The sequence below is a fragment of the Aulostomus chinensis genome, chromosome 12, assembly GCF_037954235.1.
Source record: "Aulostomus chinensis isolate RoL2024-O1b breed Wild chromosome 12, RoL_Achi_v1.0, whole genome shotgun sequence".
NCBI classification, from domain to species: Eukaryota; Metazoa; Chordata; class Actinopteri; order Syngnathiformes; family Aulostomidae; genus Aulostomus; species Aulostomus chinensis.
Genome location: NC_141331.1, coordinates 20357563 through 20501741, shown reverse-complemented (window position 1 = coordinate 20501741; position 144179 = coordinate 20357563). Strand labels below are relative to the sequence as shown.

The 144179-nt window shown below is 40.3% G+C and overlaps 1 protein-coding gene across 1 annotated transcript; it reads left to right on the top strand.

The window, feature by feature from the left end:
• The first annotated feature begins 26679 nt into the window (after window positions 1-26679).
• LOC147252456 (contactin-associated protein-like 5) lies at window positions 26680-119932 on the top strand. Its single transcript, XM_086220771.1, has 24 exons — window positions 26680-26919; window positions 43355-43465; window positions 44480-44673; window positions 57158-57305; window positions 64452-64655; window positions 66844-67028; window positions 74282-74425; window positions 78774-79041; window positions 80678-80821; window positions 81540-81699; window positions 85050-85156; window positions 86964-87083; window positions 91811-92011; window positions 97680-97836; window positions 98332-98459; window positions 101352-101522; window positions 103245-103463; window positions 106270-106509; window positions 109495-109728; window positions 111610-111743; window positions 112129-112216; window positions 112419-112619; window positions 112798-112872; window positions 116890-119932. Exons 1-24 carry the CDS (start codon window positions 26847-26849, stop codon window positions 117084-117086), a joined length of 3903 nt encoding a protein of 1300 aa, XP_086076897.1. The 5' UTR covers window positions 26680-26846; the 3' UTR covers window positions 117087-119932.
• The last annotated feature ends 24247 nt before the right edge of the window (window positions 119933-144179 follow it).

Below are 144179 nucleotides of genomic sequence, written 5' to 3'. Positions count from 1 at the left end.
GAAAAATAATCCAAGTTACCATCTACAGTTTTACTTCTGATCATCCACAATTATTCTGCTCATCTCATCATCTGTCACTGGTGTGTGTGCATGAGACAAGCTTGCTACTGTAGATGGAAGCAAGTCATGTCATCTATGAGTTGCCAGCTTTATTTGCAAATGGTAACTGTGCACATTAGTTTATACAAACCACCCTCTAACCCCTGCGCATGAATTCAGGTCTGATTTGCTTTCAAAATTCCTTCAGTTTTGAATCAAATTGATGATTTTGATGTGATTTGAGTTCAGTTGGCAGTCCATTCCTTACTGTACAGTAAGGTCATAATTTTAATGCCTTCCCTTTGACAACCAGGTTTCCTGCACTGTTCTTCACCGTGTAGGCAGGACAGAAAGGACTCCCTGTGGATCAGACATGCTCTTAGGTCTCTGGCATCAACGGTTTGGGCCGGATGATGAGGATTTTATAAAGGGGGCCTGATGGCTCTTGGAGTGGGTGGTTTGAGTTTTTGCTCATGATCATGATACTTTGCCAATGATTATATCTCAACTAAGTGTTCATATGTGCTTTTTCAAATGCAAGGTCAAGATGCAGACTCCCAGAGTATTCTTGGGAATCCTTACATTCAACTGCTCCTCAATGGCTTTTAGATTCCATCAACCAGGTATTGATAAAAGACTGGCTTTTACTAATTGACTGAAGATGAAGTTGGTGTCAAGGCTAAGAGAAGAGTGTCTCACTAAACACTGATGTGAGGTTGGAGGACGTTCTGCTAATGGCCCAGGTAAATATACAACAAGGTCGTTCCTTTAATCCTCAGCATGATCTTACACTTTGATTTAGCCTTAGAAGAGCATACAAGCACTCAATTTTCCTGAGACACAAAGGCTGACGGAACTTGCTTGACACATATATGATCATTACTAACACTAAAACTACATTTTGTCCTTTCTCCTTCATCCTGTAATTGCCTCCTCATTGGTACATGTTCATCAGTGATGGAGGCAAATCTATGACAAGGTCCTGCTTCTCCTCACAGCTGCATGATCTGCACTGCATCCCTTTAACACTATTAATCCTCTGCCTACCAACCCCTTATCCGACTCCACAAGAAGATGATCTTGTCTGCGCATAAACTAATGAGCTCCTGCACCCTTTAATGCATTTGGGTCAGGATCATCCCTGACAATTACAAATTGGTGACTCATGAAAAGCTAAACAATTAACATGGCGTAGTACGGGGGGAATCTATGTAAATTTATATCATAAAAGAGCAGCTTTACCCCCCCCCCACACACACACACACAAACTAGTGCCAGACATGAATTTCAATGGAAATACATAAGTTAGTAGATCAGAATAACAGATAGAGAGCACAAACAAAACCTAAAGCACCTTAAGTATCATACCAACAGTTAGTAAGCATGATAAATGAAGATTAGAAGTAAGAAGAACTAACAATGTTCAAAAATCACCATCACCATGTGAAAATTATTTGGGGGAAAATGGAAAGTATAATTACAGCATGTAGACAATTGAATTCTTCTGCCTATATTCATACAAAGCTAGGATTTTTTTTAGGAGGTGATTCACAGAATGTTGACACTTTATTAATACATACTTCTATCCTGTCAAACTCTATTGTTGTATTTCAGGCGGGTTGTGGTCTGTCCATCCCAGCGTATTTATCATTTGATGTGATTTTGATGATTGCAGTGTGCTCATGGGGAACAGTTGCACATAGAATCTCAAAGCTCCAGGCTCCAAATCCATGCAGTTTGGGAAGGATTTAGAATTGTTTTCTCATCACTCCCACAATATCTTCATGTAAACACATGCAGGCAGTGATAACATTGGATGCCAAACTCTTAACTATAGTGTGCTGCTGCAATAAATATTTCAAATGTGAGCTGTCTGATTAAAATACAGCAATACCTGCAAGCTCGTTCATGAAGCTGCAAGGCAGTACACATGTGACATGTCTCACTCCCCGCATCTTCTACCAATCACACCCTCACAATTTTGTGGTTTAAAACGGCAGAAATGTCTTATCTGTCCCTCTGCCTGTCAGTGCATCTGCAGCTCCGCATCACCAGCCATTATTCATTCCCTCCCCACCAACACCACCACCAGCAACGCAGCATCCACCTGCAGGCTTCCACGGGGGATTGAAGATTTTTGTTATACACTCCATAGCCTGGACACCAAACCCTATGTCTTCTGTTGAAATAAATATTTCAGGAATGAGTGGACTGACTGAATTAATATTAAATTAGGGCCCATTTGTAGAAAGATGAAGATGTAGTAAATACATTTCAGTTTGAATGGTCTTTAGGTGGAAAGAGCCAGTAAGGCACAGGCATCATGGTTTTGTCTTTTTCTTAGACAGGGGAAATCATGAAAAATGAAAGCAGAAAAAAAACCTGGAAAGTGGAAAAATGAAAATTGAGTTAAAATATCATCTAGTTTGTGGCATTTTAACATAATTTTTTTAATATAATCATTATAACATCCATCCGTCCATTTTCTACTGCTTATCCTGTTAAGGGGGGGCTGGAGCCTAACGCAGCAGCCGTCGGGCATGAAGCGGGGTTCACCCTGGATGGGTCGCCAGTCCATTGCAGCACAACACATAGACAGACAACCATTCACACTCACAGCCACACCTACGGTCAATTTAGAGTATCAATCAGCCTCGTCCGCATTTGTATGTCTTTGGACTGTGAGAGGAAGCTGGAGTACCAGGAGAGAACCCACGCAGGCACGGGGAGAACATGCAGACTCACACAATACGATCCTGTGCCCGAGCTGGGGCTCAAACCCGGAAACTTCTTGCCGTGAGGCGACAGTAAACCACTGCACCACTGTGCTGCCCTCATTATAACGTAAATTAAATAATATTATAGCTGATATAACATTTCATATTGCAGCCAAATTGAAATCTTGTTGTCTTACTTTGCAGGAAATTACTAAATAATGAAAAATCATTTCATTTAGGTATTTACCTCAGATGAGGTCAGACAAAATAACATCATCTCTGTTTAACTTCAGTTTTGCTTCATTCAAAACAGAGGCAGCGTCATGCTTTCAACCTTCAACCTGTTTTTGCTGTCAATTGGTTTTCCCGTCCTCTCTCAGTGTTTTATTAGGGGCGAGGTCCTCGATGTCGAGTCAGCAAGTGTTTCTCATCAGTTCCAAATCATCTCTGCTACTTAAGCCTGGTCTTGCCACTACCATCCTGCCAGATTGTCAAATCAGTTCACTTAGTTAACACCCAGCTCTGCCAGACTCTTTTACCATTCTGCTGGCTCACCTTTGTCTGATTGTTATTTAGTCTTTTACTTCAGTCTGACTCAGCTCATGGTGCTTCACCTCTTAATTTAGAAATAATCCTCTATCAACCTACTGTCACTTTGTGCATTAAGATTTCAGCTAGCTCTGTTTTTCTTTTCAACAATCCCAATGTGTTCCCCTTAATGAACCCAACCTGCATCTTAAAGCCATGGACATTTAAGAGCACCTAAGAGTGAGAAAAGCCGGTGACTTGTTCCCTGCCTGTTTCAAATGCCAGCTGTCATTCCTCTGTTTGCCATAGCCTGTTGACAAGTTGCCTAAATAAACATACCCGCTTTACTTTCACCTTGACTTGCCTTTGCCTTTGGATGACTTAATTGTATTGATATATTAAAAAATAAGAGGAGTTACAAGAACTCTGCCTAACAGTGACAATATAAACAAAATGAAATTTAACATCAAGAAAAAAACAGCTCACTTCAAGAAACAGCCACTTCCGTCACTTGTAACGTAAGGCATAAGGCGAAAGAAATCGTTCAACACAGAAGTTTGATGGACCTTGCTGAAAACAAAGTTCTACTTTGGAGCTTATTTGTCTCAGTAGAATGCAATGTGTGGTACCAATTGGCTGTCAGCTCAAGGCAGTAAAAACCATACAGCCAATGTTATGCTGTAACAAATACAAGAGCAGTCTCTCAGAGAAAAACCAAGGGGTCCAATGTTGCATGCTGTCCAGAGACAAACAGGTTTTGGAATATCCAGAAATCAAACTGTGGTAGAAACTGCTGGTCAGTGATGGGAGTTGAAGATTTGCTACAGCAGAGCTTACTCAAACGAGGAGTATCCATTCAGCTTTTATACATATTTTCTCTCTTTCAAAAAAGACAACCTCAAGCGAGTATAAAAAAAATTATACAAATTTGGTAGAGTTTTGCAAAAAAATATATATAATTGGTGTCCGCTATCACCTACAATCTGAGAGTACAACAAAACAGTGGATATATTTATTTAAACTTCACAACCCACAAAATAACTTAACGGTCACACTTTTGACCCTTTTGGTCCATAACATTTTGAATATCTGACAGCAGCATGATTCATTGATTTTTATCCCCCATTCAAGTTATCCAAGTGTTAATCTGGAGATTTGAAGTCTTAGCCAGCAGGTCTCTGGGGTGCCAAACATTTTTGCTTTTGTGAGCAACTTTCCATAGGAATTAATTAAATCCCACCTCTGACACTGAATCCAGTTATCTGTACATCACTGGTTTTAACCATGTGTTTTTCTGTGCCTTAACCTAACCAGACCTGAACCCAAATTTTGTATTGCGAGGGCACATAATGACGGTGTCTTTTGATTGCTGCCAGTGACAGAAGGAGCACCATATCAGAGCTTTATGGAGTGCATGGACAATCACTATTCTGCATTTTTGTGCTTGCTGGGTAAGGCCTACCTTGTGAATAGAGCCCTGGATTCATTGTTCATTGTTCTTTTTTAATTCCACTGTTCAATATAGCGATTACACACTCTCATTCAGTCACAGACACATACTTAGTTGCTAAATCTGCAGCTCTCACTTGTTCAGCTTTGTGATTTTCAGCCAAGGTCCTTCTATCCCCTCTGTATAACACAAAATGGCGGGAGCCCAAGTATGACAAACAGTATACCTCTCTGTGTTTGACAGGGTCACACAGTGGGTGAGGAACATCTCTTCCAACTAGGGGAACACATCTGGCCCGCTCGGTATTATGACAAATCTCCCTTAGAATGAGAGTATACTTGCAATATATTACGACACTGGATAGAAGCCTCATGGTCTAAAACCATTCTAGCAACCATGTACACCCACATTTTCCATCATCTGCTTTAGAAAATGACATTTCTTCCTGAATATGTAAGGGAGAGATTTATTTTGAATCATTTTTTAAAAAAGGAAATAGAAAAAAACTTAAAGATATAAAAATGCTGCACAACCCTTAACAGAAGAGAGTGGCAAGTCTGCAGCATTATCAGTGACGTACTTTTACTTTTAGTGTTAAGATGGGTGCTTTATACTCGAGTGGAAGAAGATGCCACTCTCCTTATTCTTACCTTGCCAACATGCACATCTGCAATGTATGGAAGGGTCGGTATTGCTTTGTGAAGGAGGTCACAAAGCCATAAGAACAGGAAACATTCATCTAATGCTACTTTGTGCTTCTCAATAAAAAACAAGACAACACTGTTTGTACAGTTCGCAACAGACAGTGTATTTGGGGTGACAGGTAGGTTCAATAAGAGTTTAATGAGGTTCAGGTATGATGGGATGAATGAGGGTCGGCGGGAGGGATGAAAGGGGGTTAAGTGAGAGGGGATGAACACGAGGTCAATTGGGGGCTGTTGATGATCCTGGAGGCTTCAAGAGACCCAGGAGTGAGACTCAGGGTAGGGACACATCTTGATGTGATTATTGTACTTGAGAGAGGAGGATGAATAGAATATTGAGGTGGGGGAGGGTGGGGGATAGTGGGATGGTATAAGTGAGATAAATAGTAGAAAATGGGTTAGACCCAATTATATAAGCTGGCAGGGGTGACTGACTGAGAGGCTTAACCCAACTTCTTAAAGGTATACTGTGGCTTGTCAGGTCACTCCCACTTTTTCTTTAGTTTTCTTTATTAAGAGAAATTTCTGTATCTCTGCATTAAGTAGATTGATTAGTTTAAAAAAAAGAAAACCTCTTGTTTGTTACTCATTTCCAAATCTCACTCAATGAACCTTAGAAACAACTCAGCCAGTTTTGCAAAATCTTAGAGAACCGCCCTTTCTGAATAAGCCCAGATGTAGCAAATAGTATATTTCCACCACCAATGTCTTAATGGATATTCCTATAACTTGTCTCCATCTTCAGACAGCAGCAACATGTCCAATACTGGCTGGTACTTAAGAACAATTACAATTTCAATTAAATGTCATTTGACAAGAAGTCTCTCGATTTTCGAGGCTTAGTGAGTTAGAGACCCGGCTCCGCACCATGGAAGCTAGCGCTAGTCCCTTAGCTTCAGGAGCTTCTCAGTCCACCTTAGCGGTTGCGGAGCCACCTAGCCTAGCCACCGCTAGCAGCTCCCCTGCAGCTCCTGAGCAGCCGGGAACTAGCCAGTCCCGCTGGGTGACATCACGAGGGAAACCTTGACACAGTAAGCCCGTGTTAGCACACCAACCCCTTCATGTTTCCAACTGCTTTTCCCCACTCAGCGACACACCCGCTGAGAGTAAAACTCAACATGTAGGCTCTGTTGCTCACAGCCCCGTTGTGAAGTTGACATTAGTCATTGGCAGCGCTGTTCTCCGCTACATGAAGGTAGAGACTCCAGCGAGCATAAAGTGCATCCAAGGGGCCAGAGCGGGCGACACTGACGCTAATCTAAAGCTGCTGGCAAAACCTAAGGTTAAATATAGTAAGATTGTAATACATGTCGGCGCGAATGACACCCGGCTTCGGCAGTCGGAATTAACTAAAGCTAACATGGCTTCGGTGTGCAACTACGCTAAAACAATGTCGAACTCCGTAGTTTTCTCTGGCCCGCTGCCCAATTTAGCGAGTGACGACATGTTTAGCCGCATGCGTTCATTCAATTGCTGGATGTCTATGTGGTGCTTAGATAACAACGTGGCTTATAAAGACAATTGGAGCTCCTTCTGGGGAAAGCCTGGTCTGATTCGGAGAAATGGCGTCCATCCTACTTTGGATGGTGCATCTCTCTTATCTAGGAACATAGGCCAATTTATTAGCCATACTAATCCCTGACAAGCACCCAGAGTTCAGACCAACAGGCAGAGCTGCAGTTTAACACGCCCCTCTGCTGGTTCCTTCATGTTGTCACCCACTCAGCCTATAGAAAGTGTGTCTGCCCCGAGGCTATATAAGCCTACACCCAAATCTGGAGGAGTAATTTATAGCAACTTAGTTAAAATTAAAACAACTGCTCCAGCAAATCAACCCAATACAACTATTAAATGTGGTTTGCTTAATATTCGATCTCTCGCATCCAAGTCTCTCCTAGTGAACGATTTAATTACAAATTATCAGATTGGTGTATTAGCACTTACTGAAACCTGGGTGCAGCAAGATGAATAATTATGTTCGTTTAAATGGATCTTCCCCTCCTGGTTACATTAACTACCATGTACCTCGTACCACTGGCAGAGGAGGAGGAGTAGCTGCAATTTATCAGTCAAATTTGGTGATTAACCCTCGACCTAACAGTTCATATAATTCATTTGAGAGCCTTACTGTCAGCTTTTCTCACCCAGACTGGAAAGCAGAGAAATCACTCTTACTTGCTGGGGTGTATCATCCTCCTGCACCTTATTCTGAGTTCTTAGAAGAATTCCCTGACTCTCTGTCTAACTTGGCATTGAATTCAGACAAAGTCATTATAGTGGGTGACTTTAACATCCACGTGGACGTCGCTGATGATTGTCTGCCCACTGCGTTTAAGTCGCTTCTTGATTCTGTTGGCTTCTGTCAGAGGGTAAACAAACCCACTCACACTTTTAATCACATCCTTGATTTTGTACTCACTTATGGAATAGAAGCTGACCTCATCACAGTTCTTCCTCAGAACCCCGTCTTGTCTGATCACTCCTTAATTACATTTGAATTTACCTTAACAAATTATATCCTACCTGGGAAAAAATCCCGCTTCAGTAGATGTCTATCTGACACTGCTGTTTCTAGATTTAAGGAGCTTATTCCAGCAGAGCCTGGTGGCACATCTTGTAATAATATAATGGGCAGTAATGCTGATTTCACCCCCCTGCAGGTAGACTATCTTGTGGACAGCACTGCAGCAGCACTCCTTGGGACACTTGATGCCATAGCTCCCCTGAAAAAGAAGGTTATCAACCAAAAAAGAATAGTTCCCTGGTACAGCCGAGCTGCGTGCCTTAAAACAGAAGACCAGACAACTGGAAAGGAAGACACATTCCAGCCAGCATGAGGAAGTCCGCTAAGCCTGGAAGGATAGTTTATTAATATATAAAAAAGAACTCTGTAATGCTAGAAGCGCTTACTACTCATCCCTAATAGAAAAGAATAAGAACAACCCCAGGTTCCTCTTCAACACCGTGGGCAGGCTCACCAAGAACCATAGTGCTGTTGAGCCATGCATCCCCCCAACTCTCAGCAGTAACGACTTCCTATCTTTCTTTACTGAAAAGATTGTGAATATTGGAACAAAGATTGCCAGTAATGGAGGACAGACTACAGTCCCCATAGAAGCACCTCCCAGACTTGGTGCATACTTGGACAGCTTCTCCCCCATCGACCTGTCAGAATTAACTTCTGCAGTCACTTCCTCCAAGTCAGCCACTACATGAACATCTGCACAGCAATGAGCTCTTTGAAGCCTTCCAGTCTGGATTCAGGGAACACCATAGCACTGAAAACAGCACTGATCTTCTCATAGCTTCAGACAGAGGTCTTGTCTCTGTACTTGTCTTTTTGGACCTCAGTGCTGCATTTGACACCATCGACCACAACATCCTACTTCAGAGACTAGACTATGAAATTGGGATTAAAGGACCTGCCCTTAAATGGTTTAAGTCATACTTATCAGATAGGTTTCAGTTTGTTAATGTTAATAATGACTATTCAGAGTACAGCAGAGTTACATATGGTGTACCACAGGGTTCAGTTTTAGGACCAATTCTCTTCACTCTTTACATGCTCCCATTAGGTGACATAATACGGAAGCACTCGATCAACTTCCACTGTTATGCGGACGACACACAACTTTACTTGTCGATGGAGCCAGACGACACAAGCCAGTTTACTAATCTACAAGACTGCCTAAAAGACATTAAATCCTGGATGTCTTCTAACTTCTTAATGCTAAATTCAGATAAAACTGAGGTCATCGTGTTTGGACCTAAACACCTCAGGGACACACTCTCTAATTAGATCGCTACTCTACATGGCATCACCTTGACCCCGAGTACAACTGCAAGGAACGTTGGAGTCATTTTTGACCAGGACCTTTCCTTCAGCTCCCACACAAAGCATGTGACGAGGACCGCCTTCTTCCATCTGTGAAGTTTCGCTAAGATTAGGAATATCCTTTCCCAGAGTGATGCTGAGAAACTGGTGCATGCATTTATCACTTCTAGGCTGGACTACTGCAACTCCCTCCTGTCAGGATGTCCTTAATACTCTCTAAAGAGTCTCCAGCTGGTCCAGAACGCTGCAGCGAGGGTTTTGACGGGAGTTAAGAAGAGAGAACACATCTCTCCCACTTTAGCGTCTCTCCACTGGCTTCCTGTCGGATCTAGAATCGACTTGAAAATCCTTCTGCTGACTTATAAGGCTCTCAATGATAAAGCTCCATCCTATTTGAAAGAACTCATTAGTCCCTACTGTCCCACCAGAGCACTCCGCTCCCAGAATGCAGGTCTTTTAGTGATTCCCACTATCTCTAAAAACAGAGTGGGAGGTAGAGCCTTTAGTTACCGGGCTCCTCTACTGTGGAACCAGCTCTCTCCATGGGTCAGAGAGGCAGACAGTCTAACTACATTTAAGTCCAGGCTTAAGACTTTCCTTTATGAAAGAGCCTTCAGTTAGGACTGGTTCAGGTAGCTCTGAACCATTGATAGCTATGTTGCTGTAGACTTAGACTGCTGGGGGACACATCAGGTTACATGGAGCCCTCCCCTCCTCTCCCCCCCTTCTCTCCTCTCCTCTCCCCTCCTCCTCTCTCCTCCTCGCACATTTTGGAACTGTCATTAACATTATTTGTTGCACTTTGTAGTTTGGCATTGGCGTCTCGCAGTCTCTCTGTGTTTCCACAGATCCACTGGAGCTCCATCTCTCTCTTCCAACCGCCACCTGCATCACCCCCCCACCCCCCTTTCTTATCCCATCCAGTCATCCAGTCCCCCATCAAGCTGGCTTGCTCTCCCTGCCTCCCCTTCCAGAAGCTTCCTTCTTCAACTGTTATTAACATTTCCATGTTTCCCATATTTTGTATTGTAAACTGTTTTCTTGTCTGTAACAACATCTACTACATGTCTGTCCCTCCTGGGTGAGGGATCCCTCTGCTGTTGCTCACCCCGAGTTTTCTACGGAGTTTTTCCTCAGTCGATGTGAGGGTCTAAGGGCAGAGGATGTTGTTAGGATGCCATGTGAAGCCCTTTGAGACAAACTGTTTGTGAAAACGGGCTCTACAAATAAAATTACCTTGCCTTGCCTTGCCTTTTCTCTGATAAACAATCGTAGGTCTTGTACTGTTTATGGACACACATACACATAACCTTGCCTATGCCTATGGTCCTACTAATGGAGATCAAAAACTAGCAGTACAGGTATTGTTGCCTGGGCCACCGCCCATTTGCTCTCATTGGCTGAGCTGCCCTTCTGGAGGAACCAAAAATAATGAATTAATAACTTGCTTTAGCAGTTTTTGGTGAATTAATAGAAGTAGCACATAATTGCTGAAATGAGGCCAAAATAAATCACTGATTTAAATAATGCAATATTTTATTAGGCGCTTGTAATCATAATCTGAACCAGGAGCCCCCCCCCCCCCCGCCAAAAAAATCTAGTGATCAGGAGGACACGCTATGTTGATTGTTGCTATTGTGAGGGCACTGTAGATGTGTATTTTCACATAGTGAAATTAATTATGAATGGCATGCTATAACCAGGGGATGATGCTCTGTGAATAAATGTGTCACCATAAGCTTCTTAAAAGTGTGAAGCAGCAGCTTGTCACGTTTGCATCAGTTGCACAAGATTGCCTTATATTCTGCTATTATGTGAATAAGAAAAAATAGCAGGCAACACGTAAGACTGATGAATATACTAGATATTACTATGTGTGAGAAACAAAGCTTTCTATCTTGGGGCATGTTATGTACAAATTTACGAGGTAGAAACTTACTTTATTCAGTTTGTGAAGGGCTATTAAGCCATGGTTACATATTTTTTTTACAACTAAATGACAGATGGGAATCTAAAGCTCAAGACACAAAATCATATTGATTATTGCTGCATAAAATAAATACAAGACACTATATACTGTATGTTGAGGAATAATGTTTTTTTTTTTACTTCATAAATCCATAAAACATGAAAAAATGAGTTGAAAATGTATGTGTGGTTAGTTAAATGGCCTCTGAATTCTCACATGCATGCAGACAGTTCAGGATTGATGCCTAATATAAAGGTTGGAGGTGACCTTTTTTCAGGTTAGAGGAACAATCCCTCAAAATGTCTGTGCACATCCCTAATGGAAACTCATCAAAAGCACATTTATTTTTGTGACATAACAACAGTTCATTGAAAATTTCATTCACAATTATATTATTAAAACAAAATATTATAATCACAATTATTGATAAGACCACATTTGCAGGTATAATTATCAAACATGTTAAGATCATACTTTCATTTAGAGCACATCTACGAGATAACCATACATAAGGATGCATTTTAAAGTAAACAGATGTTTTGGGCATTTTCATTTTAAGGACAAAAATTCAGAAATATTTGTGCAAGATTTACAGTCTCAGAGGAATAAACCTTTTTAGATGGACTTCTATTTAAATGAGTGAGCAGGTGTTAATATTAAGAGGGTATTTTTTTTATAAGAAAACACAAATGACATTTAGGAGAAAGTCATTGTTGATACAAAGTTTTGTTCAGTCATTTTCCACTATTTTACTGCATGAATATGCTTTGGATTTTCCCTTTTGAGATTATAATTTCCTTTTGATTTGTAAGGGTGGTTCCTAATTAACTTTGTTCAAAATTTTCAGGAGAGGAACAATGTGTGTGTGAAACCATGCACATTCAAATTTGTGTGCTTGTGTTCTTAAAAAAAGGTTAAAATTATAATCATTACCATATAGGACTCATGGTTCTACAAAATAACCATATATAATGATGCCTTTTAAAGTTGACAGCAAGAGGTTGCTGGCAGGATTGACAGCCTCTGAGGATTGAACTAATTTTTAACTCATTTTCAAATGAGGCTTCAAGAGTGAGGAGGTGTTATTACGATCAGTAATTTCAGACTTTCCTTACAGTTAAAAAATTATTTGACATCTGATGCACTGAAACGGACAATCAAGTGCTGAAGCCTAACCCTATTATTCTACGCACTATTCTCCAATGTCGTGTATAAAACTTGGGCTACTTACACACAGCAAGCCAAACTGAACAGAGTCTGATTTTTTCGCCTCCAAGTGACCCACATCTGATTCAGTGACACTGTGAATGGCCAAAGTCACATAGAATCTAAATCAGACACAACCTCAGTCTTAACAGCCCCAAGACCACAGTCTTAACAGCCCTAAAACTCCTTTTAGAATTCAATCCAACTTTTGAATCACTTTAAAAAAAAACTCTTTTGCAGAGATGGGAGTCAAAAACATTAAAAAAAAAAAGTCAGATTGCAACGGGATTTGTCAGTTTAGGGATCGTGAGGTTATCGATTGACTGAAGTAGCAGCTGTTGCTCTACAAAGTGCCCTTTTCAAAAATAGATATATAGTATGTACAAAATAGATGGTATATATACAAAAATGTACAGTAGGGAATATTAAAGTGCAGTGTGGATACAAAAAGTATAGTATGGGCAGTCTAGTGCAATATTTCAGGTGTGCATGAGGTAGTGTCTTTGTTTGTGTGTTTTTTTGTTGTTGTTGTTGTTTTTTCCTGCAACTCTATTTCTGCTCCAAACGGATTACCACCTTAACACAGTGGGGCAGTGTGTGTGTTTCCATGACTCCATGAGCTATGTTGGCGGGAGTTTTGTACTCCCAGTAGGGTAACCCATGCCGAACAGGTCGAAGGGTAGAGGCCAAGACAGAGTGATCCAACTGGTCCTCCAGTTTGGGGGTTAGGCTGAGGGCTGATGACCTGCTCCCGTAAAAATGTAGTATTGCAGAAACCAGAAGCAGAGCAAGTTCATCCTACCTTTGAGATGCTAGGGCCAGCCCTTCTCGCAAGAGGAGAGACACCATGACAACCAAGGGCCAAAGCTGAGAGGATGCCCTTGGGCTGATTAGGCCACTAATGCATCCACAAGAAGAAATGAAAATTGCAATTTGGAATGTATGAACAGGGCAGCATGGTGGTGCAGTGGTTAGCACTGTCACCTCACAGCAAGAAGGTTCCAGGTTTGAGCCCCGGCTCGGGCATGGGATCTTTCTGTGTGGAGTTTGCATGTTCTTCCTGTGCCTGCGTGGGTTCTCTCTGGAACTCCAGCTTCCTCCTGCAGTGCAAAGATATGCAAGTGGGGACTAGGCTAATTGAATAACCTAAATCAAGGGTGTCAAACTGATCCAGTAAAGGGCTGCAGGTTGCAGGTTTTCATTCCAACCGAGCAAAAGCAACACCTGATCCAACCAATGAGCTGTGTGGACACAGCTTGATTGATTTAAGTAGAATCAGGTGTTGCTTTTCCTTGGTTGGAATGAAAACCTGCAGCCACACGGACCTTTACTGGATCAGTTTGACACCTGTGCCCTAAATTGACCGTAGGTATGGCTGTAAGTGTGACTGGTTGTCTGTATATATGTGTTGGCCCTGTGATGGACTGGCGACCTGTCCAGGGTCTACCCCACCTCTTGCCCGAATGCTGCTGGGATAGGCTTCAGCCCTCCCGTGACCCTTAATGAGATAAGTGGTCGAAAATGGATGGATGGAATGTACGAACACTGTACAGAGCAAAACATTGCTATGTTAGCAAGAGATATGATAATTAGAGGTATCAACATCATGGGAATCAGCGAAACACAATGGGCAGGACAAGGAAAAGTGGACCTTGCAGAAGGAGAAACCATCATTTACTCAGGAATAGATGATGACAACCATGGAGAAGGAGTCAGCATACTGATGTCAAAAAGAGCAGCAAGATCGTTGATAGATTGGACACCAGTCAGCAAAGGGATCATTCAAGCTAGATACCCACTCCCAACACATCAAGCTGACAGTTGTGCACATCTATGCTCCCACAGAAGATGCAGAAGATCAGTAAAAAAATTAGTTCTACTGCAAGACTCACTAGACAGCAGGAACACACATGATATGCTGATCATCACTGGAGATATGAATGCTAAAGTGGGAGGCAAAAATGAAGGCTACGGAAAACATAAAGAGAATAGAGAACAGCTTTGTGAATTGTCTGAAATGAACAAATTGGTCATAACAGGAACACTATTCACACATAAGAATATACACAAGGCCACGTAGGTATCTCCAGACTGGAAGACCAGCAACCAGATAGACCATGTGCTAATTAACAAACAATTCAGGAATTCAGTGAAAGAAACAGGAGTTTACAAATCTGCAGACATAGGAAGTGACCACTACAGCAGTCCAGCTAAGACAGAAGATGGAACAGAAGAGAAATAAAAGCACCAGAATCAAGTATAACATAATAAATCTGAAATATTAAGTTACCTTGAAAACCTTCAACATCAGCCAGTCAGAAACAGGTTCCAGGTACTAGATGAGGAAGAGGTTGAGCGTGAGTCAGGTAACAGAGAAAGCCTATGTAGAAGTTGCAGAAGAAATCCTGAAGTCCACTGTCATCTCCACAGTCTTGAGTCTGCCTCATGTGATTTGGACTGCACCAGTGGACCAGCTGCAACACCCCTTGTCTGTAAGCATATTCATTAGCATCTCGGAGTAGACCGAAGAAGTTTTTTTTTCCCGCAAACTTCAGGAGTTTTACAGACAGATCCCTTGAGGTGCAGGTGTTAGTGTAAAGGGAGAAGAGCAAAAAGGAGAGGACCCACCCCTGGGGGGCGCTGGTGCTGATGGTCCAGGTGCTTGATGTGATGCTGCTCAGCCTCAACTACTGCCCCCTGTCAGTCAGAAAACTGATGATCCACAGACAGGTGGAGACAGGCACTTTGAACTGGGAGAGCTTGTGGTGGAGGATTTCAGGGTTGATGGTGTTGAAGGCTGAGTTGAAGTCCACAGATCCTTGCATACGCCCCAGGGGTGTTGAGGTGCTGCAGGATGTAGTGCAGTCCCATGTTGACTGCATCATTCACCGACCTGTTTGCCCTTTAGCCAAGCTGCAAGGGATCCAGCAAGGGGCCTGTAATATCCTTCAGGTGGCTCAACACCAGTCTCTCAAAGGATTTCATGACTACAGACGTCAAGGCAACAGGTCTGTAGTCTTCAATCCTGTGATGGAGGGCTTTTGGGAACCAGGATGATGATGGAGCGATTGAAGCAAAAGGGATCTTCACACAGCTCTAGGGATGAGTTAAAGATCTGGGTGAGGATGGGTGCCAGCTGGCGAGTGCAGACTCTCAGGCAGGAGGATGACACAGAATCAGGTCCTGGAGTCTCCATGACCTTCTGTTTCTGGAACAGTCGACGCACATCCCCTTCACAGATCGTTAGTGCAGGCAGGAGGTTTGAGGTGGGTGTGGGGGGATCCAGGATGTCCTTTTGTAAGGGTGAGAGGTGTAAACGGGTGCTGTTCAAATCTGCAGTATAGCTGGTGAGGTTGTCAGCAAGTCTGGGGTTTTCCACGGTGAGGGGGGATGGACTCCTGTAGTTTGTTAATTGCTACAAGCTTTTCCTCATTGACCTAGAGTTGTTGGTTGAGAGGCTGGTTTTTATCCTCTCACTGTAGCTCCTCTTATACCCTTTTCACACTGAAAAATGCATGTCAAGTGAGCTGAGCCGAGCCGCTAAACACCTAGGTTGCTTGGCGAGTCGATCACAGCGTTAGTAAGTTTGTTTGGGTATGGACCATGATCAGTTCAACTTGGAGTCACATGTTTAAAGATAATGTGAAGCTACATAAAAAAAAAAGATCTAGAAAGAACTGTAAGGTTGTAACGCTTGCAGTGTGAACATATTCTAAATACATTTACTTAGAGACAATACTGAGGTACTTGCACCTAACTGAAGACTTGATGATACTGTCAAATTCTACTCCACTCCATATTATAGGGAAGTGTTGTATTTTCTTTCCCACTGCATTTGACAACATTAATTACTGGTTGATACTGGCTGAGCACAAAGATTTGACTTGATGGATCTATAAAAAGCTTCTGTACAGGAGCCAAGAGAGACCATACTTAAAATTATTTTTTTATCTCATGATAATAGGGTATTATCTCATGATCATGACATAACAAGATCGCTTTTCTCATGATAACAGGATATGATCTTGTAATAATGACACATAAGGAGATTGGTTTTCTTGTGATATTGAGGCTAGTTGCCTGATGATACTGCATATTAGTTTAACAAAGAGAGTAAACATCCATACACTTTGTACAGCCCCCAGTATTTAATCAACTAAATGAAGATACAGCATTAAGCTGAGTCAGTTAAGCAGGTAGTCACATTGGCCAGTGGCTAATGGCAAGTTTTTCAGCTATGTTAAGTCCATCATCATTTTAAATTAAAACACTGATAGTTACTGATGTCACAAATACATAACAGAAAAAATAATATAAAACTTCTGTTAAATAAAGGGAGAACCTAAAGGGAGATATAAAGAGTACTGTCATCTAGCTATTAGGGAAATATAATGATCGGTTAAAATATTTTTCACCGTATGCATGAATGTACTAGAAGTGCAAAATATAAGGTGCTTGAGGAGACAATGATTTATATTAGGGCATGAGGAAGAAGTTAAAAGGGTTTCATATCAGATTCTTCACTGTAGTCATCAACAGACCTAGTGGGGGAGGAAATCCAAAACATATCACAAAGAGGGAGCATTATCTCTTGAACATCTCCCCTGAAAGGCTTATCATCTCATTCCAAAACAACATACATCGATGAACTATCAATACTATATAATGTAGTAATAATTAGAACACAAAAATATAAAAAACTGAAAAAAAACTACACCCTCCAAAGCTAACTTGCATGGGCGCAATTCGGAGAGGTGGGGTACACCCATCCCATCTAACCCTAACCCTCTCACCCAATGTCACCTGGGATAGGCTCCAGCCCCCCCACGACCCTTGACGGATAAGTGGTATAGAATCGGATGGATGGATGGATAGAACACTATATTCATGCTAGCGTGTTCATACATACCTTTGCTATTTATTGTATTTATACATTCTATATATAGTAGCCATTAGTCCGTGGTCATTATTTTGTAACTATTGCATTTGTCCTTTTACAACTATTTGTTAAATGAAGCTAACTTAACTGTTGTTGTCTTTACCCTGTAAACTGATACTTTTAACTGAAGTTTCAACCAAATATTAATCATGCCAGCAAGAGAGAATCTTTGGTTAATAGTGCCAGTATAAAAATAAAAAACTGCACTGAACAAAACATTTTCTGTACTGTGGGCTGATATTGTGTCCAGGGAGAGGGTCAAGGCCCAGTCTTGTCCCCTTAGCCATGGGCTTTTACTCCTGTTGGTGGTCCTTGATCCTGATCTTACTGTCAAAAGATCAAGTCACAATACTAGACTGAGACAGAGAGTCACAGAGGGACAGACAGAGAAACACTGAGAGTATTCTTGAGACAGACAATGAACCCCGAATTTCTCCTGATGGCCCTGTGATGGACTGGCAGCACATCCAGGGTGTATCCCGCCTCTCACCCAATGTCAGTTTGGAAAGGCTCCACCGCGACCCTTAACAGATAAGTGGTTTAGAAAATGGATGGATGGATGGGAGGGTCAGCGCACGCAGACGACATAAATCAGTTTTAATGAAACAATTTGAAAATTCAGCACAATGGGCATTTCTTATATTCATATTCATATTCACTTATTATTTTGTTTGACTGAGGGCAATCATCTTGTGTTAAATGATCAAAGAAATACCTTGCTGAAGCAAACTAATCAGTCAGTTTTATATCCTCTGCTCAGAAATCTGTTCATTAAGTCTGTGGCCTGTGCTGGGCGGGATGAATAATCACGAAAAATTCTATGAATACTTTGAAATTTACTGACAGTGGGACTTTTTTTGTGCTGCTTGATGAAAACTGCCCCATGTCAATATTTGTTAAGATCCGTGGGCTTGTGGAGAAGATCAGTTTGAATGCTATTGCCACTTTTATATGATCCAGTATTTCAATGTTTTTGTTTTTTTTTTGGCATATGACAAAAAGCAGTAAGTAGTCAGGGGTCTCACTTCCCACTAAAACACCACACCAAACGGTGATTTTTTTCTGTATCAGCCTCTCATATGGTTTAATTCATGATTCAGTGTGCTGTCCAGAGGCTAATTGCAATGACTTCAGTTGATTTTTGCTTTGTTGTTGAGAAAAACTGTGAAAAACATGCCACAAAGGAGGAGGCTTTTAAGAATGGTGGAACTGGCATTGACAGAAAATACCCAGAGTATGGTTGGTGACTCTGACGTTAGGCATTGAGGAATGAATAATATCACTGTAACATACCTGTAGGTATGCTGACAGGGAGCAAAGACAGAAGCAAACCAATGTTAATGTTAAACAACATTAGATGCATTTAAGGCAGTGCAGAATGTAATAACTACATTTTTGGTGTCTAGTGTTTTTTGGATATAAAATTATCCTCATGAAATAAGTGCAAACATGTACATATCCATTGCATTGTTGCTGAATGTGTCACCAAAAGATCCCTAAAGTATTGTAGATCTGGTGTTTTAGGAAACTAGCAGTATGTAGTTCAAACTACTATCAATCAAACCAACATGCTGATTAGACAAGGATGCCACAGACATGCATACTGTACTGATAATACATATTAAATTTCACTCAAGTCGAATTTTAGGACTTGTAGTTTCGTATTTTTGTATTTCTGGTGTACATTTTTACACAATTGGTCAGGTTAAAATACACTCTAAACAATTAGGAATCATTTGTTAAAACTATTAGAATTTGGCAATTATTTGAGAGGATTACAAGAGACAAAATGTCCCTTTAAACTGTAGTCAGTAAAGACAACCACACTCATGTTTCCCATCTGGACAATTGTCTTGCTGGTGATGAAAGGTATCACAAAATTCCAACGAAGGCATGAAGGGATTTAATTGGCTTCTCAGTGGGCAGAGAATCAATTAGCTATGCAAACAAGTTCTTATAATCCATGCAATTAAAATGAAGTGGCTAACAATATCAGTTTGCCATTTGTTGGAGAATGATTTCTCGTCTCTTGCCGTGAACAGTGAAATGTTCCTTTCAGGCTTTCATGACTGTCTGTGCAGCACAACCTAGAAATGGAGAACATTTGGAATATTTATTTCAATGACTAATAGCTGCATACATTTTAAACCCCAAAACTACATTTGCATCATGTCAGCACCAAAATCCTCCATAAAGATAGAGAATAACTTCGGGCCCACTCAAGATGACTCTCACTGCCCTTGTGATGCTGGAATTGTCCACTGTGAAATTGGGCAGCAGAGGTTATGTGGGGGTGCAAAATATAGGCTTCCCTTTTTGGGAGGCTTACATACCACCTTGATCTGTGACACCTCTCTGATTGTAACTTTGTCTGGCACAGAACTACTGAGTGAGTCGTTCTCTGATGCAGCCACTGTAGAGAATTCAATTTGGCAAACACAGAAACTTCTGAGAGTTTCCTTCTTACAGATGATGGATGAAACAGAGTTTTCAGATACAAAGAACATTTAAGCTTGAGCACCTCTGTTGATAGTGTCATTGAGGGGACAGATTGGTAAGTAATTGTCTGATGCAAAGCTTTGAGAACCCCTCACTGCCATAGCTACTAAACTTAATACACTCTTATTGCTAAGGAAAATCAAAGATTTCCAATTATGTATCCTTAGTAAGAAATAATTTCTATCATTTATGCTTTTAGAATTTCTGGCCATGGGATCGTCCAAATTCTGTGTTCCAATCACTTTGTTTTGTCCTTGAGACGTGTTTTTGTATGCCCTATACAAAAGAAATTTCATGGACATGTGAGGCGATATACAACATAAGCAAGGAAATAAAACCCCTTTGCTTGTACTTTCCTCCTTTTAAAGTCAATTCATGCCGTAGGTTGAACCACATTTGAACAGCGATTACCTGTATTAATTTACCACATTGTCTTTACAAGCAGGTAGGTAACTGCGTACAAAAGTGCCTTATGATGGGAGCTCATTCATATGATATGATTGGTGGTCAGGGACAACAGTTCTTAATTAAAACTGCAAGCAGCGTTGTTAGGGCCTGAGCCCCTGCTTGGCCTGCGGCCGCGTCCTTCACACCGGCCTGAATCCAACATTGTCTTGGTCAAATCCCTGGGCCTTGTAGTTTAGGAGTTAGAAGCCTGAGTCTGATCAGAGAGTGAGAGCAGAGCTGAGAGCTGGCCCTTTAAGAACCCCTCCCCCACTGCTCTCTGCTGTCTGTGTCAGAGTGGAGAGCAGAGGAGGATCAACAGAATTGTAGTGTGGAAAAGCTGAATAAGTCGGCATACGTTGGTCAAAAGTGACACATAATACCATATTTTTGTAGGGATTTTTGTCAGGAATGCAGTGGTGTGTTTTTACAAGCTGTGGGATGTATGGTATAGACGTGAGAAGCGTTTGTTTGACAGTATGTACCCTGAGAGGAGACGGTCTCCCCATAGACTTCCATTTTAAGGTGAAACGTGTCTCCCCCACTTTGAGGGCTTATAAAATCCAAACCGAGCAATTTATAGAAAATTCTTTTGCAACTTTTAATCAGCACAGTTGGGAGAGTAATGTGTGAAAGTTCGGAAGTGATGCCATTAACAGCCTAGGAGGAGATAGATTTTGTTCGGGGAGTAAAAAAAGTCCTTTTTTGGACAGTTTTGTCCAATTTGTGGACATTCTGTTGTAGATAGGGGAGAGGTCAGAGTGTATGAACTTTTCGTCTTGATGAGACGAGTCCAACGGTGTTAGTCCCATGTCTGCCGGACATTCCGACAGGACGTGGCGTGTTTTTTTTGTGTATCTAGGTGGCGCTATTGAGTGGAGCGCTTCCTATTTTTTTTAATTATCAAATTTTTCTCCGCACCCGAGGTGTGGACCAAATTTGGTGAGTTTTCGAGCATGTTTAGGGGGTCAAATTAACTTTTGAAGTGGCGAGTGTGTGGAGCAAACATAATAGGGTAAGATGTTATGTAATACCCTATTATGTTTGCTCGGCAGAGCAACACATTAGCAGCACTAAAAACACACACTAAACAGTGTCCCAGCCTCCCCCTAAACCCATGAGGTAACTCGGCCAGACGGCCTGGAGCCGGTTCTCACATACACACCCATTCAAAACCTGGTACTACACTGTTCTTGCTGTTAATGAGCGCGCGCAATATGCACATTATGCACATAACGTGCATAATCTACTTTCACCCCCTGAATATGCATGAAATTCGCTGAAATTCGGCACAATTGTCCGGTCTGGCTAAACATTCACTAATAAAAAAAAGAAAAACACCACAAAAGTCTATAGCGCCACCTAGGGAGCCACACAACAAAAAATATTTTTTTTATAATTTAGAGCGCTATAACTCCTCCCACAAAAGTCTCACAAACATGGGACCAACACCGTTGGACTCGTCTCATCAAGACGCAAAATTCATACACTCTGACCCCTCACATATCTACAACAGAATGTCCACAAATTGGACAAAACTGTCAAAATCAGGACTTTTTTTACTCCCCGAACAAAATCTATCTCTTCCTAGGCCATTAATGCTATCGCTTCCAAACTTTCACACATTACTCTCCCAACTGTGCTGATTAAAACATGCAAAAGAATTTTCTATGAATCTCTTGGTTTGGATTTTATAAGCCCTCAAAGTGGGGGAGACACGTTTCACACTTACAATGGAAGTCTATGGGGAGACCGTGTCCTCTCAGAGTACATACCGTCAAACTAATGCTTCTCACGTCTACACCATACATCCCACAGCTTTACAAAACACACCACTGCATTCCTGACAAAAATCCCTACAAAAATATGGTATTATGACTCACTTTTGACCAACGTATGCCGACTTATTCAGCTTTTCCACACTACAATTCTGGTGCTCCTCCTCTCGCTCCACTCTAGCACAGATCACAGACAGAGCAGTGGGGGAGGGGTTCTTAAAGGGCCAGCTCTCAGCTCTGCTCTCACTCTCTGATCAGACTCAGGCTTCTAACTCCTAAACTACAAGGCCTACACACTCGACCAATACACCGTTGGATTGGGGCTGGCGTCAACGACGCGCGGGGGCTCAGGCCCTAACAACGCTGCTTGCAGCTTTAATTAAGGATCCTTTTTTAATGTGTCCTAGTTGTAATAAATGATGTGTTTCTGAGATTTGGTGCTTCATGTGATACAAAAAGTTATAAAAAGTTACAGAAGGTAAAGTGGAGGAGTTTTCTTGTCTCTAATATTCGAGCAATAAGTTGCCGCGATTCACATGCCGAACTTTTTCCAAAGCAGTTGCAACAATGTAGCTTATAGGACCTTTCTCTGAGTCGGTTTCATAGATCTTTCTCAAAGTCAGAGTCACAAATCCTCTTGACTCTTTGAAAATGTATAAGGTATATACTTTTTATTGATGTGGAGGATGAAAAGAATGGTAATGGAGAAGAGAATGATATTCAGTTCGGAAAAAAGGTCATACATAATCTATTATCATCAACTTTGTAAATAGTGAGATCAAAAAGTTGATTTTTACATTAGAATATTCCATACTTATTCTTATGTTATCATCAGTAGAATTTAAGTAATTGTGAAAGGATTATAGTTCAGTTTCATCCCAGTAAAAATGAATCACTTAATCAGGAGTGAGACTTGTTACCATACTGGTGCTTATATTATTTAAATACTTGGTCTTGGAATGACACAATATTATTTTTAAGTTCCAAAAGGAAAACCTCCCTATGAGATAATTAGGGTTTGCTTGCACGTATGCCCTCTGACTACACAATAGTTGTTTATTACGATTATACATCGAGAAAAGCATCCTCGACTTCATGAGTTTATCTCAGACTTGTGTCTTGTCTTATACGTAAGAAGGCAGCTTGTGTCCAAATGGGTTTAAGAAATGGTCAACACATTGAGAAGCTGGTTCGGTCAGCGTTCCACTGGCTGACACAATAGGTCAGGATCGTCTTCTGGCTCCTTGTGTAGTTTTGGTAACATATGAAATTTAAAAATAACCCCCATTGCACTCACTTTCCACTGATCCAGTCTGTATCAAATTATTTGGAGTGATACAATAGTGGGGTGGGGGGGGGGGGCAGAGTATCCTTAGGGGCTGATTAAGGACTGTTGAGGAGGAGGGTGGGATTTGTACACGTGGACCTGGATTTAAAGGCAAGTGTACTTGCACTCTCGTCTGTGTCTACGTCAAATAATCTTTTTTTTTCCCCAAAGGCTAGAATCAAAACTGATCTTGATCTGGTTTATGTTTGGGGGTGAAATGACACACCTTTGGACTGAACTTGTAAGTAGGAGGTGGTCAGCTCCACTTTGGTTGATGTCAGGTCACCAAACCCCTCTTTCTGCACACTGGAGAATGGCCTCCTCTGGGTCTTTCAGCATGCACACATGCATTACCCATATTCAAATGAATGACTTCCTTATCTCTATTATGAAAATAATAATTAGAAAAACAAGCAGAAGTAATAAAATAACAATAATAATTGCAGCATCATTCCTATCTCTGTAAACAAATGTTCTTGCATATTATGCTAAAAAAAAGAGTAGAATGAAGTCTAGACTTACATCGCTCCCTTCCATCTTCCTTCCTTCTCCTGTTTCTTAATTTGAAATCTCCATCTTTACATAATTACAATTCACATATTCCAGCTACTCACATCACATGGTTCATTAAACCAGACGCCATTTCTCCACAGTTGAGTTTCCCTAACCTGACGCTGTTTTCTCTAAAGAGTAAATATGGTGGACATCTTCTTCTTCCTTTACATGTTTTGGCAAATGACAACAAAAACCTCACGGCAACATCATTTTTGTGGAAGAGTGATCATGCTTTTGCCCTCCTAAATAGAAGTCTCATCTTTCTTTAATTAAGTCTTTTATATCATCTCTGTCTGTCATGAGTCAAAACAAAAGTCGGTAGTTGAAAGTAATGTGTCAGAAAATTCAGTCGAGTAAAGCAAAGATCTGTGAAAAGTCGACTCACCCTGGATGGGTCGCCAGTCCATCGCAGAGCCAACACATAGAGACAGACAACATTCGATCTTACAGCCACGCCTACAGTCAATTTACTTCTGCCCAATTAACCTAGTCCCCTCTTGAATGTCTTTGGACTGTGGCAGGAAGCCGGAGTACCCTGAGAGAACCCAAGCAGGTCGCAAACTCCACACACAAAGACCTATGCCTGAGCCGGGGCTCGAACCCTGAACCGTCTTGCTGTGAAACAACAGTGCTAACCACTGCAACACTGTGCCGCCTATATGTGATTTTCTTATTTCTATGATATTCTGACAATTACTTTACCAACTCTGTGCACTGGCAATTCCTAAGCTACTGGGGCTTTGAAACCTTTGAAATAACAATACAACTAAATACACTTGGGGTAGCAGAGTGTTGTGGCGGTTGGGTTATACCTTTATTCTCACCATGTGCTGATAGCCTTTGTAATAGTTGTAAAGCATTTCCTTTGAGTGATCAAATTGCTTTTCATCTTGTTCTCTGGCTTTTTGTGTCTCTTCTTCTGCCAATAAAAACTGAGAGTGGGAAAAGGGAGGGGGGCATCGACTGCAATCAGAAACCGAGGTTGACATCGTCTAAAACAGACTGAGGCAATTGAGACTCGGGGACACAGAGCCTGGCAACCCAGAGAAAACAGACTGTGGCAGCTCTGCCAGCAAGTGGGAGGGACAGAGCTGCGGCCTGTTAAAAGGATAATAAAAATCAAGTTATAAAGCTCAATCACCAAGACCTTCTCTCTTGGTATTTCAGACAAAAAGACACGCTTCATATTTACTTGGGAAAGAAACAAACATTGCCATAGAAACAGTGTATTACCTGGAGGGGACTGAGCACATCAAGACTGTATTGAAAACCTTCAAAAAAGAGCCTCCTCTTTCATTTTTTTTTAGTGTGGTAAGCATCATTATTTCTATGTATTACACTGACAATCCATTTGTTCTTCATTTTTGTATATTGTTTTTAGTAGGGGCAAGGTTTTAAAATATAATACTCCATACAGTATATTGTTGGGCAGTAATTGAGCAAAGATTCTGAAGTGTAATTTTTGAGTGTATGATTTTGAGTTGATTACTTCATTTGTTACACTACTTTTTTTCCCCTCACATTTATCTTTTAAATCGCCGAATGAAAAATACTCCTTCTTTTCTTCTTTCAGCCTTTGGGATCACTTTCATGATTCTAGTCAGGGATGAACAGTTACCTGTGCAGTCTTCTCCTCAAATGGCAAGGACTAATGCAAATGATTTTTCCAACAATGATGTTTTCTCCTACAGAGAGGCACAGGACTGTCGAGGCACGCCTCCTCTCTTATTTAGTATTGAAAAGTAATTATTATTAGCAATTATCTGGGTTTCTGTAGGGGAACATGAAAGAAATATTTCATCCAACAAGTGTATTTTATCTTTTTTTAAACAAATTTGTGTCTTAAACTCACTGAGATGCTATCCCCTTCTGCATTTCTTCTTTATCATGCCGGCATGCAAAAAGAAAGAGCCATGTATATTTGACATGAAGCTAATGATGACTGCCAGTTAACAACAAGCGCAACGAATCTGCCCAGAAATGTCTGTTTACAGACTCTCGAGAGCACTGTCTGATCGATGCCCTCTTTATTCAGCCGTATGCTCAGTGACGCTTTGATTTGAGCAAAAAACTAACATTTCAGTGTCTGTGCTTGCTGAGTATGACCGGGAAGGGCAATCATTTGGGCCAACTTCCTCTCACTCATCTGAAAATGTCTTAATGAGCTCAATACATGTAATTGTGAGTACTTGAAGTACAAATTACTCTGTTGAGGAGAATTATCGCTTCAAAACAATTAATACATGTTTATTTTTATTTGTATTTGTATTTTTTTGTATTTAGGCTGCCAGCCTGTCAGCAGAAATGTGCCCATAAAGAACGTTTCTTTCTTGAGAAGACATATTATACGAATCTTTTATTACTATTCAGGAATGGAAATATATATATATATATATATATATATATATATATATATATATATATATATATATATATATATATATATAAGGCTATTATAATGGTTTAAGAGACATTCAGTATGTCACTGATGGGTGGAATAGTCAGCTAAAAGGTAGGTATATCTGTTGAAATAATACAAACATGAAATACTTAATTTCGGGGGAAGAAGTGGGGGAGGCGAGAAAAAGATAGATAAATAGAGAGAGAGCGAGAGAGAGAGAGAGAGAGAGAGAGAGAGGTGAAGCTAAGCAAATGTAGGCTGCCTCACTCACATTGAGGGAGTAGCCTGTCGACGTGTGGGAGCGGTTTGTTCCTCCAAATCTCATCACATTCTTTCTCTCTCTGCACCGAAGAGGAAGAGGAGGAGGACCGTCTCCTCTGTAGCCCCTGACACTGGTCACTCGGTCCCCGACACACGGATAAAAATACGAGCGAACAGGCTCGTTCGCCTGAAAGATGTTCCTGCTGCTGCATATGCTCACCTTCTCTACCCTGCGCGCCTTCAGCGGAGCGTCCGCCGCCTCTCACTGTGAGTACCTTCCACTTATGCAGCTCACTTGTAAGTTCCTCTTGTCTGTTATAAAGTTGACTGCCGGGCAGATGTGCAGAAACACACAAGCTGATTTATGACAGGCAGCAACCTGCGTCCTTGTGGCAGAGGGAGGGAGAATACGAGGTGCTGCTGTAATAATCAACTTTAAAGTGGGTTACCTTGTGTCATGCAGATGGAGTTATTAATGTCTGTGTCTTAACGTCTAGACCGCCCAGTTTGAGATGAAGGTCAAGAAAGCAGGTTGATCCCTTGTCATTCACAAGTCCAGTGCAGCCTGGACAGACTAGATTAGTTGGCCTGTGGTTATTAGACACACAAAGCTTCCATGTGCAGTTTGTAAGTCAGGTTTAGTGGATGTGTGTTAGAGAACAGAAACTGCTGACTGGCCATATCTGTATTGTAGGTGGATGGTTGACTGAGAATATCATTACTGTGATTTAACAAAATTGTGGTTTTCCTTACTTTATATTGAAGCTCAACACTGCAGGCATGTAGTATCTATCTATCTATCTATCTATCTATCTATCTATCTATCTATCTATCTATCTATATGTATATTTATCGTCAACCCATGCAACACTAATCTCTTTAGAGATAAGCAGATAAGCAGCGATAGCATTCAGGTTATGTATGCCATGATGGTATGATACTATTTAAATTATTGCTTAATAAATAGATGTTCAATCAGATATTTTGGCTGTTGCACAGCAAATGGGAAACACATTTTTCACGTTTTTTCCCCTTGATTTTAATGAAAGGAATTTGTTCCAGGAAAAGAAAAATACAATAAGATTGTCTTAGTGTGCGCTAGATTTTTAGATGATGATAAATTTAAGACAATGTTGCAGTCTAATTTTATACTCTTATATGATCACAATATCAGGGTCAAAAGTGCTGTTAAAATTAATGTTGTAAAAATATCATTTATCATAGTAATTTCTAGGACAAATTTTCATCGAACAGCATTATGAGAGGCCTATTAAATGTGTGTGAAAAGAATGTTCGGATACGTGTATAGACTCAGTCACCAAATGTGTTTTCTATCTTCAAGATGAGTTTCCCTCAGTGACATAAAATGGATGGATAGAATATTAGAAACGATGAAGACAATTCAAAGGCACCAAAACCCACAGTCCAAAATAAAGATGGATCAACTTCTCTGTGGTAAACTAAATTAGGATTTATTACTTGTCCCAAGGAGGTAATGCTTTCAGTTGTGGTCCTTTGTTTGTCCATTAAGAGGTAGCAGAGGTCAAGGAAGAGACTATTAAATATTGGGGGAGATCTTGTTCAAGAGGCAGATCTAGTCCTCTGTTTTTCAATGAAGGTATTGTCATTCATATTAAAAATAACTTTATTTTGAGTACTTCTGGAAAAATATACAGACGTGAAAATAAGAAATATGTGTCCTTGATATTAGAAGATCTACAGTTGGAAGAATTATGTTGTGTGGAAGTTGTGTACATTCATTTGGGCGATGGGTGAAGCCACAATGCTTGAACACTCATTTGGTCCTTTGATTACTGATCTGATTCCATTTCCATGATATGTAAACTGGATGTTTGTGAACAAATCTCCATTTTCACAAAAATCATAAAGTGTACATTGACATTTTTGTGGTTTCACTTGTGCTGACAATGGTCCCACTCCCCAGAAGATGAACCCACCGTTTATGACTCTATCTAGCTCTGTTGTCAGGGAAAAATGTACATCCCACAATCTATCTAATTTGAAATTATAATCTCATGGCCAGTTTCTTGCATGCTCCCGTGGGAGTAAATGTGTCACATGTGAAAAATAAGATTGTCTGTTGACAAGGCCTCAGACCTTTCCTGTCATGTTAAAAATCTAGCATTTCCCAAAATATGAATATGTGAATACACCAGGGGCATGGCTTCATGTTATGCGATATGACATCATATGATATGTATCTTTGATCTCAGAGGGGGAACATGACACCTGTCCTGCGTCAGGCTTTGAGCAGTTTATTTTAAAGTGAAGAATTTAGCTAAACTGACCACGGCATTACTTATTTATGACGATCGTGTGGTTCTCAAATGTGTGCGGTGATCAACTCTGACACACTGTACTGAGATGAATCACTGAGAGGCTCCTCTGAGACCAAAGAGCTGCTCTCATATTCATCAGATAGAAACAGCGGGAGGGGAGCAGTAATGTGTCATATTCTCTAAATGGTTGTTTTGTAGTTTCGTTTGCTTTACAAAGAGATAATGACAAGCATGTCACTGGGTGTCACAGAGGTAATTGATGCACGTATTGGCATGACACTGCATTGGCATGACCATTGCGGTGCAAGTGAATAAAGAGTTGGCCTGGCTGAAAAATATATCTCTATAAAATGTTGAATTTCAGTCAATATCATTCCCAATATTATTGATAAATGAAACATATTTTCAATGACTATCAAAAGAGCTCAGCTGTTCTTTTTTCAGGATCAGCACAAGTAATATTTTCCCAGCTCAACTAACTACTCGAGGGATGATCGATTCCTCGTAGAAGGAATTTATTTTTAGAACTTTGCAATATACCTGAAGCATATTGTCAATTATAACAATCACAGTTAGCATTTGAGGCAAGGAATTTGCTCAAAACTGACAAAATGTAACAAAAAAAGCATTTATAAAACCTGAAAATTGTTAAGCCTTTGCAGCGTCAAGTTAGTTAGTGAAGAGGTGACATTCTCCTGGACAATGGATTCAAAAACATGTCTGATTCAAAGCTTTTGTTTCGTTTTCGAAATTGATGGCAAATGCATTGATAGACGAAGAAAGACTGCTTGAATGTTGGTTACACTCTGCCTCAACGTAAGTCAAATTTAGCATTTTTTTTTTTAAATTCTGGTAAATGGTAACGGCAGTGCTTCATTTGTGTTGACATTTATGTCAGTTTTATAAAGACAACAGTCTGCTGACCTGACATTAAGCTGTTGGCTGTGAACAGTGCACTCACACAAGACTTGCTAGTTAGCTTCGATGTCGCAAAATTATCTCAAAATCAACGGCTAGCTTGGATGTCTCTGTAGTCAGCTGTGGATCGCAAACACCAGGACAAGCCTCAATTAGCTCATCCTCTATTGCTGAGTCTACAGGATGACAGTGATGTCAGCATCATGCTTGCTAGCGCTTTCTCAGTGTGAATTGCTCTACTGCTACTCTGCTGCATGCGTTTCAACAACGTGGAGTGACTCAGTCTCAGAGTCACTCAGTCATAGGGCTGTCACGATACGTCCAATCCACCATTTGATACAACTTCCGATTTTAAGGCCACGATTCAAACTTTTATCAGCACTGGTTTTCCACCACTGAAATGGGTTGCATGTCTAATGCAATTAACGCCCCAACTGCTTTCATTATCAATTGAGCCCTAGTTGAATTATCCGAAAATTTTTCTCTGAAAGAGAGAGAGACTGTGTCATCCAGATCGACATCTTTGTGATGCTTGCGAATATGCGCCCCCATGTTTGTTGTGTTGCCTGTGGGGTAAGAACTCGTGTTACACATGATTTACAGACTGCAGATTTGTCGACGGTTTGTCTTGTGCCATTATAAAGCACAGGGAAGCCAAAATACAGCCCCACTTTTGACTTGAAGAAGGTGGGAGGGTTTTCCTATTTGTCATTGATAATACTCATATTATCTTCTTCGGTGGAGAGACGTGTGTCTTTTTTTCTCCCCAGTCAGACGTGTGCATGCACAGGATGCACAGGATGCTGTGACTTCATGCCTCAGGCGTGACGCATGAACAACAACAAAGCCTCGTGGCGTTGATTTTAATACACTGTATCAAATGTCATTTTCAATACATTTTCAATATGTATCGAGTATTGTGACAGCCCTACTCAGTAAGTCCCTGACACAATCATAGGGACTGTTCCTTCTGGGCCAAATACGCAGATATATGTCACATGTAAATATTAATTACTCTCAAACTCAAACCAGTGTTTTTTTTGGCAGGCATTTTAGATTTAGTTTTAGTCTTAGTCTTTTGGACTAAATGCTTCTTAGTTTTAGTCATATTTTAGTCATTTCTATCCTTGATAGTTTTAGTCGACGAAAACTCAAAGGTTTTAGTCAAATATCAAAGATACCTCTAAATAAAAGATATGTGTGTATGTACTTAATAGGCCAATACAGGCATTAGAATGAAGCACACTGAAACTGATCTAACTTTCAAAGGTGAGTTTTTCCCCTCTTTTTCTTTCTCTACCTTTTACTTTTATTATTTTGTTGCAGATGCAGACAACACACTGGCACACAATATGAGTATTGTATCACAATAAAATAGGATTAAACAAAAAATAAAAGCACACTTGACTTCCATATGAATGACCATATGTCCTACATATTGGCTTTAGTTGCTGTTATTGGTTAAAGCATCCACGTGTGTTGCTTACAATAGGGAACAGCAACAGGTCTGAAGACTACCGTGTTTCCCAGTCCCACAAACATGGGTCAAAGCATTTCACCTGCCACCCGTCCACAAATGGACAGGGGTTTTATTCATAACATGCTAAATTAATAGAAGGGCTGGTTTAAACGAGCCAACGTTAGCGGGGCCCCTGGCAGCCCCATTCATTCTAGCTTTAGCATGTAGCACTAGGAAGCGGTCTCTGCACCAGGGGGGAGGTGTAACCACCACCACTACCACCACCACCACAAAACTTTAGGCTTAATACAAAAAATAAAATGCATCACAGGGCGAGCCTAACATAGACTAGACTTTGACTAGCTATGCTTTAATCATCCCTCTTTTTACGAGCACCCAACACCGCTGCTGCTGCCACGATGTGTGTCTCGTCCGCTGCAGACAGGACCAGACTCGTCTCTGTGTGTGAATGTGTGCGCGCGCGCGAGAGAGGCTTTTAGTGCGTGTGTACTGATGATGGGGGCGTGACCATTAGGACCAACAGCTACAGCTGGCTCCATTCTGATGTTTGAGCTCTTGATTGACAATGCACGCATGTTATACTTGGCAGGAAAAAAACACGTTTTGAAACTTTGATCGTCCACCCACTAACAATTTAGTCTCGTCTCAGGCTTCAAGTTAAATGCTTGTGGGGTTTGGACCAGTCAGTATCATTTGAGCAAATCTGAGCTACTATTTCTTCAAAGACATTAGCATAGATGCTAAGGTGGTGCTATTTATTCTCTAAAAGAGAATGGAACATAACTGATGACTTTTCTCCATTGAAAATATTTTTTTTGCTTTTCTACTGATAGATGGTGATAGGCAGATGATTCATCCTATCACCTCGCCTTTTTTGTCTCAAGTGGAGACTTCCAAGATCATAGGAGAGTTTTTGTACACAATAGGATTATTTTTAAACCTCAACCAAAAGGCTTTCCTTCAGGTCTGTAAAATTAAACTATTTTTATCTTCTTCCTCCTGACATGTATTGTGTACCAACAACATTACAGTCTTTGCAAGCCTAGGTGACTGACATTTACAAGCGGAACAGGATAGATATTATGTACAATGAGTTACTAATAGCCACCAGGGTTTACCTCTTTCGGTAAGACTAGATTGGGGTATTTAAGAACAAGTCTGTCTGTAAGAACATGACATGAATTAGGTCTAATGTTCTTTTTTTCTGCTGAAGGGTGTGTGTAAAAAGTCCAATGAAATTGAAATTGGTTTTGATTAGAACAGAAGATTACATAACAGAATGAAACACGATGAAGGCAAATGCCTATTAAAGATAATGGGGTAATACCTTGACAATGGGGTGTGCTGCCATTGTAAAAACAGAAGTAGCACTCATGAATGTCGGTCATCTTCAAAGTATTGTAAAAGAAGGATTTAATTAGAGATTGATACTGATGGGCTGAAATACGGCCTGTGCTGGAATATCCAAATTGCAGAGGTTGCAAAATGCCATTCTAAATGAAATATTGTCGTGCTTGGAGATGTCCTATTATGTATATCATATAGTAAAGACTGGTATGGATCCCAGACAAGATCCCACCATTATCGTTTCAATATGTATCTTTATAAATATCTGAATAATGACGGAAGACTAAAGGATCCCTCTGTTGTTGACAATAATTTTGATTTTGCGATATCAAAATAATATTATCAAAATAATTGCAATCAGATGTTTTTCTTTTTCCAAAATTGTTCATCCAGATCTCTGTATCTGTCCATCAATGGCTGTTTTGGCTTTGAAAAGAATTAAACTAAACTGAGGTTGGATTAGAAAAAGTAATTTCATCTTCATTTCAATTCTTGACAACAAACAAGGCTTGTCCCGAATGGATATTATGGTCCATACATTTGTTGGAATGGAAACTGCAAAATATGCTTTTAATATCCTCCTAATTCATAAAAAAAAGTTTTTCGATGAAGTTGTTGTCACAAAAGCCTCAACAAACAAAACAGCCTTTGGGTAAAAGAAGTCGGAGGTGTTTGGGTCTTTGTTTGTGCCTTACATGTTGAGCATCCATCTCCAATAAGGGGGGGGGGGGGGGGGGGCTGGAGCCTATCACAGCTGACATTGGGCGAGAGGTGGGGTACAATAAGACACCAAAAAGTGAAAGACGTACAGTACACTTAGAATTCCACTTGGATTGCACATGGTGAACCTCTACCAGGATACATGTAAATGTTCCAAAAAATGTTGTAATATCTTTGTTATTATAATGAAATTAATATGTAATAAGCCTTGATAAGCATTACGCTAAATATAGGTGGCTGGCTCTTTCTGCACTTTGGAGTAACAAAGAAGTGATTCAGGACAAAATAAACTATGATAAGTTAGAAGGCAAAAACACTAAGCATAAATACTACTTTAAGGTAATGTCTGCTAGATTCATTATTTTATTTCAAATTGAACTACAATCATTAGGGAAATGCTTATTGACAAAAAATTGTTCGAATCACCTCTTGCTGGAAATTGGAAACAATATACTGTAGGGTTCAGGGATGTTTCGTGCTGGTTTCAGACCAGGAAGGGCTGTCCACGAGTCTTGTGTTGTCTATGATGAAGACATGACATGCAGCCTTAGACATGCAGGATACTGTAGTACTCTTCCTCTTGAATTGAATTGAATTGTATCCTTTCTTGTCCCTATCAACATTGTCGTGACATTAACTGTGAAAATCAGTATAGCAGCTCCACATGAAAGCAAGAACACATAAAAAAAACTGTACAGTATAACACAATAGATAACGACAATATGTCAACACGCTATGTACAAGCAGTATAAAAACAATTATTAATAAATACAGCTGTATGTGCATTGTTATAAAAAGTAAGATTCGTGCAACACTTGGGTTCATAATGCAAATGGAGAGCGGGGGGGGGGGGGGTCATAGCACCGGTCAGTCAGGTCTTGGACCTTCTTCCTGTAGGCTGGCTCATTGTTGTTCTTACTCAGTCCTAAAATGGTGGTGTCGTCAGCAAACTTGATGATGATATTTGTGGGGTGAACGGGGGAGCAGTCATGGGTTGAAGAGGGAGAAGAGGAGGGGGCTGAGGACACACCTCTGTGGTGTTCCAGTGCTCAGGATGAGTGTGTAGGAAGTGTGATCTCCCATTGTGATTTGCTGGGGTTTACTCCTGAGGAAGTCCAATATCCATGCGCACAGTGAGCTGCCTAAGCCCAGGTTGCTCAGTTTCATGACCAGTTTTTGGGGGATGACTGTATTAAATGCTGAGCTAAAATCCACGAATAGCATCCTCACAAAGGCTTTGGGAGATATGGCCTTCAGCCCCCGTGTCAAGCTGTGTCGCAATGGGATGACAATGGATAAGAGAAGGAAAGTCCACATGGGCATGTTTTTCACCATAGATCTATAGACATATTGATAAGACCATAGTTCTCTTGACATTCATCAAAAAAGGAGGACTAGACACTTGATAATTTCCGGCAAGTACAGCTGTTATTTGCTTAACAACTAGTAAACAAAAACCACAAACTGACAAAAGTATTCCACCATGCAAACTCCCAATGAGACCACAAACACTTATTGAGATTATTGATCATGATGTAAAATCAAAAACCAACACCACTCGCTATGCTTTAATGAAACACATTACTCAGTGCAGTAGTTATACACAAGGCTTCGATGTAACAGTCAGTATAAACTGAAGATTGACAAGCACTGAAAGGAAGTGTGCTAATGTACAATTTTTTTAAAGCTATTTTATTACCCAGACGTGTTGAATAATGTTAACTATATTTCCATCAGTGTTTAATAACCTCAAATAAAGAATTGTGGTGTTTGTATTTATATGTTGTACATGGGAGGTGGTGGTCTCCTTCATGTAGCATCTGCAGAATAAACAAATCACACCATTTTATTTAGCTTGTTCTTGTCTGTTTATGTCTTTTGCCATACTTACTATTTGTACTAGTTGTAACCTTGTACCACTTAGAGAGGGTTTTACTTTTTTCAATTAGCACCTCCATATTTTGATGGTTTACACCAGGGACCAGCTGATTACAGAGGCTTGCCACGGCTAATATGGCATCCACAGTAATGGACATCCCTGCAGACTTTATAAGGACACATAGAGGAGGCAGTGGATGAACAAAGTGACAGAGGAAGCAAACATCCATCCATCCAACTATCCATCCTGGGGCAGCAGCCTCAGCACACAAACCCAGACTTCCCTCTCTCTTGCTAATTCGTCCAGCTCCTCACTGGGGATCCCAAGGTGTTCCCAGACCAGTTGAGAGATATAGTCTCTCCAACTAGCCTGGTTCTTCCCTGAGGCCTCGTACTGTTTGGATGTGCCCTGAACACCCCCCCAGGGAGGTGTCTGAGAGACATCCTGAACAGATGCCCGAGCCACCTCATCTGACTCCTCTGAATGTTGAGGAGCAGCGGCTCTACTCCGAGCTCCTCCTGGATGGCGGAGCTTCTCACCCTCCTTTCAGACGCTTGTCCCTGTGATCCTGTCCCTTTGGTCATAACCCAAAACTCATAACCATAGGTGAGGGTAAGAACATAGATCGACCAGTAAATTGAGAGCTTTGCCTTCAAGGACCAACACAACAACCGATGCAGAGTCTTCATCAATGTAGACGCTGCACCAATCCGCCTGTTGATTTCATGATCCATCTTTCCCTCATTTATGAACAAGACCCCCAGTTACTTGAACTCCTCCGCCTGGGGCAGGGTCTCATCCCAGACCCGAAGATGGCACTCCACCCTTTTCTGGGTGAGAACCATGGACTCTGACTTGGAGCCGCTGATTCTCATCCAGGCCACTTCACACTTGGCTGTGAACCGATCTAACTAGAGCTGAAGGTCACAGCCCGATGAAGCCGGCAGGACCACATCGTCCACAAAAAGCAGAGCCTCCTAACCGGATCCCATCAACAACCTGGCTGCACCTAGAGATTCTGTCCATAAAAGTTATGTACAGAATCAATGCGTACCAATCTCTGGCACTGGTCATACAGGGAGCAAACTGCCCATATCAGGCAGTCTGATACCCCATAATCCCAGAACCCCCCCGCAGGATTTCTTGTGGGACCGCCACCCAGTCTGCCAATCCAGAGGCATCGCGCCCAACGTCCATGCAATGCTGCAGATTCGTGTCAACTAAGACAGCCCCACAGCATCCAGGGCCTTGAGGAACTCTGGGCAGATCTCATCCACCCCAGGGGCCCTGCAACTGAGGTTTTTATGACCAGCTTGGCAACCTCAGCCTCAGAGATAGGAGAGCCCACCTTAGAGTTCCCAGGCACTGCTTCCTCACATCACAACATCTTGAGTCAAGGTCAGCAGCACACTGCTCACATAATACAAGGTGTTGACAGTGCACTGCTTCCCGCTCCTGAGACAGTGGATGGTTGTCCAGAATCTCTTCTAAGTGATCCAGAAGTTGTTCTCCATGGCTGAACTCCTCCCATGTCAGAGTTTTTGCCTCAGTAACTGCCAAAGCACACTGCTTGGCCTTCCGGTAACTGTCAGCTGCCTCCGGAGTCCCGTGGGCCAAAAGGGCCCAATAGGACTCCTTTGTCAGCTTGACGGTATTCCTCACTGTGTCTGCCAACAGGTTCTGGAATTACCGCTGCGACAGGCACCACCACCTTATAGCCACAGCTCTGATCGGCTGCCCTGACAATGGCTTACTTGGACTCAGTGTCCACCGCCTCCCAGGGAACCCTTTTTCTTTTACTGCTGTGGTTTGAATTGAATTGAATGTAAAAAGAATCTCAAGTTTCAATGTACAGTGGGGCAAAAAAGTATTTAGTCAGCCACCTTTTGTGCAAGTTCTCCCACTTAAAAAGATGAGAGAGGCCTTTAATTTTCATCATCTTCTACATGAGAAACATAATGGGGGGAAAAGAATCCAGGAAGTCACATTGTAGGATTTTTAATGAATTTATTCGCAAATTATGGTGGAAAATAAGTATTTGGTTAGTAACAAAAGTTCAGATCAATATTTTGTTATATACCCTTTGTTGGCAATGACAGAGGTCAAACATTTTCTGTAAGTCTTCACAAACTGTTGCTGTTTTTTTGGCCAATTCTTCCATGCAGATCTCCTCTAGAGCAGTGACATTTTGGGGCTGTCACTTGGCAATGCAGACTTTCAACTCCCCCACTGTAGCTATGCAATTCTCTTGATAACTTCAGAATAGTGAATCTTTATTTATTGCAGAGTAATGTATTAGCAAGTAAAGAGGCTTGCCCATCACTGGTGACATGAAATCGTCAGCCAGTGCAGTTGCACTGAGGGCTGGCACCTTTTCAGTGACTCCAGTATCCAAATATGAGGTCATAACAGCCAGGAAACCGCATAAAATAGCATTCGCCCATTAATAAAAAATGTGTTAAAAATACCCCCTAACAAAACCCACTGTTATGCTTTTTGAATTATCTTTGAATAATTTATGTTTTGCTGATGATGTGTGTATTTTTATCACTAAAATGTTGATAGCTCAGTCAAATATCCTGTAAGCTTCCTGTAAATGCTTATCGGACTCTTTAGATTGGAAGCAGAACTGTAGTGTTCGGAGAAATGAAGTGCGACAGTTATGTTTCTCAATTATATTGATCTGTGCTTCCTTGAATTCAGCCAGCGTTTGGGGCCTAATGGTCAACTGATACCCCGGCTCTTCTCAGGGTATGGCTGAGCAGAGGTCACTGAGCCCCGAAGCCTGTTAGCCCTGGCAAGGTATCATATTAGGTTTTATCAATACCACACAGAGGTCTGAGGCCACTCTGTTACCAGATACTATCGCTGTACCTTTGATATTATTGATGCTGTGGTCTGTGTTGACTGAACATCTTCACCCTCCAACAGACTGCAGGGGTTATCACTGCTGTAACGGTTGTAACTGTATAGTTTTAAGGTTTTCTGGCCCACAGCAGAGCATGTTTATGATATGAGCACAGTGTGTACAAGCAATCTTGTTGATCAATGGTTGCTGTGTTAGGGTTGTCAAAACTGGCTCTTGCAATATTTTTTTTCTAAAAACCACAAGGCCAAATATATATTCAGACACGTGTAAACATATTGGAGATGGTACGGGGTTAATATATGAGCCCTCCTCGTGATTATTTAAAAGTGTAATTACCACAATTCAATCATATGCATGAGATTGTGCACATTTGGAACATACTCTTTGGTGTGTTTGGCTTTCTTTTATAAATGCAACTTTGTTATTAGTCATAGTATCTACCTGAAATTCTGCAAGTTTTAGATACTCACTGACAACATAAGTGTATGATTTTTCATTTGCCAGGTGTAATGTTGGTATCGGAGGTGCCAGTGGACTTGATGTTGCCACTGGCTACTCACCAGAAAGGAGGCTCCAAGGAAGTGAAGTGATAGATAATAAAGGTGCATTCTACTGTATATTCCCTCAAAACTATGTTAACGAATAGTATACATATTTTGGTACGTGTAGCAATAATTTCAGATGCAACAGTAGAGTAATTGCAATTTTTTTATGTGTTTATATTGAGGTAACGTGAACTCTGAGAGCCCTTAAGTCATTTACAGAACCCTGAACTAAAATGCTCTTTATTAGCTTTTTGCAAAAGATTTTTTTGTCTGGACTGGAAACATGTTTGTTCCTTAATAGCTGAGTGACAGTGTGTCAATAGGGAGGTCTTTTAGTGTGGGAGTTTCTTATTGGCTGCTGCTCTTTGAAAATGATTTGGCTCTAAGTGACATAAAGCAGCAGCAAAGCAAAGTTTTGTGGGTGAACCATGCTGATTTGAGGAAATGTGTGTCGAGGCTGGTGGCTGCACCAAACAGAACTGAAGCCGTTCTGTAAGTTTGACCCAGTGATGTTGGTTTTTGTGTCAGACTAATCCAGGAACTGAAGACACAGCTTCGGGCTATGATAACATGAAACAGCCCTTTTTTCGTAATAGCAATCAGTCACAAAGACAAAAGTATCTGACTTATTAATTGATAAAAATTAAAAAAACATCAGTTGGAGCCTAAGGGGTGGCATTTAAACGATCAGGTTTTTCCTATTTCCTAGAAACACACAAACAATAAACATGTACATACAAACAGCAACTGCTTTTTCAGTCTTGAGGGAAGATATGTTCAAGGACACACACATACTTGCATCAAAGGATAAATTATTGTTCTTCTGATCCATCATTTTTATTGACATTATCTGAGAGGGAACATTCCATTATTCACTCTTTAAATGCTGCTTTAGACAATTACAGTTCCCCAGTAAAATATATAATTGTGCTACTAAATAGAGGGATGTGGCCACTTTATTCAAAAAATCTATGATTTTGCTGTTTATGTTGATTCAGTGTGACACATAATTTTTAAAGTACATTCATGAATTTCCCTGACTGTGCATGTGTAACATTAAACACACAGGTGATGAATATTGGGCAAGACTGAGCCTCCTCCACTCTACTACCCGATCCCTATTGCATGGTCTATTTTTAGGAACTCTCATTTTTTTAAATATCCAACTGTTTGTACATTTCCTGAGACTTGATATCTCTGAGGAAACTGTGGCTCCCTCATATTTGGTGAACCATGTTTATTTGATTTGGGCACACCAATCCCTCTGCAACAAGAGCTGTAAATATTCAGCCTATGTGTGTTACAAAAAAGCATGTTTGTGCACTGAGGTCGAAGCGGTCATGCTAATGAGCCGAGGAGAACATTGGATGAAGGGTCGCATGTGCAATTATGGCTGATAGTCAAAGATACCACTGTGAAACACTGAATATAGCTGACAATGAGGCGGATGAGTGGGTGGTTTCATAAAATGAGCTCATATTATCCAGACGTAGGGTGAAGCCAATCAGTGTTTCTACTTCACCGCTTCGTTCCTTGCATGTAAAGGAGTATTTGTATCAGCCCAACGAGGGGTATATATTCTATTTGACACATGGTGATTGACTGATGAGCACATAACATGCCGTAGAGTGTCTCCCTTCTCTTCTCATCAGCATCACTGAGCTTCTTTTAAGCTTGACTCCTCCATGAATAATGGTTAAAGAATACATCTTTTATCTTCCCAGTGACGGGACTGGTGCAAGGCTATCTACTAAAAATACGACACAATTACAGCTGTTGATATTCTATTCTATTTGTATCACGAAGAAATTCAATGAAACAAGGAACAATAAAGTTACGCTATAATCAAGTATTATCTGTGTGTGACTACACGTATTTCTTTGTGCCAGAGAGGTTGGTGTTCTTTTGGTAGGTTCTTTTGTGATAGTATATATAAGCAGTATTTATCAAGAATTACATCTTGAACTGAAATCTGGGGCAAAGTAAAGATTAGGAGTCAAATAGGGAGTCCACTGATTAAAACAGCCCAACAATGTCAAGAAATGGTTTTAATGATTGAATAAGGTATGTGTACAAACAAGATGTGAAGTATTGGAGGTGACATGGGTCAAATTGTAGGATTCTGAGGACTGAGGCCAGTGGTACCATTAATACAGCATAGCACTGCAAAGCACTATTTATGTAGAAATGTTATAGACTAATTTCCACTTGGAATACCTTTTCCTCATACAATGGCAGATGTCTTTGACAAAATTTGAGTATATTTTGATGACATTTGTTGATGCCATGCATTTGAATTTGAGTGCTATGTATTTTTATATTGTAGTATGGTAAAGGATTTTCAGGGTGATGGCTGAACACCAATCACCAAAACCAATATCTGAATATAACACACAAAAATCATTGGGTTTATTTGAAGAAAAAAAAATATTGTGTATCGTTATTTCTTTATTTTAACATTTTGATGGTACAGGATTAAAATTAAGAAATGAGTAAATGTCCTTGGCGGCATGGTGGTGCAGTGGTTTGCACTGTCGCTTAACAGTAAGAATGTTCTGGGTTCGAGCCCCAGCGTCTTTCTGTGTGGAGTCTGCATACATGCAGGAGGGGACGAGGCTGATTGATACTCTAAACTGACCGTAGGTGTGGCTGTGAGTGCAAATGGTTGTCTGTCTATATGTGTTGGCCCTGTGATGGACTGGCAGCCCTTTCAGGGTGTACCCTGCCTTTTGCCCGAAGGCAGCTGGGATAGGCCCCCCGTGACCTTTAACAGGATAAGCAGTAGAAAATAGATGGAAGTATTTGGGGAGCAGAGGTATGCTAGCTTGATCATCCACTACTATTCATTGTGATAAGCTAACTAGCAGTTATGGATGGAGGTATTTGGGGACTTAAAGCAGAGGTATGCCCATCCACTACTATTCATTGTGATAAGCTAACTCGTAGTTAGATGGACAACAACTGTGTTACCCCCCAAAAGTTGCTGAATTCCTTTAAAAAGAACCACAAGTCATTTATTCCCCCCACCCCACCCTTAATGAAAATGCTACCACTGAACCACCCTCCTGCTGGTCCTAATAATATCCTCACACATCTGTGACCGAAACAAAATTTCATACAGTTCTTGACATACATATGATTCTGGTGGGTGTTGTTAGAATATGTTGATGTCAAAGCATTCATATGCACGTCTGGGTTCATTTGGCTCGAAGATTTAAACCCCAGAGCTTTGCATAGAAATCATGGGTCTGCTTCAGAGGATTTTCAGTTATCCCTCAGGCCAAGGAGCAGCTTTGCAGACAAATCATCCTCCATCCATGAGTGTTCTTGACTGACAGACAGACATTTGGCAGAGCACCATGTCTGAAGATTTGAACTGTGAACAGCAACAAGATCTGAAATACAAACAAACTTTTTCAGCATTCAGAATTTTAGAATTGGAGAGCTAATAGTAAAATTAATTGCATTAAGTTATTTTAGGTGTGTTTGGTGTATGGATGCAGGAGTGAAAAGAGCTAGATTTATGTGTTTCAGATCAAAAGCCAGATCTGGATACTTCAGACAGATTAAGAGCTGTATGCTTGCATCATAACCGCAGTTGCGGTACGTTAAGATGGCGTGCCAGTGCTCTCATTTCCCCGATGAACATCTGTAACTGCACTGCAGCTCAGCCAACAATATGAGTCCTGAACAAGACTGCTTGATCCACTTTAGTCACACTTGAAATCAGGATTAGGAAAAATCTCTTGGCATGTGGTCTGAGAGCAATCAAACCAGGTCAGTGGAAATTCAGCAGGATGCTCAAAAGGAAAAATGAGCTCCGGCTGTCAGCTCTGCTGTGCTGTTGTGGACCAGATGGATGGCCTGTTGCCACTCCAAATGTGCTCGAAAAACCATCTGAACCTGAAGAAGACATTATAGCTATTTCGCATCCTAAAGCGCAAAGCCTCTAATGCTCGGTGGAACGAAATGAACAGTGATGGAGGAGAGGGATAATTGTAATCAGGCTGGTGACAGTTTTCATTACGCTCTCTGATACAGGACTTAATGCAGCTCTGCACTCGGTGAATCCAAACAGGCGAGAGGCTGTTGTTATCTGATTCGCTGCTCTTGTTGTGAACTGGAGAGTGGGTCAGAGGAAGATGAGATTGACAGGTTTAGATCACTGGACTCTGCTCTTGCCTGTTGCATGATGTGCTGTAATGTCACACTACTGCGCCGGATGATAATACACACACGAGGAGCTGTAGCACTTCCCGTCTTGTTTTTAAGGGTCACTGCATGGGTTAATAGACTATTTGAAGCATCTGAGAGCTGGAAAAGTGGGCAGCCTTGTTATTTTCCCAAATCCTTGCTTTACAACCTCACAGCTGACAGGTAAATGTGCACTTTGGACCACAACATTTAACCACTGATGGTTGCATTTTCTATTGTTTCTGCTAATTGGACAAGTGTGGCAAACATGGTACATATTCAGAAGCACACCTCATACAGTCTCATTAGCATGCAGAAACAAGGCCAAATGAAATGCTTTGAATACATCATTTTTTGATTTAGCAATTCCCTTTCAACGTATTTATGTTGTTTTAAAATGCATTTTTGCTTTGATACCTTCTGAATTGTATGCTTTGTTGTATCTGATAGATAATTGCAATGCTCCTCTGGTATCCACATTACCACGTCCATCCTTCCAGAGCTCCACGCAGTCTTCAGTTGGATATGCTGCTTACAATGCCAAACTCAACAGAAAAGATGGTGAGTTCTGTGTCATGTGTACTATTTCAACATGCTCATTTGCTTTTACCAAACTTTTGCTTAATCTTCAGATGACTTCAGATAAATAGTTTTGCATTGATTTTGAAGTGGCCTTGTCTCTCTCTCCTCTCTATTTATCTCTCTATTATAGCCAACTTTCCTCCTTCCACTGTAAAGCATTTACATTTACCTTGTGTTTGATGGACCTTATATCTTGTATAAACTGTTTTATAACCACACGCTCATATGCATTTCATTACAATGGTGATATACTGAAGATCCTTCATCCCATGCTGCTTTGGTAGCAGTATCTTGTCTGAAAGCTTGGAGTCTGTTGAATAAACAGAATTCAGTAACTGCAATTCCCATTAGCAAACACGCACAGCTGACATTAATTTTAAATTTCTCCAAATTTGCCCAGAACGCCCACTAGAAGTCAAGAAGGACCTTGAAAAACAATGATGTTTCATGATCAAGGTCACTGACAGGCACACACCACAGATATATACAACTGTGATGCTTTATTTCTCGCTGTGTTTTTTATTTCATGTTTTTATCTGCCACAGATGCAGTTTAAGTGGATATTGACAATTCTATCAAATTTTTCAGAAAGTTTCAGCTTTTATTTGCAAAAATACCATAGGTATTTCAAGGCAATTTTTGGTCCAAATGGGTTTATATTACCAGCCAGTAATATTTTCTCAGAAAGGCTCTCGATGAAGAAATATTGAGGCTTATGTAACAAAGGCCACTGTGGAAAAGGAAGTGGATGTCTACTCTGTATATACATTTTTAAATGAAACAGATATTACCCACTAAGTGCGGACCTCCCCTGTGACTGTTGCAGTGCAACTTCACCTTAATGTGCTCTTTATATAAGCACTCCTGCTGCACACACCAGGAAATTATACATTTTTGCAATCTGAGCCTGGTGGTGACTGAGCAAAAACCACAACCCCAGAATCAATGTTTAATGGATTCCGCTCTTGACTGTAGTCTCTGTATTTCCTTCAGGAGCAGGGGGCTGGTCCCCCATGATGACTGACAAAGAGCCCTGGCTCCAGGTGGACCTCAGGGAGCAGATGGAGGTGACGGCAGTGGCAACACAGGGATGCTATGATAGCTGGGACTGGGTCACCAGCTACCTGCTGCTCTACAGTGATACGGGTCGAGCCTGGAAACAGTACAGGCATGAAGATGGTTTAATGGTGAGTCAACCTGAGGACACTTGATTTGATCTGCACTGCCATAATCGTCACTTTAGATTAGAGCTATGAATCATTTAAAGATTGTTGAAGTTCATAAAAATAAATTCCTTTCAATAATAATTGTGAAAGTATAATATTTGTGCTTATTCTTATTTTGGGGGAGATGAAATGTGTGCTACTGGAGTAAAGAAATCTGTGAATGACTCAGCTGGTTGGGGGAATCAGTCTCAGGGAGCGCTCGTTCTTGGCATTTGTTGTGCTTTGTCATTTCGGGAGTTAAAGTGAAATGACTGGCCTGTGAGTCACAGCTCCACTGTGTCTGCAGGACTGAGTTAGAGATGTCAGACTATTTTACTGCAGTTGGTTAAAGTGCCGTCCAACCCACTGTTGTAAAGATGTGAGTAGTAGAGGTCTTCACTGGTCCAAAAATGTATGCCCCAACCAAAGAAGCGACCCACAAATGTTACACAGAGAACTGAACAGGATTATTTATCATTAGAAAATTGAGACCCAAATCCAGCCAGATCTGAGAAATCGTGGTCCGATCAGTCACAAGACAAAAACCAGAATGCTTGCTATCATCACCACTTCATTTTACAAGTTGTTTAAAAATGTGTAATGTCTAATTCTTCCTTGGGGCTGCCTGACTGTCCATCTATCCATCCAGTGAGGGTTGCTGAGGGGTTGGCTAGAGCCTATCCCAGCTGACATTGTGCGAGAGGCGGAGTCCACCCTGGACGGGGTGTTGATAATAGATGAAAAAATCCACAGTTGATGTCATGAATTCACTTGACAGATGCAAAGATAACCTCAGCTGTCTGTCATTTTGAACTGTATCAGTACATACTTTGGTCTCTGTTAACACATCAGGAGTCAGAGCACCATCACTAGCTGTGTCATCTCTACGAGAGGTCGCAAATCATCACACTTTTCCATGTGCTTCAGGGCTTCTCCGGTATTACACACAATGACAAACCAACTCGATTAATAACAAGTGGTACCAAACCTATGCTGGCCTCATACCTTTGGGTCTTAGTTGACTTGAGAAGACCTGTAGTGAGTACCCTCTGTAGGATCTGTGCTGCACAGGGCCATGGGAGGGGTGCTCTGCTGTGTGTTTAATCACAATATTTTGTATTGATGATAATTAAATATGGAAAACATGACTGTTATCACAGTAGCAATACAGCAAGTAATGTGGAGGTGTTCAGTTGAATTGGTAGGTATAGAAATAATTAGACAACAGAGTCAGAAGGTGGTTATTGACATTTTACTGCTGTTTAAAAATATGTTGTGGCCCCCATGGTTTCCTCCAGCATGCTGAGACAATGACAATGAACAATGTGTAGCTGAGGACATAACATTGGTGTATCAACTGTTATAAGGTTATTTTTGCAGGAATGTATTCGTCCACTTTGGTCAAGATCGGACCATCTATGTATGCGGGTAAAACATCATCTCAGTGCTGAGATAGCGTGTTTTATCCAGGTGCTTTGGTTTCCTCCACCATCAGAAACATGGAGGAATATCATACTTGGTATGTGCTCTCGACTTAGCCATTTGTAGAACAAACTGGAGCTGGTCCATCATAGATTAGTTAAATGCAGACAGAGGGCATCCTTTGTTATAATCTGTACAGGCACAGCTTTCCTTCATGCTCTTTGTCTGTGGGCCAACCTATAAAAGCTATTTCACGATCAGGCAATGCCTCTTTCTTCATTTTGTTTTTGTCAGTTCAGTATTTAATGCCAGCCAGTACAAGAATTGACGGCCAGCCAAGAAACTTGCCTGATGCTTGCAAATGTCATTAAGTCATTATTGTGTTTGCCCCAGTTATGGGCTGCTAACAAGATGTTAAATTGTTTTTCAGTGAGTTTTTCTACTTGTCATTCCAATTAGCAAGAATATGTAATTTCCCAATGGCACTGCTGCAACATTAACAGTCTGCCTTCCTTCATGAAATCTAAAATTAGCTGAAGTCAAACAACTGACATATTGCACCATATCATGTCCCAACTTTTCTCTTGTTATTTCTACACAATAGTCTGCAGTGCTGCTATGACAACACACAGGCATCTTTATTATGATTATTTTCTAATTGTTCGATCTCCAACTACTGGCTCATTTTGTTACATTTGTTTCTGTTGGAGTTTTTACTCTGATAATGGTTTTGTGAACTAACCCACAAACAGTTCACAGCAGGTTTCCATATGGAGGTTTTTGTGGGCAGTGTTATGCTAATAGTTTCACCTTTCAGATGCACACCTACTCATCAGCAAACAGCATTCATAGTGTGGAAACTAACAATTTATGTCCTTCAACCCATACAGCTACAGTTTGACACGTTTAACATTTTGTGTTAGGTTAAGGTACAAAAAGGCTTGAATGTGCACTGTTTTGACAGGAGTGGGAAGCCAACAAACGCTACTGACAAAACAAGAACACCAAGAACAACATAATGTGACACTTCTTAGGAAGACTGCTGGAAATTTTGCAGTCAAAACATGTCATAGTATGACAGAGTTTTGATAATCTGTTTAAAAGAACATTCAGGTGTAAAAAAAACAAAAAACAATGCAAAACTACAGGCAGCTCCTTAAAACTGGTCACATGTTCAAATGATGTCATTCAGTATTTGGTCAATAATTTGTTAAACCACCATCACTTTTAAAACACAAAATAAAACAAACATAAGACAACTTATCAAAAGTCATGTGACTTCCTACCCCCTTGTGGTCATAATTATTTTGACTCAGGATGAGTACATTTTCTTACATGACTATTTTAAGTAATATATTAATTTACAGAGCAGGAACACGTTAAATTTCAGTTCTAAATCATAAAGAAGTCAGAGGGCCCATTTTCATTTTCCGTGGTCCGTTGGTCACAACAGGGGTCAGAATAAAAAAAAAAAAACAAAAAACAGAACACCACAATACTTCAAATTTACAAAATAGTCATTATACTTCACTTTACAAGTCACATGCTGGTCACCCAGGTTCATGAAGGTAAATCTGTTAAGTACAAATCATGCAGTTTAATGTGCTATTCATGCAGTACATCGCTTTTCTATGTAATTAAGTATAAGTCTGTGTTTTAAGTACTATTCCATTTAATAAAGAGCCCTACCTGGTGTTGGACCACAAAACAGGGTGATTCCAACTATATGACCCTACACAAGGTACACACACATATTTTCTGACATTTTCCTGACAGTTTTTTTGTAAATGTGTCACGAATTGATGACTTGCTCTCAGGTGACTTCCACTAATGAATGTGAGATCAACCACCCCTGTGACAGCGAAGAGGGGTTTCTCATGAACCTTCAACTGGAAAGAACATATCTAGTGCAGTGTTGCAATATCTGGCATGGAGAGAAGAAGGAAATTTATAAAATACGGTCAGAGAACAAGGTGAACTGAACAGAATCCTTTTGTGTTACTACCTTTGTGTTACAGTGTTGTTAACAGTTGTTTTCTTTTTTTAATTGAAATGATGCGGTCCAACCCCACATTACCAACAGCACATGTGGATCCTGTCCACTCTCTTGCAATCAGTCCCCTATATACAGTAACTGATACAGGCCATACAGAAAGACATTGTGTATTTTCTTCCAAACCTTCATCACCAAATACTTGAAATACACTCTTATATTGACAACATAGCAAAACATTTTGACTCTGTCTTTTATCAACAATGACACATGGACGTGTCAGTCTGATGGTGCTGACATTTTCATTTACATAAATATTTAATTTGGAGTTGTTTGTACAAACTATTTTGAGAGATGAACGCTGTGTTTTGCATATGTTAAGGATGATGAGAGAAATTTACCAGAGTGTCTGAGAACAACTGTAAAAGTGTACAGAGATGTGAGAGTAAACACTGCATCTAGTGCTGTGTGATGCGATGAAAGGTTTGTTTGAATCTTTTTTAATGCACTATTGAATGTATTCATGCAAATTCAACAACAACAAAAACAAAAACAAGTTTTAAGAATAAGTTTCGAGTTGAGTCATGTGAACAGGCCTTTTTTTCAATGTGAAGCCTCCATCTACAAGCCATTTAATGATTTGATGTGATCTGTTTTCACGTTATTTCACTAAAACAGTAATCAGTGGCTACAAATAATGACGAATCGATAAAGAGATTAATTCTCTTAGAACTGTTCACTTAAAAACAGCTAGTAGACAATTACTGATTTTTTTGATGAGTATTTAATACCTTTACTCCCAAAACAGTTTTAAATGAATGCAAACCAGAAGGACAATTAAATATGAAAGCAATAAGTTGCATCCAGTTCAGTTAAGAAATATAATATAAAATTGGAATAAGACTTTTGTGATGTGTGTGGCAAAGTATGATTATTAAGCTGACAGCTTCTTCCATATTAATGCTAATACTATTAGGAGTGAAAAAGGAAGAAAAAAGCTACTGAACTGATGAGGTGCTGTGTGTCCCAAAATTACCTGCTATCACCTTTGGAACTGACTCAAGAGAGAGAGACAGGAAAGAAAGATGTTCTACTTATTTCAGATAGGAGCAACACACTCACCCAAGGCAGAGTGGCATAGTATTATCTGTTCATAAAGGCACTATGCTCTTAAAGGTGGTAACATTTTTTAAGAGTGTGTTTAGATAAATTTGTATTTAAATCATCTGTGGAATGACTGACAGCTAATTTGTCTGCAATTTTCTAATTCAACCGCCATCCAAACTGACTTGACTATAGCTGTCACCTAGACCTTTGGCTAATGCTAACTCACATCTGCCTGGCATTTCAACAGTGGAACTCAAAGTTAAAGGCTCAGTGCCAGAAACTGAATCGAGGGGGACTAATGAGAGAGCAGCAGCTGCTGATATGAAGGTTATCTGTCTTTCTGAGCTAATGCTAAGCCAAATGAGCTCAATAGGAAGATTTGCTCCATAATAAAGTAGACTTAAGGGTACAATCTTTCTGGTATCACCAACGATGTGCAATGTTGTGAGAGCGAAATGGATGATATTGGAGAATAAGGCTAGTTTTGTTGGTAATTTTACATTTTATATACCGTAAATTCCGGACGATAGAGCGCACCGTTATTTAAGCCGCAGATGCTTATTTTAGGGAAAAAATCAACTTTGTACACATATAAGCCGCACCGGTAAATAAGCCGCGGTGCACGGCGGAAACACCTCGGCCGCCCGTTCTCTGCGTGTTGTCCCAGTCTTCCAGAGCGTTTTCAAGTTCAGGCCATCTGCTATTATGACCTCTGAAAGCTTTTGTAGTCTTTTTGCATTGGGTCAGTTCGTCATGTTGCCGCCTCCAGCGTCTCACCATTGATTCGTTTATGCCAAACTTACGTGCTGCAGCTCTATTTCCATCTTTAACCGCCAGATTGATTGCCTTTAACTTGAAAGCTGCATCATAAGCATTCCTTCTTCTGCTCTCCATCTTGAGGGTGAGTACAAATGACTGAAAATATCGTGTGATGCTCTTTTTACAGTGCACCGCGGCGTGGACTGGACGCTCCAAGTACAGTACTTAGAGAAATTACCATAACATTTGGCCAGGAATTTCCCTAAGTACGGTACTTGGAGCTACCATCAGGAACAATAGGGAATTACTGCCCGCTGCCGCTGCCCGCCACACCCCAGGGTGAAGGTAAAATCCTCGTATAAGACGCACCGGAGTATAAGCCGCAGGGCATGAAGCGTCGAAAAAAAGTCGCGGCTTATAGTCCAGAATTTACGGTATTTATATCTTTTGGTTTGGATTAACATATACAGCATAAATAATCTTGTCATTGCATAGCATTAGACTCTTTAAGTGCACAAAGTTTAAAATTTAATCAGTCGGTGCTGACAAAATGAAATTCCTGTAGAACTCCTTAAAGAACTACTTCTCAGCATATAAATGATAGTGTGCCAGAGGATAATTTAGAAAGTCACCAAATGTAAGATTTATCCACCAGGGAACATTAATATTAAAAGCAAAAGCTGTTCATGGTGGAAAAATCACTCCAGTCCAGAAGTAACTAAAATCACTGGCAAACATTGATGACTAGTTGTGAAGCTATCGCTCTCTGTGACTAAAATTGATATGCTAATATCTTTTGATTATTTATTTCATAATATTGATTAAATTAAAATTCATCCATCCATTATCGTCTTCTGCTTATTCCTTACTAGTAAGTGTCGTGGGGGGGCTGGAGCCTATCCCAGCGTCTACGGGCGAGAGGCGGGGTTCACCCTGGACAGGTCGCCAGTCCATCGCAGGGCCAACACATAGAGACAGACAACCATTCACACTCACATTCATACCTACGGTCAATTTAGAGTATCCAATTAGCCTAGTCCCCAATTGCATGTCTTTGGATGGTGGGAGGAAGCCGGAGTACCCGGAGAGAACATGCAAACTCTACACAGAAAGATCCCGTTCCCGAGCCGGGACTCAAACCCGGAACCTTCTTGCTTTGAGGTCACAGTGCTAACCACTGCACCACCGTGCAGCCTATTAAAATTCATGTCAATAAAATTGATATAATTGGAACTATCTAATTTTAGATTATGCAGATGATACACAGCAAGTTGTATCTCGGCTCTGTTTTAAAATATGTAGGAAAGTATGTCGAGTATCATAACATGTATCATATTGTGTATTAATAGATCATGAAAAAATCCTTTTGTGACCCAATTATGGTGATACATACCATATCATTAGGTTCTGTCCTGTACCCAGACCCAGTCACATGTTGAACGCATACGTATAAACTCTTTCTCCTGTGCAACCCTTTTACAGTCTCTGTTTTTGGTCTTCTTAGTTTTTCCTTTAATGATTCATTTGACAGTGGGTTTTTTTTCTGTCTCATTTACAATGGCTATATCACCATCTGTTCCTGCAATCAGTCACCTGTGTGTGGGAGTGCTCTCAGCCATATCAAGCATGAGAAGAACACATGAAACAACAGGATGGCAAGCTGATAATCACCTAAAATTAGCACGAACCCGGGATGGAAGTCTGTGACAACTGCTAGTGTTTGAGGACTTGGTGAGATGATATTTATTAGCTGAATGCCCGCTGCAAATATTCATTTCAGGAAAGTAGAATTTGTTCCGCAGACTGGTCAGATTATACATATACTTGAAAAGCCTTATTTGAAATTCTCATTTTAATGCCCCATGAATTAATGCGTGGGAAAAAAAAACTCCCATTGTGCAGAAATTCAATTTTCACCCTTGTTAGTACATGCTGATAGATCTACAGGGACATAACAAGGATCATTTGCATGAATTCAATTGGATGTTTTATCTTAGTAGATTTCTCTTCTCAATTCATTGCTCCTAATCATGCAATAATGACATGTTTTGCATTTCAAATATTTCTTAAACAATTCTATAAGCAGGCATTCTTTTTTCAGCGTGACTCCAGGGCTTAGCATGTGTTCAAGAAATTACTTACAGCTCTCTGTGTTTTATCTCACCTACTCTATTAACCCCTTTGCATTATATTTAGCACAGTGATTCTGACATTTTTCAGTTTTTAGTTGAATATTTTCATTGGACAATTATTTTATATTCATGGAATTTCTTACACACAGGTTTTTTTTTTTTTCTTACACACTTTAGGTACACCATAGAGTTACAAAGAGGAACAACGAGTTACAAATAGGCAACAGGCTTTGTTTACTGTCTGTGAGACTACATTGAGGGTTGAGGAAACCACATGGTGTGTAACAACAAAATTGTGCATAAGAGCATATCATGAATGAGACTCAATAAATCGTAACAAATTTTTTGATTCCCGTTTTTTTTCATTTTGGAAATTTTTACTAATTGTTCATGTTTCTAGATCTGAGAAATCTTCTGGAGGAACCGTTTTGAGCAGTACAATTATCCCTGTCTGTCATTGGCTAACTGCAACCACTCAGCATGGGAGCTGATTAAAATTTTGGGCATGTGTGAAATTCATCTGGATGGCGGTGGGCGGATAGTTTGGAGCAGCTGATTGGGCATGATCAGTTCCTGTGATCGCTTGTGCGAGAACAAGAGGAACAATTGGGTAGAATGGCACTTTTGAATGTGAAGAGACACGATAGGACAGATGACAAGTAATGATTGGATGAAAAAGAGGCAGTGGGATGTCAGAGGTCAGAAAAGAAGTTGGACCAGAGGGAGACAATGTGAATGAACCTGGATCAGTCTCATCATTGGACTACAGTAAACTTCAATTATAGGATGGAAGTCAACGCAGCCAACACAAAAACAAGAACTGTTGCTGGAAAAAAGGGCAGGGACACTGAAATAAGTAAACAAGGAAGTATAGAATGGTTATGTGGCTGAGTAAGCATGACTTGGAAGTGGAAAGTGTATATGTAAAGCTCAATATGTGACTTATGATGAGGCTGATCAGTGACTTCATTGGAGCTCTGCATTGTGTGAGCTGTTGAGTTTCTCTGATCAGTAATTTTTCACTGGCTAAATGGCAGCTTCTCAGATGACGCATCAGATCTGGCGTTTTGATACAAACTGTCTGCCTTTATTCCCATCCTCATGGGCTGCACAGGGGAGACCATTACAGTTTGTTTCAAACTCACCCTTTTACAACTGTAGCTAAGTGTAATATCACTCAGCCCCGTTTTCCCCACACAGGGCTGGCACAGTGTGGTGCAGCAGATGCCTCCCTGCACGCACGATTATCCTTTGTGGTAGGGGGTTTTGAAAAGCATTGGCAACTGTACCTTTTTAACCCAGAATTGACAATTCTTAAGAAGGGGATGTGAAAGAACACTCTGATTTACAGAAACAGTGGAAAAACCTTGATGTCACTGTGCAGGATATTCCTATACCGTCGTAGTAAATAAAATTCTATTTTTCCATGAGTTAGGAATGAGTACGTTGGGTCATTTACAGCCAATTTTCAGAGCCAGGGGTTGTAAACAAGAAATTAGGACATATGCTGCCAGTTTTAGACCGGAAGCATTATCCACGTTCAGCAGCACCACACATAAACACAATATCTTTGGGTTGTGCATTTACAGAGGCTCACATTGTGCTTTGATTTATCATGCAGCACTAGAACTATTTTTTTGCCCTCAGCTGCGGGGCAGAGAGATTATGTTTTGGAGTTGTCTGCCTGTCTATCCCATTGTTGTTGTCTCTGGAAGGCCTAGAGGGAATTTCTTCAATTTGCCATGAGCATCCCCAAAGATTCAAGTGGACAAAGGTCAAGGTAACTGTGAGCGACAAACAGGGACATACAGTATTTCTATTCATTTATTCGTATTTTAACCTAATCTATAATCTTTCCCTAAATATAACCAAGAGGTTTTTGTGCATTAACCTAACCAGACCTTAACCACAGCCCTGATTTAGAAAGTTGCATGTTCCACATATCATAAAACGTTTGGTCATCATTTTACTCAAGGCTCTCGCTACAGAAGTTTAAACATGGAACACTGGTCGCTTGTATTCCTTGATATTCATGGGAAAACTTTTCTTTGGGTATCATATGAATGTTTCAGGAGAATACGCGAAACTGTAAATCATGTCTTACATTATCTGGTGTTGATCATAACTCACCCCTGTCTAGACTGAGGAGTAGTCAGAGGAGGTGTGTTGCTGCCAAACACAGAAAATTTAAAACATTCTCCTACCTATGCTATCTAAGAAATATTCCATATTCTTGTTGATTCTTATCTGGGGGAATTGTATCTGTATTGAATTTTGTGTGATGGCAAAGTGTCAGCTTTCACTGTCTGTTCCCTCAGGCTGGTTAACTGGCCACCGACCCTTTGGAACACACTGTATCTTAATTCATTGCCAGCAACAGGATTTGGTCCTGAATGAATCATTAAAAAAATAGTTTAAATGGAAAACTGACACGAAGGAGCTCACTGGAGTAGGAAAGGGCCTTAATGAACGAGGAGGGAGGCTACTCCGCTGTGACAGAAACACAAATAGAAATAATGAAGTCACTGTAGGGTTAGAACTGTTGATGTGCACGGGGGCCGACCTCAGTCCCCTGGTCCCCTGGAAAATCTGTAGCACCCTCAGGCCCCCCTCCCCCCTCATGGCCCACACAATCTCTCAGCTGCAACACATAGCTGATCAGTTTTTCCGAAGAGAAAACAACACAAGCATAATAGTTCAGGATGGCTCACTGGTGGTGTGTTTGTGGTACTCTTGAATACTAATGATTCATGCTGATGTGTTCCTGTTGTTAGCTGATGAATAGTTTTGGGCTGTGTTGCAATTATTCTATCAGAGTGCCTCATTAGGTTTTCCACATTTTCCATTGGGAAACAAGTGGAAAAACAGGGTCAATAATGATGACAAAAATAATAATCAGAGAAATACCGACATATTTCTTCTTTTTCAGATATAACATTTTTCTTTTCTATTGAAGGAGATTTCTTTATTAATTCACTTTCATATTGTTTGTTTTTGTTGGAAGAAATTACTGCTATTGAATGTGTAGCAAGCCCCATTCCTGTGTCTTAAACAAAAAACAAGGTCGTAGCTTCAGCCATACAAGCATATTTTTATTAGAGAGAGTTTTTATTTGATCCTCTTGAAAACACCAACAGCTGAAAGCTTCTCAAGAATTCAAGCATCATGAATATGTATGTTTGATTTTCAAGGTCGATGCTATGGCCTCACCCATGCCCTCTTGTGTCTGTATCCTGCTATGTTCTATCAGACCAAGAGATCCTGCAACTCCCAGTCCCCCAGTGCATATTGGTCCTCTTCCCTGTGTTCCTTGTTTGTTATTTTTTCTGTGTAACATTTTTATCTCTGAACCGTTGTTCACCTCTGAGGCAACACTTGTATCCTCCCCCTTAATGTTATGAACCCAAACCTGTAATAGAACAAACTAGCAATTATGGACCCAGCAAACTCAGCATCCCTGGAGAGAAATTTAATGAGGTTCTTTATGGTCTGGAATACTACCGTGGCAAAACCTGAAAGCAAGGCCATGGTTGCACAAAGAATTGATTTCAGAATACTTTAGTACCCTAGCAGAGCCAATGACTACTTATCCTTGTTCCGTATCTTCTTATTTTCTCAAGCCTTAGCCTCAGCGTATTTTCTTCAAGCTTAAGTATCAGAATGTTTGCCCCTAACTCCAGCTCTCAGTCTCTTTGTCCGGACCCCAGACCTCAAGCTGTCTCAACTAAGTCTAGGCCTCAGATTGTTTGTTTCAAACCTCAACCAGCTTGTTTGTCCCGTGTCCAAGACCTTGCCTGTTTATCCAAAATAAGACCCCAAGTAGTGTCACCAGTGGCTATCCTTTGGCCTGAATGTATCCAGTTCTCCATCCTCATCCCTATGTCCAATCTGCTCCTCTCAGGCTGGCAATCCTTCACCAGAATCTCCCCAGTCTATCAGCCCTGAGCTGGCAAGCCCTGGAACTATGTGGTTGAAGTGCGGTGGTAGGGTGGGTAGAGGATAGTGTGATCCATGTTGTTTTTTTAGGCCATCAACTTTCTGTTCAACCTAGAATCACAGCCATTGAGCCCCTGGCATGTCCTCACTGTCCAGTGCCACCAACTTGTTTAGGCAGGATGAACTGAGGGGCTGCATAAACAGCCATAGAAGATCAATAAGGGGTTTAAACTGTGAATAATGCAAAGCTACTCCAGTCGAGTCCCAGAATAAAAATATATGCAGTTGGAAATTAGCATAAACCTCCTCCTTTAAGATTCTCCCACAAGCCTGTATCTAGTAAATGGCTCAACATGGGAAAATATTGGCAAAAATCCCAATAACATCCTTAATAGTCAGACAGTTGCCTTGATTATCTACCAAGAAGCAGCAGCCTGATGTATTAAATGATGCCTCTGCTTTGCAAAATCCCACAGGCATTGGACAACTGTTTGCCACTAGTCAGCATAACTCTTAAATATTACTGTGCCTTTGCTGCTGTTTCTAATGGTGAACTATTCTGCAGCAGATCTCTACTGGTGCGTCTTTATTTTGTACTAGCTCTTAAAGCTCGAGTACGTCACATGCTGATTTGGTCATGAAAGGGCTCCTAATTATTTCAGAGATGATGTTTTTTTTTTTATTTCTGTAGAACTCCATCTCTCACATTCTCCCTGTTTCACAGTTTATATGCCCTAGATTTGTTTGGCGCAGACTGAATGTTGGGGATAGTTGAAAATAAAAAAAGACAAATTACACTTCACAAGAGTTTTTTTTCCTAAGCCCTACTGGAAAAAAATATTATTGCCCATTTTTTTGTCACTGACAAAGCAGTCATTTTTGCTGTGCCTCATGCAGACCTGTTGGATTATGTACACCTTTCTCTTTATATCATATGATGATTCTTATCTTTTAACATCCAACGCTTCGTCAGAAAACAGAGTTTTCTACTCCTGGTGGACATATTACCGTTCATCCCCAATTCAGTGCTCATTCCTCACTGGAAACCTGGTGACTTTCTTTTATATCCGCTTTCTGCGTCTCTCATAACCACCGTGTCTCTGTCTGGTCCCTGCAGCGATTTGTCGGGAATGTGAATTCGGAGGCTGTTGTCCAGAACAAGCTGTCCTACTCAGTGAGAACCCGTTTCCTTCGTTTTATCCCTCTCGACTGGAACCCCAGTGGCTGGATTGGCCTCAGAGTGGAAGTCTATGGCTGCTCCTACAGTGAGTAACACATTTCCTGCATTTAATACTCTGGTCTCAAGACCATTATAGTATTGATATTACTACTTTTAAATTACATTTGCACCTTTTGAATTCAGACAGCTTCTTGTTAAAATGTTAAATCAAACCAATCACTTAATTTATCTCATAAGAAGGAATTTGAATTTTTTGAATGTATATTATTAGTGGCAATGTGTACGATTGTACAAAAGGTTAAAACAGAAAACAAAAAAGAAACATTCAAACAAACCCTCCCACCCACACATTCATTTATACAGCCTTGTTGCTCCATTGCATACAAGCTTTTAATGGGGAACTGGAATTCATTTGACCTCTGTCTCCTGCTTCAAAGAACAAAAACAGACTGTTTTGGTCTATTAAATGCCGACATTTACTTGTAACCTGATGAATGATAATATAAAGATATAAAGATATAACTGAACATGTGGCAAAGAAATTTAACTCGTGAATAAATGATCTTGAATTTTGATATAACTTTGCTCAGAGTATTATTGAACAACATGACATGTAGAATGTGAACATGATGATAATCATGGCAGTGGTTGTAGAAGTGGAAGAGTCAGCATTATAATCACCTACATTAAGTTTCCATGTGGATGTTGAGTTGCTTGGTGTGGCCTATGTGGATGCTGGCCTGTCGACCTGTTGCTATGCACCACAGAGTCCCCACAGCAGACTTTGCCTCCCATTGACTCTGGAGGGGCTGGCTTGCCAAACAGATGAAGGACTGACAGGGTTTATCAGGAGGTGTAGCAGCTTCACATCAGGGCCAAGTCCCTGACCCTGGTCCTGGCCAAGGCATCACTGGCACAGTTTTTAGAAGTCACAGCTGGGCTGCTCCTCTGATATTGTTGCCACATGTTTGTTAGAATGTGTCTTGCTATAACTTCTCAGGTTTGGTTTGAGTGTTCCTGTTGGCAGAGTGAAAAAGAAAAATGGAAACAATGCACAAGAAACAATGTGAGGCTTCAGAAAAAGAGGTACAAAAACATAAAACCCAAATGTGAACTAGTTTGGTACTCTGAAGCTTGTTCAAAAAGGTTTAATTGCATTCATACTTAAGATAAGTAACAAAAAAAGTTTAAAGAAACACATCTGAAGACTAAAAGAAAGTTTCCTGAACTCAAGTTACAGGACGAGCCTGGCAGCCAAATTGTCAATCTGCTCTTTTTCTTTTTGGGGGGAGATATGAGGAAACATATTTAGTTCTGTCTTGGCTGATCATATCTCCTGACTACCAATTTAAATTGAGTTTTACAAAGTCCCATACTTTAAAACATCACTATTGGTCATGCAGGGTGGCACAGTGGTGCAGTGGTCATTACTTTCGCCTCACAGCAAGAAGGTTCCAGGTTTGAGCATGGGATCTTTCTGTGTGAGTCTCCATGTTCTCCCTGTACCTGTGTGGGTTCTCTCCTGGTACTTCCGACTTTTCCTCCCACAGTCCAAAGACATCAAGAGGGGAAGAGGCTGATTGATACTCTATATTGACCGTAGGTGTGGCTGTGAGTGTGAATGGTTGAATGTCTCTATGTGTTGGTTCTGTGATGGACTGGCGACCCGTCTAGGGTGAACCCTGCCTCTCACCCAAAGGCAGCTGGGATATGCTCCCGCTCCTCCATGACCCTTAACAGGATAAGCAGAAGAAAAGGAATGGATGGATGGATTGGTCATGCAGTTTTGATCCAAGATGGCACAGTGATCACACAAACTTTTAACCTGAACTTACTTTTGCACTTGGTTATACATCAAAACTATGTAAGTGAACACCTAATTTAAAAAAAAAAACACTCATTGCAGCTTGGCTTATTACAGTGCTGATCATAAACATGATGCTAATGGCATAATGACATAAATGGGCAAGTTATTGTCAAAAGTGCTGCTTTGTTAGCTTTTTAAATATTCCAATGATGCATCTACGATGACTCCCAATTCAAATATCTCATTGTCTCAGGGTAATTTTTTTTGCTACTTATCCACGCAGGCAATGTCAAATCATTGCTCCAAGTCAGTCATTACCAATCTTTTTTTCAATGTATCTCAGAGAAACTGAGCCCTACACCTGCGCGCACGCACACAGACACACACAAACACACACACACACACAGACACACACCAAAAGAATTTGATTTATGTCAAATTTAATTGGCAGAAATGAACATCTGTTGGAAAGAGGACCAGAAAGAATATTTTTAAATCATTTTATACACATACTTTTGTATGAAATAAATGATTCACTATGTGTGATGTTATGATGTATGGTGCTGAATAGAGGAGAAAAAGGCAGACCTGCTCATAAAATACAACACATACACACTGCTGTGTTGCTTAGTGTAGTATCACACTGCATTGCGTCACGCCACATTGGATCACACCAAATTGTCTTACGCCCCATTGGCACATGTCATTTCACACACCAAATGACACCAAACACAGACAGAAGTTGTCTTGGTACAGTTACCTGGGTGTAACTATCCTGAGAAAAAAGTCATGAAATAGCTGATTTTCTCAGAAGTACACCAACACTGAGGAATAAGAGGGTGGTGTGTCCTGACATAACACACACCAAGACATCACTGGTGTGGGTCATCATGCAGTTATTTTTGAGCTTGTGACATGATCTCATAATAAACACGATTATACTTCTTAAACTGGTTGCTTAGAGAGATACTTCACCCAAAAAGGGTTATATTTTGCCTTTGAAGTAATCACAAATAGGTTCTTGGACTCACTAAGATTATATCCCCTCTTTTATTAATTCTGTATGACTTTGGGAATGCAGTAAAATGCAGCCACATATATTTCGTTTGAAGCTAAGGGCTGACTGCTAACAACAGCTACAGCAACTAAACAACAGCAAAATTGCAGTCAGTGCTACCATGAACAAGGGCGAGTGAGTTTATTCAGTTGATTAAACAAGCTGTGTTTTTTTGCTTTTGCTGCTGTCAGCCAAAAGTCACTTTTAGTGTTAAGCTACCAATACACGTGGCTGGCTCTTTGTAGATTCTTGTGTCACAACTTGGTGTCTTAGAACAAGCACAAACTGTATTTGTGTATACTTGAAAAGCAAAATACATTTTTGGGTTTATCAAGAATTTCACTTTAACTTGTGCTAACAGAATTACGATTTCTAAATTACACTTTGCACTCATTGTTTGTAAATGACTTATAAGATTGTCATATTATGTTGTGGATGACATATGGAAATTAGAACCAAAAAAAGAGATGGACCCTCTTGCAACTAAAAGCTCTGCCATACAGACGAACAGTCATATTTATATGCTGAACATTCCTCCATAAAGTGCATGTAAAAGGGGCTTAATTGAGCAACTTCCCCTGTGCATCCAGAAGCAGCACTAGATGAGCCAGTGAATTAATGCACTGTGAGAGACAGAATATCCCACAGTGAGCTGCTTTATGATGCCCAACATCACACAGTACTAGATAACAAAACATTAATGCAGTCTCTCAGACGCCTCATTCTTCAGGTCGGAGATTCACGTTTGCATATAAAGTTAAAGTAATAAAAGAAATACAATATAGATAAGGAATGATCTGCAAGGCATGCACTGAAATGGAAAAACACAAGCAAGTAATGCAGCTCATCCTGCATTACAGTCAGGAATCTATGCAGGAGTGTCTCTCCAGAGGAGGATTACAGTGTATGGAGGTGACAGTGAAAATGCCCCCTCCTATTAACTCGTCTCAGCTATTTTCTTCAGGACTCCCTTGAATCAAGTGTATGTGAATGAGGGAAACAGGGAGAGTATAATGGAGATTTTCAAAAGGAGGAAGCTGGTTTCTGTGTTTTGAGTCGAAAAAAGACACTTGCAAATAGGTGTTCTCATCACTGAGCGCAAAGATTTCATACTGTAGAACAGTCAGGATACCAGCACTGCGGCACTAAACACATTCAAAAATAGTCATCAACAGAGCTACACAAGTGATAAAGTTGTGCAGTTTCCTGATTCTGCTACAACTTAAATGTTTGATTAGCAAAACTCCATAGAAACCAGAATGAAGATACAGCTACTTGCTGTGACTGTGTTGTGGCTTGTCACCTGAAACTATTGTGGTCGCTGTAGCTTTACTATTAGTTACTGAAAAAAATAATATTATCTATTATTATTATCATCTACAACATTGCAGTATAATAAACAAACTTTGCGGTAGTCTGCTTCCATGGTCATCAAGACAAATGCACACAAATTGATAATGATTGATTATAATTTTGAAATGTGTGTTTCTCAGCTTGAACATCTAAATTAGTATTCGCTTGAAAAAAATACAAAAACATTTGTGCAGTCCTCTTTTCAAAATAATATTCTTTCTAAATTAAATAAATAGCAATTACAAAAAATATTTTCAACAAAAGTAAAACAATGTCTGCAACATTTATGCACCATTGTTCTAAAAAAAATAATTGCGTAATTTTTTGTGGCTGAGGCTGACATCGCAATTCATTATACAGCACTTATTGTTATTATTCTTTTATGTCTTTACATCTTTGACATCTGTGGGGGAAAGGCATTTTGATCAAGAGAGACAATTGAATGAAAAAGATCATGTGTATTCAGAGACAGAAATATAAGCCAAACATAGGAGATGTCTTTGGTGCTTAAACTCCACAAGGACATCATCCCAGAGCAGCAGCGAGATAGATCCCCCCATGGAGTCCAGAGACTAGTGTAAGATGTCTATGGATGAGGCTGGCAGAAGATGAAGAGACCAGCGCTCCTGCAGAGACTGGGTGGAGTTGGGGAGGAAGAGGGACACGTATAACAGCAGCAAGCAAAGATGGAGCACAAAGAGAGAGACATGTTTACAAAGACAGCAGCAATGTGATCGGCCAGCAATAATCAGTTGGAGACACTCAATCACAATCTTAAGCTCTTGACAGCTAGGGACTGAGAATGTGTGAGAGGTGAGAATGTCAAATTAGGGGGTACTTATCGTCTTCCAGACAGATTTTTTGCTTAGCTCTAGTACGCTTTCAGGTCTACCATCTGCACATCCCATTCTTACAAAAATAAAATCTCAGCAACACTTTGTGGGAATTTCTGTAAATTTGGCACCAAATGCTCATGGATTGAAGAATGATTGAGGTGGCCTAATCAGAGTTGTTGAATCGTGTCTGTATTCACAAGCTAATAATTATGACAAAACTGATCACAAATGTGACATGGCTCAGAGGCAGAGTGGCCGTCCAGCAACCGAAAGGTCGCTGGTTGGATCCTCACTTCTTTGACCATGATTCAGTATCCTTGAGCAAGATACTAAGCCCCTAATTGCTCCCGATGGACCTGCGACAGACTGGTGACCCCCCCCCCCCCCCCGCGACCCTTAACAGATAAGCAGTATAGAAAATGGGAAATGGATGGATGGATGTGACATTTTACATCAGGGGGTTGAAGGTCAACTTTAATGTGACATCATAACGTTTGTCTAAATTCAGTGTCATCTTAATAGTGATGTTAAAAGTCATTTGCTGGAGGAATTATGAGTTTGGGTTGTCTGTCCACTTATACGTCCCATATCTAAGGAACGCCTTGAAAAACATTTTTCATAATTGGTTGAAATGTCCACTAGGTCTCAAGGGTGAACTTCAAACATTTAGGTCGAAGGTCACCATCACATCACATGACCTTTTTAGGAGTGTCTTTAGAAGATTTCTTCAAATACAGCATAAACCTCCACTGGTACACAAGGGATGACCAGAAAAAAATGTGTAGTATTGATAGATTTTTTTGGTTGTTTAAAAAAATCCTTGTAACCCCAATCACATACAGTTTGTACAAACACTGATGTAAAGTGTAGCTACACTGATTGGCAGAGGCGTAATAGTTTGTTGTATGAATGCTATAATCTACAATTTATGTTTTTGTTGCTGTTTTAAACATTAATCTTGCTGAGGCAATTTTCCATGCATTCATCCATTTTCTATACCGCTTAACCGGTAAGGGTCGGGGGGGGGGGGGGGCCTAACCCAGCTGACATTGGATGAGAGGTGGGGTTCAGCCCGTACGCATCACCAGTCCATCACAGGGCCATCGGGAGCAATTAGGGGTTCAGTATCTTTCTTAAGAATACTTTGACATGTCACCAGGGGAAGTGAGAATTGAACTAGCGACCCTCAGTTGCTAGACAGCCACTCTATCTCTGAGCCATGCTGCCCCAAGTTGAGGCAGTAAAATAAAAATATATATACAATATCATGATCAACCAAACTAAGACTCTGAAGCGGGAGCCAGAGAGACAGGTACAGGGACAATGACAGAAACTAACCACATAGGGAGTGGATTAATGGGGAGCCAAAGGGAACAGGGCTCAGCTGACATGAGCTGGGATCAACACAGCTAAAATGCTGTCTAACATGGCAACAAGACTTCAAGGACTGTTCACAACTGCTGGCTTCAAAGTTCCTCCAGAACTTTGGGTTTTAAAGGCAGCATACAAGATGTTTCCTCTTACCCGCAAATGTGTGTGAAAGCTTTCTGAGCAACTACAAACACCGTTGACACCTCAGTGATATAAATGCATTAAAATGAGAAGATCAGTTTACTGAGTTTCATTTATTAAGCTATTAACTTGGATTTTTTATTACAGCCACATCAGAGACTGACAGACTGACATAATTTACTGCATCTCTCTGTTAATGAGTTTTTGTAGCTTGAGATTAATGGGTTTTGCTACAGTCAGGTGCTGTCACATTATCACATTGCTATTTTCCTGTCCTCAGAATTCAGATCATATCAGAATAAAGAGAAAGAAGTGAACTTCCGCAGCTCAGAAATGACAACATAAGATTGCTGAGCAGAGCAGAGGGAATTTGAAAAAGGAGAAGATGTATGAAATATAATCCTGTCGTAGCCTGCTCTTTTAAATTTACAATCCTATGCTTCAGAAACAACAGTCATCAGCCAAGGAAGCCCATATCCATAAAAAATCAAACAAAATAAAAAAAAAAAATTCAAGGTACTCCTGACATATAGAATTTTGCAGAAGTTGACCATATATTATCTGTGTTGTAGAAACTTCCTTTGTAGTTTAGAGCCTTTTCCTTATCTTCATGTAGAAACTACACTGTGTAATGCTGATTGAAGTGTTTTTATGATTTTGTTTTAGAGTCTTATGTGGCCGACTTTGATGGCAGAAGCTCCTTGTTATATCGATTCAACCAAAAGTCCATGTCAACAGTGAAAGATGTGATCTCTCTTCGCTTCAAGAGCCATCAGGCTGAGGGAGTTTTACTGCACGGAGAGGGGCGGAGAGGGGATTACATCACCCTAGAGCTTCACAAAGGAAAACTGGACCTCTACCTCAATTTAGGTGGATGATTTCTCTAGTTTATTCTTCAAGAAACACACCAACTTTTTGGAAAATATATTTATGTGCAATCATCTCCAGACAAGAGAATACATACCCTTCTCCCCTTTGCATGTATATTAGGGAGCAGAGATCAATGACCACTAGTTAGCTTAGTACAATGAATGATAGTGGTTGGAAAGTGTTAGCATACCTCTGTCAAATGTCATCTAATACACTTTTTTCCCAAATGGTCTCTGTGTGCATTAAGGAGCTAGAAATCACTCAAGCCTTGTTATATTAATGCTCGCAAAGAAGGGATCTGTCCTCTTGTGTGGCTCTGGGGAGGATTGCACTATTTCCCAAAATGTTGGCTTGTTCCTTCAAAATAGACATTTTTACACATTTTCTATTTGTGTGTGTTTGTGCAGCTTGAAAGCATTTATTCTCTGAGGAGATTTTAAGTTTCAGAGTGTACTGAATGTTTTAGCATGTTTGCATGATTCCCCACTGTGGTTGCATTCCCTTCTCATTAATTACTGCAACAATTTATAAAAGGATTATTTCATGCTGCAGATCCTTTAAAACTATGAAAATGATTGTCACAATTCAGCTAGAAAATGTTTTAAAAGTCAGAAATATAGTAGGTCTTAAATGTCAAGGTGGTGTCTAGTTGTTTAAAAAATGTGAATCTCCCCACTGGGTCCAGGTTCACATATGTAAATATGGTTTATTTTCCTGTGGTGACTCAGTCAAGCTCTTTTTCTCTTTGTAATGTTTCAATTGGTTCTCCACATGAAACTTAAAAACTCAAAGGTGACGAGATTAAGGAGTTAGGACAGATGAACTGAGCTTAAACAGTTGGGCTGGGGGAGGACACAAAGTCATCTATCAGTTATGATCATTGCCAAAATGTGTCAACATGCAGCAAGAAGAGAAAGGGAAGAGGACCAGACTTAGTTTGGTAGAACCTGGGACTTCCCAGATCAAATGAACTGTTTGATAAAAGAGGATAAAAGTAGATATACGCTAATATGTATGTGTCTTTTTGTGGAAAATGAACTATGACCTTGTTGAAGCGCAGTGTGTTGGCCTCTCTAGCTGATGCTGGGTATTTAACCAGATAAACACATTTCCAAGAAATCATTTTTATGAGGCTTTTGTGGAAATCTTACGATATGAGGATGCTGTACAAGTGATACTAAAAAAATCCTAAGTGGTATAATTTATGTAGAAATTAGCAAAGGCACTAGATGTAGAATCTAGAACTCATCTTAATACAGTACATCCACCACAAATGGTTGCTAATGCTAACCTAGGCAAGGCAACTGTCACTTAGCTACACGGCATGTAGCTTGGCCATTTAGCATATTAGTCCCTGCAAAAATATTGACAAACGTATGTAGACACAAAACAAAAAAACTTTCTGAGGAGGATAATATATTGATACATTGATATTGTTAGTTAATTCTTTGTTACACATTAAAGTCCTGAAAAAGGCATTACTCAAGCGTAACTAAGCATTTATTAATGCTTTTCGTGACCCTTATCATAAGCACTACCTCAACCTCTCATGGTTCTCCCTCTACCCACAAACACCATTAAAAACAGATTATATGCATGAGTTCGCTGTGAAGTTAAATAAGGATTAATTAACTATCCTACTAAGTACTACTTCTTTCTACTGTAAAGTGTTAATAGCTAAAAAAAACCAACACAGTTTTTTCTGTATAAAATTTACACAAGATTGTTCGAGATATAAAACTATCCAGAAAATAATACCCATAATACTGTGAAGTTGATTTCAAACACAAAGCTCGGCCTAATGTGCATTTTTTTTTTAACTCTGCAAAGGTTATTAAATATTCTCTGTCAAGTTTAAAAAGCATAAAACTTTAGTGTGCTCAAACTCCGTATTATAGACTGTGTATAGATTATTTGTCTGTAAATTATTTATTCATCATTTAAAAGAGATGCCTGATCAAAAATAAATAAATTAAAGCAAAAAGATAAAACATGTTGGTTTATAATAAACAGCATTCAGTTCAGTCAGAATTCGGTACTACATCTAGCTTATATAATCCTTGCCAATAGCCAGCATGTAACTGCATATATGTACTTCATCTCCCGTCCTTTGCTCTGGCTGCCCTCACACATTTACATGCCCACTGTGGATGATGTGAAGCTCACCATGTTCCCGCTGTGTTTCCAGATGACAGTCGGCTGAGGTTCAACAGCACACGTGTTGCTGTCACGGTGGGCAGCCTGCTGGACGATCAGCACTGGCATTCTGTCCAGGTAGAGCGCTTCAATAAGCAGGTTAACCTCACCGTGGACTCCCACACCCAGCACTTTCAAACTAAAGGAGAAGCACACTCACTGGAGGTGGACTATGAGGTGAGTCCACTGGGTGATGACATTACCTTTATTACCCAAACTAAAGTTGAGAAAGTCAAAATGCCTTTGTGAAATTGAGTGGACTATTTAATTAATTTATCCCATAAGGAAGAAGCTCAGAAACCACACAGCAATGATGAATTATTTTATGTAAGGTAAGGGAGGGGGCATACTTTGACATGACATGTCTAATAATAACAGAAAGAAGAGAATCAGCATCGAAGAGGTATTATTATTGCTGTCTCACTGCCAGGAAGACTGCCATCCTCTGAGGAGTTTTACATTCAACAGTATTTGATTCTATATGATGAGGAAAATAGATCATTTTGCTTTAAAGCGCAAACCCCCAGGATTTATTATTTGTGGCAATTATTTAATTCCCCTGAGTGTTCCTATTAAGGTTTTGTCCTCTAAGATTTGTCTCAGTTGGGCTCATCCCTCTAGAGAGATGCACAAGATCAGTGTTTTAGTTTAGATGTGAAGATATGATGACAGAAGATGATGAAATCCTCTTGAGTTGGCCTGTGTACTGGATACCAGATCAGCATCATGATGTTGTAAGATCTTCACTCTTGCTGTGAAACTTCCCTTGGCCATTGTTAACTCGAGTCTAGTGCTCACCAGGCAGGTTGCCTTTGTGCTGGTGACAATGATAGCTGGGCTAAGAGAGTTGGAGGGGAAGCATGAACTTTTAACTTGCAACTTCCCTGATTTCTGAGAGAAAGACCGTGATGATGAGCACAAGTCCCATGAGTAAGATCCATTCATCTCAGCTTCTCTACCCAGTTCTCTTGTCTTTGCCATGGCACTTAAACCCAGATTCTTTCCCATGATGTAGACCACAGTCCAAAGCTTCTTCATCAAATGAAATGGGATCTGATGGATGATCACATTTTCTTCTTCCGGGTTGTTCAGAATACCACAGCTCATCTTCAGGGAACAGATGAAGAGGTGTAAAGAGTGAGAAGACAAACCTTTAGAACAAAGGTGCTCCTCATTCACAACAACAGATGCTGCAATGCTTAGCAGCTGCTGGGCCAGGAGACAGACCAACTCCAGCACCCCCTCCCCATCTCTCATCATGATTTCAAAAAGGATATACACAGCAATCCCCCGATCCTCCTTCCTTTACAGTGACCAGACGTCTAAGCAGCATCATTTTGGGCTTCACAGTCTCTTTTTTTATCCATTTCCACATTTCTGTCTGGGTGATGTGTCACAAGTCCTCCCCAACACCTCCAGTCTGATGTGTGGTAAACAACAGATGAGCCCTTCATCAGGCCTGGTGCTTTACACATGGTTGAAATTGAGCACCTTCAATTCCATCACTGTCTCTATCACCTCCGATTGACTATAACACCTCAGAGGGCAACAGTCACACCTACTGATTCTGGAGTTATGTGATGATATAAATAATGTTTCTCAGCCACTCCCAAACAAGAAAAATACTATAGGGAAGCATTTGTAATGAATTAAAGACCTTAAGGTCATTTCATCGATCATTGGTTTGTCTGTTTAGCTGCAGGACTCAAAATGTTGTTAATATTAATAAAATATGGTAGGATGATAGGATTTAGGTTGATAAAACAATCAGTTCGGTTTTGGAACTGATACAAATCTGGGCCTAGTGACATCATATTGTCTTGACAGATGTTTATGAACTCTTGGTAGCGGAAGCTGCCATGAAGTGCATTGCTAATATCACTTGTTACTGCTGAGCATCAAGTAGTGAGTCAGAGATTATGTTTTCAAAAAACTTGGAGGGTAAATTAAATAGCTCAAGTTATTAAACTTGATAGGTACAAGTCAATGCAGCAACTCAGGAATAGCTTGAGGGAATTTCAAACAGGCATACATCATGGAGGCATATCTGTTTAATTTTGGACCTTTGTTTTATCATGGACATCCCAGTACACATCTGAGTTTGGACAATTATATTTTCACTATCGCTTGCTAGCTTGTCAGTGTATTACCATCTTGTAGTTTTCTTCATTTCCCTGTAGCAGTCATTTCTTGTTTTATTTTGTAGTCACACCCCTCTTGGTTTGCTTTACTCCTCCTCTATATTTCCTCCCTGTATCTCATCAGATCATTAGCTCTGCTTTTGTGTCACTGATTGAGTTTGTCTTTTATTTGAGTTTGCTATCTGAGCCGTTGTCAGATCGTCTGTTTTGCTTCCGGTGTTCCTCTTGCCTGTTTATACTCCAGCCCATTTACCAGTGACCTATAAATTCAGTTTCTGTTGAGTTTTGATAATAAATGATAAAGTTCCGTATCTCCTGTGTGTCTCTGTTTGCAAGTGGGTCCAGATATCACCACTGCAAACCTGACAAATGGCTGTTGGTTAGAAATGATGAGCCTTCTGCTTTTTTCCTACTCGTGTCTGAAAGGACTCATTGTTACAAAAATGATTTTGTCTTTGGAGTGGTAAATCTTCTGCCATTATCATCCCTTAACTGCAAATGTTTTGTGCATAAACAGAAATCTTGACAGGCGTTGTAACTAGTGGGGGGTTGGACTCAGCAAAGGGTTCATTCCTGAAAACATTGCCTCTTGAAAGTGCAGTTTGAATTTGCATAATTATATCCAATGATGAAACACTAACAGTGTTTACTCCCAAATTGTACAAGACCATAAACCCTTGAACATTACATTCATATACATATAATTAACTAACATCTCACCCCAAACCCATAACCATTAATCTGCTGCTTAAACAGCCTCCTCCTCCTATAAAGCTTTTTGACAGATTTGTGAAACCTGGCTGCAGGGACTTGCTTGCATCCAGCCACTCATGTATTAGTTCCAAGTATTAGTGAGCAGGCTCATCTCAGTGTTGGCTTTCCAAGTGTTACTGTATGAGGTTTAGGCTCTTGGTGACAAGTTCCTCTAGACCAGATTGGAAAATGATTCCTGTATGGCCTTTTGCTTGAAAGAAGAGTCCACCTGAAAAAACAAAACGTCTTCCTAAATGGCTTTGCCATTAAAGCCTGTACTAGGAAGCATGATCAGAGGTTTAGCAAGATAACTTCAGGTTCAACTCAGGATTTTCAGTACTAAAAGGTAATATGTCACAGCGATAACATATATACACCTTCCTTCCTTCCAATCCTATAACCCTTGAGGGTCATTGGGGCACCACAGACAATCCGTTGACCAGCTTTCTCCACCCCTCTCTGTCCTTAGCAGCTTTCATTGCCTCACTTAGTTTGAAGTTGGTCCATTCTCGGATGTTGTCTTCCCATCTATTCTTTTGTCTTCCTCGCCTAATGCCTCCTTGTACAGTGCCTTGCAGGATGGTTTTTGTAAGGCCAGAGGATCTGGTGACGTGGCCACACCACCTTAGTTTCCATTTCTTGACGATTGTAAGCAGGTCATCATGTGTCCGATGGCTTGGCTGACCTTTTGCTGACTACCTCATTTGTGATGTGTTGAGTGTAGGAGATCCCCAAGAGTCTCCTGTAGCATCTCATCTCCATGCTCTCCATCCTCCTCTGCAACTCTGCAGTAAGGGTCCATGTTTTGCAAGCATACAGGAAGACTGAGATGGTGAGTGAGCAAAGTAGTTTCACTTATGATCCCAGACTTATGTTTTTGTCCTATAGGCTTGAGTTTTGCCAGAGCAGCAGTTGCTTGTGCCAATTTGGCAAGGACTTTTTGTTTGAATCCCTCATCAGACACTATTGTTCCCAGGTATTTGAAGCTAGTCACGGTTTCAAGTGCTTGTCCATTGACTTTAATGCAAGTATCTCTCACAGATAATTCTCATATTGAATATCTGTTCTGTGGTGCTCCGTCCTGCCCTCAGTCTGGCCTGTTCTTCAGCAATGATGAGTTCAGCTTGGGGTTTTAACCTGTTCAATATTATTGTCAGGAGGACTTTGCTTGGGTGGCTGATAAGACTGATGGTGCTGTAGTTTTGGCACAGTTGTAGATTGCCTTTTTTGGGAAGTGTGATGACAAGTGACTGGGTCCATGATGTTGGCCATTCATGTTATTGCCGATGCAGATGAAGACGTTGATCATCGCTTCTCCCCCTTCTTGCACGCGCTCTGCTGCTATCCAGTGATCGTACTGGTGCCTCCGTTTCTCCACGGAGATTGGGGAGCGTTACTCATTCCTCAGTGGATTGTGGGCATGCCAAGACTGTTGGATCACCACAGGCTTTGTGGTTATACAGCTGGGAGCACCACTTGGTCCACCTGTCCAAGATTTTCTGTTGTTCTGTAAGGCATTCACCAGTCTTTCTCTGGATTGCATGGACTCTGCTCTATGTTTTTTCCTTTTCAGCTCCTTCACAGCAGCTTCAAGCTGTGAAGGAGCATATATAAACAAAGGTACATAAAAACTGTGCACATGCACCACCCGCTGACCATTCCCCTCTCATGGAGAATGTTGTCACCATTCATTCATTGATAAAAATGACATTGCGCGTGGATCATTGGATGGTCTCTCTAGAGTTTGACAGAAAAAATCCTATGGCATTTTCTGACAAGTACTGTATGATGGAATACTTTATAATGGCCAATTTGAGGAACTAAACCCACTATATTAATATATAGATAATATAATCTACTCATTCTTTTTACACCTAATAAATCTTTGAGGTAAACTGATCAAAAGTTATTTGTTGTTCTCACTCCAACCTACAGTAAAACCCAAGGTGCTCATACCTTTCAAGCTGTCGCTCCCAATCTCCGGAGTGCTCTTTGATTCCTGTGGAATTTTTGTAAAGCAGCTGAAAATGTTTTCATTTAGGCAGGCTTTTAGTCAGCCTATCCTAATAATTGCCTCCTTTCATTTATTTTGCTCTGTGTGACTCTTTTGTTGTGTTTCACCGTATTCCGGTATTTGATTATGACTCCTTGTGTTCATTTTTTTATGTGACTTTATCCTCTTGGCCCTGTGCTGTTTGTTGTCATTGCCATTGTTATAACTTTGTATTTGTCACGTATGCAAAGCACTTTGAAATATTGTATGTATTAAAGTTGCAATATAGATAAACTTTACTCACCTTTATATGTTTGTTGCCAGAGAGATGGATTGCAGTCTGAATCTCACAGACTGTCTCAAGCTGCTTTTCCTCATAACTGGCGCATTAACGTATTAAGAACCAGCTGCAGCTGAAAGAATGACACTAATATTTACATGTCTAATATTAAATATGCCGTTATCTATGCCACCCATTCATTTATTGTCAATCAAAGATGATACCCTCAGAACTACTTGTGCTGATTAACAGTTATATTACATTTTACTTAATTGAAGCATTCACACTGTTGGCGATTTCTTGCCAGCTTTTCTCCCTGCTTTGGCTGCAGTGTTCTTTTAGTCTGGTTTATGGGTTTATATTCATTGATATTCCACCCAAAAAGTTGATACTTCAATCCAAAAATGTGTTTTGGCTCTTAAGTACACACACATAATTATTTTGAGCAACAATTATTATTTTCGGCCTGCATTACTTCTGCCTATTTAGGATGACCATACTTTCAAACCTCTAATCTGGGACACTTTAATTTTACCACAGACTCACAGATTTGGGATTATGGTATATTATAACATGATGGATTTAAATTGTATTGTTTCATTCGCACACTTTCCCGGTGGTGCCACCATGTAAGGTGCCAACCTTCTCACCAACAGCAAATAGTAGAAGGTTAAGTGTCTTGCTCAACATGGTGTTTAAAGGAAATAAAACCAGTGACCTTTTGGTTACTAGAAGATCTCTCACCTCTAAGCCATGCAGCTCCAAAAAAGATTGAAAAAAAAAAGGCTCCCAAAATGGAATTTTTCAAACAGAGTGGTTGCTGTCTCATTTGAGATTGACGCAAAGTCCAGTATCTGGATTATTTGTGGATAACGTAGTCGTGGATAACAACAATGATAATCTTTCCTGTCTGGTGGTTTAAAGCATCCTCCTCAACAGAGACCAGATGACATAGCCTTCAGCAACTCAGCATCGTCAGGCTCAGTGATGTTGGTCACAACAGCTTCAATGTTGGTGCAAGTGCATGTAATACCCTCATTGTGAAATGTTCAACTGAGGCCTGCAGCAAACAAAAGCTCTGGTTATCCTCCACAAGGCAGTAGCCAAAGATGCCCTCTTGAATGGCTCAATTAAGGTGATTGCCTCACTCAAGTAGGTCGCAACTGTGCCCCTTCCAGCCCGTACCCATCACTAATGGTTGCTTTTTTAATATGGTTTTGTATGTTTCCACTGTGGAAAACCCAACAGACACTTGCAGCATACTCATTGCTGGGTACTTTTTAAATAAAATTTTAAATGTCCTAGTACTCTTTTTAAAATGCTGACTTTCTTTCTTGAATGACAGCTAACCTCGCTCATATCACACAGGCTGGGTTAGCTGAGCAACAAATGTCACATGGACATTGATTAACACTCAGAAGACAAATTACTATTGAAGCTTGACGTTCGACACATTGTTCTTTTTTTTCTGTTGGCTTAAAAAGCAACAGCCTTAGAATGACATTAATTGACATATGAACAGACAAATCTGTCTCAGAATTTTTTTTTCAGTTTTTTTAGAAATTTATTTGGATTGAGGACACAAAGCTTAAAACTATGTACAGTATATTTAGTTTGAAGGTGGTCGCAACTGTTGGCTGATAGCAGCTACAGCAACAAACCAACAGCAGAACTGCACAAAAACATCTGTTTAGAAGCTCTCATGCACATTGTCTGGCATAAACTGAGGCTTGTTTATCTAGCGGTACGATCGAAAACACTTCAATTTGAGCTAAAATCAAATGATAACTCATCGCTTAAGTGCTACCTAGGAGTACAGTGTATTCAGTTGAACAAACTTACTCTCTCTTTTCTTGTCTTTGGTTGCATGTCATTATGAGGTCTGTAAAGGGCCCAGCAGACTTAAAATAAACAGTATTTGCATTGTAACAAAATAAAATGGAGCCTCTGCTTTTTAAATACTAGGCTCAGATCAAAACAACATACTTTAGCAGCAGGTGTTTGGATGCAGGCTAAGCTGTTTCTCTGTTCATCCAGTGATTTGAGATTCTTAAGTATGCATTTACACTGATAAGGGTTATGGAACAAAATGTAAATTCACCAAACAGGCTGGTTTGAAATAGTCACAATGCAGATATTTTTGTACTATAACCACAGTGAAATATAAACTTATAGAGGAAATAGATTAAATTAATGCACATGTTTGTAATGTTTGATTTCATTTTCAATGTCTTATGCATCAACTGTTTACTCCTCATCATAGTTGAGTTTTGGAGGAATCCCGCTGCCTGGTAAACCTGGCACCTTCCTCAGGAAGAACTTCCATGGCTGCATGGAAAACCTATACTACAATGGAGTCAATATCATAGACCTGGCCAAGAGACGCAAGCTGCAGATACACAGTGTGGTAGGTTAAATTTTTACTTTTCTGAACATTGCACCCACTTTCATCCAAAACACTTGTATGATGTCATTAGTCTTTCTCTCCTTGTGGCTTCTGAGCGCACCGTGAGATTGTGGGTTTTGAATGACTACTGCAGTTAGGTTAAAAAAAAAAGCTTTTCAGTAGTTAATTAGAAACGTCACGTTCTCCTTTGACATATTTTCTCAAAGGTGAAAATATGTTAAAGGGAAGGTCTTTTCCCTCTTACATCTCTTCTTTGTTACTTCAGAATGCAGGAAGAGTGTAATAAAGATGTTTCTGTGGCAGTTCCCAAAGAGGTAGAAAATGATCCAACACTGTATTTAGTTCATCCATGTACTTCTTTAATGTTAGTGACAGATCCGGGATCTCCTGCTCATGCATCCCAGGCAGAATCAATGACTTAGCTGCAAGTCACCTTATTTGAACTCTTGAACATCTGGAAGTAGTTAAAGGTGTTTTACAAGGGGGTCTCACAAATCTCCTGAGCACCAGGACTAGTTGGTGCCGTTCCGACAACAGGAAGGGACTCATAAATGGTGAAGATATCACAGACACACGTTCCAAGAACGTTTGTCTTTTAGATCTACGTAAGCTTATATCATGTATATGCTTGACTTGTAAGTATACGTGAGCACAAAGTATTATTAAAAAATAATATATAAGACAACAGAAAAACACTTAATATCAAAGAGTTAGCCATGTATAGTTAGCTTGAAGCTCATGGCTAACTGACTGCTAACAAAAGCGCCAAAACCCTGGCTTGCTCTTTCTGCATTCTGAAGTCATAAAGTATAAACTTTGTGAGCTCAATACACCAATTACTGAGTACATGAAAGGCAAAATGCATTTTTTGTTTGAGGTATCGCTTTAGGCCTTTTTCGATCAAGAGCCAAACCGTTCACTCACAATACATTTCAATAGGCAATACCAACATGTTTGTATTTTTAACATGTATGTTCATATCTGCACCCCACAATAATTCAGCCAAAGCTGTCACATTTTTGTACTTCCTCTGTTGCCAGTTTCAGAGTTCAGGAGAGTCACTGAGGTCATTGACAAAACAAAGCTCCATTTCTGTGATCTAAACGTTTGTCCAGTGATATTTCTTGGAGAAACATGTATATTCTCTTCACAATCAAAATGTCACCTGCTAGATGTGTGTGCTTATTTTAAGAGTGCTTCTGTTGAACTTGTTCTAATACTGTCCTTATCATCCCTGATTCCCTGGATAATATCAGCCCAAACACCAAACTGCTATTTCTTTCCAAGGTTCTAGAGTAATTTGTAACTAAAAAACTAAGGGTTTGGTTTAGACAGGTTTTTTTTTTTAGTCTGTTTGTGTTTTATCAATTGATTTAAATCTAGGTTAAAGGCAAGGCTGAGGGTATACACCCTCAAAATGATGGACGATCTGCTGTTGCCTGCAGATGTTGTAAAGTTTGAGTGCTGCGGGATCACGGTGCAGCATTTAACACTGTTGATCATTCCTTTTATCTCAATCGGTGGACATCTTTACTTTAGTTTTATTAAATGGTTTCATTCTCTCTCAGACAACAGATCTTTTTGTGTAGAACTATGAATGACGTGGGGTAGCCGAGGGGTCTCCAGACTGCTCTCTGTTCTGTCATATCATCTATCCACCCATTTTCTACCACTTAATCTTACTTACTTAAGGGTTGCGGGGGAGGGGGGGGGGCTTTCCTAGCTGCCTATGGGCGAGAGGCGGGGTTCACCCTGGACGGGTCACCAGTCCATCACAGGGCCAACACATATAGACAGACAACCATCCACACTCACAGCCACATATACGGTCAATTTAGAGTATCCAATTAACCTCGTCCCCTCTTGATGTATTTGGCAACTTCCTGCAGCTAATAACTGATAAGACTGAGGGAGTGAATTCTTCCCTTCAAAATCTATATATAGACTCAACATTATCGTTTTTGAAAGTTATGCATGCTTGTTTTTCCCTCTAATCCCAAATGTTTGATATGACATAAAAGAGCTCAAGTAAGAGCAGAACAGTTTTATTTTCAGAGTGAATGAAAAAGTTTGATTTGCACAAGATTTACAGTGTAAATCATAAAAATGTGAAAAATGTATATGACTCAAACTTTTTTTTTTGACAGAGCAAAAAAGGCAGAGTGTTATCCTGTAATTACTCTTAAAAATACTCAACCAGTTTTGGTTTATATACTCAATAACGAAGGATCCTGTTTTTAGGACCCCACTTTAAGTTAAAAAGGAACAACTGGCACCTCAAAGGACATTGGAATTTATCACTGAAATAATATGTGTGGGCAGAATGTGACATGAATCTAACAGACTTTTCTTTAAACCAAATTTAAAAAAAACTCATGGGAAGTTATTGGTGAATCAAGGTGATGGTATCAGTCAGTATGTCGGCCTTGTGGTCTGATATTATTCTTTATAAATGTGAACACTTCACACAAGAAGAGAAAGTATTCAGCCTCAGGTACGATTGAGTAAATAAAAGCTTTTGGAGGATATCTTACAGTGCAGAATATCATACGAGGAACAAAAAAGATTGAAAGAGAAGAGAGGAGAGTGCATGATTAAATAAATAAATATATATTTATATATGTGTGTATCTATCTATATATCTATCTATATGTGTGTCTGTATGTACTGTATGTTTGTATATATGTATATTTAATGCTTTGTATACTGATGATTACCTGTTTGCATTGCAAGTGTAATTTTGACATCAGCAAATTACTGCTAAACAAAAAATATTGGTCAAATACAGAATTTGACCTGAGGGTGCTGGTAGAGGGAAAGACGGGACTGCCAAAACCAATTACAGTTCATCCCGGGGGACATGAGTAACATGGCTATTGAACCTCGTGGCAGTTTACCCACCAGTGGATCAGATATTTCAATTAAAATCACAAACGTTCACCTCAGAGTGAATATATATATATATATATATATATATATATATATATATATATATATATATATATATATATATATATATATATATATATATATATATATATATAAATGCCTGGTGGTATACTGACAGGTCCCAGAAGAAAGGTGACTGCATTGCTCGATATAGATGCTTTAGTGCTATGTCCCCGTCTCTCAGCTGATCTGAGAAAATGTTGGAATAGTCAGATTTCAGGGATTCTGATCAGAAATTGGATTGAAAGAACATGAAAACAGTCATTACCTCCAATGTAATGGATTCATTTGGAGAGTCAACCTGGCACACCTATCAGATGGTGACCCGATGAACCTTAAGCTACATCTCATCTGAGCAGAGCCCTGCCTCTAAAGTCTGATTGCTGCATTAAAAGTCCCTTACTGACAACAAAACGCTAGAGGTGGAAAGAGAGCAGCTGCCATGATGGAAGCTGTAATGGAATTTCAATGGGACAATCTCCTAGAGGTTGATGGAAGGGAATCACATGGAGAGTCAAAGAGCTGTGATTGCCATGTGCCGCCCTGCAGGCACTGATAAGTCTATGACCTCAGCACATGCCACTCGTTGAATGTTCCTGCCACAACTGGTGCATTGCATACAATTAAAGTGAAACGCCAACTTTAATCATTTTCTCGTGGTTTCAGTACAATATTGGTTTGAAGCAATTCGATATTAAATAGTTTTTCCAATTCCTCTAGGATCTTCAGCTTTTTCTGAATTCCTCCTCACTTGTTAGAATACACAGCCTCTAAGCCACAGATTCACTATTGCAGAGAAATTTGAATTCTTCAGAAAAAAGTAGAATGCACTGATTGAGTGAATAATTGTCCATTGGCAATTTTGTGCATGGCTCCTAATTAAAGCTCCAAGCACCAATGAGCAACCTTCATACCCCTGCATATTTTGTAGTGTGTGGTTGTTCTGGAGAGCAAGAGACTGTTGAAACTTGTTGATTTTATTTGGCTTTTGCAGGTAGGAGTAGACTAATACGTGCACTGTTATGTCACTTCCTGTGTCCACTAGCTGACATTAAAGAACACACATTTCACTATGTATTATGTTGCCGTGTAGTTCGAAGCCAACACATTATTATCGATTCTCACATCTGCCACAAAAAATGTGCATATTTCAAAAAAATATCAAATTAGTCTTGTTTAAAAGTCGGCAGTTAATCTTTTGTATCATCAGTAGCAGCACACATTGCTGTGGATTATTTAATTAAAATGGTAAAAGGTTTATTTAGATTTTAAATTTTTCAGGGAAGCATTTGCTTATTATTTGTTTCCCTTTTTCTGCATATCAGCAGGATTTCCATACAAACAACAATCAATTTGCACCCAAGGATAGAAGTAAATCTGAGTCCCTGTCATCTTCTAGGGCAATGTGACCTTTTCCTGCTCGCAGCCCCATCTGGTGGCGTGCACCTTCCTGAGCGCCAACAGCAGCTTCCTGACAGTTCCGTCAGTAGCGTCTGCCACAGGGGGTTTCTCTGTCCGCTTTCAGTTCAGAACGTGGAACACGAAGGGGCTGCTGTTGTCTGTACAGCTAAACCCAGAGCCACAACGTCTGCAGCTACAGATCAGCAACGGTCGGCTGCACTTGACTCTTTATGGCTCAGGACAACACAAGTCTGAGATCTCTGCAGGTGAGTCTTGTTACATGCACACACATGACTCAGAAATCACTCTAGGCTGGACTTGCGTTCGTTTTCTGGAGACATTACTTGCTTAACCTTAACCACTGACCCAAAAGTCAGTCTTTGATCAATTGGGGACATGGTTTTTGTACCCAGTTGCTCATGCCATCCTGAATTAACTGGTCTACTTACATCTTTGTGAGGACTTTCATTGATGAAATGCATTTCCTAGCCCCTCACCCTAAATCTAACCATCTCAACTGACCGCCTGACCCTAACCTTGACCTTAACCTTGACCCTAACTGTAACCTCGACCCTAAAACCAAGTATTGACCTTCACACCTTTGAAGATGTGAGAACTGTCTAAATGTTCTCACTTTCCAAAAATGTCCTCATTCTGTTGGTTAAATTTGTATTCTAGTCCTCAATTTGTAGCAAGTACAAGAATGCACACACACACACACACACACACACACACACACACACACACACACACACACACACACAGGATACGTCTGCATACAGATGTACATGTTCATGGAATAAGTACGATGGCTGCCAACACACAGTATGATTTCTCAAATCTACATTTAATTGAGGTAATCATTGGTAGAAGTACTGTACTTAGCTCACATGCCAAAGCAGGAATATGTCTTCAAAAATTTTCTTGAAATGAAAATTTGAAGTTAATCTTAAAAATGATTCAAGTATCAAAATTATTCATGACACAAGAGAAATGACTCCTGTGAGCAGAGGTAGAAGGAGTATTGAAATGTTTTACACAAGTACATTTTACTAAAATTAAAGTGAAATTACCAGTCCAAAACTTTAGTTAAGTGTTTAAAATTTACTTAAAATGATAGTTATTTAGCTACCTGTTTAACAAAGGGGGGGGGGGGGGTTAAGTCTCAAAACTAGGTGTGTTTAATTAAAGGACAATCTTTTTATTTCGGCCTAAATTACTCAGTAACGGATGCATTATAAACACAAAGTAAAATACCTGAAACCAAACCTACTTAAGTGTGAATGAAAAATGAAATTACAGATTTTAAAAACTATACTTAAAAATGTACAAGTGAACAAAAACTACTCGATTACAGTAAGGTAAATGACAGAATTAGTTAGTTTCCCCCTTGCCTGTGAGCAGTAGGACTTCTATTTCTGCTTTATAATGACTTAATAATGATAATGAAGTAATCACTTCTTTACTGATCAAAAGCATCTAACAACTTTTGTATGTAATTGTTGATAAAGAGGAGAATAGGAGGATTTTTTGTGGGGTGGAAGCTCAGTGAGTGTCTCCTGTGGTAGCGAAGCAAAGTTAACTATGGGAAAGAACTTTGTAGATTTAGAGGCAGTTGTTACCATGGTGATGGGTGTCTTAAGTAGTTCCAAACACAGTTGACAGTAAGAAAAACAACAAAACAATCATTGCGTGAGCTGCCCTGATACCACAGGTACTGATGGCTGCTGGGTGCACACCACCAACATCACACTGAGACAATGGTGTACATGAAGGAATTCTTCCTTTAAGACAACAGCTACATTAGCCAATCAAACCAGGAAGCCACAAATAACTCATTTGTTGCTGTAGCCACTGTATTGTTCTCCATTTCATTCAGGACTAATTTGAAACTTTGTGCAGTTTACAGAGTCAGTGATGCACTGTGGCATTCAGTCAGTCTTGACTCCAGGAATTTGCTTCTCACTCTGACTGTGGATGGCGAGGCATTGTCCACGTTGGATCTGTGGGAACAACTGGAGGCAAGAGGGCACATTTACTTTGGAGGTTTGTGGATCCTCTCAATATGTTTCTGCATTCTCAGAAATAGTACACCAAGTATGAGTCAGTTTATGTACCCCTCGGGCTTGTGTTTTTGACCTAAAAGTACATCCAAAATTATTATTGAACCTTAAAAGTTCCCCCAAAATAAAAATTTTATGATTATCTACTTACCTTCAGCAGATGGAAGGTTAGTTTAAGTTTTTGTGGTTCACAAAACACTGTGGAAGTTTCACAGGTAAAGGCATTGCAGTAATATCAGAAACAATTGAAGTGAATGGTGACCAATTTCAAAACGTTTAAAATACAAACAAACAGTAAAATCATAATGCCTCCATACTGCTTGTCCCTTGAAATCAAAATGTCCTGAAGCCTTGACTTGCCAGTTGTTTTATAGAATGTTGGTCACCATTCCCGTGATTGCTTAGTGGATTACTCCAGTGCCTTTTTCCCGTTAAACTCCAGCAGTGTTTTCTGGTCTAAAATCTTGATCCGACCTTCCATTGGAAGGAAGGTAAATATGACTGAAATATTTTTACGGTGAACTATCCTTTTAAGGTATCTATATGTACCCTTTTTAAAGTCAAAAAGGCACAGAAGTATTTCGAAGGGTACACAAGCTATACCTGAAAGGGCATTCCCTCAAGGACAAAGCATTCAGTAAAACTGGATACTGGATTCTCAAGTTTATTTCTCTTCAACACATACTGACCTTTCCATTCAGGCTGTCCCACTATGGACTGTCAGGACCCATCTATGGCCTTCCAAGGGTGTATGCGGCTCATCATCATCAACAGCCAGCCAGTGAATCTCAGTCATGTACAGCAAGGGCTGCTGGGAAATTATAACGAGCTCCAGTTTGACACCTGCACTATAAGGGACAGGTAGGGTCATGTTTCATTTGTCTATACTTTTATTGCCTCCCCCAAGGAGTGAGTGAATATGTTAGCTGAGTTCATTGTCTGTTACCATCATGAATTCAAAATTTGGGAGCTGAATTTTCCCAAACTTAATGGAGGGGTATACTACGGGGAAAAGAAGAACCCCTTACACTGTAGATCTGTTTATCATACTGAAAACAACATTCTTTACTGACTGATGGCAGTATCCGCTCTACAGCGTGCCCTTCTAGAAGAAACAGTATGTGTCAAATAATAGCTGGAGAAATGTGATCCAAGTTGGTAACAGGGAGTTGTGCCCAAATTGTAAATTCAGAGATGCCAGTGGGTTAAGTCACTGACATCCTGTCCTATGGAGACAAACACTGACAGAATTATCCAATTAAAGTGCAACAAAAACCCTGTGACACCCTCTCTGGCAGAGGACTATGCTAACAAGCCGCTCCCTACAGTCCTGCTATCCCTCATTACCCTGCACAGCTGTAGGCGTTGAGAACAGTTTTGGCTGGCCTACAGGCTCCATAAATGTCTGTGTGTAGCTTGGAGCTTTTAGGAAGAGACAAATACACAAGTTGCTATTTTTCAACTTGAATTTGCCCTGAGGAGAGCCAGTCTTGGGTAAGATTACTGGACTCAAACCTGAACTGGCAGACACAGTACACTGACTTAAAAAGTTGTTCTTGTCATCATTTAGCTGGTCTATATGCATTATGTCCACTTGATATCCTGTATTCACCAGGGGTGGGAATCTCTATTTAAGAACACATTTTTTTTAAATGAACAATTCCAAAATGTATTTTTCAATGATTACTTGCTACTTTTAAAGCATAGCATGTTTGTCCATATTTGAAATAAACTGTCAAAATAATAAGAGTTATAACAAGGTTAACAACAGAAATAATTGACAAAATGCACACACCATGATTACTATTTCCTGTACTGATGGAATACGAATTTATATTCAGTAAAAGTAAAGTTAATTAATCAATTAATTAATTACATTAAATTCATTTAAATGATGATCTGCTAACTTGTTAACACTTGAATAAGTAACTTGCAAGTTGTAGTGAATTTGATGTTACACAATGAACATTGCATTTGCAGATGTAATTAAACAGTTCTCATTGCCTTTTTTTTGTATCATTGAAATCCGATGGTGCCTAGTCTCTGCGTCTGACTCTTATATTTGACACTGTGTATTATTATTATGCTATCTATCTGTTATATTGGCAGACGTGTCACTAACATCGGCAGCTGCATTGGTGAGATGTTTGTGAGCTGTTTTGTCAGTGGGACGTGTTCTGTCCCTTGTTCTGTGTAGGTTTAAACATCTTTTGCAGACAGGCTATGGGGTGTTCATGTGCTTGCTGTGACTGCCACCTATAAGACAAAATAATGACATATTTCACTTTGTGCTTGTACTTGGTCATCAAGAACATTCAGCCGCTGACTGTTGTGTCACCATGAAAGCTACAGTACTGGACAGAGTGCACACACACGACTGTCCTGCTTTCACACAACTAGAGAATATGGCTCCAATTGCAGGCAAACGTGATGAGAATTCTAAAATTCCATTTAAAATGTGCCGTTATTGCCTTTTTTGTATCAAGAAACTTGTTTCAACATGACGTTTTGTTTTGTTTTTTTTAAACAAGGAAAACCCTGCTGCCTCCGTTTTACTGCGGGGTCACTTGATCCATGAATGGATGCCAACTAAACCTGTTCCCTTTGCAGGCAAAGGCCAGACGTTAGCGTTGCAGTGTTGTGATGTTTTCTGGCCAGTGCTTTAATGGCTTATATCTGTTTGGTGGTTCTCCAGATAAAGTACCCACATATAGTATAGGTATGTTGAGCTTACAAAGATATTTTTCCCTCCTTGATCACTTTACTGTGACTCCAGAAAAAGCCAGCCATGTATATTCAGCTTGAAGCTTTTGTTGACTCACAGTTTACAACAACTGCTGCACAAAAACCGCAAAAGCACCCATAGACCTCCCTTTACAAACTCTCAAACTCATCAAATATTTTTTTTAAAAACCTTCAAGTGCACCATTGTTTATTATCAGTGTCTCTTTATTCAGCCATATTCCCAGTCATCCACAAACACTTGGGCTAAAAACAGACAGACCCTTCCCTAAAACCCTTCTGGCTCACCAGTTGTTTATAATGTTGGTGTTTTCAGCCATCAGTTGCCTTCAGCTTCAAGCTAAATATACGTGGCTTGCCCCCATTTGCAGTTACAAAGAAATAATGTGAGAGGGAAAAAGCATTTTTGTGAGCTCAAGACAAAATATCGTTTTTTTTTTAAGTACAGTTTAATGACAAGCACCGGCGGCACGGTGGTGCAGTGGTCAGCACTGTCACCTCACAGTTAGAAGGCTCCAGGTTCCAGCCTTGGCTTGGTCACGGGAAAATGGATGGATGGATGGATAATGTCAAGCAAGGCAGAATTTATACATGAGCACAACGAAAGTAATTGCTGTTTTAATCCACAAATCATGAAATCAATCTTTCTTTTTTCTCCATGACACCTCGAGGATTCCATCCTGTCCTTTTCTCTAAGTCCCTCATGATTTATTTAATTAACGATCAACATCCACTTTGCTGGCTATTGAATTGAACTGAAGATTCATGATGGGCAGCCTTGATGCCAACAACTGAAAATATACAGTAGATGCATGCTTGAAAGCCGAGCAATTACTGTAGGGGACTTGAGGAATTGACTCATTCGGAAGAGTGCAGTTTTAAAGTTACATGACTGACTTATTGTGGTAGAATCCTATAAAAAGCCATTATATTTTGAAGGTGAGAGAAAATGTTTTTCATGTTTAGAGAAGCACAGCCAAGTTTTCACACTTGAGTCTTTTCAAATCAAGGAAAAGGGCACAGTATGAGACACCTTCGCTCCATCGTTGTTTGGGTCTTTAAAGCAACTTCACAAAGAAAGAATAAATTCATTTTGTGGATGAGGGCCAAAAGTCGTCATGGCTGCATGAAAGACGAGCAGCGAGGGGTCTTGTTTACCTAAAAAATAAAAAAAGAAACAGTCTTACAAAAGATCAGAAAAGGAAAAGCTCTATTCACACTTTGTTAGTCATTCAACAGGAAAATAAATAATATGATCAGAGATAAGTTGTTTCAGTCACTTTTCAAGCACAAAGTTAAAAGCTTTCTAAAGTGGTCTCATGTAAGGGTTTCTTTTTGTTTTTTTGTGTAATGTAATAATTTTGCAGTCAGACAAATAATCATTTATCCAGGATACATCATATAGACAAAATTAGTGATGAACTTATCATGATATATGTAGTAAACTGTTTTGTTTTGTTTTTTCCCAGATGCCTTCCCAACCCATGTGAGCACGGTGGCCGCTGCTCTCAGTCTTGGAGCTCCCTCTTCTGCGACTGCTCAGAGACCGGATACTCCGGGGCGACTTGTCACAACTGTTGGTTTCCTATTCTCAAAGCTGCAGTTACACCCTCTGCACATTCTCATATATTCTCTGTGTGTCATTTCATTCAACACACACCTCCTGCACCTACATAGCATTCTTTGCTTTCTCCAACTGACAGCCAAAGCAACAACACAACCTGATTAAACTTGACTTTACAATCGTTGCTGCTATTCTCACCTACATGGATAATTTTTTTTTTTGGTATTACAGACTTGAATAACATTAGGCTGGCTGACTTTAGAGTGACTCTACAGATAGGAGTTTTTCTCTATTGGTGTCATTTTTTGACATCCTGCATCATCACCTTGACATTCGCTATATAGAGACAGCTATATCCGCTACCCCAGAATACTGATTTCTTATTTTTAAGCAGGCAAGCACAGCTCCTCTTTTTATGTGGAGGGAGGAAAAAAGCAAGACAGAAAAAGCATCTCTTGAATTAAAAATAGGGAAAAGTAAGTATGGATTTAGAGCCTTATGTGCCATGAGGCACAAAGAAGATAGGACGTGGGTAAAAATAAGTGGAGTTGTAAAGTCCCTGAGAAGCATCTACAATTTGGAATTTGTCGCTCATCCATGATACATCTCATGTTTGACATCTGATTCCTTTCTATAACCAATAAATCAGTGAAATTGTATTTCCATCCATCCATCATCATCTTCCGCTTATTCCTACACATTAAGGGTCGCGGGGGGGCTGGAGCCTATCCCAGCGTCAACGGGCGAGAGGCGGGTTTCACCCTGGACAGGTTGCCAGTCCATCGCAGGGCCAACATAGAGAGACAGACAACCATTCACACTCACATTCATACCTTTGGTCAATTTAGAGTATCAATCAGCTTTGTCCCCAATTGCATGTTTTGGATGGTGGGAAGAAGCCGGAGAACCCAGAGAGAACCCATGCAGACACGGGGAGAACATGGAGACTCCACACAGAAAGATCCCGTGCCCGAGCCGGGACTCAAACCCGGAACCCTCTTGCTGTGAGGCCACAGTGCTAACCACTGCACCACCGTGCAGCCCCGAAATTGTATTTAAATAGCACATTTCATACATCAAGGTTTCAGAAAGATTAAAAAAATTAAAAGAAAGATTACAGGTGCGCCGTGGCTCTGAGATAGAGTCAGCAAAAAATGATAGGTCGCTGGTTGGATCCTCACTTCCATCCAAGTATCCTTGAGCAAGATACTGAACCCCTAATTTCCCCTGATCACCCTGCAACAGACTGGTGACCCGTCCAGGGTGTATCACACATCTTGCCCAACGTTGGCTGGGATTGGCTCCACCCCCCCCCTCCCCCATGACCCCTCTATCCATCTATCTATCTATCTATCTATCTATCTATCTATCTATCTATCTATCTATCTATCTATCTATTAATTTCTTCTATCTATCTATCTATCTATCTATCTATCTATCTACACACACATATATACTGTATATATAGATAGATAGATAGATAGATAGATAGATAGATAGATAGATAGATAGATAGATAGAAGAAATTAATAGATAGCTAGATACACAAAAACACACATACACATACAAACACACATAAGGCTCAGAAAATCTAAAATATTACAAGGGCTGGGTAACCAAAATCAATACTTTGCCTAATTTAGCTTAATTTGCAATAATCATAATTAGGAGATAAAGTCATTAATTTAAACACTTATTAGATCATAAGATTAACAATCCAACTTCGAGGTAGAAAATCTAAGGCAGGGTTGGAGCAAAAACCAGGACAAGGAAGAAAATTGGGGAACAAGAAAAAAAAAAAACCTCCTTCTTCTTCCAGCCATCTACGAGTCATCCTGCGAGGCCTACAAGCTGATAGGCAGCTCATCGGGCTTCTATTCCATTGATCCAGATGGGAGTGGTCCCTTGAGGGCCACACAGGTGTACTGCAACATGACAGGTGAGAGTTTTTTTTGCCTGTATATTGTCACCTTTACTCTGTTCAACTTTCTTATGGAGCTGTGTGAGCTCATTCAGGCAAGAACACATTGTGATCTATATCTTCTGAGGTATCACCTAAAATGTGACAGAGAGAGAAAGATCCACCATCTTCATGAGGTGTCAGGACAAAAGGAAGTCAGACACAGTTTTTGACACACTGGAGACATATTCATCACTTATTGCTGTCACGACTTCCCAAGATACTTTGTCCTGTGCAAGGTTAATGTGCCATTGACATTACAAAAGGGAGTGCTCCCACCTCTTGCTGTCTTTTTCCAGCAGGTTTTCAATATTCCCTTTATATGGAGATGCCACAACTTGACCTCAATCACAGAGTACATTAGAGATGTAAATAACTCTCAGCTTGACAACCTGATGTCAATATTCACAAAGTAGGGAGGGATTTTCTCTAAGGCAGGGTAAATATGAAGTCCCAATAGGCTTCAGCAAACTAACTTGAGCATGGATTCTTCATGTAAAGTTTTTCTAAAAAAAAAAGAGATTCATTTTGCACACAGAAAGAGATGGAAATATTGTTAGATAATGATGTTATCTGTTGTTTATTGTGAGGAAGTGTGAGGTGTTAGTTTCACTGGTGAGGCAGAAAGGCTGCTTAAGTGTTGCTGGTAAAGCAGTGAAGTCATTAGGCTTTCCATTGATGCAAAAAGTCACCAGCGACGCTAATGAGCTAAGGCGTCTCTCAGATGTATATCAATGATGTTACTCACTGAATGTCCACCTGTCCAGAATTCAAGAACTACTAAAATCTAAATACATTGAAGATTATGTTGATTTTTCCAGTTTCCTGTGTTTTGAATTCACAATGAACGGATTGGAGCCTGACAATGAACCACATGCACCAGCTCACTGTCCAGTTGCAACATCATTGCACAAATGACATTACAGCACAATTACTACAGATTTGCAACTGAATGCAGTTTGTCCTTGTTTTGCATCGGATTGCAGTTATCCATGTGGCCAAGTAAAAATAGCACAGTCGATGTTTTCCAAGCACACAATCACACAATGGCAGAGTGTAGGTGAGCAAAAATAATATCCTCATGAAATCCTGACCGATGAGGTGGAGAAGCATTCTTCAAAACTTCTAGCACGGAATTTAAAATGAAATAGAGAAATTATATTTTGGATTTGATATCCCTGTCGGAAATTAATTAGCGTCTTCAAATGCACACTGTCAGATTGTTTGAAGACGTCATCAGTTGGAGTGAAGGTAAAAAGAGATGTCATAGAATTGAGGAAACTGACACAGGCACATATGTTTCAAGGAGCTTTAAAAACTTATTATTAGTAGCAGTATTAGTAGTAGTAGTAGTAGTGTTGTTGTTGTTGTTATTCAGTGTTTGGAGTAACTCATTACAAAACAGATACAATGATATATTAGCCCTGAGGGAAAAGCAGTAACTTAATGCATTACTTACATAATTTCAGTGGGGTTTTTGCAGTTACTTACTATGAAAGTAACTTGAGTTCCCAACCAAGTTTCTGTAAAAAAAAGCTATTCCAATGCCCAATCCAGAGCTTCACAGCACCGGAGAAAGAAAAAATCAACAGTTGCTGTACCTTTTACTAGTAGTAATATAATGTAACTTATTATTTTTAAATTACACCAAGTGATTTGGAATGTATTACATTTTGAATGTATACTGGTTATGATGAATGTGCTTCAGGTACCCCCTTCTTTCTAAAGAGGATAATATTTTCACTCTAACCACATTGTCTGTAAGTGTACGTGTTTGTGACCTGGACTTTGTTTGTAATAGGATAGAAAAGGAACAGTTTTGCTCCCAAAATATTCATATTACTTCATTTAAATTCATGCAAATAGCACTGTAGCACTTTCCTTGGCAGCACAGTTTGAGCTGTGTTTAATCTTTGTGGTTGCTTTATGAATTACATGGGTCTTTTTAGTCTTATTTGCACACATTTTTTAATTTCACCCTCAGTTTTAATGTTTTTTTTTTTAGATTAGAATTGTTGAAAAATCTCTCACTCTAATGCAATCAAAGGCCCTGTTCAGACAAGGCCTTACCATGCATCCTGAGTGATCCAATTACAAGTGGACAGCTCCAAGTATATGAGTTCACACCTGACATTAGAATGCGTCCCCACATCTGTCTCGAGTGACCACTTGTGATCAGATCTCACTTCTCCACTCTATATGCAAATAAACACACATTGTTTTCATTTGCAAAAGACCAAATGTCCTGTTGTTTTCTTTTACCAGCGGGAAACAGCAACACACTTCCCATGTCTACCCTGCCGTAAATTAAAATAAGAATAAGAAATGGTAACAATGTAGACTGGGCTGTGTTCCAGGCAAACCAAATCACCCAAGATATTTGAGACACTCCTCAGCTGAGAAAGCAAATTTGTACTTGGTTTATTCATAATCCCTGGCCATGGTTTTGCAATCAATGCCCATGGATTTCTAAAGCGGTGGTGGGCTGCTGCATCCCACTGTCTCCAGAATGAAACAGCACTCTCTTGTTTACAACAAACCCTGTGGCTCCAGGGAAAGTTGGCAACATAAACAATATGATCACCGAGCAGCTTCCCAGGCCCCGTTAGCAAATCCAGGGGCAAAGATAATGAATCTGAGAGAATGGTTTATAAACCGTGTGCATCAATTCGTTAACTGAGATTATGGACCCAGGGCATGGCGTGTCTATTTAACATCAGACTGGCTTATATTATAAGAACATTTCTGATAAATCTGATGTTTCTCTGGTATCATACTCCACATCTGTATTAAAGTAAATAAAATATCAAAAAGATAGATTATTCCTTTCACAAAAAGATATATGCATTGTGTAGACGCAGCAAAAATATCACAACATTTGGAAACATTGGATTGCGGGTTACAAATTGTAGCTTAGTATAACATGGTAATAAAAGGAAAATAGTATGACAAAGACACAAAAGATAACACATATGTAATATCCATGTATATATCCAGTTAGAAACATGTAAACGCATTGTAGCATGAATGAGCCGGATAAGGTTCATCAGGGGGAAGCCCACTGATACGATGGCAGAACTGAGTTGTAGATGTCAGTGTGGCACAACCAATAAGAAGTAGTCAGCCTTTGCTGTGGTAATATTTAGGTCGCACTGTGCTAACCCACTCATAACAAAATGATTGTGCCAGTGAAATACAGTATTTGGATTTTTTTTTTTTTAAGGCGATATGATGACATTTATGAGGTGAAAAACCAGATGTTAATACCATCGTGACAACCAAAATGTCACTTTGGGAATTACATGATTGTGGGGATAATGGCAACCATTCTTCATGAGCATTCTATCAGCCAACTGTTATCATGTAATAACTGAGCTTGAATGTAATTGGCATTGAATGTCCTGACATGAATGGTGGTCACCTGACCTCACAAACAGGGATTAGAATATGGCTGCAATGAGTGTCTGGTACAGATAATATACTTTATGTCACTGTGATTATTATATTATTGGGGGTCAGGATTCTAATTGAGGGGCTGCGCGGTGGTGCAGTGGTTAGCACTGTGGCCTCACAACAAGAAGGTTCCGGGTTCGAGTCCCGGGCAGGCGCGGGATCTTTCTGTGTGGAGTTTGCATGTTCTCCCCGTGCCTGCGTGGGTTCTCTCCGGGTACTCCGGCTTCCTCCCACCGTCCAAAGACATCAAGTGAACCACCAGGGTGAACCCCGCCTCTCGCCTGTTGATGCTGGGATAGGCTCCAGCGACCCTTAATAGAAAGGAATAAGCAGAAGAAAATGGATGGATGGATGGATTGTAATTGGGTGGCTATGTCCAGCTGTACGCAGCTCGCCCACACAAACAACTGCAGTGCTGCTATGGCCAGCCTTGCCATGTTCACTTATTATGAGTGATTTTGACAGTGGTTTTTCTGGTTTGTTGTGTTCTTTCATAGCCTGGAGGTATTATGTTTTCGAGTTGATGATCTGGCCACAATATCTCTAGAAATACAAACTTACATTTGGACTCAAGAATAAACTGAAAAGGTGTTGGTGCTCAAAGTTCACTTTAATTTTAAATAAACGTGATATCTCAGGAATACCTTGAGGAAATGTCTGCATATGTTGTGCTAATATCCACTGGGACTCAAGGAAGATCTGAAAAAAATGTGGTGGTTTAGGTCACAGTGACAGAGGGGTACACAACTGTAATGTGCTACTTCCAGACTTGGACCTCTTTCTAAGGTGCAATGGCTTCTTTGGGCTTTCTTCCTGTGTCTCCTGTCTCAAGTAAAACAACCTCTTCTTACTAAAGTTTTCTTACTCTTTTCATCAAAAATTGATTTTTCTAAAGAATGGCTGTCTCTTTAAAGCCACTTTACCAGTTTTCAACAAATATTCTGACAGTCACCAATGCTGTCTTATTTGTTTATGACTGAAAACAGAATTCACACTCTCAAGAGCACACTTATGCAAATTTGAGGCTTGCATGTTTGGGTAAAATCTTTGGTTATTGTGTTTTTCTGGAAAACAAACAGCATTAATCAGTTTACTTGCTTTTTATTTTAGAGGAGAGGACAGCTATTGCAATGAGTCCATGCTAAAAATGCAGTTTTATATTTTGAGAAAAAGTTGAGAAATCTGAGTTTATGTTAACAGATGAAACTGAATACCTGTGGATTTATGTTGATAGATCGATGTTTTTCTTTTAGAGGAGAAGGTGTGGACAGTGTTGAGCCACAACAGCACGGTTCCAGTCAGAGTCCAGGGCTTCTCTCTTCAGAGACCGCATGTAATGGCGTTCAACTACAGCATCTCCGCCCAGCAACTGCACGCCATTGTATCAAGGTCTGACCACTGTCAACAGGAAGTGGTTTACAACTGCAGGAAGTCCCGTCTCTTCAATACAAAAGGTGAGTTTTATTTTGCTCTGAGTATTGAATGTTCACTGATGGTGTCTGTTGACTGACACGGTAAAACCTAAATAAGAGCACTGGAAGAGAGAAGTTAACAATGATTTATTCAGCTGAGATTTAGAGCAAACAAGATTATAATCATGACAAACATCAAAGAAGAGGAAATTCTTTTCCACCAAGGACAAGGTCCCCATGATCAAAGCAGTTCCAGCTAGCGAACCTATCCTCAACCTTGAGAATGCTTAACTGCTCTACAAATTAGTGTGTTCTGGACTGTTTGTTGTGTCGAACTGGACTGAGCTAAACCTTGCGACTGCCAGTCTGTTTGGTCCAAAGGCAGAGAAACGGTGAGCAGCATCCAGTGTGTCGAGGCCTAGTCATGTGTGTTGTGGCACTAGAATTGCTGTGGATCTGGAGACCTATATAGATTTATAATACAGTGAGATGATAATGTGGCTCTGCGGGGGCTCCCTGGCCCACTTGGGTCTACATTGGATCAGTGGCTCAACAGTCACCCCTTATTTTTAGAGTGGCGCTGATGAAAGTAAGTTTCTCACTCATTTCCTCCATTAATGTTTCAGAGACGTTTCAAACCAAAAAAACGATGAGCAAATGAATCATGAAAATAAAAAAAGATTTATTGGGCACAAAGCAATAAGAGGAATATGAAGGAAAAGACAAAGACACAAGCCTGTGCTCATGACCGTCTTCAGAGTTAAGGAACTGCTCACCACATCAACCATTGTAAACTACAGTATACTACAGCTTAAAAAGACATTTTGTGAACAGTGGAACATTTTGTTGTAGTTACTTGCCGACTTGTCACTGATGAGAAATTGAGGAAGGCGACTGTATCAGGAAAATAGAGAAAGAGGGCAGTAAAGGTAGAGAGAAAGAAGGAGGCATTCGTGGATGGGCAGCAAAATCACCCTTGTTACTGAATTAAGGGACATGTAAGTTTATTCTTTTTTTCCCTTCTTCATGCCTATTTGCACAAAAACACAGCAAAGATTTCTCTTCATCAAGGAATCAAAGGGGAATAAAATGAGTGGAATAAAATGACCTTGATTATTTCAGTAGGATTATGGAAAGGAAAACCTTGTAACCAAGTATGCTTTGCAAAAAGGAACGGCCATTTTCCTTCATGAATTTAAAAGGATCCCCACCAGTCTCTTAAAACTGAAATAGGGTAGGGAAAAAATATGACTGAATTTATTCTAGACATCCAAGCCATTTTTCATGACAGGGGGAAACCCACTAGACATTGTTGACTTGTTGAAGAATAGCAAGACATCTTGCAATGATTTGGTCTGTTATTTCTGCTTACCTTATCTGGGTTACTTACCATCTACTTGAAGGAGCATAACACTCCTCTCTCCTCTCCAGCCTGTTTTTCTTTCTATTTTCTCTTTGTTGTCCATTTTGGAGAAGCTAGCTGACACTGACAATAACGCTGTTGGATGATGATGTCAGTGAGGTGTAACCATGGCAACTGAAGCAGTATTCAAATTGAAATCTTCAGGTAGGGGGACAACCTAAGAGGCTTTATGCAATGCTTCTCAATGAATGCCTCAGATTAGGACTTCTTTTTTTTTTTTGCTTTAGGGACAAACACAGTATATAATATATTTTAATAACGTGAAATCCAGCTGTGTAACAGAGTTTGCTGCTAAATGGCTGGATGGCCTAGAAATACTATGAGCATTGATGACAAACGTTTTTTTTTTTTTTAATTCTTATTCAATGTACCGTTATCTTATTATCTTCACTTAAAAACCAATGCAAGTTTTACCTTGACGGTTGCGTAAGCTGTCCTTGGATAGCCCTGAAATAGAATGCACTGGGGATAGCTTCAATCAAAGCATTGAGTTAGTTACAATAGTCAAGCTTTTTCCGGGGCTACCACTCTGTAGTATAATTCTTAAGAAAAACATTTTTACATCACAAAGCAAACAGAAATTATTAATCTTATTACTTGGCAATGTTCTGTTGTCCACTCTAAAAGACATTCCTTTAAACTACAGCTGTTAGGCTAGATGCTAACTTGCTAGATACAAACTCACACACACTCATACATCGATGGTGTAGATAGCAGGAGCAATTAGGAGGTCAGTATCTTGTTCAAGGACACGTACTTGTTCAACTCAATGGGGATAACACTAGTGGACTAGGATGTTACCTTTGCCTTGCAGAGCATAAACTGTGTTTTGAAGCAGCCATGCTAACTCTGTTTGGTCTGCATGCCCCATAGCACAACATATCTATTTCTACAGAGATCTTGTCATTTTAAATTTTAATTTTATCATGCACAAATTATTAAGTACACTTCCACTTCTGCACTTTGTTGAGGAAGAATAAGCTAGTTGGTGCAACTGAATCTAGCAGCTGGTCTTGCTCACCACGACCATGAGCAAGTCCCTGCAGGGTTGTAGTATGTTTTTAGCTGAAATCAAAGTTTCTGTTGTTATAAATGGAGGTGTTTGGACGGTTGTTTTTTTTTCTTGTGAGCCATCAGTTGCCATTAGCTGCCAGCTAAGTATACCTGGCTGGCACTGTCTACATTGTGGATTCAGAAAGAAATATGGGAGCGGCAAATTGGGAAAAATGTCTTTGTGAGCTTGAGAAAACTGTTTGTGAGTACTGAAAAGGTATAAAACAGTTCTGAGTGCAGTATTGTTTAAATGCCCAGAAGACCTTGTTGCTTGATAAGGGAAAAAAAAGAGAGAAAAAAAAGCACTTGCTACGAAAAAATACAGATGATGATTCGCATGTCTGATGCACTGAATATGGTCAGTATAGGTGCTCCAGTTGGTTACTATGATTATTGACATCATTTCAATGAGCCTTTCTATACTAGTGTAGCTCACCAGGGATGGATCGGTGTTACTTTCCAAGCAAACTGATTTTCAAAGGTTTGCAGGTTAAATTAACTCTGAACTGCCACCAGGACAAGCCCATAAATGACTAGATTTGTGTGAAGGGGATATGAGAGATGTCTTTTTTCCTCGATATAGACATCTGCTGTTTGCGCATTACTTAGACATCAACATCCCCTTTCACTACTTCACAACATATTTAATTATTGCATTTACCATACTAATTTACAGGGACGAAAACAACAGCAGCTGTTCCAGCCTACTGGATAAGATGCAGGCATGAGCCAGGAACACCTGAGGTCACTTCCAGCCTTCCGCCTCCAGTTATGGAGTTAACCTTACATTCCTGTAGTATAGGTTAACATATCAGGTGCCAGCCATCAGTCCCTCCTGTTTACTTAGGACATAGATTTTCATTGTCATTTCCTATTCTTTCAACAGTGTCCAGTGTATTTCCATTCAACACAGGGGAAACACATTTATTCCTTACATGGCAGTGTAATCATAAACCATGCCAGCATCATCCTGCTCATGTGACATTTTGCTATTTTGAAATGTGTTTCACAGCATATTCTTTTTTCATTTTGGATTCATTTAAGTTGTTTTTTTTTTTTCAATAAAACCAACAGATGTTCTTCATGAGCAACAAAGCTTCTTTAACACCTTTACATATGTGTTTGCAACTGGCTGGCCTGGCTGGAAGTATGGTATACAGCAGTCATTAAATTTGAACTTTGCATTATTTTTTACATTCATTTATATAATATTCATACAAATAACTCCTACTAAGGCTATGATGACCCCCCCCCCCCCTGCCAAAAAAAAGAGGAACTATTGATTATTGCTATTTTTGTGTGTGCACCTCAGAGCCTGAATAGCATTTCAAACGTGCTGCAGAATGATATGGATACAGACAGTCAAGGACAGAAATATAGAGACAATAGACAACAAAGAAACACACAATTAAGAGGTGTTATTTTCAACCTCTGAATTGTAAATGGTGGCTTGCATGCTAATGTCGCTTCATTATTTCTTGTCCTGGCTGCACTGCCTGACTGTCATTGTCATCAAGTAGGTTTCTCTCATTTTGGTCTAAATAAGGCATCGGAATTAGTAATGACTCATCCTATTCAGAGCAGTTGCAGGTGGTCTTGGCATCTCATATAGCCTCAGACGCTGTGATTTAGATCAAATGACATTTGTATCAGTACACAAAAATGATGCCTAATGTAGCTTTAATGTATGCTGGATAGGAAGAAAGCATGGTAGCATGTGACGCTTGATTATGTGTAGTGACATGAAGCTTAATGGGCTTTCCCTTCATGTTCCTTTTGTGTGTGTGTGTGACAGATGATTGAAGTGGAAGCATTTAACCTCATAGAGGAGGAAATGAATCGTGCTTTTACGGCTTTGTTGTAGCCTCATTTCCAATCACACACAGCTTGTCAGGTAACATTTTGTGGCCCTCCAATTCATTTTCCTGAAGCAGTTTGTGGTAAAGAACTGTGATAACTGTAAAATGTTATCCAGTGACTCATTGGCCCGACGTCAACTAGGAAAAGGTGGTAATATGCTAGTAATTCTCCTCACAATTTGAGAGAAAACTCTTATTTTTTTTCTTTTGTGCTTTGCTTCAAGTTTGTGATCATGCTTTAACAGGACACACCAAAAATTTGGGAAATACGCTCACTGTGCATCATTTTTAGCCATACAAACACGTAAATACCCTTCTGTCCTCTCACCAGACAGCTGACTGCTTATCAGCAAAGGTGTTAGCAGTCGGACAGAAGAGAAAGTTGCCTTAAAAGTCATCAAATACTCTTTTTTCCTAAACGATCTTTGAGTGTGTTCATCAAACTAGGGTAGTGCTTAACATGAACTATGAAAAATAGATCTGTTGAAAATTATAAGGTGTTTTCTTTGTGACTTTTCTCCCAACTCCACAAAATGAGTGTACCCCATTATACAAAGAAACTCATTTTAAACTGTTGTTAAGAGGACCCCATCATTATGCAGCTTTGCTTGCTCACACTGACTGAAATAAAGCCTTATTAATGCCCTCTCAGTGTGTGATTTTGAATGGCATATTGGTGTGACATGTAAAGCAACAGGGTCCTCATCTGTATGTGACCATGTCCCACTGCTTTGGCTCTCCCTTTTACGCAGACATTGATTCAGCTCTGTTTCTTCTGTTGATGGCGCTCCTATGGATGGACCGTCAGCCAAGTCATCATGAGATATTTATGATCAATGTAACATTTCTGTGTGTACATCAGTAAGAGAGTTTTAAGTTTTCAGGCCCAGCAGATAAAGTCAACATCTCTGTAACCAGTTGGTGTGGGCTGCACACCACCTATCTTGTTGGTCGGTACCAGCAGCTCGGTCAGGCACCATCATATGACTCACAGGATTTACTTTATTGTAACAACCTGAAAAAGAACCATCTCTGGGAGAGTAGAGGTCATCAACCCAGACATAAATGTTAGCTCTCTCTTGCCACTTACTCTATCTGCTGGGAGTTTCAAGCAATTATTGAAATGGCAGTCGCCACAGTCAAGTAATCTAATCTCTAATTAAACCTCTAACAACTCCTGAGGAGCAGGTTGGCCCTTCGCATGGCAGTGTCTGCCATCAGTCTATGAATGTGTGTTTTAATGGGCTAATGCGAGTGTTTGGTAAAGTGCTTTGAGTGGTTCGGCAGAAAGTGCAGTATAAATGTATTCCATAGGAGTTCACTTTTCCAGAGTACTGTATTGGATTGAGACCGACTGACTGGTGTGTCATTGTAGATGGCAGCCCTCAGGCCTGGTGGCTGGACCGACACGGAGAGAGGCGAAGCTACTGGGGAGGCTACCTGCCCAGGATTCAGCAGTGCTCCTGCAGTCTGGAGGAGAACTGCATGGACATGAACTACTTCTGCAACTGTGATGCTGACACAGAAGCATGGTACCAGACGTAAACAATCCCAGGCAATTCATCGTTTATCCCATCACACCATGAAGTGTTTTGGATGGTGTGATGATCTAATTAGACTATTTCTTTGACCACAAAGCCTTAATGTTCCAGTGTTTACTCCAAAATGATTGATTATAGCTTATAGCTAATAGAACATTAATGAAAAAACAAATTCAAATTTTCAAGCTTTGAATGAAAAAGAAATGTATTTGCTTTGGTGTATTCAACACTATGAATATCTTTGCATTTTGTTTGTTAATCCACAGCAATGCTACCCTGGATTCAGCTCAGTTTGCATATTTCCAGAGGCACTTGTCTAAATTGTGATAGATTGCTCCCTTTTAATGTGTTTACTCTGCATTCTGTGCTAATGCAGATGAATGAAGGCCCTTAACCGGACCCCCAAAAGGCCATCTTGCTCCTCAGGGCTATATGGTATTATTTATTTATTTTCTCTCTCTTTTTTTTTCTTTTTGTCTGTCACAGGGCCAAAGACAAAGGAATTCTCTCGTATAAAGACCACCTACCAGTGAGCAAGATAGTGATTGGAGATCTCAACAGAACAGGCTCACAGGCCATCTACCATGTTGGCCCTCTGCGTTGTTATGGAGACAGTAGGTGATCACCTCAATATTGACACAACTGTGCCAGATTTAGTAGCAGGAGGAGGTCTTGATCTCCTGCAATTCTGCTGGTCAGTCCAACAGTGTTCTATAGATACCACTTTACATCCAAGAGTGAGCTGTAGGCTGTAGGCAGCCACTCGTATCAGTCAAAATCTCAAATTCTCTCATTATGTCTCGTAGATAAATGAAATACCTGTTACGTTATTGTGATATATTGGTTTTAGAGGTGTCATAGGGTGCCTTACTGTTTTCTCTGTGTGGGTTCACTCTTTGTGTCCAGTCATGTCATTTTCATTGCTAAAGTTGTTCATTATTTGGCAAGGCATTACCTGTCATATGACGCTATGCACACTTCATGTAACTCACACATTAAGACATCTTGTTTTTCCTGCCTTGACACAAACTCTGGCAAAAGGCTGAGAGGCTGTTTCTTTTCCTTTTAAAAGAGATAAACAAAAAGCTCTGTATAACCATTTTCCTTGGGGGACCATAGGCCTAATTCCTCTCTCCACCCTCACAGACTTCACTGTTGTTTCCCGGTCAGTGATTGAGTGGGAGAGGCTGTAAGGGCTTGAAATGCTATAATTAGGACAGTGCTCTTATGTTACCCTCACACCAACAAGAAGTCCATGTTTCACAACAAACTTTTTTATTTGCAAAATTACAAACATTCAAAGAAGCAATGTGTCATACATTTTCCAGTGAGAAAGTAACAGGAAAGAAACAAATAAAATAAAGATAAGAAAAGATGCCAGGCGTCAACATAAAGAGGTTTAATATATGCCAACAAAATAACTTCATTTTGTTCTTGAAGCATAAAATGATATTTATTTGTAGCTTATTTACATGTAATGTGTGTGTATAAAGATTATAAAACACTTTTTTTTTTTTTAGATAATGTGTCATTCTGATCCTTAACAAATCAAAAGACACATTTTCTAACTAAGCATTATATTCACAGAGTCTTTCACACTTACAGGAAACCCTCTGGTAACCACGGTAACCAGTATATTGTGCTACAATGCTGTAAACTGTGGGCCGTTCCCTCAGGTAACAGCTGTAGAACTGCAGACATATACGGTAGTTAGGTTGCAGCAAAGGCTTAGCGTGTTGGTGGTAGAGCTCATATGCATTTGACACTGGGACGACCTTCAGTTTAGATTGGAATTGGACAACGCAGTAACAGACAACTTGCTGAGCCATATTGACAATGACCTGTCAGCAAAAAGAACATGTTTATTCCCTCGAGTTGGAAACACTCCCTCATTGGTCTTAAGTGCATTGCATTCACGGACGACTACTGAGTTACAACGTTGTCATCTTTTTGTAATGAAAAACCACTCCAAGTAGAGATTGAGAATTATTTGGGAGGTCATACCAATTAACAGCCTGCCAGGAAAGGTGACTTCTAAAAGGTTGGTGTGAATCAGTATACTTTGTCCTTGCTACAGAAATAGCAGCTTTTTCTGTCTGGTCAAATACAGAAAGCAATTGTTTTAGACTTGCAAATGCAAATGCTGAGTATGAGCTGAATTTTTTATGAATGATTTTCAGCGTCACACTGAAGCTTCAGCTCTCCCTCTGGTCCAGACTGTCTTTGGAAAATCACTGATCTCACTGCAGCATTGTCAGACAGTGTAACCTCTTAGACCCAGACAGGAGCCCCTTAGGGATTTTGATGTACTCCTCCGAGTGGATCAACCAGATGATCTGAAAATTTGTTGAGAAATGCCTTAGGAACTTAGTGATGAGTTGCTGTGAAGACTGACTGGCTGAAATGCATTGGCAGAGTGGCCCTATATATCAGGAAACTGTTGAAAATATAGTCCACATGCTCAGATGTTTCTCAAGCTTCACACATTTGTTGAGAGCCCGAGCCTGAAGACACCTACAAGCTGAAATGAAGTGGTCTAACCTAGTGGTTATAGTAAGTAAGCCTGATTTAACAAACATCATCTGATTTACATCAAAATCACACTGTTGTCTCTTCATGTGATGTAAAGCAACATGATATCAAGTAAGTGTGTATTCTCTAGCGCTACCTAGTCTAGACTGGAAGCTGTATGTGCACCACAATCTTGCACAAGTGTGCCATTGTGCACAAGTGTGTGTGTGCACAATGGCTCTTCCACAAGTCTGCTCCTTCATTCAAGATCCAATATTATCAGGTCTCACCTGCCTCTCACTCTACTGAACAGCCATACACAGTGATGTGGGTGGGGGAGGGAGGACCCGCTCATCACTGCCTACAGTTTCAATTAGGGATGAATAACACAAATATTGGGGGCCGAAAGTTCACCTTGACAGAGTTATGCATTCAGTGAACATTCTCTCGTTATGTGATGATACATATTTTCTCTGAGTAGAAAAAAGGGGTGTCAAAAAGTATGACATTATTATATTGTCACCTTAGGGAGAAGGTTGGGAAACATTGTCCAGTGGCCAGAGGTAGACCTCTCTCTGACACATTTAGTTTCACTAATCACAAGCAATGGAAAAACTTTATCATAACTCAAATCATGTAACAATTTATCTTCTATTGTTGCATTTAAGTGCTGATTTCTATTCTCTGCCTTTTTCTTTAACATTCTTTGCTTTCTTCTTTGCTTTCTGTCTTTTTTGTTCATGGTACAGTGTTCTCATTTTGCTAAGAGCAGCTAGGGAATGTTTCATAGTTTTCCTCAGCAATATGTAGAACACCCTTATGTTTTCTTTTTAATCCAGAGTACGTTTTTACTGTATTTATATCATACTCTTCCTAGTGTCATAAGAAAGACAACCAGAGAGATGACAGGAAAACATGTCAAGACAAATGAAGTTCACCTAATTAAGAAAAAAAATCCTTTCGATTCACTACCTTTCGTTTTCTTTCTGTTGTAGTGTCTATATGGAACGCTGCCACTTTCTACCAAGACTCCTCCTACATCTACTTCCACACCTCACAGGCTGAGCCCGCCTCTGATATCTCCTTCTACTTCAAAACTAGTTCTCCTGCAGGAGTGTTTCTTGAGAACCTGGGCCTTAAGGACTTCATCAGAGTGGAGCTCAGCTGTAAGTGGAGATAAGCATCATACATAATTTTACCATGCACACATTATATAGGAAGGACAGTGGAAAAGGCTTGTAGCTCACAAGAAAGAAAGAAAAAAAAAGAAGAAGATATTTTCTGCTTTTCTCAGATGGAGAGCTACCGGTACTATAGATGGCAGGTTAATTTCCCAGAGAAGGCAGCTGTCAGGGCTGTGCTGCATGATGTATTCCTAATGACACAGTCAACACTTCTGTAATGCTGTTAGGGCTGACTTTCAAAGCCTTCCTTACCACTACCATGCTGAAATCCATAAGGAGTGCACCAGAATGAATAAAGAATTTTTTATTGAGGTTATAGTGGGTGTCGATGTTAAGTACTTGTAGTGCTTTATATTGATTCAAACACAAATATTTCTTTGAGTATTCCCTCGAACATTTGTGACAGTGGCACCCATGGTATTACAAACACCTCTCAAAAAGGGTAATTGCTCATTTTTACCAATTGATATGCATGACTTTCCCTTACCCTTAGAACAAAAATTCCATAACTATGTTTTCACTGAAATTTCTATTTTTATATAAAACAAAAATTCCAGGCATGAGAATTGTATTTTTTCAAATTCCATGACTTTTCAAGTTTGTTTTTTTTTTACCTTGTTTGTGAAGCCTGTCGGTACTATTTTACATGATGCTAGAAAAAGTCGAATCATCGTGTCAGCTTTTAAAACAAATATAAATGTTTTATTATGTTTGTGGCAAACAATATTGTATGAGACTTGCACATCTTATTTCACAAGATAATCTTCAAAAAGAAACAGCACTTGTGTGATTTTTTTTTTTTTTCCCTTTTGAAGCATCTCCAAAGCTAACATTATGCTATGAACACGCTTCATTTGCAGACGCATGACTTCAATACCACCACAATTAGACTCATTCTTCTTCTGTTCTTGGGGTGATGATGTTCAACATCTACAACAACGTCTGCTGTCTCATGTTTCGACTGTATGGAACCACTGTCTTCAAGACACTTGAATGCTTTCAAAGATTCAAGTTTGGCTTCTACTGATGTATTTTATGCTATAAAAGAAATCGTTAGAATTTCTTAAGTTTCTGATTACCACTGACATTCTTTACAGAAATCTCATACATTTGGAAATGAAGGAAATGGACATTTAACAACTGTTTCAATTAATTAGTATACTCTTACATGTAAAAGGATAAAATTGAACAATATTGGCATGCTAGGAGTGCAGGTACCAAAGAAAGTAGCATGCTAATGTGTTTAATTAGGAATGCAATGGAGTCTCTGGGTTCTTCCGATTATATAATGGATATCAGGGGCATGAGCTTGTATTTATCAGCCAGTATAATAACACAGAGAACATTTGCATGACAAATAGAGCTACTTCAAGCAGCGGTAGATTTGTTTAGATATTACAGGGAGATGAAATCGATGTGACAGTGCTGATTACAGATTTTGATTACAGCCTTGTTGACAAGCCTGAGTGAGGAGTTCTCAGGATATATGGAGCCCCATTGTGTATGCACAGATCTGAGTTGGTTCAAACAATTTAAAAATATGGTATTTACCACCACTTTAGCAGTTCTCATTTGTTCTCAGGTAAGATCAGGATTTAAGAATTCTCTTGATCGCTACATAAATTCACATAAACAAGTCACCTGCATCTGAAAGGGAAGATAGGGAGAATAATTTATGTAAATCTTCCCCTCTGACCTTACTAGCTCCCTCAGTGGTGTCTTTCTCCTTTGATGGGGGAAACGGTCCAAGGGTCCTGTCTGTAAAGTCCCACCTCCCTCTGAATGACAGGCAGTGGCACTACGTGAGGGTTGAACACAATGTGAAGGAGGCCTCCCTGCAGGTCGACCAGCTCCCTGTCCACTTCCTGGAGGCTCCAGCCGATGGACACCTGCCTTTAAAGCTCGGCAGCCAGCTGTTTGTAGGTGGGCTCACATCACATTGAGTAGACCTCCAAAGCAGTTTACTCACAATTCACACTGCATTTATTTGTGCCCAGTTGCCTGGGCAGCTAATCGAGACACTTTTTTTTTTGGTGGTTCCTATCGTGTTTTTTTTTTTCCCCAAAGAAATGTATAAACATGGATGCACACTGATGTCCTATGAAGCTTTAATGCAAAAGAGGTCAAATTGAAGACTTCATGCAATTAAACAATGATGTAAAGAATATAAGCTTCAAAATACTTTTAATCAATTCTTCAATCTAAATAATTGTAGATTTTATAATTCATACATGAATTCATTTATTAATCTAAGTCAATTATATATGTCAATTTTGGCTGGGATAAGCAAGATATGGGTAAATGTCAGATTAATGATGAAAGCTTTTTCATCATCATTTTACAAAACCACTTCGGTTTTCAATAATATAAATGGGTTGATCATCTTTTAATTTGCTTTTATTTGGTGCAGCTGAGGCATACTGCTGCCCTCCACTGGTCACTCGCAACCCTCCATGTACAAGCTAAAATCACACAGATCCACTTCCGAATCAAATTCAAAATTTTACCAAATGTTCTCAAACCACAGTTTTATCATTCTGCCAAATTTCATGCAAATCTGCAGGTTTTTAGGTAAACAATGTATGTGTTCACATTACAAAATTGGTGTAGGTATTAATTAGCACTGAAATTACTTTGCTGGGGAAAAGATACCAAAATCCCCTTACATTTAGGTCATAAGATGATTTAATTGCATTAAATCAATAATTCATCAAAGTTTCTGATCAACTTATATTTTTGCGATATAAAGATCTGGATGAAGGGATGTTTTTAAACAGGAGGACCAATAAAAATATGCATAACCTGTTTCAGTGGGAACCTTCCTTTTTTCCAAATCTGATTTGAAAAATTATATAGCAACGATTTTCAACAAACATTGAGGGCTTTGTCATTTTATGTCGTTTTGTTTTTCTCTTACTCGATTTGTCTGCCTATTGTATCGCTCTTCTCACTCCATCTGACATCTTAATGCATCTTAACTGCTATTTCGTGAAGCAGAAAGGGATATGATTAAAGTGTTTTTGTGGGTTCCATGTTAGGCTTCAGTTCATATACGTAATGGATCATTGACTTGAAGATAAAAAAAAAAAATGTAACAAATTAAAGCCGTAGGCAGCCTTGACCAGTCCCTCATACCTTTGAACACGTCAGGGTGTTTGCCTTTTTACAGTGCTGTTTCCATGGAGCAGCACAGCATTAAACCTTCACAATATGATGGAGCCTGTATGGCAAATGAGCATTTTCATTTGTAAATACCGGTGTAATTGGCACTGTAACTGTGAATCACAGCCATAACAATTCATATCACGTATAAGGTTGATAATCTTAAGCGCTGACTGCTAAGTTAGGACTTCTTTTGTGGCATGGCTTCACACAATCTACCTTCAAACTTTATCTCTTTATCTCTTCTCTAAATTAACTCACCGAAGATATAACATGTCTGTTTTTATTGGTTCAGCTTTTACATTTTTGGAAAAAAAACAAAACAGAACCTCTGATATCAGCAGAGGGTTAGAAAGAGCGCTAATATGGACAGTAACTAATATCAACACAAATAACGAGACTGGCGAAGGATGTTGGAAATAGCCAAGTAAATTATGTGCCCACAGCCACAATGTTAAAAATGTCTTCAGAATATAGAATTAGGACATCCTTGATTTTGATGTTAACAAAATCTGAAACAAAACCAATGAACTGTCAGAGTTCAGTTGCCTGATGGTGGGGGTATACCAGGGATTAACTTTCACCGTGTGGATACAACCTTCAAATATATCTATGATAAGTCTTTTACTTAATTATTATCTCAACAACTGCTCATACAACCAACATCAGATTTGGGATATGTATTCTGCCGTCTCAAGAAAGTGCATTGTGAAGTCAATTGGAGAGGCGATTTTAATTTTGCTGGCCTAATTTTTTTTTATTCACCCGTGCCAGCTAAAGCTGTAGGCCGGGAGCATTATGTTTCGGGATTGTCTGCACAACCCTTTTTTTTTCATAGCATAATATTGCAGGAAGTCCTTTATGGGAATTTTTTCAAATTTAGCTCGTGTCCACACTGAGACTCAAGGATGAACTATACAGGTTTTGGTGGTCAAAAGTGATGGTCAATATCACTTGCCATATCATAAACGCTACGAACTAACTCAAGTGAGTCACGTCAGATGTGGCTTGTTCATCTCTGTTTGGCCCACATAGGATCATGACTTGCAATTAATATAATACATAATGAATTAACATATATGGCACACATACCTATTTATTTAACACAGTAAGGGTTTTCACATATGAAGGGTTTGTATGTGTATACTCCAGTTTTCATATTTCAGTTACCAATTAATTATGTTCTTTCAAACCAAGTTAATTAAATTCCCCACTCTAATGGGAAATAAAAGTGGCAATACTGCAGTATATTATCACATATCATGACATATGCCTGATGTAAAGGACAAATACATGGTAAAATATTGCACCACACAGCCTCACTGATACAAAACAATTCAGTAAGTAGTATTTATCAGCTACAGGCAAAATAATTACAGACACACAATAAATTTGAATCCCATCTATTTGTTTAAATGGGGTTTCACAAGCTTGAGTGCCCATAGAATTAAGTAAATGAAGTAGTAAATTTTTTGCCTCCGCCATAAAGGAAACCACAGTCATAAAGATATAATATCCATCGTAGCGGAGGAAGCAAGTCTTTGTTTAATGGTCATTGTCTTCTCAGGGGGGACAGCGTCCATGCAAAGAGGCTTCCTGGGCTGCATCAGGAGTTTGATGGTCAATGGCATGAGCCTGGACCTAGAGGATCGGGCTAAGATGACACCAGGAGTGAGTGCTGGTTGTCCTGGTTATTGCAGCGGCTCCAGCAGCCTTTGCCACAACAGGGGAAGGTGCATTGAGAAGAGCAATGGCTACATCTGTGACTGCACCCAGTCTGCCTACAGTGGAGCCACCTGCAACCAGGGTGAGTATAAAAGACGTTTTATACATTTTTAATTGGTTTATTGTTCCATTAATGCTCACCACTACATTGGACTTGTGCAAGAGGGAGATTCATGTTTGCCCTGACAAGATACACATTTGTTGAAACAAACTAGCTACTGGCACCTTTTGTTAGGGGACGTCAAGGCACTTTACACAGAACTAACAAGCTGCTGATAAAATAAAAACAGATCAAAACAAAGAAAGAAAATCCAAGTTATGCAAATGGGATTCACTGATATAATAAACTATTTATTAGCGTTGCAGCAAAACCATAGACGGTAGAAATGTGTAGCCTCCATAAAGCTGCTCAATGGTGTGAAACTGCAAGTTTGGCACTTGGGCTGCTGCCATCCTGCCACCGTATAAGTCACTTTATCTTTAACTTTGCTCCATCTATCCATCCATCCATCCATCCATTTTCTTCCACTTATCCTGATTAAGGGTCGCGGGGGGGGGGGGGGGCTGGAGCCTATCACAGCAGCTGTTGGGCGAGAGGCGGGGTTCACCCTGGACTGGTCGCCAGTCCATCGCAGGGCCAACACACAGAGACAAACAACCATTCACACTCACACTACAGTCAACTATACAGTCACCACCAACTTTGCTCCATTTTACACAACTTATAACATGAACATTGTGCTGTATTGAAGAAGACAATAAATGGAGATCATAAACTAGTCTGAAAATATTTCTTAATTTAATTAATCAAGTGGGAGGAAGAGTAATTTCCTATATAATCAGAAAAGGGGTGTTGGCCATTAGAAAGACTGTGGGATAGCCTTGATTCTATTAATATTTTTTCTTGAGGCATAATCCTGCAGATGAATAGAGCTGTGAATATAAGGTTCATATTCAATACAAATATCACCAAAATTAATATTTCAATATTAGCAATATTTCAACATGCTTTTCCAAAATGCTGGCCTGTCTCTTGTTTTATTTCTTGTAGTACTTTATTGTAGCTGCACCCTCTCTAAATACTTGCTGTCATTGCAACTACAGCAACAGACATCCATACAGAAATGATGAGGACACACAGAGAATGCAGAGGAGGAACAAAGTTGTCTCTTTGGGAAGAGAGCTGAAAAGTAAGACTGAGATTTAAACGCTCTCCAGCTCATTTCAACTATTATAGGCAACAGGAGCTGACTTGACCTGACCAGAGACCTCTATGGGTTTGAATCCATGTTATATGGTAATTCAGGCCTGGGTTTGGTCCCAGTTCAGTCAAACTATGTGTAATGCCCAAGTGGCTTTGGGATGAGAGGTTTAGAGAGCAGAGGTGAGATTCGCCTCGCAGATCATAGATCATAGCAGATTAGCAAGTCTAATGTTACTGCAGTTGGCAATGGACAAGCAGTCGTTCTGGTTCAAAAGCACAAACAGTAAAATGTGTCTTTACTCTGCCAGAGAATAAGAAAACAAACACAACAGCAAGACTGACGGGTTGTCATCCATCACTATGGGTCTTAAGGTTTAAATAATGAGATGAGTAGCCTTGCAGCTACAATCAACAAGGGATAAACAGTAGAAAACTAAGTTCAGTTCAGCTCTCATTTTTGTTGTTGTTGTCATTTTGTTATGGATGTAGGTTACTGTGATGACCTCACATTGTGTCATGTTTATTTATGTTGATGAACATAACTCACTGAAGCTGTGGTATATTGGGATGCGCTTCCCTTATTAGGCAGTGCAGAAGCAGGTGAGGGTTGCTATGGAAAGCAAGAAGCTCAGTGTGAAAATAAACAGATGAAACATTCACTTGGGGGATCATTTTCTTGACATCTGCCCTTTTACCAACTTTCTTGGCAAAGAGGATGGATTATATAAGATTTTTTTGTTTTGACAACTTGTTAATTAATACAAACTTGTTTAATCGGCAATCACTATTTGTGCATTCAGCTGTGAAATCAGTGCTGACTAGGTCTTTGTTTCCCAGCTGGATCAGGATCTCTACTTTCTCATTTCTCATTTCCACAGGGGTCAAATAAAATTTGGTTCCAGTTATGCGCTGCAAGATGAAGGGTCTCTTGATATTTTGAGTTTCAACTCAACTCAAATCAAAAATTTGTTTTACATCTTTTCACCTACCTTGAATATTTGACCTTAAGTATACAGATGGCTGAATGTGTAGATTTATTGTTCTATTATCAGTGGAGGATACTGAAATTTGGTACAGCACGGTGGTGCAGTGGTCAGCACTGTTGCCTTACAGCAAGAAGGTTCTGGGTTTGAGTCCCGGCTTGGGCACGAGATCTTTCTGTGTGAGTCTGCATGTTCTCCCTGTTCCTGTGTGGGTTGTCTCTGGTACTCCAGCTTCCTCCCACAGTCCAAAGACAAATGTGGACGAGGCTGATTGATACTCTAAATTGACCGTAGGTGTGAATGGTTGTCTGTCTACATGTGTTGGCCCTGTGATGGACTGGTGACCTGTCCAGGGTGAACCCCACCTCACACCCTAAGGCTGCTGGGATAGGCTCCAGCCCCCTTGCGACCCTTAACAGGATAAGCGGAAGAAAGTGGATGGATGGATATAAAAATGTGTTTGTATCATGATTTATGAACCAATTTCACAAGAGACCCCTTTTGAGAACTTTAAGTGAGTGAACTTCAGCTCAGATAGACCAATCTTAAAGCAGAAGTATTTACAAATGTGACGTAAAGAACGTTTTTTTTTCGAATGTTTCTTTGATTTTGACTTAAGTCATATAAATTGAGGACTTTATTGTTGACAGAGATTGCAGTGCCACATAAATTAGGAGAAAATATGTGACTCATTTATTTAAGACCACGCTATTAATTTTAGGAGCAGATTTTAATTTTTTTGTAAATTTGTAATTCTTTATAATACTGTTGCCACTGTTGAAAACATTTTATGGCTTTTAAGAGCTCACGCATTGAAGTATAATTCAGTAATGCTTGTGGGTGTGTGCATGTGTGTGGGTGTGTGCTTGCGTGTGCACAGAGGTGTCCGTGTCCTTTGACAGAGAGTCCTCAATGACCTACACCTTCCAGGAGCCTTTCTCAGTGATGCTGAACAGAAGCGCGCCTGCTTCCAGTGTTGTTCAAGGCAGCAGCAGCAGCAGCAGGGCCAGAGAGGACATCACATTCAGCTTCATCACCTCCCAGAGCCCATCCATGCTGCTGACCATCAACACCTTCAGCCAGCAGTACATTGCTGCCATCCTGGCGAGGAACGGTGCGTACGTGTGCTCATACATAGAGATAATACACAGTACACACAGGGAATGGTCTAACTTAAGTCTTAAGGCTATAGAGCTGGGAGCAGAGATAAAAGCCCCCTCAATGTCTGAAACCATCTTAGCCTAATGCTTTAATTTTTGGGCTTTCTCAAAAAAAAATTATACTTTTTTTTGTTCTAGTCTTATAAGTAAATAAGTCGTAATAAGTAATCAGTGAAATAATATACCAATGGAATAAGCCAAATAGATTTTAATGGAGAATTGAGTCTTAAAAATTTGGAACTAAATCACCATTGCTGAACATCTGGTATAGTTTGAATATTCTGTTAAGCAGTATAAAATACATCAATCAATCCTGCACATGTGAATTTTTAAGCCATTGTGTAAAAACGACAGTTGCTAACAAGTGCTTAAAGAGAATACAGGCATTGTCGTGAACAGTAAGCATCTGTGTAGTTTGTTTATACATGAGCTTTGTACTTCTAATGGTTGCATTATTTTGTGCTTCAAAAATAATACAAGTTATGCTTATTTGCGAAGATTGTCTTGTGAAGCCTTAAAAAATTGTACCTGCCATTTATCATTTATAAGATATTAATAATATGTTTTGATTCTATTGATTCCTACAACCTGGCAATTGCTTATTGTTACACACATATTTAATTTGTGGGAACAATTAACTGCAATTGTATTTCCCCTTCCTGGCTTTTCTCTTCCCAAGCACCACTTTCTGTGCGAGTGATAGAACACCTGCTTGCTTTCTGTTATTAAACAAGCATGACCCCCAACCAGTGCTTTTTGCGTTGACAGACAATATTAAAATTGACTTTGCACCACCAAATTACTTAGATCGCTTAAATGAAACCCCACAATGTTTGGTCTGATAACATCTGGAAGGTCTGGAAGAGCTGCACAGTGAAATCTATCAGTTAAATCACTCCAGTATTGTACAGGATTTAATCATATAATATTGCATCATGCTGCATTGTGGCTTGGCTAAATCATACATTATTATTGGTGAGGGTTCAGAATTTGTCTTTGCAACATAGTGAAATCTGAATCAGTCATTCAGAGTAATAAACAGATTGTTTTCTTCATCCTCTTACATGGACGAGCCACCACAAAATAAGTCCTAACTTAAATGAAGACTATGTAGTCTTCCATCCATCCATTCATTTTCTATACTGCTTATCCATTAAGGTTTCTGGCTTCAGCAGTCTTCATATGAATAAAACATGATATATAAAAAAAAAAACTCAAATGTTCTCACTTTCCTAGATAAATCCTGATAAAAGTTCCCTTCCTGACATCTTACAGTGACCTTCAGTTATAAAAGCATTCTCAGAGCTTAAAATGAAGCACAACACAAGGCCCTTCAAGCACATTTTGACCAGTTACTGGATTATTAACCCGGCTCTACTTGACAAAGCGAGTTTTCTTCACCTTCTGATCCAGCAGCAGGGTGGCATGGTGGTGCAGTGGTTAACACTGTCGCCTCACAGCAAGAAGATTCCAGGTTCGAGCTCCAGCTCAAGAACGGGCTCCAGCCCCCCCACGACCCTTAACAGGATAAACGGTAGAAAAGGGATTGGATGGATGATCCAGCAGCAATACATACTGCTTATTCAGTGTGGAAGTTTGTTCAATGAGTCAAAGCCTCATAGTTTAAATAAATTGGTGCAATCTCTTTTCCTATTTCGAGATAACAGTGAAAATTTTATATATTTAAAATCTAATTTTTTAAATACCATTTTCACTTGATTGAACTGAAAGTCTGTTGCTTTTGTATTTTCACTGACTGCATGAGGAATTCAACCATCCTAGTCAAGTGCTAAAATGGAGATAAATACAGATGTCTTTTCATTCCTTATGTCCAGGGAGTCTGCAGATTTGGTATCACCTTCAGACAGACAGGAAGCCAGATGCGTTCAGCCCTGCTGTGGGTAGCTTGGCAGATGGACGACTCCATCGAGTCCGAATCCTCAGAGTGGGAGAAAAAATCTATATACAGGTGAGGCACGATGGAAACAAAGTCCTCCATGCGGATATGAAGTAGCCGAACCCAATTTTAATGTCCAAATCTATTTTGCAGTTCTATTATTGAGTTTTATTCACTCGTAACATTTAATGCCAATGCAGAAAGCAATGTTTCCTCTTCCTGATCTGTCACCCTTAATACAGAAGTTAGTACTCATTAATGGCTTTATTAATCTAAAGAAATCTTCAGCAATCAGCCAAAACATTCACCCCACCCTACTCACTATTGTGTATAATGCAGATGTCCCATAACAGAGCCCCCCATATGGGATTTGTAATGTTTTTTCTCTTATTGAGTCTGTATCTCTTAGGGAGAAGTTGTAAAAGTATTGTTATTTTATTTCCCTCTACTCAACCAGATTGACCAGGACATCCATAAAACGTACACACTGTCATCTGATGGAGAGTTGATCTTGATCAGAACCTTGACACTGGGCAAAGTTGTCAGTAAGTCCTTCCTATCCCCTACAGGTCAACTCTTTGCCATGGTACTCATTTTCTGCAGCTTTATGTTTTGTCCCACCACCACTCATTTGTTGATAGGTACTCAGATATTTCTGGGGTAAAAAAGGTAATATTGTCATTGTCAATGGGTATTTGTATCTCACTAAAATATATAAAATATCTCACTGCTGTTTCTCTGCTGTAGGATGGAAGGGTTTCAGTGAGGAAGTGACGCAAGCAGCTTGGAAAGGTTTCATCGGATGCCTTTCCTTGGTCCAGTTCAATAATGTAGCAGTACTGAAAGCAGCACTGACAAATCGAGGAAGCTCGCTGGTCACCATCCGTGGGCCGTTGGTCCAGTCAAACTGTGGATCACTAGCAGACTCTTTCTCACACACCCTGCAAGGTAACACATTCATAGTCTGAGGAAATACTTTGTACTTTTCACATTTGAGTTAAGATAGACGAATACAGATCACATTTTAGTATCACATAAAAATAGGATAGTGATAAATACAAAGTTCAACTCTATGAAATACATTTTGAGATTTCTCCCTGAATGTTAATCACTTCTGCTTTTCCAGATCAAGCTGTAACACCAAATAATGAAAAGAAGTCTCATGGCCATGATGCGCAAAGAGATTTGGCTGTAGTAGCAGGTATGTTTGTTTTACAGGTCCTTCATAACTCTCTAGAAGGTGCCCTTTACATTTATCAAAAAAATGTAAAATACTGCTCAGGTTTGGCTGATTTTACTGGGTTGTCCTGATCCTCTGGTTATAGCCACATCCAGGGCATAAACTTTCTCCTAAATGACACACACTTAACTCATTTTGATTCTTCTCTTCTTGATGAAGAGTTAGCCGGGGTTTACCAACTGGTCAATTACCCTTTAACATGTTTTTGTTTGGGATGAAAAGGTTGAACCCTTGTTACCAGATAGTTACATCTGTAGTCTGTAACTGCGTCCTATACACTACACATTCATTAATTTCCTATAGGAACTTCCAGGATGTCTGATACTTGTGAAGCACATCCTTCTGCTTTTCTTTTGTATTTGCCTGGAGTTTATTGAAAAAAACCTGAACTTTTTGCCACAGGTTTAAGACAGACTGTGGATGGTGCACCAGTGAAAACAAGCTTACAGTCCACAAGTGAGCTGAAGAACAGGCTTTTGCTCCCTGCGCAGCTTTGTCCATAGTCCATATGTATATTCATTAAAATTAGGTGGTGAAAAAAAATTGAATAAAAATTAGCTTCCCATTCCACAGATGTGATGGGAGCATTCTCTGTATATTATTCAGAGTTACCAACATCAGATGTATGACTGTGGAACCAAGGCTTCAGGATGCTTAGCTACCATTTAAACAGTGTCTTCATTTTACTTAAAAGTCTTATGGGATTAGATATGACACTGTGCCATCATGAAGGATGGATGGGACAAAAGAGAGCCAAAAGAGAGAGACAGACGACTCTCAGGCTCAACATCCATCACTAACCCAATAATCTCACTTCATAGGACAACCGTTGGGTTGAGCGTTTAGCAGCTGAAGAGTCAGATATTATTACCCTCAGGCTCCATATGCATAATAATAATGTGGCTCCGTCACTGCTGGATGTGTAAATAAGAAACAAATTTCCATAAACTGCTAAAAATCAGTTGCTGGAGGTTTAAATATTAATATTAATAATTATATATTAAAGTATAACTTTCCCCTCAGGTGGGTGTCATTCCACGACCGACTGTATATGTTATAGAAAAATAAAAGATTGTGGACAAGGGACTTAGAGTGTTCTCCACAGTGTGAAACTTAGTGACATAGCACTGTGGGGATAAATCTTAGAGGACTGTGATGTAGTTTAATCTTAAAGCCTTTTTTTTAAGCAAGATTTATTTTATGACCCTTCATGGAAGTGACATCAAGGAATCTGTGTACCCAGCCCGGAGGGGCATCGGGGCCACACCCTGGAGTCAGGCCTGGGCGACAGGCTCATTGGCAAGCGCCTGGTGGTCAGCCTTAGCCCATGGGGTCCGGCCGGGCCCACCCCGAAATGGCTACATGGATTCATCCCCCCCGTGTACCCACCAACTTCAAGGGTCCGGTGCTTTGTGGTTTGGGCAGCAGACCAAGGCGGGGACCTTGGCTGTCTGATCCCCAGACAGGGAAGCTGGCTTTTGGGACATGGACATTTGTCACCTCTGTGGCGGGGAAGCAGCCGGAGCTCGTGGAAGAGGTTGAGCGTTACCGGCTCGATATACTTGGCCTCACCTCGACACATAGCTCTGGGTCCAGAACCCAGGTCCTTGAGAGGGGTTGGACTCTCTCCTTTGCTGGAGTTGCGCCAGGTGAGAGGCGGAGGGCTGTGGTGGGCTTTTTGATAGCCCCCCAGACTCTCTGCCTATACATTGGGGTTTACCCCAGTGGACGAAAGGGTTGCTTCCCTGCGTCTACGGGTCGTGGAATGGGTCCTGGCTGTTGTCTGCGCTTATGCGCCAAACAGCAGTTCAGAATACCCACCCTTTTTGGATTCCCTGGTTTTAGTCTGGGCCATGGAACCGTGGATCAACTCTTCACCCCCCACTAGGGTGCTGGAGGGGGCATGGGAGTTTTTCCAACCAGTCCACATGTGTTTTGTGGATCTGGAGAAAGCTTATGACCATGTTCCCAGGAGCACCCTGTGGGGGGGTACTCTGGAAGTATGGGGTGGATGGCCCCTTACCAAGGGCCGTTCAGTTTTTCTGGAGAGTGAGAGTCTGGTTCGCATTGGTAGCAGTGAGTCGGACTTGTTCCCGGTGAGGGTTGGACTCCGTCAAGGCTGCAATTTGTCACCGATTCTGTTCATAACTTTTATGGACAGAATTTCTAGGTGCAACCGGGTGGAGGGGGTCAAGTTTGGTGGTGGGAGGATGTTGTCTCTGCTTTTTGCAGATGATGTGGTTCTCTTAGCTCCATCGAGCCACAACCTCCAGCTCTTGCTGGGACAGCTTGGATGAGAATCAGCACCTCCAAGTCTGAGGCCATGGTTCTCAGCTGGAAAAGGGTGGCCAGCCCACTCCAGGTCGGGGGGGAGGTCATGCCTCGGGTGGAGGAGTTTAAGTTTCTCGGGGTCTTGTTCACGAGTGAGGGTAGAATGGAGTGGAAGATTGATAGGCGGATTGGGGTGGCATCTGCAGTGATGTCCGTGCCAAATCAGTCCGTTGTGGGGGAAGAGGGAGCTTAGCCAAAAGGGGAGGCTCTCGATTTACCGGTCAATCTACGTTCCAAACCCTCACCTATGGTCATGAGCTTTGGGTAATGACCAACAGAACAAGATTGCAAATACAAATGGCTGAAATGAGGTTCCTCCGCAGGGTGGCTGGGCCCTCCCTTAGAGATAGGGTGAGAAGCTCAGTCATTCGGGAGGGACTCAGTGTAGAGCCGCTGCTCCTCCATATTGCGAGGAGTCAGTGGAGGTGGTTCGGGCATCTGGTGTGGATGCCTCCTGGACACCTCCATTGGGAAGTGTTCCAGGCATGTCCGACCGGGAGGAGGCCTTGGGGAAAACCCAGGACTCGCTGGAGGCATTATATCTCTCGGCTGGCCTGGGAACGCCTCAGGATTTCCCCGGAAGAGCTGGTGGAAGTGGCTGGGGAGAAGACAGTCTGGGCTTCCTTGCTGAGGCTGCTGCCCCCGTAACCAGGACCCATATAAGTAGAGGACAACGAGACGAGACAAGACAAGAGTATGCATGGATGAAGGCATACACCGGCTGCTGTCCCAATGACCCGGACCAACCGGATAAGCAGAGGATGACAACGACTACAATATACTTAATGAATGCCACTTTTCTGATTTTTGAAGTGCAAATGTTATTATTACAAGTACAATACTAGTATTATGCTGACAGTGAATGTATGACTTCAATGTCATCACAACTAGCTTTTTGCTTCTGTTTTTCTGCATGATGATGTTTAGCCACTTGGTAGCAACCACTGCTTTTGAGACATGTATATGCTTCAAAAGTTTTCAAGTTTATACTGTAAAATGAAATGTTTAAGTATCTTAAACTTGTGTGAACCACTGACAAACAATGCTGACTCACTTCCAGGTGCCAGGACTATTTCCTACACGCTATTTTCTTGCTTGTCTGTACATGTGTCAGTTGGCAATTATACCTCTCCGTTGTAAAAATAACGAGATAAGAATCACTGTTTTCACTACATATACAGTATATCTGACACAAAATATTTTTTGCTTGGCAGATCAGCCAAGACTTTTAAACGTAAAACCAAGAAAATACAGAAACAAGAAAGATTAAGACACAGAAACAGCTGCAGAGTCAAGTACTGACTCAGAGTGATAGGTTGAATTAAAAAAAACAACTATCGGCTGTAAAGCTTTAACTGTTTGTAATGCTTGAGGAGGGGAATTGTCCTGGAAAAAAAAAAAAAACTCTTCAGGTGCCAAAATGTGTTCCTCATTTTGCTAGCAGAGAACCATCTTGGGGGACAGCACATTTAAAAGTTAATTTCATTCCCACTCTCTGATATTAAGCTTTTAAGCACAGATATAAGAACCCAGCATTCAGGGAAATTCAGGAATTGATAAAGGATTTAGGCATTTAAGAGCAGCGATATGTGTTTTAAAGGTAAGATTTGCATCTAATGGCATCTCAAAATCCCTGCTGTTCCTCAGGAGTGGTCACAGCTGTGGTCTTCATCGCCGTGTGTGCACTGGCTGTGATGACCCGCCTCCTCTACCAGCGGCGGCAGGCCCAAAGGAACAACAGCAGCATGAAGCAGGAGCACAGTCACAGCATGTACACAGACTACAGGACAGAGATGCACCTCCACAACCCAGTCAGGGACAACATGAAGGAGTACTACATCTGATTGCAGTGAACGCCCGATGGGCTTGAGCCACAAACTTACCTCATAAAAAGGACTAAAGGTGGATGTGCTGCCTCTCTGAGCCCTGGATGCCTCCCAGGAACATCCCCAAAGCCGGTAGCTGGTAGTCCACTTCCTGAAAACTCCAGTACAAGCAAGTGGCTGAGCTTTTACAGCTGTTAGTGTATTCAGTGTTGGTGAAACTGTCAGAATCAAGCTGCTGTGGTTTCTGTCATTGCAAAATGTATAAAGCAAAAGATGAATGTTAGACATGAGTGTTCGCTGAGAAGGGACAATCAAAAGCTGCATTATAACTTAAAACATTTTGTTTGAAACTTTCAAAATGCTGAATATTCCCACATTTCAGTGGGACACACTATATTGTACTTGCAAGTCAGGAAATGTGGGCCAGGTCTGTAAGATATGCACACGTCTGCTGCACTCTGTTTTTTCAGTGGTGGTTACGGTTTTAGAAGACAAAAATGGGTCAATACTACCTACACTGTATGAGTGCCTAATTTAAAAACAAGTTTTGTTCTAACATTTTAGAATTATATTTTACGGGTGAGATTTGAAGAGTGGAGCTTATTGCTACAGCCCACTTGACAAAGAATAAAAGGATATTTGATTTTCCCAATCACGCACAACAACCTCTGCTGTTAAAGTAAAGTTGTGTTCACACACAACACAAAGCAAACTTTTGCCCCACTTTACTTGCAGGAATTTGGTCACTGGATCATTTGTGTGTACTGACCTCCCGATAATAGGAATCCACTTGTATTTTCTTCCAGGAAAGAGGAGGGGATTACTGCTGCTGTTGCACTACTACTGTTCATGGATATCATTGGACCTTTAGGTGAGACTGTCAGTGTTTCAACCTTAGATCTGTGGTCACTCAACTGAGTTGAAGTCTACAATTTGACAATCTTTTCTCTGACTGGTCATGACTGCTGGTGAGTGCTGGGTGTAAATTAACTGTGCCCACTTGTAGTAGCTCCCTGAAAACATCCCAGTTTAAGACAGAGACATTCAAACCTCAACTTGATTCTCTAACATAAAGTTATTCTCAGTGGCAGAACATTGTTGCCAGGTGGCCAGGCACACTAGGTAGCCTCCCTTGTAAAGTTAGCTAGGACTAAGTATTGTCAGCTTCTGCAGCTGATAACAGTCTCACACTGTCATCCTGAAATCATGATGAAATTTGTCACAAGCTTGCATGTCCATGTGCAATGTGTGCACTCTGGACCAGAGTGTGGAATACACTATGATCAGCTTGTCCTCCATTGCCTGTCAGATTCAACTGGATATTAGTAACGTCTGGAAAATCTTCACACTGTCACGACTTCACTTCAGGCAAAATTATATAATTTGCACTGTAAATTTAGCTTATTTTAACATTTTTTTGCAGTATTATTTGTATGATTTACATCATGCCACTATTACTGTTAGTTGGTATTTCTGGTTGCACCTTTGGATTTACTTAAAAAAATTTAATTTAGGTAAAAATTTGCTTCCCTTTTGGTGTGAACACAACTTTCAGATCACAGTCATTTTTTTTCCACTGAGATGATCTCCAAGTAGCATGGACATGAACAAATCTAAAGAATCCATTAAATCCAGGAAGCTTATATATTTTGTTGAATTTGTATGTACTTATGCTTTTGAGTATTTCAGGGTTAACAGTGGTGTACCCAAGTTAGCATTGCACAGCATTCAGGCCACATACAGTCAGTTGTAGGCAATGTTTAGCCGATGGCTAATGGAAGTGTGTTTTACCTCCGATAATTGTGTTCATTTTCTTTGTGTATTATTTTTCCAGTATGTAAAAAACAAATTCAGAAACAATTGTGTACACTGTATCTTGAGAGCCAAAATAAGAAAGTTAATTTTAAAAATAAAAAGGATCATAGTATTTGAATAAATATGGATAAGAATGATTCATAGACCCTGCCAAACTCCAGGGGCATCAAGTATCAACCCTGTTTTGAAATTTTGCCTGCACTTGCTTTCTGATGTCATGAAACCCAATATTGTTTGACTTAAGTGTAACACTTACACAAACAGGCCAACATTGCATCACTAGGAGAGTTATAGATTGCTTTGAGGTTGTAATGTTCACGCCCCATCAACCTTCACCAATCGTTGTTACTATTAGTAGCCCATAGCCCTAAAGACATCTCAGGGGGGACATCAACCAGTGCCATTCAAGATTCTCTGAATCTTGGTTCTCTCTACTGAACCTGCCTGAACCACTGAGTCAATATTCAGTCACTCTGATAAAGACCGGATATATAAAACAGGAACATTTAATTATTTCATTGGCTTACACAGAGAGATGCAACACATGTTAAGAACAAATGAGTTGTGGATGAGAATGTGCAGAACAGTAAGAAAATAAGATATGACAACAGGCACCAAACCCCTTCACTGTCAGTTGAAAGACCCTCCAGAGGAGTCAGCTGAAGATGCCTCCTTGGCGTGGCTTTTAAAAGCTTTATTGAGTTTCACATATTCAACAACATACAAATGCAATGCAAATTGACAGTTAAGTACTTCTTTTTGTTTGTTGGTTTGTTTGTTTTTTTACAAGTTCAGATTTGTCCATGGAAGATATTTGCACCAGGTGGAGCTTCTTTTCTGTTGCAGGTCGGCAGGGACTGTTTGACCACCATTTCACTGTGTATTGTTGTCTGTTGTATGACCATAGTACATCAATTTTTTCCATAATTACTGGCAGTTGACAGCAGTGATTAATTGGTGAAGTTCAGGGTGAAGTGGGCTGTTTTCAATGATAACATAGATATCTGATTTAAATTTAACATTTAAAACAATACTAGGGACTTTCAGTTTAGTGCAGACTTCCTTCGTTCTATAACAGCCAAAGAAGCATTTCAGCAGTGCATTTCATTGGAGAGAGACTTGAGGATTACTTTGCTGTCATCAGCCACCACAAACTGGTTCTGGATCAACGCTGGAAAATGGCTATATTGGGGAACTCTGTATCTATAATACTCATCTCCCATCATGTTTAAAAAAGTAGTTCCACATCAAAGCTTGGCTAGTACACTGAAAATGTTGATGCCATCCTCAGAGAGCTATTGGTCTTTTAGTTGTTCTGCTATTTTAGATATACAGTATGCATTGAGTTGCAGTGGTTAGCACTTTCACCTCACAACAAAAGGGTCCCAGGTTCGAGCCTGGGGCTTTTGTGTGTGGAGTCTGCATGTTCTCCCTGTGCCTGCGTGGGTTCTCTTCAGGTACTCCAGCTTCCTCCCACAGTCCAAAGACATCAAGAGGGGACGAGGCTAATTGGATACTCTAAATTGACCGTAGGTGTGGCTGTGAGAGCGAATGGTTGTCTGTCCACTTGTGTTCTGCCAAAGCAAAAGGCTGTTTCTTGAGGGAGGGAGAGGCCTGATGCAGAGTCATTTTTCCTTTCCATTATGTTGTCTGATGATCGTGATAAAGGTCTGAGGCTGCAAGGGGGAAAAAAAGCAGGAGATTCTCTCTAATCTTAAACGACCTCAGCCTTTGCCAGGGGTCAAAAATTTGATCACCACACCATTCAACTCATCCACCTGAACCCCCCCCCCCCCCCCCATTTCAGTGTTCCTTTCCCTTCTGTGCCAGTTTGTCTCAGTACCATAGTTTGTCTAGCATATCAGCTCCCTATTTACTTGAATAGCCTCAGTCTGTTTGACCAGAATTTGTCCCATAAGCTTACTGTGAGTCCAAAGAGCCTTTTCTGGATGGGGATGGGTCAACACTGCAGTCACATCTGGTTCCAACTGGGCTGATGCCACAGCCACCATCACAGGCTTTCAGTCCAGAAACTGTTCTGGCTGGGCCACGGCCACTGACTTTTCTTGATCCTAACCTGGGGCAGCCTCCTGATCCTGTTCTAGCCAGGCAATTGTCACCCTGGCCCTATGGTGCAGCAGCCAGCCAAATCCTGTAACACTGAATACCAGACAGGCTTGGCTGTTGGCCTTTTCTATTGCCGTTAATTACCAGAGGGGCATCAGATTTTCCAAGGGTTTCCGCTTTCATTTTGCCCCAGCAGCAAGACTTTATTCCTGCTCAGGCCAGAGGACTTCATCTACATCGTAGGCGACATTCTCCCTAGCCGGGCAAAGAGGAAAATGCTCCAGTGTGATGGATGGAGCCTTGACAGGGTTCCACATCTATGTCAACACTGGCCAATTCCATGGAGTATATTAGCTTTTCCCAGGTATAGATTTATTAGTCATATACTGTACTTTCAATCAGCCAGCTGAGAAAAAAAATCTTGAAAAGGAGTATGATGAACACAAACATGTATAATTTGCCAATTGATGTTAAAACACTCCTGACAGCACAGTGGAAACTCATGTTATCCCATCCATCCATCTATCCATTTTCTACCACTTATCCTGTTAAGACTGGGACTGGAGCCTATGCCAGCAGCCATAGAGAGGCAGGGTTCACCCTGGACAGGTCGACAGACAACAATTGACATTGACAGCCATGCCTACAGTCAATTTAAAGTATCCAATCAGCCTCGTCCCCTCGTACCTGTCTTTGGACTGTGGAAGGAAGCCAGAGTACCCAGAGAGAACCCACGCAGGCACAGGGAGAACATGGAGACTCCACACAGAAAGATCCCGTGCTCGAGCCGGGGCTCAAAACTAGAACCTTCTTACTGTGAGGTTACAGTGCTAACCACTGCACCACCGTGCTGCCCTCTAATGTTATCCCATACCACTCAATACACAGGATGCTCTGCCTCACGATCCTGCTGTTCACACCCAAATATCATACTAAAGACCACCCAGCATAAGAGAAGGTGATGGGTGGTGTTTTACAGAATTACAATAATAATGATTAATAGCGTGGCTCGACAGTAGGGTGGCCATCTAGCAACCCAAGTGTTACTGGTTTAATCCCCACTTCCCCCAGTGACTGTGTCAAAGTGTTCTTGAGCAAGGTACTGATCCTGCTCCTGATGAGGAGGTTGAAAGCAAGTGAATGGGCTGGGTGCAACCCTGGCAACCTTTGCCTGGGTTGCACTTAACAGAGAATTTGCAAGTAATTGCAGTCAATGGTGAAAACCCTCCATTGTCATCTGCTTCTGTATTTCACATGGCCTTGGGGCATTGTTACAAAGGTCAGTGTCAACTATGAGAGCTTTTTGTTGTTAGGAGAACATATGAGTACTGCCAGCCCCACAAGGCAGTCTTGCAATTCTACCAGATAGGAGTGTCTGTTGCTCTTGCTAAACATCTACTTGTCCATAGATATCCTTTTACATGCAAATGCCCAATGCCTCACTATTTCTATCTACTGTGACCCTTCATGGGAATGTGTTTAGAGTTTTGAAAAAGGTTCAGCGATTTAAGTTGAGATCTGCAACTTGTGTCAAACATGGTGAAAAGGTTAATGCTTTTAACAAAAATGTGATCCATTCACACTTTTTTCACACAAGTTCGGACAACTCAGTATTTGGTACAGAGATGTAGTTTTGTGTATTAGTAAATATACCAAAATAGGGTTTCAATATTGATGTTTCATTTAAATTAAGCTAAAGTTTCCCACCCAATCTGCATCCATTGCCATGTGACCAATAAACATTAATGTTTTGGGCAGGTTAAATAAAAGTAAGGACATACAAATGTTGTAAATATGGACAGCTGAAATACAGATTTTAGCAACCAGTTTGATGGAAAATAGATGATTTAGAGTGCAACTGTGCTTTCCAGAGTTTACAGAATAGATTTCACTAACAGTAAAAGTTAGTGTTGAATATCATGAGGGGCCAAATCATCTTCTCTGAGATCAGTGTTTAAATGTTGCTTCATTTCTAATTTTCTGTATGAACAAAAAACATTTTTGCATATGAAGATGAGCTGGCTGGCTGAGTGGAAGACCAATGCCAGAATGTAACTCTTTTCTTTGAAAAGGTTTCTTGGTTTATGGTACATTTAATGATCAGAACACGGAAATACTTGTTCCTCGCTTCTTTGAATGAAAAATGATGTAAGAATTTATCCTTTCTGCGTTTCCTCACTGCCTCCCTGCTCTGTCACTGCAAAGACCTTAACTTTTCATTTAACCATGTAGGAGAGGGTAATTCATCCTTTAACATCAGAATGAGGCTATAGAATCTTAGATTTTGTGCTCTCATCGCTCTGCACTTTAACAGCCTATCTACAATTTTTTTCTCCATTTTTGCTTCTACCATTTTCTTTAATCGGTTGACCACAAACAGTCAGTGGTTTCCTGTTATGCTTCTGCCTTTTAGATTATTTGTCTGTCAGTAATAAAGGTATAAACACATCTATTTTTAAGGAAAGTCATGTTAGAAGCTTTTCATTTGTTTTGATGCTTTGTTAGCAGTTAGCTTGCAGTAGGAGCTCGTAGTATCAGCAAACATAAACAATAGCTAGTTTTGTTCAGAATTTTTGTTTTGTTGAAGTTTCGCCCTCATGTGCTGTGTCTTATTCATTATAGTGCCATGAAGGAATAGTCAATGTATAAGGATAATATTCTCTATATGAATATGTGAATGCCTGCAGACTAATGTATTTGCCTTCTAGTTTTTCAGGTTCACAAAAAAAAAACCTTATGAATTCTTAAGGTGAATACAAGATGTGTGTTAATTGGAGACTTTTGGGATGGAGCACAAAACAGTTCAATAATAACGTAGAGGCATCGTCATGTTACGCAGCAAATTAATGAAACAAATTTAGCTACAAGCACATCCATTTTTACGCTGACTGATCACAACTCCAACACCAAGCAAATGACTACTAAGTCATGCTACACTCACAAGTATGAATAAGTAACATGATTCTGAATCCAACTTCTGAATTATTTCCCTTGGTGCATTCATGTGATGTTAATCATTTTTAAAGATCCTGAAAACTGCTGTTAATCCATCATCATGTCCACTCCAACATGTATCTGCCATTTTATGATACCATCCAAGCTAAATCAAGACTCCTGAGGTAGAGTGGATCATTACCTTGTAAACATGCTATGGCTTTGTCCCAATTTAAGCACTGCCCCTGAATTGCAAGTATTGTATTTGCTGAAACCGTTCTCAAGAACCTCGAGAACTATATGTTTTAATCATTCAAAAGGTCAAATCAGCTCCTGAGATATCGCCCAGTGCACTTCTATATTCTCAGATGTATTTCTCATGCAGCTGCAGTCAAAATCCAGTTTCTTCACATGCTACAAAGAACAATAATAGTTTTGAAACAAGTCAAAAACATTTATATGAATAGAAATTATATTTGGAGTGATATGTTTGGGTCATTAATGTATATTTTTGCTTATCTCATAACCAAGTAAGGAAAATGTACACGCATTGCTTGAAAATTGACAAAGCTGTATTAAAAAAAAAACCTCTCTAAAATTACTCAGGTTGAGTAGATTATCAACATTGACATAGAACAACTATCCCATAATTTCTAGGTGGTTTTCAGTCTGAATAGTCAGTTTTTGTTTGTTTCACTTTTCATTATACCTGCATTTATATTGAAACATTATCATCTATATTGATTCTGACTAGTAACCAGAGCTGTATTATTTTGAGACCAAGATTATTGATTTTGGTCTTGTGGTTGTAGAGATGTGGATATGTCATTTTGAATAGGAGTCTGGAAAATAGGCCTGAAGAAGTTAACTTACTCTCCAGCTTTGCTCAAGATTACCAGATTCAAGGGAAATACACTTCTAAAAACACTGGCAAGCTCATCTTTGACCAGACAATGTTGTTCACTATTATTAAAGTCTGTTCAAATAATGGGCGTGGGAGCAGATCAGTGAGAAAGGTTTAGGATCAGGAGCTAGGAGTGAGTCCTGCGAGAGAAATGCTTTGGGAGTGCAAGGTCAAGTGTGCATTCTTTATCATGGTTGGGTTGCTCCACATATTGACTCAAATCTAAAATTTTGATAAAAGCAGTATGAAATGAAGATGAAGAAAGCTTGCAAACATGGATCTTAAGGGATCTCATGGATTTGGCAAAAAGAAATGAGCTGATTCATCAACTGGGATTGAAGAGGTGGTTTTAAGTGTAAAGAGACTGTTTCTGTGTGGACTGTCACTAGATTCAGATAAAGTGTAGCATTTGATGTTGAATGTTGTAAATGTATCATTTCTTAGTGGTAATGTCCTCACTAGCAACTAGACTGCTGAAATGATTACAGGATATGAGGTAAATAAGGAGGATAATTGAAAGGATCCATTTAATAGAAGCACTTAGCAAAAACGAGGCCCTACTCCTTGGCTCCAAACCACCATCACCAAAGAGCAAAACTCCTCTTTAATGGCTTCTCTGTATCCCTCTCCAGTTCTATCAAAAGCCTTGGCATCAGTCTTGACAACACCCTTTCCTTCACCCCCCACATAAAAATAAAATCACCCAGACTGCCTTTTTATCACACAGGCAATATCTCAAGACTCAGTCCATCCCTGTCTCAATCCAGCTGTTACATCCTGGACTGATTACTGTAATATCATTCTCTCTGGCCTCCCCACCAAACTGCTCAATAAGTTCCAAGTCATTCAGAACTGTGCTGCCTGGATCATCACTCGCACCAGATCATCTGAACCCATTGACCCCTTTTCTAATTCAACTTCACTGGCCCCCCCATACATTACAGGTTTACTACAAAAAAAACCTTTTCCTCACCTACAAAGCCCGTCACACCCTTGCTTCTGTCTATATCTCAGATTTCCTTCAAGAACGCAGCCCTCTTTAGCCGACCAAAGCTTTATTCAGTCCCCTTTTCCCTGGCGTAACTCTTACTTGATCCCTCCTCCTACTTGTGTTTGTCTCCCTCATAGCCCTTTTCACGCTGCCACAAAAGCTGTGTTTTTGCCCCCCAAATTGTGACACGAGCTAGGGGGGAAAAGACCCCACGCCAAATTACCCTCCTCCAACCCTAGTCTTTTTGCTGGAGCCAGTTTGATCTGAACAGTCCACTCAGTATGACACAGAGTTTCAGGGCGTGGTGATGATATACCTTATCCAGCAGGACTTTAAAAAACACAGGAAAACATCACTAGCGCACAAGGGAGAGACAAGAAAAACTTCACCTGAGAGTTCCAAGTTCAACATACATCGAACATTTTGGAAGATGTTCAACTGGGAAGACACTGAGACCCACGAGCTCCTCTGCCTCCATGCAGAGGATGTCATTCACCGGAACATTTCAGATGAATGGTGAAAGATGGGCCTGTGTAGGAAAGTCTGGCCAGGAGGATCATGGAACGCGACTACCCTCGCAACAAGGTGCAAGGTTATACATCATGCAGCATGGGCTATAAGTCATTGGACACGCCTAGCATAACGTGTAACATGTTATCAGGATGTGTCACTAGACTACGCCTCCTGTTGCTGGCTACGGCCCCCTGGGGAGAAACTACAGCTCACATTCATATTATTTATCCTGCCAAAAAGCTCCACTACAGCAATTTGAAGATCTTTGAGTCTGAAATTGGCTTATGTGTCTTGTCATGTCCAGGTTCCTCCATGTCATTTACATATTTCGCTGTTTTTTTGTGCTTTCTGACTATTTTAACCCTTCCATGCATTTTAAGGTGACCTTGGGAGTCATGAGAGGCATCCTTAAATGGAATGCATTGCCATTATTATTATCATCCAGTTTCATACCAAGACAGCTGTATTCAAGCACATGAATATGAACATTTATAAATAGTAATAAGGTCACATAGATATGGTCTCTTAGAGTATCAGAGTGAAATGAAATGAATACTCTTCACCCTCATGCCATTGTACCAACAGCTTCACTCCAAGCCTGGTGTAATTGTGCCCATCCACCACTTCTATATGACCTTAAAAGTTCTAATTCTAGTTCCTTAAAAGATCTATGTGTAAGGATCAGATGCCTCATTTATAAATGATGGGTATACACAGAATCAGCACCTCCAAGTCTGAGGCCATGGTCCTCAGCCGGAAAAAGGTGGACTGCCCATTCCAGGTCAGGGGGAGGTTATGCCTCAGGAGGAGTTTAAGTATCTCAGGATCTTGTTCACAAGTGAGGGTAGGATGGTGCGGGACATTGACAGGTGGATTGGGGTACATCCGTAGTTATGTAGGCAGTAAACCAGTTCACTGTGGTAAAGAGGGAGCTTAGCCAAAAGGCAAAGGTCTTGATTTACCTGTCAGTCAACGTTCCAACCCTCACCTATGTAATGGTGAAAGAACAAGATTGTGGCCAACAAGCGGCCGAAATTAGTTTCCTCCGCAGGGTGGCTGGGCTCTCCCTTAGAGATAGGGGAAAGAAGAGCCACTGCTCCTCCATATCAAGAAGAGTCAGTTGATGTGGTGAGGAGGTTTTCCAGGCTTGTCCAACTGTGTAGAGGCCTCAGGGCCAATCCAGGACACACTGGAAGGATTATGTCTCTTGGCTGGCCTGGTAACACCTTGGGATTCCCCCGGAAGAGCTGGTGAAAGTGGTTGGAGAGGGCTGGGTTTCCTTGCTGAGGCTGCTGCCCCTGCAACCCGGACCCAGATAAGTAGAGGACAACGAGACGAGACAAGACAAGGGTATGCACAGATGAAGGCATACACCAAATTCTATGCAAACTTTGTCATCTATTTAAAAAAAAAAAACCTCAACTGTTAGATATGCGGTCCTCTACAGAACTTCTGACCCATGCGTAAGAATATTTTGGAGATTATGGTAACTGGTGACACTGATAGTGAGGTTGTGAACTGATGAGAAATTGTATAAACAGCCTGATACGTTTAATATAATTTAGTACGTAATGTCACACATATTCAAGAGTGTTACACACATACATTAGTCAGTCCTCATGACCTGACGACATGGCTAGGAGCTCATAGAACAAAGGGAATCCAGGGAGGACCGTATTTCCCAGACACCCTCAGCCATTTCACAACAGGATATATCAATCCTTTCTAGGACCCCAGAATGCAGCCACAATTGGTCACTGTTGCCTGTGACCCGTGATGTCATCAGACGGACAATAAATCCAGAGAAACTCGGCGTCTTTCTCTGTCTTTTTCATGGCAGCAACACGAGAGCTGCCTAAATCCAGCTGCACAAAAGGAGTTAACTCAGCGCAAGCAGCTGCCACACCGCCTGCTACACACCGCCTGCTGGCTGATTCAAACTTTATTAGCACAGGAGCACAGAATTGATGCTAGGCTGTAAAATACACTGAGAAAAACGGAGCTGCCAGCATCCTCCTTTTTCCTGGGATATGACACAGCAAAAGCAAGCATTCAACCTCTGGATGACAGACTCTTACTTCAGATGGACCAAAAGCTAAGCAACACCCTAGTAAATAAGTCACACATTCAGGACAAAACCTTATGTTTGAGAAAGGTGAGACAGACTGTTTGATACTACATCATTGTTGCTGTACATAAATTGTTGTAGAATTTGGGGTTAGAGTCACACACTGTCTTTGCATGCATATTTCACCTTCTTTCTTGACCAGACAATGTGACAGCACACACACACACACACACACACACACACACACACTCAGGTTTACTGTCCTTATTAGCACAAGCCCGAGTCCTAATCCTAACCATAACCCTTTGAGCCCGATCGGCCCGCCGGCGGGCCCAAAAACACTGGACGTAATTGGGCGCTGTAAAAATGTACTGAAATTTGACGGCAGTGTTTACTTTCAATTCTCAATCAAATTTTGGACTCTAATGCTCACAAAACAGGGTCGGGTGTCTGTTATAGTGCATACATTACCTTTTTATGGTGATTTTAATCTGTTTCGGTACGAACTCGGGACATTTAAATTTTGCGACCACTGTGGAATCAAAGTTGAATAGTGTCGCGTAGACAGGGGAGAAGCTACTGAATCGATTGACACCTACCATTCCAAGAACTGCAAATCCCAGCTACATAAAACTTCGACCGTAAAACCTGCGCAAACTATGCGCTCTCGCTGTCTTTTGTGCGCAGCGCCCCACAGACGAAGGCAGACCGCTGAACTGCATCCTGCACACTCGGGATGTCCTCCGAACCGCTAGCCACTGAAGTACTTATAAAAAAACCAAAAACATTTAAACCATGGAAAAAAAAACTTTGGCTGACATCCTCTTTGACATACAGCGGGGGTCCGATGTTGACATAGAGGATTCGCTCCGACAGCAGCAATGACGCCGGCTCTGTGGAGGAGGCTCTGTTTACGAGTTGCGTGGACCCCGTTTACGAGTGAGTACTGGTATTTGCATTTATCTATAAGGCTCAGTGTTGTGTAAATTGTGTAATTTTTTATTTTCATGGAAAACCAAATCCACCGGTTTGTCATAAACCTGTAAACACAGTAGTAAACAGTAGTAGTAGTAGTAGTAGTAGTAGGAGTTGTAGTAAACACAGTAGTAGTAGCAGTAAACACAGTAGTAAGCTTGGCAATTCAATAGTATTGAGTATTATTTTACCGTATTTGTTTATTTTTGGCTAACTTTGTTTTCAGATATTGCATTGTATCTGTTAATACAAATGTAAACAAATAATAGTAGAGGTCATTGCTACATATTTACACACCTTTTCCGTCCTTTGTTGAAATGTACAACTGTTATTATTTATTTTTGTTCTACATAGTAATTTTTCACCATTTTCTTGGCCTCCAAGAAGAAGGGAGTGAGGAGTGTCCAGGTCCATCTGAGGTTTTCACACCTCCAGCACTCCCTGCACCAGTCACTGTTTTCCCCCCACCCTTACCTGCAAGAGGGGTGTCACCGCTTATATCAAGGTAGTAGAAATTGATGTGAATCATCAGTCTTCTAAATATGTTGCTTTCAACATCTGTAGTCCTTCTTTCCTGCAGCAGTGAGGAGGGAGAAGAAGTACCAAAAGAACTGCTGCTGGAAGGCCATTCCATCCCCTTATTGCAGATTGTAAACAGTTCAATTTGTTGCACTCCTTACTGAGATTTCATTTGCTCTAATTGTGTTTACTGTGTTTCATATTGTTATATATTGTTTTTTTTATTTTATATTTGTTGCACTCTTACTTTATTTTACATTGTTTGCACAGAATGGTTGTTTGTGTCTATGTTTGCACTTTTCTGAAAATAAATATACTCCCTGTGGAGCCAAAAAAGTAGAAGTTCCTGTTATTTTTCATTATTCTGTATTGCATATAGACATATAATTGCAGAATGTAAAATAAAAAATGATGAGGCACAAGGTAAATTTCATATCCAAAAGCTCCACTAGTTAGTAGTAGACAACTAAAATTAAAATTTATTGTAATTTGGAGCCAGAGGTAGAAAATAATCCCTTTGGCACAATTTGGCACAAAAGTGTGCCAAATTGTGCCAAACTGAGTTCTCGCCTGGGTGTATCCTTACAAAATCCTTGATGTAGGCTTCACTGTTCGCCCAAATTCTATCAACTTTGGTAAATTTGTGGTCAAGGAGTGGATGAAGCTAATCAGTGGTGTCTGGGTGCATGACATCATTGCTAGCATAGTGTTTTCCTCTGTCAAAAAAATAAAATATTTTGGTGAGAGTAAAAAGACGTAATTTTTCCTCTGGTTTATTCCAATTTACTCAGGCTTAATGACAGATATAACACTTCTGACACTTGGAACACATTCTCTGAAGTCTCTAGATGTCCAAGGACACCAAGAACATGCATATAACCTTTAGTAAAGTGTAGTAATTACACATTTACTATGGGTATGTCTTTTTAGGCGTTTTCCTGAAAATATGCTGTGAGTGGAAGAGGTTAACTAAACTCAGCTCACACCTTAACCAAGAAGGCCCTCCTTGTTTTGCTGCATTAGGACTGGTCTTTGGTCACTATGGAGATCAAGGCTCCTGCTAGAGTGAACACTTATACCTGAGAGGGCTCCATTAGGCAACAACACCATCACACATGTTCACACACACACACACACACACACACACACACACACACACTAATAATGTACAGTTGTTTTATCTTTATTTCAAAAACAAACAGCAATGATATGAAGCAAATACACAGACTCTTCAATGATTCAACAGTTTTTCCTTTATAAACAATTTTCTTTGCAATTAACAATAAATGTAACAACGTCTGATTCACTGACACTGTCATTTAGAGCCTCGTCTGAAAAGTCTCCACAGCCAATTTCTCTTCTTCTTCTTCTTTGTCTCCTTCTTCTGCTTGATCCTTTTAATTAAGGCCTGGTCTTTGCGTTCCAGCTCAGTCTGCAGCTGCTGGATATGGGTCCCAGCCTCATCCAAAGCCAGGTGTCTCTGTTGGAGCTCATTCTGCAGCTGCTGGATATGGGTCCCAGCCTCATTGAAAGCCAGGTGTCTTTGTTGGAGCTCATACTGCAGCTGCCGGATATGGGTCGCAGCCTCATCCAAAGCCAGGTGTCTCTGTTGGAGCTCATTCTGCAGCTGCCGGATATGGGTCCCAGCCTCATTGAAAGCCAGGTGTCTTTGTTGGAGCTCATACTGCAGCTGCCGGATATGGGTCGCAGCCTCATCCAAAGCCAGGTGTCTCTGTTGGAGCTCATTCTGCAGCTGCCGGATATGGGTCCCAGCCTCATCCAAAGCCAGGTCCTTCCGTTCCAGCTCAGTCTGCAGCTGACTGGTATTGGTCCTGAGCTCACCCATAGCCTGGTCCATTATATTTAGCTTGGTCCAAGCCTCCTCAAGCACATTCTGCAGGTTGCCCTCCAGGTGCTTGACCTTTGTTCTGGCCTCATCCACAGCCAGGTCTTTGCGTTCCAGCTCAGTCTGCAGCTGCCAGATATGGGTCCCAGCCTCATCCAAAGCCAGGTCCTTGCGTTCCAGCTCAGTCTGCAGCTGACTGGTATTGGTCCTGAGCTCACCCATAGCCTGGACCATTATATCTAGCTTGGTCCAAACCTCCTCAAGCACATTCTGCAGGTTACCCTCCAGGTGCTTGACCTTTCTTCTGGCCTCATCCACAGCCAGGTCTTTGCGTTCTAGCTCAGTCTGCAGCTGCCAGATATGGGTCCCAGCCTCATCCAAAGCCAGGTCCTTCCGTTCCAGCTCAGTCTGCAGCTGAATGGTATTGGACCTGAGCTCACCCATAGCCTGGACCATTATATCTAGCTTGGTCCAAGCCTCCTTAAGCACATTCTGCAGGTGGCCCTCCAGGTGCTTTACCTTTGTCCTGGCATCATCCACAGCCAGGTCTCTCTGATGGAGCTCTTCCTCCAGGTAGGACACCATTGTTTCCTTCTCTTTCCGGATAACCTCCTCAGATGTCAGTCTGAGCTGCAGAGACAGTTTTTCTTCCTCCTGCTTCAAGACTTCAGCTCTCAGCTCCTGCATTTCTTCCTGAAGCTGCTGAAATGCCATCTTGAGGGTTATCAGTTCCTGGTTTTCTGAAACCATCTCCTTCTGTATCAAGCGTCTTATAGACTTGGTCAGGTCCGATTTGTCTTTCAAAGTCTTTCTCTGAGGTTGTTGTCTGTCACTGGATGTACAAGTGTGAGAAAATTTAAACCAAAAGTATTCTCATATGTACTCACATGCTTTCTGACATCATTTTTTTCTGAAATAAATTCCAAACTCATAAGCTGACAAACCCTCTTTGACTAATGTCTTTGATCTCCGAGATCTCTGTCATGTCATCATTGGCATCATCTGTCTGCATCACCAGCATCCAAATTCCGACCTTGTTCTCTGGCCGACTCTGTCGTCGTCTCAAGATGCCTTCCAATCACAGTGTGACCCACAGGCAGTCAAGCCCAGCTGGTACTGCATCAGACTCACCTGCATGCACACAGGCTCTTCCTGTCCCTGGAGCTGATAAATAAATGTCTGGGATTTATTTACATTAGGTATACATATATTTTAATGTAAATGTTTTACACACACACACACACACACACACACACACACACACACACACACACACACACACACTCATACACACACATCCTTGTACTTCTATCTTTGTGAGGACTTTCACTGACATGCATTCCCTAGCCCCTTACCCTAAACCTAACCATCTCAACTGACTGCTTGACCCTGACCTTGACCCTAAACCTAACCAGAACCTGATTCTAACCTCGACCCTAAAATCAAGTCTTGACCTTCAAACAGCCCTTTGAAGATGTGAGGACTGGCTAAAATGTCCTCACTTTCCCAAAAGTCCTCACTCTGTTGGTTAAATGCATATTTTAGTCCTTAATATATAGCAAGTACAAGAAGACACACACACACACACACACACACACACTTTCACATGCACACTCTAGTTCAGTTAAGATAGATCATTAATTAGGTTGTACTGTGAAATTTCTTTCACTTTGTAAATAAATACTCTAAAATACCCATATTGGTGGTGTCTGTATTCATTTCCCAAGAGTGAATAATATGCAAACCACTTACTTGCAAAGAACTTCAATTTCACAAAATCCTTCAATTTACTGGCCAACTGAGTAATGCTGATTATAGTTAATTTGTTAATCTATAGTGTAATTGACGCTTTTATGAGACTGAATTTAATAAATTGGCTGTTTCCCCTCTACCCTGCCTTCAGGGATTTTCCCCGAGGTGGATTTAATTTAGATTTTTATTTTTTTATATAATTATTAAATTATTGCCAAGTTCATTTGATTACCACTCCAATGCACAACACATTTGTAACTGAAGTTAATTGCTCCATCAACATTTTTGGATTTGAAATCATATATGAAACATCTTGTTATTCACTAAAGTCCATAGCACTAGTGCATTCTCACTGTTACTACCACCAGAGCAGAGGAGAATACCTAGTTCATCATAATCATATCAAATACACGAACTACAGAACAAATCCATCCATCAATTTTCTTCTGCTTATTCCTGTTAAGGGTTGGGGGGAGGGGGCTGGAGCCTATCCCAGCGGCTTTCGGGCAAGAGGAAGGGCAGGGTTCACCCTGGACAGGTCGCCAGTCCATCGCAGGGCCAACACATAGAGACAAACAACCATTCACACTCACATATATACCTACGGTCAGTTTAGTGTATTCAATTAGCCTCGTCTTGGACTGTGGGAGGAAGCCAGAGAACCCACGCAGGCACAGGGCAACTCCACACAGAAAGATCCGGTGCCCGAGCCGGGACTCAAACCCCAAACCTTCTTGCTGTGAGGCAACAGTGCTAACCACTGCACCATCGTGCCCAACAGAACAAATCATCAAAACATTTAACTTTATTTAATGATGTGGGCATCACCAGACCACTGTCATTTCACTTTTCATGTAGTTTAAGTGTGTAAATTCACTTCAGGTAACATGAACTGTCAGATACACTGGGCACACTTCATCATTACCACAAACTCTACAACTCACTAGCAGCTCTTGATCATGACATTCCTCATCCTCTTATCACTATGCAGCCAAGTTCACAACAACCAAGTTTAAACATTTAAATTTATCGCCTTCAAACTTCCTTTTTAAACGATATCAGGGTTGAAGAAGTCACGATATTATGTTGTGCTGTCATCAGTCATTGTTTTGAACACATGACGCCTGCAATGACACTCTAGCGCACTGATTCATGATCTTCTTTTCAAGCTCTTCCTCACAGTTGTTGCCGTCATTCAGTTTGAGGAACCACTGATTAACTGAAACAAAGAAAATAATTGGTAAAGTAACCAAGATGGGGCTAAAATACAAGCAAAGCCTAAACATTCCTCTGGGAGAATATCACAAATATAGTTATAGTCTTTTAATTATACATTCATTTTACTAACAATGTATTTTGCATCTGTGAGCTTAAAAGAAAAGCAGTGCAAGCCACAGTGCAGAACAATACATCAAAGGGTGTATGTGACTCTGTTGTAAATGTTTTGACCGTAAAAGTAGAGGATAAATTCTCTGAGCGTCACACAACCACCAAGAAGTGAGTCTAACTGTCCCAATTTGATCAATTTGATGTAACATTTGTAAAGTTAGAAGAGCCGCATGAGCAGAGGACTAGACAGAAGTGGCCAGCTCTGCTGATTGCATGTGCAGGAATGTTGTCACATACACCAGTGCAGTGTGGTGTCAAATACAGAGATATTCCTCATGGTGATGAGCTCAATGAATTTTGTATGAACTCATTTATCAATGGCCTTCAAGGAATATTAATTTATGTATAAATATGTCACACCTAAGTAAATACATGCTTTTATTTTGCACTTAATTTACCACGGGTACTTTGTTTTCAATGGCAGTTCGAGTGCATAGAGATACCTTGACAACATGAGGCCCACTATAATGCCATTCATCTGCTCCCATTACTTCACCAGCATGATAATGAACAGCTCCGTGTTTGCAGGGACAGGACACAATTCTTTGAACTATTGTATTTTGTGAGTTGTGTATCTCTCACCAGACATGTTACCCATCGAACATTTTTGGATGCTTTGCATCACTGTGTATGATAGCGAGCTCCAGTTCAGTTAACATTCTACAGGCCACAATCAATGACCTGATCAACTCGATGTCAGTTTCTCTTGGCAAAGGTTAAGTGCTCGCAAATGTGTTTTTTTTAACACATTTGTAAACAGAAACAATGTTGTGTTGACAATATATTAGTATCCACATTACTTTGACAAACTGACAGACTTGCCAACTAAAACAATCTGACAGACTTAGCAATTAATCCTGTTCCCATTAAGAAGAGATGAGGGGCTGTGTTTCTGTTTCTGTCCTGGTGTGCACAGGAAAGAAGTGACTGGTGTAGTGTAGCATCTTGGATTCGTATACATTCTTTAGTAGCTTGAGTAAAAGCAGCATGGAGGACAGTAATGGTGGTTGGTTTTTGTTGTTGTTGTTGTTTTTTTGCCTCAGTCTGTTTTTAAAACTCAACACCAACTGTACTATGTTGGAGCAACCACTGGCATCAACCATTGCCACACTAACATCTTGCCATAAATTTAGACAGGACACATGTCCATTGTCACAGTCGCCTGAGCTAATTGCAGCCATTCTAATCACTGATTTCCATAAGGTAAAAATTAATCTGGTTGATTTTCAAAATAAAACACCATGTGTACATTCCCAATGGCAAAACAGACAGAAAAGGACACAACATGACCATGTACTATAAATGCACATATTAAAAAAACAGTGACCAAATCAGCAGAATCTGACCAAGTTAACAAAGACACTATCCAGCCGAAACACTGGGATGGAAATTACGGCTGTGTGGAAGACAGACGTTGATAAGGAATTTTAGCTGGTATCCTCTGTTTTAACTTTCTTGTACCTCAGCTTCCAAATTTGTCTATAAGGTCAACAGCTGGTCTGACCCAAGGACCTTGCCCCTGATTGGGGTTGAACTTTTGGTTCCTTTCATAGTCATAAATTCGTAGTCAGAACACTTGATAGCACGGCTGCAAATCAGGGCGCTAGGGTTGTCTGTATGCGGAGCTGTGTTTAGACTATGTCAAGGTCACATTTGTGCAGAATGTTCTAATTCAGTAATACTGAGTAGTTGCTGACACATATAAGGTGGAAACCGGGTTCAAATTTACAATCACAGGAAACAATTGCCTCAGACGGTCAAGATTAAGCAGCACAATGCCAAGTTAACTAAAAAAAATCACTTTGGGAAACAATTATATTTGGGCCTGATTTAATTGTGAATTCTACTTTTATTTGCTAGGTAATTATGTAGGATGTCTCTGGTGATTTCAGTAACATCATTCGATTAAATAACTTCTAATCAAGAATGAAATGATGGATTAAGGTTGACCCTTGACTTTAACAGCCACTCTCCATGTTATAATGTAAAGTGCCTCTAAGACTGAAGTTCTCCTTTCCTCAGAGGTAATAACATAATCAGTAGATGATGCGATAAGCTACTCAGAGACATGGGTTAAACGGACCAGTGCATGTCAACTACTCTCACGGGCTGTTGAAACCTCAGGACCATTTCTTCACTCTTAGTGTGTATTCTACTCACACAGGGATCGAAAAAGTGGAGGAACTTTGAAAAGCATTGGATGGTCAGACTCACACTTTGTAGAAGGTATCTATTTTTCACTGCTCATTTGTTCCTTACTGCCTATGCAGGAATGTGAGATGAAAGCTATTTGGTCCTGGAGTGTGTGCAACAAGACTTTGTGTAATGATCTGTGTGCCTCTGTACAAGTCAATTTTTTTTTTTCCATCAAACATATTCAGAGTCTCTCAACATTTATTCATTTGCTGGATGTGTAATCTTTCATCTTCATAATAATTACATGCGCAACCTTCTATCACAGCTTTATCCCACTGATTGAGGTGATCCAAAGTCCAAATATTGATGCTTAGAATATAATTGTGGTGTATTTATCACCCATCCATCCATTTTCAATACTGCTTATCCGTTAAGAGTCATGGGGGTAGGGGGCTGGAACCTATCCCAGCTGACATGGGGCAAGAGGCGGGGTATTCCTTAGACAGATCACCAGTCTGTTGCAAGGCCATCAGGAGCAATTAGAGGCTCAGTGTTTTGCTCAAGGATACTTCAACATGGTAACCAGGGGAAGTGAGGATCGAACCAGTGACCCTTCAGTTGCCAGACGAGCCATGCAGCCCATGTAGTTATCATTTATAGTGGAATTCTTGATTACATTATTTATCCTCAATTCTACCTTCTTGTCCTCACATACTGCCCAAAGTAAATCGTTTTTTCGTAATGTTATGAAATAGAAAGCTCTTTATATTTTTACAGGACCCTGAAAAGATGTGAGTCACTGTGGAGCCAGTAATGTTCACACGCTTCCATTCTTTATGATCAACATAGAAAGCGAATGGGATATTTCACGTCTGTAAGGCTCTCACCTAAGCGATAAACTCAGAAAAATGTAGTGCTCACTTAAGCATTTTTACATCTGAGGACAAATATCATCCCACATCAAGAAGCTGCTTTCTACAACAGTAAGAGGCCTCTTAACAAAAGTGGATGGTAGTGTAATGTTCAACCCCTTGGAAAACTCGCACAAAAACTGTCTATTGTGCACAAGCAATAAATTGGTAAGTACACAACTGCAGTAGTGTAAGACGCTTGAAAATAAACTTGGGCTGTGTTAGGAATTAACATACTCTTAATGCATACATACCTAATGCACCACATAATACCAGCTCAATGAATATCATGCCATTAGTGGCACACTGTCTACTGACTGGATACACATTATATTTCTTCAAAGCAAAGGTGCTATTTTATTATGTTTTTTTGAGAAAAAAAATAATTTGATGTTAGAAATGACTGGATGTGTACTTTTCTACCATAACTAGCTTGAAAGATCTCTGACAATGTTTATACAAACCTTCAAACAGGTATTATTTCGGTGAACTATCCTGGCTCCATGCTTGCCTCATTTTACCAATGATATGGTGAAAAACATCACCTGCCCCAAAGTTTATACCATTAACTTTTTTGTGAAAACTCTTTTATCCCAGATGCACTTAATTTCAAGACAGAAAATATGATACAAAAAGAGTAGCTGAAGCTTTGCAATGATGAGGAGGTGGTCAAAGAACTCTACACAGCCTTTGGAGTCTCCTTTTAAATCGTAGCTGAAGAAGGCAACAATGTCAGCTCCCAGGGGGTCTTCTTCTCTGGTTTTTCCCACATGGTTGTGCTTAATTCAGAAGCTCTTTGAGTTTACCACAGTAGGCCAGGACATAAGATACACTGAGGGTCCTGAATGCCGTCCCTCGCTCCAGGATGTCTGTGTAGTCCAGTGGCATCTGACTGAAACATCTGGACAGAATTGCCTCCAGCTACAGAAACTCTGACAACTACATTAATCATGTGATTTAAGGAATTAAGAACTGCAGATCATTTTCGATATCTTGTGGTTCAACAACATTGCATAACTCAGATAAAGGACTTGAACATACTGCAAAACCTCAAAGAACTCAACTTAGCTGACAGCTGTAATACATGGATTTCATAGCCTTGATCCTAGCGTCAGACTTCAGAATGTTAATTTTTCTAGGAATAAAATCTGTTCATTTAAATCAGGGCAGCTCAAAAAATAATAATTACATTTAATTTCTATTAGAAAATCTGACCCATCCCAAATAATTTGTTAAAGGAAATGTGATTCGTCTGTGTCCAATGAGAAGTCACACATATCACTGAGTTGCCAAATTCGTGCAAAAATATTTTTAATATTTTTGCAGCTTTTCATGCCATTTCCTTTTTCTATTCTCTAAATCAAACTATAAAAAGAAGCATTATTACATAAGCAGTATGAGTATTGATATTTTTGATAAAATCCTAAAAATACCCACCCCTACTTTTAAGTACAACCAAATGGGTGTCTTGAGCTCATGAAGATGTTTTTCCCATCCTGTATCACTTATTTTGACAGAATAAAAAGAACTAGTCACATACTGTATATTTAGTGTAAAGCTAATAGAGGCTGTTGGTAAACAACAGAAGAATTGCCCAAAAATGGCATTTTACAAACTCTCAAATGCATCATTCAGTGTAAAGTATGCCATCTTTGTGTGCCAGCTGTATGCTCAGTAATCTTCCATATCTACTTCTGTCCTACTGTGACAGAGTGTGGACAAGTACAAGCAGATTGGTTCATCTTAAGGCCCCACATGGTCATGCTAGATGCTACCATGAATGACCCCAGAACCAGACATGTAATAGAATGTTTTGTTGTTCTTGTTGTTGTTGTTGTTGTTGTTGTTGTTGTTGTTGTTGTTGTTGTTGTTGTTCTTTCAGCTCAGATCAAAGTGTTTGTGGATAACGGAGCATGCGGCTGGGTGACTATCAGCTTGAGGCACCTGAGTTTGTAAGCAGATGTTTTTTTCCTGTTGTTAACTGTCAGTCCCCATTAGCTTCAAGTTAACTATACATGACCAGCTCTTTCTGCATTGTGGAATCACAAAGAAGTAATGCAGGAGGGGAAAACACCTCTGGGAGCTTAAGAACAAGCAAACTACCCTTTCTAGGTGAAGTATAATTTAAATTTAGCGAGGCACCTGAATATACACGTACAGGTACGGCACCATGAAACACTGAGCAATAAACAAGGTGACAGTGATAAGTTCTTGAGGAGTTGTTGGTGGTTCTCAGAGCTAACTCCCCTCAGAACTCGAAGGAATCTCAGACAACTGAGTTTTAGTGGAGAGGCAAATATTCTGACTGTGGTCTGCAGTGAATAATTGTGATTCTGTTATGCTCAACATACTGTTAATGTTACATGATTTATTATTCAAAGGCATGATTAAAAGACAAAGTCTAGAGTCCCTACAAACTGGTATTTCTCTTGTAAATGTTTTGTACAGTCATTGTGCTGCTCTCGAGCCATGAAAAGAAGGTGTGTAGCAGGGCCGGCCCAAGACAAATTTGATTTTGGGGCCCCCCTACTGCTGCCATTGGTAATGCAAATCATTGTATTTGTATAATGTCAAATCACAACAAAAAATATCTCATGACACTTAACATGTAGTGTAGGTCTAGTACCACAGTCCTTCAGTTTATTTGCATTCAAGGATTCTCTATGAGCAAGCACATGTTGCAACAGTGGCAACAAAACACTTCCTTTTCACAAACAGGAACATCAAGCAGATCCAGGCTTGATGGAATGGACATCTGCTTTGACCAGTTGGGGGGTGGGGGCAGGAAAGTGGGGCAAGGACAAAGACAGATAATGGAAAAATACATATAGAGAAGGAAAGAGAGGGACAGAGATAAAGAGAGAGAAAATGACAGACGGGCAGGGAAGTGAACAGGCCAGAAGAAGAAAGAGCAGCAGCGAGAAAGATGGTGGGTCAGAGGATGCACAAAGATGGATGAGATGCACGCATTAATATGAACTGCTGTCTGTAGATCATCTTCAACACCTGCTGTAAATTTAGTAATCTAATTTTCTTATCTGCAATTAGGAAAACACTCTTGTGTAAACTGAGTGTGAAAACCTTGTGTGGTAATTGAATTTTAATCCACAGAGACATTCAGATTGAAGAGTCACCATGAAAGCATATAAATAGTCTTAGTGAATTTGCACAGCAGAGAATCTTTTTATTCCTATTATTATTAATCTTAGGAAAAGTCAGCAGTCCCCCTAATGGCCACAGAGAGAAGCAGTACATTACAAGATGCTACTGAGGGAATGCTGCAGAGTTAGCTGAGTTGCTTGCATCTTTCCATCATAGCCTGGCATGGTTTTACCCTTGTATTGATGGGAACACAAAATGGGAGCAAACTCAGTAGCAAACATAGTCTGGTGTTGATTTGCAAAAATAAGTGAATTTAGATTTCAGGGACATTTACTGACTTTCCTCAATTAGGTAACTGTCCTATGACAATATATGCTGCTAACACAATAAGCCAACATTAGCCGGCTAGTTAACTATCAGCTATTTGTCGTTTCCAAAATCACCTTGAAACTCAACATCAAAAATCTATCCATCCATTGTCTTCCGCTTATTCCTACATTAAGGGTTGCGGGGGGGCTGGAGCCCATTCCAGTGTCACAGGCGAGAGGCGGGGTTCACCCTGGACAAGTTGCCAGTCCATCGCAGGGCCAACATAGAGAGACAAACAACCATTCACACCTATGGTCAGTTTAGAGTGTCCAATCAGCCTAGTCCCCAATTGCATGTCTTTGGATGGTGGGAAGAAGCTGGAGTACCAGAGAGAACCCACACAGGCACAGGGAGAACATGCAAACTCCACACAGAAGGGTCCCGTGCCCAAGCCGGGACTCGAACCCGGAACCTTCTTGCTGTGAGGCCACAGTGCTAACCACTGCACCACCGTGCAGCCCAACAGCAAACAATATTATCAATTTTTTCTTGATCTTCTGCAATCTTGCTCTTTCTTTTTTTGGCCTCAGAGGAATATATCTGTTTTTGCATCATTTTCTATTAACTTGAGCAGACTATTATAACCTGCTCCTGTTCCTCTCTCATGTCAAATCAGCTTCTAATGGTGTGCAGCAGAAGCGCAATGTGTATGCACTTGAACATTGTGGTTGTCACTAGTAGAGCTCTGACAATGAGAGGCAGGAGGAATCACTAGGCTAGAAACATTATTTGCAATAACAGTGGGGTTTATTTGGATAATAATAATCCTTGGATAATGTTTTTATCATCACTGACCAGTATAAAAGAAAACAAACAAAATGCTCACGGGGGCCACTAGGTGGTCAGGGTCCCTAAACTGGGCTTAATTCGCTTGTGCCTTGGGCTAGCCGTGATGTGTACTCACCTTGTTAACTATATTATTAAAATTAATTATTGATCAACATACAGTATATGCCCACTTTCATGTATCTGGGTCTGACTTAATTAGATTTGTTTATTCGTAGTTTCTGGATTAGTGTGAAAGGCAGCTAGCAGTGTTACTTGTAACATCTTTAAGATATCATTGTTGAAGAGCTCCAAGAGAAAACAACTTGAACATGACAAAATATAAATGATTGCAAAATGAAACAAGAGGGCAATTGCCATTCATCTCATAATCCCACTTCCTTAAACAAATGAGATAATGGGATGTAAATTACATCTAAACAATTAGTTTCACCCTCAAGATAACAACAGGAGCCGCAACCAGGACACATACCCTCATCTTGCTTCAAACTGGCAGACACAATCAATTGTGTCTCTATGGACACTCGACGAGCAAGGAATCATGCAGAGATTCAAAATGGCAACGGCTGTGTTAGGCAGCATCCTAGACTGCTACATTGTTCACATGTTCGTTGCAGACATTTGGAGATTGGATTTGCAGCAATGACTGACTGACACTTGTGCTACTATGAAGAGCAATGTTCCATAATAAAATATTTCTTAGTTTAAACAAATAACACGGATTCACAGGTCATACATCTATATGCTATCTTGCAAACTAAGGTTAGGGGGAAACAATTGCTTAATACTCCATTATAATTAAACAATCTGCAACAGGAGCTTTTCCCTTTACCCTTCAATGGAGTTCTTCAGGAGTGTGCGAGACCAGCAATACACACTGTCTTAGCAATTCATTGTCCTGGGTGAAGGCTTGTAGTATCCAGAAAGCAACACTGCCATCTGCTGACTCCAGGGGAAAACCAAATGGGACACTATCAGACCAGCTTTCTTTTAAACCTTGAATATATCATCAGAGAGACTTTATGAGGTGACATTGGGTAGATGTATGAACATGCTAAATTATCAGCTTTATTCATTAAAGTGGCATATTTCCCTCTCCCCTCCTGCTGTGTCTCCCCAGCCCAGCTGCAGTAGTTGCTTGCTGCTGTGATTGATTAATCAACTCCATCATCAATTATCGTCCCTCGGTTCAATCTCTGAGTCACTGCCAGCCTGCCGCAGGCAAGACACATTTGAGTAACATTTGTGGAGCGTTAAATTAGTTTTAATCCGGGAAGCTATGACTCGAAGATAAATACTAAAAGTCAGCTTTTGCAGGAATGTCAATTCCAAAACCCCGAACACAAGAAAAAGCAGCAATTGGTCTCCAAAACCCACAAACCCTCTCAGTGTCCTAGGACAAATCTAACTTGATTTTAGATTTCAAAACAAAGCCCCATCTTTTGTAAAATTATCAGTATCACACAAAATACCCCATATTGATAGATATTATCTGTAATTATTTGTAAATACAGGCTCCAAAAATATCTATTTAACATTTAATAAAATGCAGGCACATCATTTAGGCAGTATGTAGAATTTCAAACTGCCTTATCTTTACGTAACTGCATATTAATATATGCTTTGATCAAAGGTGAGATGGCATGTTATTCAATTCAATACTATGTCACATAATAAGAGGCAAAAGACCCTTTTCATGGCAGACACTTTGACTTGGGCCCATAGGCTTATAGTAAAATGAATGATGGCTCCATTCCAGAATACTGGTGCTGGGTTCCGGCTCCAGATGAGCCCAACCAACTTCTGAGAGACCATTAGAGATTGACACTGATTATACACCCTGTAAGTCTACTGGTGACATTTTGTAACCTTCTTAAAATAATTGCCCAAGTCATTTTTTGCCTTGTTTTTTTTTTTTTTTTTTGCCTAAAACAACTCCTTATGATGTTTTGCCTCCAGTTTTTTTGTTTTATCTGAAAAACTAGCAAAAATGACTTAGGCGATTATTTTTAGAAGGCAACGATTTTTGCCTAA

What these genes read in the sequence shown, in the direction of transcription:
- LOC147252456 (XM_086220771.1), top strand. Translation starts at nt 26,847, where the DNA reads ATGTTCCTGCTGCTGCATATGCTCACCTTCTCTACCCTGCGCGCCTTC. An exon ending in GGACCTCTACCTCAATTTAG is followed by an intron (nt 64,656 to 66,843) that starts GTGGATGATTTC and finishes CTGTGTTTCCAG; the next exon opens with ATGACAGTCGGCTGAGGTTC. An exon ending in CGGCAGCCAGCTGTTTGTAG is followed by an intron (nt 103,464 to 106,269) that starts GTGGGCTCACAT and finishes TTGTCTTCTCAG; the next exon opens with GGGGGACAGCGTCCATGCAA.